General features: G+C 42.3%; 1 protein-coding gene across 5 annotated transcripts; it reads left to right on the top strand.

Moving 5' to 3' along the window:
• Positions 1 to 6131: 6131 nt before the first annotated feature.
• On the top strand, positions 6132 to 87844 carry SLC26A7 (solute carrier family 26 member 7). Of its 5 annotated transcripts, XM_081013420.1 has the most exons (20): positions 6133 to 6287; positions 11116 to 11223; positions 18887 to 19121; positions 29838 to 29948; positions 34567 to 34743; positions 44172 to 44332; positions 52571 to 52723; positions 53995 to 54077; positions 55676 to 55823; positions 57391 to 57504; positions 60297 to 60374; positions 61360 to 61455; positions 64953 to 65059; positions 66060 to 66126; positions 66958 to 67098; positions 70343 to 70391; positions 75746 to 75849; positions 78837 to 78891; positions 78989 to 79092; positions 82981 to 87844. In XM_081013420.1, the coding sequence occupies exons 3-20, from the start codon at positions 18929 to 18931 to the stop codon at positions 83014 to 83016; spliced, it is 1977 nt and encodes a 658-aa protein (XP_080869546.1). In that variant the 5' UTR covers positions 6133 to 6287; positions 11116 to 11223; positions 18887 to 18928; the 3' UTR covers positions 83017 to 87844. The 5 variants fall into 5 exon arrangements, with proteins under 5 accessions (XP_080869549.1, XP_080869546.1, XP_080869547.1 ...); XM_081013421.1 differs by lacking the exon at positions 11116 to 11223; XM_081013422.1 differs by lacking the exons at positions 6133 to 6287; positions 11116 to 11223 and adding an exon at positions 21062 to 21105 and having other exon boundaries at positions 19020 to 19121.
• Positions 87845 to 125566: the final 37722 nt, after the last annotated feature.

Here is a 125566-nt window from a genome sequence, read left to right as displayed (position 1 = left end):
CACGAACTGCTTTCAGTGGTTTGCCATAAAGAACTTCCTCAGATAACTGTGTTAATAGGAAAGAGCTGTAGACATTATTTGGACTACATAAGCTATTTTGCAGCACAATCCTAAATGTCCCTACTCAGAACTAAGTTTTTGTGAATTCAGTTGCACTTACAGATAAGTAAGAATAGGACTGCAGCTCTACTGACATAAATGTTCATCTTTTGGACCTCCTAGCATGGGCTTCTCTCAGACCTTTTACTTGTTGAGCATGAAGGATGAAGACAGTTTCTGAGCATATCTGAATCCATTTAGAAGTTTCTGTACAAGCAGATTTGTGACAAGCAAACTTCCTGATTACACAGAGGCTTCTAAGTGCGTTCAGTCGAATGCATGAGAATCTGAGGGTCCTGCACAAGCCTGCATTAAACAAAATAAGCACATGTTTAGGGCATAAAGAGAAGGGGGACACACAGGAATTTTCAATTGTTGGATTCACCATGGTCCATATGGTGCAGCTGAACAAAAAAAGCCATTATTTATACAAATATACAAAAATAAACATTATTTTCCATCTTACTGAATGTTTTGTTTCATTTCAAAAAATAAAGTTTCATTTTATGGTTTATTATTGTTTATTTTCCAAATTAGATATATATGGGGGCACCAAAATCTTTTAAGTGCTTAGGGTCTCTGAAGGTCTTAATCCAGCCCTGATGCCCCCTACACATTTTTAACTTTTTAATCTTCAGGCAAATGTCTGAGGGGGGTTCTTGTAGTAAAATATCAACATAAATGAGATCCCCAAAGGCTATGGTTGTAAGTGCCACACTGACCATTCTACATTGTGGCTGCTGCATAAAGAGAGTAAGGTGTTTTCTATAGACATTTGCAATACTAATTGTTGAACTATTCTCTGATTAGCCACCAGTTCGCCATTCAAGAGATTCGTCTGTCTCAAGTGATACTCTGCCCATGATTACTGGTCAGTATTGCTGAGGGCTCATCCACTTCCATTTGCCCCATCACTTTCTCCTGGGGAAACCTGTGGTTTAGTGCTGAATTGGAACAAACGGCAATCGGATTTTCAGTGGATTGCCGTTGGTTCCGATTTAGTGCTAAATAGTGGGTTTTCCAGGGTGAAGTGGAAGGGCAAAGGCAAAACCTCTCGGACAAGCACAAGACAAAGGAGAAAACACTCAGCCCCGTTCGAATCCACACAACGGGGATAGCTCCCGTTGCTCTGTCCCAGTTCCTGCCAACCTAGCAGTTCGAAAGCACGCCAGTGCAAGTAGATAAATAGGTATCGCTGTGGCGGGAAGGTAAATGGCATTTCTGTGCACTCTGGTTTCCATCACGAAGTGGTTTAGTCATGCTGGCCACATGACCTGGAAAGCTGTCTGTGGACAAACGCCTCCTCCCTTGGCTTGAAAGCAAGATGACAGCTGTGCCCTATAGTTGCTTTTTACTGGACATAACCGTCCAGGGGTCCTTTACCTCCCTCCCCCATTTTTTACCTAGACGAGTCCTGACGTGCTTTTCACGACTCAGACAATGGCTATGACTGATTTGGCTAATGAAAAAGTAAATACGCATTTGACTGTGTATTTATGTGTGCTGTGGCCAGGATCCAAAGAGCCACTTAAGACACACTCATGAGCTTAGGTGTACTTAGAGGGAATTCCTCCCTCCCCCTTGCTGTTTTCCTTTGAAAACACATTCAAATGTGGCTTGTCGTGGACATAGCAGGATGGTGTCCGAGAAGAAGATGACTCTTCCACCAGGTATTGAACAGGTTTTGCATATCAGCTTTATATTTGGAGCTACAGTGATCAAAACATGCTTTGTAATCCTGTTACCTTTAGTTCTTGGCTTTATTGACTTGTTATTCCCGCATACAGCTGGGCTTTTGCAACTTTCTAACTCCAGAGATCATTTTCCACATTGTTGCGCTTGCCAAAGCAATGTGCCCTGAGCATATGGCATAGTAATCTGATGTGCTGCAGAGAATTCTGGGATATGGCTTCAGGTGCAATCTCAGTTCCCACAGATTGTTGGCCAAGTCTTATGAATTGAACATGCAAGCTTGGTTAGACCACACTTGTGCTATCTACTTCATTTTTTACTACAACCCCACCCACCAACCAAGCCAGGTGTGAAATAATGACTTGGGAGCCGAGCCAAATTCAAAATGGTGACAGACTATCTACATCTGCATGTACAAATGTGTATCTACATCAGGGGTCAGCAAACTTTTTCAGCAGGGGGCTGGTCCACTATCCCTCAGACCTTGTAGGGGGCTGGACTATATTTTGGAAAAAAAAAAAAGGACGAATTCCTATGCCCCACAAATAACCCAAAGATGCATTTTAAATAAAAGGACACATTCTACTCATGTAAAAACATGCTGATTCCTGGACCATCTGCGGGCTGGATTTAGAAGGCGATTGGGCTAGATCCGGCCCCTGGGCCTTAGTTTTCCTACCCATAATCTACATTGTAATGGATCAATAATTCTGGTAGCTTTGTTGCGGGGAGGGGCATTTTGTTGTTGCTGTTAAATGGAGTCAGAAAGCCTTGCCAATACACGGTAAACCACCAAAGGATCCTCTACCTATAGGTATGCATGTATTTTTATTTGCAGTTAGATTAAATTGTGTTTATCGCTGTATAGGGGGCTGGACATTTAACTGAATTTATTTATTTAATGATAATTGATTCATGTATGGTGGCTGGATAGAGTGTTGATTTTTTTTCTTTTGGTCAATTGTGTTATTTAAAATTGTAGAATATATACTTCTTAGTTGATAAGCATTTATAATATATTACTTCCTGTTGTTTGGCTGTTTTCTGTTAATTTTCCTTTGTATTTTTGTAGCCAGTTTTAAGTGTACTGTAATGTTTGTTTGGATGCTGAAGAGGATCTTCCAATTGTTAATTTTGTTTATAGAAGGTAGAAATTCTCTGGCATTTTTTTGTAGTTGTTTATTTCAGAAAGTTTTAAACTACTTTGTTAGAGCTTTGTTTAAATGTAAGTGGCATATAAATTGTTCAGAGAAAGACAGAAACTAAACAGATCTCCATATATGTTCTGCCCAACCCTGGCCTAGAATACCACACAGGTATTCTGTCATACTACTAATAAACTGGACTGTCTTCTATAGAGGATTGTTGCCTATGGAGGGACCACTGATCAATTGCAAGCACACATTTTGCAAGCACATGATGCCCCAACATCTAATAGTTAAAAGGGCAGAGAGCAGATCTTCCTCCAGTCGAAGTTGGCAATATTTTGCCAGGCTAACAAATAGTGTGCTTCTCATGTACAACAATATACAAAATAGGTTGTTACTAAGGTGCTATATAACAACCTATTTTGTATATTGTTGTATGTGAGAAGCTGTATATGTGTATATAGTGCTATATAGGGGATGCAGGGGGCGCTGTGGGTCAAACCACAGAGCCTAGGACTAGCCAATCAGAAGGTCAGCGGTTTGAATCCCTGCAATGGGGTGAGCTCCCATTGCTCGGTCCCTGCTCCTGCCAACCTATCAGTTCGAAAGCACCTCAAAGTGCAAGTAGATAAATAGGTACCGCTCCGGCGGGAAAGTAAACGGCGTTTCTGTGCACAGGTTCGTCAGAAGCGGCTTAGTCATGCTGGCCACATGACCTGGAAGCTCTACGCCGGCTCCCTTGGCCAATAAAGTGAGATGAGCGCCGCAACCCCAGAGTCGGCCACGACTGGACCTAATGGTTAGGGGTCCCTTTACCTTAAGGTGCTATATCTCTTATCTCCCTACTGATTGATATGACTAATCTTCTAGAACTTCTTAGAAAGATAGTCTAACCAGAATTTTAAGGAAATGGAGTCCCTTGTATTTTTATTTTGATAAGATAATTGGCCATCAAAACTGTCACATAAGAGAGCAACACATTTTAGACAAGGCAGTAAATCAGGCATAGGCAAACTCAGCCCTCCAGATGTTTTGGGACTACAATTCCCATCATCCCTGACTACTGGTCCTGTTAGTTAGGGATGATGGGAGTTGTAGTCCCAAAACATCTGGATGGCTGAGTTTGCCTATGCCTGCAGTAAATGGTGTCAAAGCTAGATTTGCTGCTCAGAGATGGTCTGTGACTTGTTGGAAGAAGATGCTCCACTCACACCCATTTCTAGGTATTGATAAATGAACTGTCAGCAAATTATTCCTGTTAATCTATTCTGTAGGATGGCTGTTTGGTGCCTCTCTTGCAGGATGTGAGAAATGTGGAGGTGGAAGCAGAGACAAGGGACTAAGTAGCTCAGGAGGCTTTACACAGGGAGATCCAGACCAAAGCATAAATGATTAAATGTTTGGCTGTTTGCAAAAAGTAGTGTTAGTAAAGAAATAATTTTGTTGTAGTAAAGCAAGTAACAATGTTTTGTTATGTTTACTAAGTAGTGGCTACTTTATAGTACTGTGCTAAGAGACTAATAAGCTTTCTTAGTTCATGGCTGCTTTATGATAGCATGCCAGCAGAGTTGATGTAAGGGGTAAAACTAATTTATCAGTAGTATATTACATATTGCTGGATTTTAGAATAATTAAACACATGTACACACACCCTAAAAACACTAATATAGCAAATTAGTACCTAACATTATTGCCTTAAAATTTATGAACTAGAATTTATTTAAGTAAACCCAAATTTAATTCTTCAAAGCAGATTTTGATCATGTCTGGAATTCAAAAAGTTGACTCTGGATCCTGAAAATGTGTAGAATTTTGGATATATATGACCTTTTAAGTTCTGTCCCCTGGTTCTTATGTGCTGATCAGCAAAAGTGGAGGCAAATGAAGTATGAAGACCCTGGTATAAAAGGAAGAGAAAAAAAGTGAAATCAACAGGTGGAGGTAGAAGACAGACAAGCTGATCTGTGGGTGTGGGCACAGTACCTTCCTATTAGCATTGCAAACCAGAGTTTTCTGAGAGGTACAGGTTGATGGATCCAGGGACATTTGTTAAAAACAATCAGGACTGTGAGAACCGAGTGGCAATGAAGAAGAAAATGTGTAAGATGCAGTGGTAATGGGGCCTTAAATTTCCTGGTCTCCTAAAGGCATAAAACTCACAGTCTTAGAGTTATCGGCACATGTATTTATTTATTTAGGCAATTTACATACTGCTTCATAGAGCAAGGGAATCTCTTAAGTGGTTTACAAAATTTGTAAAAATGACCACAAATAAATGAAAAATACAAAACCCACATTTTAAAGACGCACAGAAGAGTTAGATAAGATCCTTTTAAGCATCAGTATAAACTAAAACTATTAACATATGGCAACCATCATGATCCTGACAGCCCAAAATACAGAAATACAGCAAAGACAACGAAATTTTGCCATTTGATTTGCAGATCTGAAAAGGTTGATCTAGCCACATTTTTTGTTTTGCCTTTCTTTCAAATAGTTCACCGTGATGTAAGCAGTACTTTCCTCTTTAGAATAATCCTGGAAGGTTGGTTAGGCTGAGAGAAAGTGACTGGCTGAAATATATCCAAGTGAATCAGGCCTCTGGCCTACAGAAAGCACAGGAGAACTTGATGTGATACGCTGGGAATAAGGAACAGTGTCTAAAACAAATGTGTCATTTATGTCTAATTAATATATGCATACAGGCCCTGCTGCCGTGCATTTCCACCGGTAAGCGCAAATCAAGACAGCCAAAAACATACGGCACTTACTGTATAAAGAAGGAAACAACCCCAGAGTATGGCCTGGAGGCAAATGAGGCCAGCGGCTTGCGGAAGCTAATAATGTCTGGGTCTGCCTGGATGTGCGATTGCCTGGAAGCCACATGTGTGCTATCTTGGGTCTCATGACCAAAGAACGGAGGGATACGAGTGCAAAAAAAGAAGATAAAATCAGTTTTCTAAAGGAAACAATTGTCAGTCTTTAGCCAAGCTCAGGGAAAGGTCACAGTTCTGGTGGCCCAGTTCTGATGCAGGGAGGCTGAGGCCCAAAGAGCAAGAAGCAGGCTGCAAAGTTTAAAACGGGCCTGTGTTTAGGATCAAGGGTAAATAGACAAGCATCTGGGAAGGTTGGAGCGAGCTGGCTGCCAAGATGAGCATCATCCCCTGATGTCCTATTACTCCCACTGAGGCACCAGCTTAGAGTTTATAGGGCTTGGTGGGTTCTGATTGGCTTCTGTGGGTCAGCTGACAGTATCCAGGCCACTAGAGGAGCCTGGAAGGCAACCTTGGTCCACAGACTTTAGTTGTCTGAACTGCTGAGGATTCAGGATGCTGTTTATGGAGGAAGGTAAGATGGGGGGAGACTGTCTGCTAGAGGCCTGGGTTTGAGAGAGAGGGAGACACTCGCATGCCTTGCATCAACCAAGCATCCTGTTTTTAAAAACGAACAAGGCCTTTGTTTTCAGTTTTTCAAAACAAGGGAATGAGAGAGAGGGGAGGCCTTTGCTACCAATTTATACTGGGCCTAGTGTAATGATGTTTGGACTCTGGTTCTTCCACAGTCACCTCCTTGAGGTGCAACTTTTCTCTTTGTAGGGAGTTTGCACTCGAGGACCGTTCAAAAATGCAGGCCTCTATTTGCAGCCTGAATTAGCAGTACCATGTTGTGTCCCCCCCCACCGCTGTGTGATTATTTTGAATATAGAGATTGGGACTTAGTGGGTGAGGGGGGAGAGAGAGAATGAAACAGGTACCAAGGACTCAGCTGTACAGCTGCAGATAAAATGTTCTGAATGTGTTGCAAAAAGTGCAATATGCAGTTGTGACACTAGACGGCAACTGTGAGCTATAGCAAATTTCAATGCATTTTTCAAAATTGTTTTTATTTTTTAAAATGCATTTTCGCAACATTTTTAACACGTGTGTAGGTGTTCCACCCAAGTAAGCTGATATTTCAAACGCCATCCACAGGTAGCCCCAGAATCCACAATAAAGAACTCTGGGAGCTTTGTATATTCCCCCAGCTGTACAGATTGAACAGAGTCAGTGTCTGACTTGTTTTCTCACATTATTCTATGTGTGTCAGAAAAGCATAGTCAGGGAAAACAGGACCTTGGCAGGGACACACACACATACCCGTGTTAATGGCCTATCACCGATGTGATCGCCTCACCAGGAAAGTAGCTTGGCTAATATTTCAACACTTGCTGGATCCAGTGATTAGAGAGGTCTCAGCATATGGCCTAGTGCCCCCAACTCAAAAGAAGATACTCACACATCTGCACTTGCCGACATGCATAAAAGCTGTGTGGGGGGGGGGGGATGAACCTCTCGCACTTACACCACCCTTGGCTTGGCCAAGCATTCTGATGTGCAGCCTCATGCACGTACTTGTGCAAGCAGCTGTACTTGTGTGCACACAACTCGCGTTAGATCAAGATAACTTATCTAGGTCAATATTTTTCATTTATAGCTTATTTATCTAATACAGTAAACCTGCAACTTATGCACATTTATGCACATTTAACATTTAAGTGCATGGCAAAAAAATGAATAAAATAAAAAGGTGGTGAAAAGGGGGCAGGATTCTGGGGAAAATGACTTTTGCAAAAAAAAACAACAAACCCCATTGTTGAACACAATGAATTTTGACTATACGTGATTTTCGCTTTAGTTTCGACCCCCAGAATGTAACCCCCACATAGGTTGTGGGCTTATTGTAATACTAAAGGGTGTCAGAACTTCAAATTTCTTGCTTACGCCCTCCAAGGACCTCTTGCATAATCTCCCATTTTCTTGGAGTCACTTAAAGTTTCTCTTGACTGGCTGTGTAACAAAAGCATGAGTAATCAACCTCTCCGTTTTATCCATGAAACTCCAGTATCAATCTGTGATGGTACATTGTGTAGTTGGAGGATGATGTCAAGGTCGGAGAATCTTACTGATGGAGAAAGCAGGATGCTACCCGTTGTGATCCAAGGACAAATGACTAGCAGTTTACCTATAGAAGCCACTGGATGTCACTGTTGCTTTGTATGCCTCTTGCGAAATGAAGTTAGCTTAGTACCGGAATGGAGAAAACATTTCTTTTAGCTAGAAGTTCAAGTCAAAGGTGAACCACACACTCATGTCCTTGCATATTATATGGGAGTATGCTCCATTTAGTTTCCACTGTTTTCAGCTTGGGTTACAAGCCATGCAGTTTTGTGTTAGATTCAGAATTCTAGAGAGAGTTTTATTAGAGCTATTAGGCTTCCTTAGAGCTATATACAAAATATTGCTTTGTTATCAGAAACAAGTTTCCCTGATTAGTTGAACAAATAATTTTGAGAGATTGCTATGCACAGATTGTGTGTCCTTGTGATCAAATTTAATGCATTCACCGAACACGCTAGGTACGCTTTCATGCCATATGCAGATAGCCAGTGCTTGCACTGTGACTTGGTTGTCTGTGAAAAGAGCATATGACAACGGTGTGTGCATTTAGTGGAAGTGTTTGGTAAGTTTTGTGATTAAAGGTGGGATGTGGAAGTTTGCATAGTTTTGTTTTCAGTCTTGAGGCCTTTTGTTGGTATTTTGGTAAGGTCATCTGTGAGATATAACACAAAGTAATGTCACAGAAGTGCAAGTTGCTTTGCCGGTGTTGCAGAGAACTGTCTTTGCAAAGATGCAGAGAGGCATCCTGTTTTATTAAATTCCATTGTGTCACCTCTGTTGTTTGGAACCCATAGAAATGAAACGTTTTCCTGTTCGCATGGCACAGAGTACTTTCTTCTTTCTATGAATAATTATGTGCCAGTAAGGGAAGTGCCATATGGGATAGGTTATGCAGTGTTAATAACTCCAGAAGAGTGGCCCTTATTCCTGGTAAATGGCATGCCCTGAATATACAGTATGCAATAAAGGCCATAAACAGAGTCCTGAGCAACAGTAGTATGTAATTTGTAGACCGACAGAGCAAACTCACCAAGAACTTGGCCATCTTCAACTTTAGATGAACCAGGATCTGTAACTTGTACAAAAGGTTCTTTTGTGGGTGAGTGGAGGAGGAAGGGAGGTAGAGAAGTAGAGCACAGTGTCGCTATGGATTGTTAAACCAAAATGGTCCACAACTTGAGCTGCCATTAATCAGTTAACTCCACTCATCTCTTGTTCCAATAAGAAAAAAAATGCTAGAACTTGTAATATATTTTAAAACATATTTGCATTTCCTCCCAGTGTTTTCCACAATAACTTGCGTGAAACAGACATTGGGACAAGCCTACGATAGGAGCAATAGTTTTGTCATGATTTGCAGTAATACAGTAGGCTTATCCTAGCAGCTAGGTTCTAGGAAGTGACTGTGGCGTAGCAAATTAGCACATCATGCTAATTTGGAAGCACTGCCCAGTGATGTCTTCATTTCATACTGTGCTGAGTGAGCATCTTAAAACAGCCCACAGAATGTTGATGAAACCAAGGTGGTGCTTGAGTTCTACGAACGCTGAATTGTCTCCCAGTTTCGGCTGAGAGGAAGGGTGAAGCTGGATTCATGATAAACTGTTGAAGAGGGCCAAGCCGAGGAACTCGTCTTTTGAGTCCCTCAGTGACTGTTGTTAGGACCTGTGCTTTTTTACTTGTTCATATGATGTAGAGTTATGGGTGAGCAATAGGTAACCAGGCTTGCTGGTGACACTCAGTTGTTCAATGTGGTTAAAGAGATTGTGATGACCTACAAAGTGATTTTTCCCAACTGGGTGAATTGGCAGTAAAATGGCAAATGCAATTCAAATTAAGCAAGTGTGAAATGAGATGCATTAGGGCAACAGAAAAATATATATCGTAATTTCACAAATACACTAATGAGATCTGAACTGGCAGTGACTGACCAGGGTCATAGTGGATACCCAGATGGCCCCAGAGGCAGCAGTGAAAAAGTCAAATTAAATGTTAGGGATCATATGGGAAAAGGATTGAACCCCCCCCCCCCCCGCAAATATCATAATGCCAGTATACAAATGGTGAGATCAGATCTGGAATATTATGTAAAGTTCTGGTAGCCTCATCTAAAAAAAAAGGGGAGGGCATTTGCAGAGCTGGAAAAGGTTCAGAAAAGGACAACCAAAATTGGAGGGGATGGAGTAATTCTTTGAGGAAAGGAATGGTCACAACATTGGGGGCTTTTTAGTTTAGGAAAAGAGCACGGAAGGGTGAACATGTTAGAGGTTTATAAAGTAATGCATGTCGTGGAGAAAGTGGAATGCTTTTCTTCCTCTCTCTAATACTAGAATTTGGGGCCATCTGAAGAACCTGAATGTTTGAATGTTCAGGACGGGGAATGTGGGGAGTACTTCTTCAGACAGCGAATAGATCAACAATGGGATTTGTTCCTCAAGATGTAGTAATGGCTGCTAACTTGGATGGTTTTAAAAGAGGATTAGACAAATTCATGGAGGATAGAGGTATCATTCTGTGCTGGCTATGTTGGCTATGCTTTCCTTCACTGTCAGAGACAGTGTGCCATTGTATATTAGTTTTTGGGAATTGCAAATGAGGAGAGCGCTGTTGAGCTCAGGCCCTGCATCCACATACAGTGAAATTTTGAATTCTTACAAGCCAAAGGTAATTCTGTGGATCATTTGGTTGATTCCTATCAAAATTGCTAATGGTTGAAAAAAGATTGGAAACCATGACAAACAATAAGGTGTCGAAGGGACACTGTAGCCTTAGTGGCTTTGACAGGTGATTGTTAACAAAATCGTTTTTCATTGGGTCCTTATATAAGAGGGCAATCTCTTCTTTAAATCTGCCACCAATATTCATTTCTTGAATGGATCTTGCTCAAAAGGGCCAGTCAATCATACCAAAGGCTTTTCCCACATCCAACCCTTAATGATTTTTCAGACTGTTGTAGCAATGGTAATGGTAATGGTAATGGTAACGGTAATGGTAATGTACTGTGCTACATGCTTTATAATTTTTAATTGTATTTTATAGCTGCTTTTATTTATTACATTATGCATTAGCATTCCATGTGAACTGAACCTGCATGTTACTAGGAAGATGGGAATTCTCCCCATCTTCCCTTTCCTTCCCCCGCCAACTGACACTTAATATTCCTTGGCTCCTGGAGGCCACACTGGGCTCTGTTTGTGCATTATTATTATTATTTTCTTCTAATGCATACATTTCTGCAGACCTGGGGCGTTTTCCAGGAAGGGAGCTGCATCCATGTGGCTAACGAGGGCCTTTGTGACATTAGAGAAGATCCTGCATCAAGAGAAAGATCAATAGGCTTTGCAAAGGTGACAACTTTCATGACCCATTACACAACTGCCTTTCTAGTTATAATAGATTTTAGAGAAACCTCCAGTCCTGAAAAGATGCTCATGAAGCCCTTTTAACTCCAGTGACAAGCACATAAGCTCCTGTGCATTTGGGATTTTGATTGGTAATCATTCCAATGTTCTTTTGAAAAGCCAGCAGAATTCATGTATTAGTCATGAAAAATTGCCACCTTCCAGTTTGCTTTTGGGCTGGGAGATGTATTTTTGTTCTTGACTCCACTGGGCCTTTCCTTTCCTTTCAGCATCTCCTTCTGCTCTTGTAGCACTTATGTCATCAGTAGTGGATGCTGCAGAATCTTTAATGCTTTGGTGCCCCCTGTTGCTAGCTCTTCTGTAGAGATACTCAATAAAATTATCCATAAAATGATTGCAGGGACTTTTAAAGATCCAACAACTAAAACATAGCCACAAAACATTTCCTGCTGCAGCACATTGTAAAGCTTGCTTCATATGGGAATTAATTTCCATTGATGTTAACCATCTTTTAGTGATCAGTCTGGATTGCAAAAGTTAACTAGCATGGGTTGCAGTGCTTAATTTCTTCAGAGAGCTTTCCCCCCTTAAGCTTAGAAGCATCCCCATCTAACTTACTAACTCTGCCTCCCTCATCTTAAGAAGAGCGAGGATGCACTAGGCTGGCTTAGGAGGGAAATAAACTCACCTTGCACCAGCTCAGAGACGCTCTTTATTATAAAGTTCTGGGACTGACATTCAGAACATTTTCTAAGCGTTGGTTCAGCTACAGAACCTAAGTCCTTGTTTTCTCACAAACATTCATGTATGCTTTTAGTTATGGTGGGGATTCAAACCATTTCACACATGATTTCTGATCCTTTGATTGCTCAGTGCTTGAGCCTTTTACAAATGTTCAGTCTGAATAGAACAAAGGTCCATATAGTTAAAGTTATGGTTTTCCCAGTAGTGATATATGGTAGTGAGAGCTGGACCATAAAGAAGGCTGATTGCCGAAGAATTGACACTTTTGAATTATGGTGCTGGAGGAGACTCTTGAGAGTCCTGAGTGCTTACTGGAAGGACAGATCCTGAAGTTGAGGCTCCAATACTGTGGCCACCTCATGAGAAGAGAAGACTCCCTGGAAAAGACCCTGATGTTGGGAAAGATTGGGTGCACAAGGAGAAGGGGAAAACAGAGGACGAGATGGTTGGATAGTGTCTTCGAAGCTACCAGCATGAGTTTGACCAAACTGCGGGAGGCAGTGGAAGACAGAAGTGCCTGGCGTGCTCTGGTCCATGGGGTCACAAAGAGTCGGACACAACTAAACAACTAAACAACAACAACATGCAGATGTGGGAGGGAAGGAACTAAAGCAGAAAGCTTGAGCCCTCACCGCAATAATTGAAGATCTGAAGGGTTGTCTTTTGAGTTCAAACAAGCATGCATGCATTTGGGGCAGTGCCTGCCTATGCCTAGCCGTCCCTGCACTTCCAGCACACATTCATCCTACACAGATTGGACTTTTGTAGAGGGTTTGGATGACTTGCCTTCAAGAACAGACATCACTGGAAAGCACTGTGGTTGGGATGATGTGAGGAAACAGGAAAGCTGAGTTCTGTCTGTTGAGTTTGAACTGTGGTAGCTGTTCCACCCATGCAAATAACCACTCAATACTGCACTGATCAACAGCAGCATCAACAAACCCTTACTGATGGGAACTTGCAATAAGAAAACACAATAAACATCTGAACATAAGAACACAAGAGCCCTGTTGGATTAAGCCAGTGGCCCATCTAGTCCAGCATCCTGTTCTCACAGTGGTTACTCAGATGCCTGTGGGAAACATGCAAGCAGGATTCAAGCACAATAGCACTATTCCCTCTTGTGGTTCCCAGCAGCTGGTATTCAAAAGCATCATTGTCTCCAGTTGTGGAGGCAGAACAATGCCATCATGGCTAGTAGCCATCGATAGCTCTCTCCATGAATTTGTCCAGTCTTCTTTTAAAACCACCCAAGTTGATGGCCATCACTGTCTCCTGTGGAAGAGAGTGCCATAGTTTATGTGCTGTGTAAAAATACTGTGTAAAAATCTGTACTGAATCTTCCAGTATTCAGCTTCATCAGTCCTAGTGTTACGAGAGAGGGGGAAAAACCTTTATCTACTTTCTCCCTGCCATTCATAATCTATCAAGTTAGATTATGCCTTTTTTCTAGACTAAAAATCCCCATATGCTGCAACCTCACCCAGTTTTACAATATTCCTTTTAAGGTGTCATGACCAGAACTGTACACAGCATTCAAATGCGGTCACACCATAATTTGTGTAACAGCATTATGACATCTGAGACCTAGAAAGACATATTTGAGGACTCAAACAACCACCAGAAGAAAGGCTTTAATTTTTTTTTTTTAAAAATAAAAATGTACTATAAAGAATACACACCACCATTCAGCCACCTCTTAATTATCTCAAACTAAGAAAGTGATAGGGATGCGGGTGGCGCTGTGGGTTAAACCACAGAGCCTAGGACTTGCCGATCAGAAGGTCGGCAGTTCGGGACTTCCGGGTCAGCGCCATTGGTGAATGGCGGAGTTCCTCCGACCGGAGGAACAAGCTCCGTGAAAACTGGGTCTTCCCGCCACGGCGAAGGTGGGGACCCGCTAGAAATCCCAGGCGGAGGAAGCCTGGGAACGTGGGGTTCGGCAGGGCACCGGAAGCGCCCCCCTACTCGCGGGGAATCCCATCTAGGGGCTCCGGAGCGAAGTGGGGTGAGAAGCGCGGTGCTACGAACTGACTGCTACTTTCACGGAGTGAAGCCGCACAGCCATTGCCAGAGAGCGCTGACTTTTTCCTGTGGACAATTGGACTTAAAACAAGTACCCGTGAGTAGAAACGGAAAATTGGATCAAGAAATTGTTTTAATTTGATATCGAAGCGGGAAGGTGCAAACAGGAAGTCCGCCTTCCGCTTTTTTGTATATAGACTAAAGCAAAAATTTTGCAAGCTAAAGCCGGGAAGCTGTCAAAAAAGGACTAAATTTCCTTCATTTAGAACCACCGAAACCCCCCTTGGAAGCAGGAGAAAAGGGGGGGGAACTCTGTTTAACCCTAGCAGGAGAGGGAGTGAAGAAGGATAAGTTTCCACCGTCTCTAACCTGGGAACAGAAACTGTTGGAGAGGTTCATTGACTGTGAACGTAACACTTTGACAGATAGCCAATGAAGAGAAACAAGTTGATTCTAATGTTGCCTTTTGCATCCTAAAGAAACAAAATATCTGAAAAACGTCTGAAATATCTGAAAAATGAAAGTAACTTTCCTTTGTCTTTAAAAAAAAATAATGGATACAAGTAGATTGTCTCCTCTAGAGGGAGCTTGCTAAATTGTTGTTGCAGCATATTTGAGACCCAACATCTGTGAGATTAAGACTGTGGGAACAGTCTTTTCTGACCTTGAACAAAGATGAGCTGGGAGAAAGACTGGCTGCCTGCTCTATGCAAGACAAATGCTTTGCTGGAACAGATGCATGAAAAGATGGACTTGATGAATGAGAAAATGGATTTGACTGTTGTGGTTAATAACATTGATACAGAAATCATCCAAGAACCAACCTATCAATCTGTACTGACTGGGCAAGTGCAGTTGACAATGGAGGAGGATGTGGCTGCACCTCAAATAGTACAAATGGAGAGACCCGAGGCCCTACAGGAGCATAAGCCGCTGCTATTGAAGATTGAAGTTGGAGTGGGCCAAGGGGAGTCTGCAGATGAGGAGGTTCCTAGCTTTGGAGAGATCTTGAAATTTGATTTTAAATTTATTTTGGATTATATCGAGGACTGTGGGGAGTGGGACTGTGGGGAATGGGTGAGCTGGATGAAGGGTGATGGAGACAATTTTGGGTTGGAATCCCCCAGAGACCTACTCCTCAATGAGAAAGGAAAGAAACTAAGACAGAGACCAACAAGAGACAAGGAAAAGGGCAAGCACAAACAAGATGAAGAAGAGTTGCAGAAGGGACATGGAAGAGATTTAAGGGCCTCGGACATAAGGCTTCCAGGTTGATGGACTAGACGGAATGGACAATAAGGACTGACATGACCCGAGACCAGGAAGAAGAGACACTGGATGATGATTGGAAGAGAATTTATAATGGAAACTTTTTTATTTTAGAATCAGCTAATGAATATCAGGGAAAATGTGGGAATGAAACTATATGACTCTAGCAGAAATGATATCAGGAGCTATGTATATTTGAAATGTAAGATTTAAGTTTTAAGGCACTTAGGGGTAAAATAAGGTTAAATAAATTAAGGTAATCTGAATAATAGAATATGGGGAAAGATGGTAAGGATTTGTTGAGTTAATTATTAGGTTAAATTGTTAAGATAAATTTTATTACAAAAATTGAGAAAGATGGAAAGAATTTGCTGAAATAATTACTAAACTAGAATACAAAAACGGAGGTGTGAGGAGGTCAATGAAACAAGCAAATGGAAATTATGGATATGCAATTTGGGATTTGTGTTTTTTTTCTTTTTTTTCTTTTTATTTTTTTATTGCTGTATTGTCATATTGGTTTTCACAATTTGTGCTTTTCTTTTTTTTTACTGTCTTCTTTTTCTTCTTTCTTTTTTGTATTGTAGTGTTGTTTTTTATTTTTTATTTTTCCTGTAATTTTGAAATTATCAATAAATATTATTTAAAAACAAAAAACAAAAAACAAAAAACAGAAGGTCGGCAGTTCGAATCCCCGTGACGGGGTGAGCTCCTGTTGCTCGGTCCCTGCTCCTGCCCACTTAGCAGTTCGAAAGCACGTCAAACTGCAAGTAGATAAATAGGTACTGCTCCGGCGGGAAGGTAAACGGCGTTTCCGTGTGCTGCTCTAGTTCGCCAGAAGCGGCTTAGTCATGCTGACCACATGACCCAGAAGCTGTACGCCAGCTCCCTTGGCCAATAAAGCGAGATGAGCGCCGCAACCCCAGAGTCGGCCACGACTGGACCTAATGGTCAGGGGTCCCTTTACCTTTACCTTAAGAAAGTGATACCCCTTAATAAGATATAATGGAGGAAAGCTAATTCCTTTTACCTCCACAACAAAAAGCCCCTGGACGTATTTATCTGCCATTTGGCAGCCTCAATCCACTCTGGAGTGTTTCCTGTGCCTGTAAATTTCATCAACTTTGGCCAAAAGGGGGAAAAATAGCCATTTTTAGATTTTGCATTATACTTAGTGGGGAAACACAGTGCTTTGCTTTATACAGAATGGCTCAGAACTCGAAACACAGTTCAAAGTGGAGAGAAAGCACAGAGTGACTCAGACACAGATTGTATTTTTATTTTTTTTAAATGCATAGAGTCTGTGTATACCACTGCTATATATCCTTAATTATGAATAGCCAGTAAGGATAGTATATGGTGGATGAAGCGGTGGGCTCCATCTCTCTAGTGGGCATCTCTCTCCCTTCATTGAAGCCTTTTTCTTGTTGCAGTGCATAAGCTGATGTTCGAGTTTCAAAATTAGAAACCCCATGTTACAAAGAGATGAATGGCTCCGTTATGCAGCGGAGATTAGTTAGAATGTTACTCATTACCCTCTGGGGCTGAGGCAGGGGGGAATTCATAATGCTTTATATGCACTGTGGATTACTTGACTGGCACCTTGTTGCCTAATGGTTTCCATGACTCATAAATGCAGAATATATACTTATAACAGAAAAAATGCATTATTTCCCCGTTTCTTTGATGCCATTATAAAATGTGTGATATTTAAATACCTAGGCATTTATAACAGAGTCATATATTCAGTAGGGTAGCATCTGAGCACCTGGAAAAAGAAATAAGAGTACAGGAACAATAAGAAATCACTAGGCATTACAAATATTTAGAGACTAGTCTCCATAGAGAGCATATTAGCTGTATAAACTGCCAACAGCAGCAATAGGAGAGAGCAGATTAAACAGCTGTAAAATGTGGATGGTGAGCACAAACTGCATATTAGGAATTGAACAGATATCTAGCTGTACTTATCAGAACTAGATAAACCACCATACTATCTAGTGCAGCGCTGCAATTAGCTACATTATGGTGGCATGTAGATCCCAATTTTTCCATTGTGATGAGAACAGTCTTGTTGGGTTTCTTTCAATCTCCCTGTAACTCATACTAGGCTTATGAACTTACTGGAAAAATGGGGTGTGAGTGTGCACTGCCCATGTTTCCAGTTGGAGGGCAAGCACCTGCTCAGCAACTTGGTTCTTTGAGGATGCTCTGCAACTTTTGTTTTACACACCACACTGGGAGCTTACATTACACAGCAGCAACCTGGGTTTGCTGCCTGTGGTACACTGAAGAGGGAGAAGGCGGCAGTCAGCATGGTGCTCTGAAGATTGCATTTGTGTGATGCTTGTGTGTTCACATACCACTTTGCCACATCCACACATTATGTTTCTAGGCGTCTATTGTAAAAACTCTGTGTCACACCTCAGAAATGTAATGTGTGTAGAAGCCCTTAGAAGGCATGCAAAGCTGAGTGGCAGAGCACATGCTTTGACTGCAGAAGGTCCCAGGTTCAGTACTTGGCATCTGCATTAAAGAGGTTCATAGCAGGTATTTTGTCTGAGACCTGGAGAGCCACTGCCATTCATAGGCAGTACTGGGGCCAAATAGACGGCAGCTCCCAATGATCCCATGATGGCCAGTTTCTGATGCAGCCTCCCTAGCTGTTCCTTTAACAGTGATTTAATCTGCAGCAATTGCAGGTGGGGATCCCATTTAGCTCCTAGTCACAAAATGTAGACCATACTGGCTATAAAAAGCTTCACCTGATCATTTCTGCATATCAAAACCATTCTTAAAGGGGAAGGAACAAGCTCAATCAGGGAGGTTGTGCATAGCCAATTGGTAAGCTTGCCAGCTTACCTGAAAAGGTCTCCCTGTTTGTTTTCGGCTGGTATCAACTGTGCCAAGACGTGTGGGCAGTCAAATCCACGAGCTGCTGTTCCAAAGAGAATGTTTTAATTAAAGTGTCATGTTGCAAGAGGTCTAGCTAAATTCACTGAGCATGTTTGCCAGCACCAGAGATTCGGAGCAACTTTTTAATGCACTGATGAGTTTTTCCTCTGGCTAGAAAAGGAGGGAGAGAAGTTCTGTGTAGTGTTTCCCTCGCAAAAAAAGACAAATCGCTGCTTCTCTCTCTCTCTCTCTCTCTCTTTTTTAAATGGTTGGCAAGGAGACTCCTGTCTGCCTGGGCACTTCCTGCTTTCATTAGCATAGCCCAACCCACATCGAACAAACGCCCAGCACTACCTCATTTTAATGCTGGACCCAGGCCAAACGTACTACACTGAATATAAGGAGGAGAATGACTGCAAAGAGAACCATAAACTGTCATAAGGCTAGACCACATCTCTGGCTAGGGCAGAAAAAATATTGTGCTGAACATGAACAGCCTTTTAGATAGTTTGCATGGTTAAAAGCAAAACATACTCAGCAAGGTTCTGACACTGGAAGAAAGGAGGGGAGGGAGATAAAAGAACGGGTGTTTCTTTCACAGATCTGAAAGTATAACCTGACAGAAGAATAAGCGAATTTCATACCAACTTGGTGCAGTTCAACAGAGGCAGTGTTTTCTCCCCCCCTTTTCTATTACTATTTTCTTCTGCTACAGAAGAAGGAACATTGTGAAGGAAAGGGGTAGTGGGAACACAGCATGGCAGGGGCCAAGCGAAAAAGGAAAAATGCCATCTGGAGAAAGATCCATGCACTTCGCTACGAAGACTTCAAACTGTGGTGTGTAAGGAGGCTCCCTGTTCTGGAGTGGGCACCAAACTACAACTGGAAAGCAGACCTGCTTCCTGACACAATTTCTGGGATGATGCTGGCTGTTCAGCAGGTGACTCAAGGTACTGTGCTGGAAACGGGCTCCGATAGCTGTTTAGCGTACAGGTTGAACTGCTCAAGCCTGTGCTTGTCTCCTACCAGAACTGATTTTCCCCATCCCCTTTCCTTATCCTTGACCCATTCGGTGTAACTTACAGCGGACGCCTACGTGTGTTTACGTGGAAGTAAATTCCGCTGTGCTCGAGGGGGCTTGCTCGCAGATTAAATGTGCCTTAACCTTGCTGAAATCAATGGGCATTTCTCCCCTTGAACATGCAAGCACACAACAATAGTAATATATGTTTGGCAGCATTTGTGTGTGCATGCAGATACAGCATATAAATTGGGTGCCATCCGACGGCATATATAAGAGCGATTCTTGCTCGTCTCCTTTAAAAAATAATTATACCTGTGCAGAGAGGTTTACTGCTACTCACAGCGGAACCCTTTAATTATGAAGTGAAATTCACAGTACAGATCTATGCATGCTGATGTAGAAGTACATCCCACTCTGTTCAGTGGGATGTATAGTAGGATTGTAGCATAAACCCTTTACTAATCTATCTGCTTTTACCCTCCTTTGTTGGTTGTTACTGTGCTTTATTGCACAATGTTTGCAATGAGAACAACACACTTATACTGACCTACCTTACAGGGTTCTTGTGAGGATTACTGCTTACCAAGATAGTGGTTGTGAAGTATTTTGAATGCCATAAACTGAAATGTAAATGCTAAGTGTTATTATAATTATTCTATGAAAATCTAGCAATTCACCTTGAAAGTAGCATCTTTCTCTTCCCCTGCTCATATGAGAGAAACAGTGAAGAGACAGACAAACATTAGCATTACCCCCTAGTGTTACCTGCCACTTCCTTGACAGCAACAGCCAACAAGCCACAAAGTTTAGCACATAAAATAGTACCTTGTTACATGTTTATCACGATAGCCCAAATTGTGGCCTTTCGCAGGCATGTTTGTCTTCTAAGATGTACTGTAAATTGCCATTGAAAGCTGTAATAAAAATCAGGGGGGAGCTCCACTTTAGTTTGGTTGCCATAGGTGCGAAGAAATCTCCCCCTGGCTGATACCTGGGGGGGGGGGGAACAGATGTGAAAAGTACAAAACTGCTTAAATAGTTTTTGGAGAAATTAAGGTTTCTGTCATGTTATATATGACATTTCAGAAAAATCCTCCATTCAGTGTATTGTGAAAACAGCTGAAAGATCATTCAGAGGCAAACATTTTGTGATAGTTGTTCTTTTACAGATTCCCTAACAGCTAGCCTTAGTCCTCATTCATGCATTGAAAATTATAAGTGCTCCTTTAATTGAATTATTCTGCAGCTGGAACCAACCGGTTTGTGTAAGTATTTATGCTTTTGGAGTAATTAGGAACATCTGCACTGGCATGATTTAACTTTAAAGACCTTAATACTGTAGTACTGTAAAGGATCTTGTTTCACTGGTATACTCATAGACAACAATTGCAATTAAAACACAGCTAACAATGGTATGTTTGAAGCCAACCAAAATATTGAATTAAGAGGCAGGCAAGAGTAGGTAGTACTCTTCTCCAGCCTTCTTTTTTGGATTTCCACAAAAGAGTTCTTGGACTTTATTGGCTACAGCTTAGAATACGCAGGTGATGTTAAAGAAAACTACTATTTCCATTACATAAGAAGCTGCCTTTACATCAGGTGAGACCATTGATCCAATGAGCCCAATATTTTCCCTGTCATCAGTGGCTCCCCAAGGACTCAGACAGAGGACTTTCCCCCATTACCTGCTATCCTGTCCATCATATCTAATATAGTGGAGATGCCAGAGATCTTCTGCGTGTAAAATAGGTGCTCTGCCATGAAGCTATGGCCTTGATTATTTTAATAAAACAAATATAAGAACATAAGAAAAACCCACTAGATTATACCGAAGATCTGTCCTGTGCATTATTCTCTTTCCACCAGAGGCCATCAGATGCTCACGAAGAGTTTACAAGCAGGGGATGAAGGTAACGGCATTCTCTAGTCTTTGAATCTCAGCACCTGTGAATGCAAAGGTATTCTATTTTGGAGCATAGTGATTCTTCCTGGCTGTTATTGCTAATGTAAGGTTACCAGATTTTTTTCAATGAATCAAGGGACACTTTTCAACTTCAATTGATTTTGTATGTGGACTGATTTGTAAATCCAGGGACTGTCCCCGGGAAACGGGGACATCTGGTAACCTTATGATAATGGTACTGATAGATCTCATTGAATTTGGCTAACTTCTTTTAAAGCTGCTTAAGCTAATGGTTGCCAGCATAGTATTTCATTTAGACTTCTATAAACTTAGTACAGCAGCATTCTCTAGCTCAGGACGCTGTTGGACTCCAACTGTCATCAGCCTCAGCCAGCATGGCCAGTGGTCAAGGAGGATGGGAGTCTGTGTGTGTGTGTGTGTGTGTGTGTGTGTGTGTGTATCTATATATTTATATATATTCATTCTCACCCAGTCTATTATTGGCCCCACTTCTGCTTGTAGCATGGGGGCCATTGCAGTGTGGCTGCTTTCTGTGCCAATCAGAATGTCAGAAGCCCTAGGTCATGTAGCAAAATCCCATGTTGTCGTAGTTTACAGGATAACATAGCATTGGGGTACCCAAATCTAGCTTTTCCTATGTGGCTAGGAGCTTCCAATGATATCATCATGATGTAGAAAGGAACCGCAGGAAATCATGAGGATCATACAAGAGGGCGAGGCTTTAATATAAAGCAGATTCCAATTAAGCTTCCATTTAAAGGAGATTCTACAATTCCCTAGGCAACTTATTCCATTGGTAACTGTTCTCTGAGAAGGAATCACTCTCTTGGTATCTGCAGCCTACATCTGCTTTGATATTTGCTTGAATCCACAGAATAAATGGCTGTCTGAGCCATGGAATTATTCTGTTAACCAAACAGGTTTTGCCCAAGTGTTTCCTTCCACCTTTTGACTTCGGATCATTACCTTTAAGGAATGTTCAGATGCCATTCTGTCAAGCTTTACAGTTCATTCTGCCCTGGCACAGGATGATTTTGTTCTTTAAAAACTTGTGCAATATCTAAATGCTAATGAGAGATTTGATTCAAAAAGTTGAGAGGGGGACAGAATCAGATAGCATGGATATTAATCCCATAGCAGACACACACAAAGAAGGGATGTCAAACTGGAGTCTAAACTCTTCATTCAGAAGATGTCCAAGGGCTGCACTCAGTTTTCAGTATTTGATTTGGGGTGTGGGATGCAATAAAAGGACCCGTAGTTAATTGCTAAGTACACTCATTACCATCCAATCCCAATGTGCAAAAAAACTTTCATCAATACTGCTGCTGCTCCTAATCACCAGTTTCCACCCAGACCTTAAGACCTCCTTGCAATTCTAAGTCCCCTGTCATTTAGAGTGCTTCCATCCTGCAGTTTATTATGGACTCTGCACTGTTTTGCATGCAAGTTTTGCTCAGCATCCATAGAATGTTGTCTTCATCAAAACGCTGCCCTGTGTTATTTTCCTATTTAACCATGATTTACGCGGAAAATCTGATAAGAAAGCAAAACCTATGAAAATGGTCTGGATTAAATGAGGAGATGTTGTAGGATTTCATTTTGATGAGGATGGCATTGTGTGAACACGGCAACAAAATTGAATGTTTGAGCAGCACCAAAACTGCCATGTGGAAGTGCCATTAAGCCCACGTACCACCGCTTGCCCTCCAAAATCCTCTTATACTCCAAAGCAGCTATCTTCACCAGTCATGCCACCTAAACACCTCCTCCATTGGCTACAGACAACCGCTTCCTATCTCTTTTGGCTTCATGTCAGCATATAGCCAATCATGCACTCTCTATCCTTTTTGATGCTTGTGCTGCTAATATAAAAGGATGGCAAAGAGTTTGATGTTTAAGATATTGTAGTAATGGGTGCTATTGGTAGGCTAATCCTTCTGCTTCCTAGCTATTCAGATGGGTCAGTAATTTATGTGGAGTGAGCTAAGAGTGCCATAGTCTGCCATAGAAACTTTGAAGGCAGGAGATTTACAGTCCAGCCTGGAGGTGTGAAACCTCAGGCCAGGGGTCAAATGCAGTCCTCCAGGCTCTCACTCTGGCCTTTGGAAATTTCTTCAGCTCACACCCTTCACAGGTTCTGTTTCACACCCCAGATATTTTTGCCGTGGCTAGAATATGTTCTTGAGCCCTGCTAATGCCTCTTGCTTGTCTGAATGGAGAATAGAGAGGAGTGTGAGAATGTAGAAATGTCAGAGGTGAGCCAGCAGTACATCACACTGTTCAAGTTGGAATTAACTCTTTATTAGCAAAAACCTGATCCACACAGGAGTGTCAAGCCTAATGAACAGAGCAACTCATCACTGGTTGGCCTTGTCCCCATGAAGCAGTTGCTTAGCAGCCCAGTGAGATGTGTGGGGTATAAGTAGTTAATAATAATAATAATAATAATAATAATAATAATAATAATGGTATCCGCCTCCTCATAGCTGCCTAAGTCCCCTCCTCTCTGGGGTTTCCCCCCCCCCAAGCAATCAGAGACTGCGTCTGCACGTCACCAATCCCTCCTCCACCCCTTTCAAGCCCTTCCTGGTCCTGGGAGACCAGAGGGGAGGGGAGCTTGTCACAGTAGGAGGGGGAGACACTTGTGGCTCTTCACCAACCTGACTCATCTCTGCCTCTTGGCCTCTCTCCTCCTCTGCTTCAGCTTCTGCCTCTGATTCCAGACTTCTCTCTGCCACAGACTCTCACAGCTCACTGAGCCCTGTTACCACTTCAGCTTCTGACACCTCCTCTTCCCTATTCTCCCTCTCACCACTCATTGTCATCCTACCACCACTCCCTGGGCTCTGAGCCTTCTTCTCTTGGGTGTTCCCCAGCCGGTTCCTTCCACCTTTCCTCTGCACCCAACCAGTCCATGTCAAGAAACTAGCCTACTGTACAAAGGCAAAATTTACATTTGTTGCTCTGGCCAAGCCCATGACTGGCACATGGCCCTTGGAAGATGGACCAGAAAGAAATGTGGTCCTTGAACTGAAAAGGTTCCCTACCCCTACTCTTTCTGATGCTCGTATGGCCTCTCAATCTACCCGTACGCCTTGCCTGCACCAAAGGGTTCATTGAATTTAGAACCAATTCAGAGAGCCACATTGTTAAAGTGATCACATGGTAGTACATTTATGGGTCCAGCTGTGGCAGAACTACTTGAGGATTGGTCAGAATGTGGGGGAATTCAGTCACTGATGTGGATGAATAAGTGACAGCTTACCTGTACTGAATTTAAATTTATTAGCCATTACCCATTCCTCATTCCTGCTTCATTGGGGTCGTACGTGAACATCTGAAATGGTGCAATTCTCAAAGGAATGCCATATTTGTTTAGTGCATGCTTAGATTGGATCTGGGGAGACTTTTTCCTAACACAATTTCTCATCCATTTTAATCCCCCTACTCCAGTGCCCTAAACTTTATTTTAAGAAACATAGAAATCCATCCCTCAATTGGTTTCATAAGCACTGTAGGAGGAATAATAATTGCCAGACTAATCTGTTGTTTGTATTTGAACTGATGGATGATGCAACACTGATGCGTGTTTTCTTTTTGTATTCCCTGAAGAGAACAGAGCTCTGTTACCTGACACTATAAATAGACAGAGGTATATATTAGCTTAGATAGCTTTTTTTAAAAAAACGGATTAGACAAATTCATGGAAGATAAATCCACCAAAGGCTCTTTACTCATGATAGCTATGTGGACCTTCCATTTGAATGAAAGGGATCATGTAGACCCATATTAATCTGTTTTCAGGCCTGGTTATATTATGGAAACAGCTTTTATAGCTCAGTGGGGCAGACAGGGGAAATTTAATCCCATTGCTATCCCCAGACCTCTTAGCAGCATTTGAGACCTCCTATGCTTTTGCATGGTCTGGCCTTTGTAGCACCAGTTTGTTTCTGGATGAGGGTTTATTGGAATAGAGTGGGGGATTTTACCACTGCTGTGGTTGAATAATTGGATAAATTTGCTCAGGAGATGGGGGAATAAGATAAAAAGAAGATGGAAGGTCAAATGAAAGTAGAGAGGGAAAGTAACAAGCAAAGATTCCTAGCAGTGGAAGGAAACATATGAGGAATCTATTGAGTCCATTGCTGGATTAAGAGAGCTTGGAAATATGATAAGTCTCTATTAGGTTCTAATGGCTGGTCCTTAGAGTCAGAGAAGGAAAACCAAGGAGCTCAGACAGTATGGCTAGCTCTTAATAGCCTGGATGGTGTTGAGAAGGTCTCACCACTGGCCATGGAACTACGAGAGAATGGATGAGGAAGAACTGCTAGGCAACTCAGTGTTCTGAAATAGCTTTGAATATACATTGGAAGGACTCATTTCATGATTTTCATCCTATTTGGCAAAGGGAGACATCTCTTTTGCTTATATGGTTGCACATCCTTCAAAAGATTCATATTCTTTGCCTCGGCATCACTGTTCAATCTGCGATTACAGGCTTATTAATTAATTACAAATTAATAGCTCAAATTTCTCCAAGGATCTAGCCAGATGTTCTGGCTTGAGGACAGAGATTTTATAGCGTCCCACGCTTCCCAAGTTTTATTCTACTTATATCACTACCACTGTCTCCAAGACTTTGGCCACAAGTGCCAGGTAGAGAAGTTGCTTTTAATCCTTGGTTTCCCATGATGCTGACGATTTATGTAGTTTTTACTAACTCATTTGCCTCACATAAAAATGGCCCTTTAACTTGAACTGTGCAGTTATAATTAAACAGAAGAACAAGAGGAATCATTGCTCTTAAAACAAAGCTAGCTTGCAAAGGATTAGAGCCATGGGCTGTGGGACAAAGCCCATGTATTACCTAAGGTAGTTCTAAATTTTGTACTTGGCTTGTGGGTTTCTCAGAAAGCCAAGAAACTTAAGACTTCATGAGCTGGCAAAAAACCTAAAAATTGGCAGTCTTTCTTAGGTTGCTGGTGTACATGCTTGAAACTTGTACTTAAAAACCAGAAAGACGGATCATGTGTCTCAATGAGTCTTCCATCCAGCAACTTCTGAAACTCCAGAAGCCTAAGGACATCAGTTAAACTCAAAAGATGCAGAGGAACATTCTTGGTAGATGCAAGCACTCCTGTTAAATATGCTTTGTCCCATGGTACGTCACCCAGAATGCTTACATTTCTCTGAAATTGGTTATATTTATATGCTTAACAGCATAATCCTATGCATGCCTACCAAGAAGGAATTACCCCCAGGTGAGTTCAGTTGGACTTTCTCGTAGGTAAATGTGTGTATAGGATTGCAGCCTAAGTGTGTTCTTCAACCCAGTTTGAACCACTGAAAAGGTTTGTTCTCATGTTGCCACCCTTTGGACCTCCATGGAGGGGACTCAAGAAGAAGGTCAAGATGATGATTGCTGGCTCCACATTGGTTTATGTGAGAAGAAGTGGTCCCTGAAGTATTGAGGTCCTGAACAGCATAAGGCTTTGTAGATCAAAGCCAGTACTTTGAACTGAGCCTGGAAACTAATTTGTAGCTAGTACCTTCATGCCAGAATTGGTTTTGTACGTTCAGACCATCCTGCACTGGTCAGCAATCTGGCTGCTGAATTCTGCACCAGTTACAAAACGGACGTTTGGGTCAGTGATTTTGTGGCCAGATACCAAAACTGCTAAAGTTATCTTCCCTTTTCTTCGTGCATGCCTATTTATTATAAGCACTCCCATTGCATTCATTCATTTCATTTATAACCTGTCTTTCCTTCAAGGATTTCTAAGTGCTATATATGATCCCTCTCCTCTACATTTGACCCCCACAGCAACAGCCCTGTGAGGTAGATTAGGCTGAGACATAGTGACTAATCTGGCTCAATGGTCATTCATTGAGTTCTTTGTGGCTGAGAAGGGGATTCAAACTTGGGTCTCTTAGCTCTCATTCAGCACTTGAACTGCCATGCCACACTGGCCCTCATCTACACAAGGGGTGGACTCTTATTTAAAGCAGCCTTTCCACTCCTGTCAGCGCTCATCTTTAAGAACAACAATGTTCTTATTGTTAAATAAAAAAAGTTGTTTCTTTAAAAAGGTAAAAAAAAAATCAGCTTGGCTTTGAATGGGATTTCCTGCTTTAAGTACGAATTCTCACACACAGAGTAAAAATATGCACAGGTAAGAAGGCTAACTATGTAGTCCTTCATGCTTAGCAACGATTGTGCCTGGTGTTATGGGATCGTTGGATGGAGCCAAGAATAAAAATTCTTCCTGTGTCTGGACACAATGCTCTCTGACTACATTCTTGCCTAGACTTTGCAGGTGCTTTACATAAGGCTTCATTCACCTGAAACATCCTGAGGCTGCCAGCTATGATGCTATTATATAACTCTGACAGGTCCACATTTGGAATATTATATGCCATTTGGTGGCCCATTTCTGGTTCCATTGAAAAGAGGTGGGAGACGTATAATAAATATAAATCAAGTCTCAACAAGGGCTCTTAGACAAAACTACTCGAGAGAATGGCTTGACGGACAGTGGTGCTAATGAGACAAAGAGGCAAGAACTGAGGATTAATCTTTTCATACTTCATTCAGTGCTCAAATGCCTTGACTTTTGTAGTGAGTTTGGAGGGCTATAATTCATACATTTAAAAAATACATTTAAAAGTAATCACTTTGATCATGCATCTTTACCTCACTAGACTATGGCAGGTGTTGTGGCTAGACACCAAAAAACACTGAAACTTAGCTTTAGGTACAGAAAGTTTACAAAGACTGCCTAATCTAATCTGTTTTCCATCACCACCTTTTCTCTCCCCCCCCCCCCCGTCGCATACGTTTGCCATATTATGTAATTTGTCCACTCATGCATTCTAACTCTGGCAAAATGATTAACTTGACTTTGGTCTTCACACTGAAGAATAGTTAGCACCTTAATAGAGCTCTGCTCTTCCACTCAGAGCTCATGTTACAGCTCAGGGTTCATTATTACTCTGTAAAGCACTATGGACATTAATGGTAGAATGCATGATCTAGCCAAAGTAATGCATTTTCAAGTCCCATTTATTTCAAGACGAGCGTATTTTTGCATCTCACCAATGGAAACCAATGGGATTTCAAAGTTTTTAGCTTTGGCTGGATTGTGACTTTAATGTGTAGGCTGTTACTTCTTGTTAATGATTTACTTGTTTTCCCTCATGTCATATTGACTTTAGGAAAGATTGTGGCAAGAAAATTATTTTACGTTCCTCTTGATCCTATTTAAAAGTCAGGTGTGAATAAGCCCTGTGTTTTTGAGATTTGTAGATCTGTCCAGTAGGAACAATCTGAAAATTCTCTATGGGAGAAACAGCAGCTAAGTGATAGCACACATGCATTGCATGCAGAAGGTCCCAGGCTTTTGCTTTGCCATCTCTAGATTTGTTTGTTTGTTTAAAAAAGAACCAGGTAGTTGGTGATGTGAAATATCGGAGACTTCCAGATTCTGCAGCTGGAATTGACAGTAGTTAACTAAATTTTAAATGCAGTACACCCATTAAAAGGACTGTAACTCCCTATTTGAACCTGCCTAGGTTTTGAGATCTTCAGGGAAGGACCTTCTCTCAGTCTCACCACTCTTAAGGAAATGTTTGGCAAGGAGAACCTGTGAGATTACCTCCTTGGTGGCTACTCCCAAGTTCTGGAACTTACTCCCATGGGAGACTAGATGGGCCATCCCTCTGCTTTCCTTTCACCGGCAGGCAAAAGCTTTTTTTGTTTAGACAGGTCTTTGGCCACTAACTTGCAGTTGTGATGATGAAGGATTCAAACCAGAGACTTCCTCCTAGTACAGTGGCTAAGATGGAATTCCCATAGGGAAGGGACTGTGGCTCAGCGGTAGAGAGTTGCTTTGTGTGCAGAGGGTTGCTGGTTCAATCTCTGGCATCTCCATCTATTAAAGGATCAGGTTGAAGAAGATGGGAAAGTCCTCCATTGCAGAGCTTTATTGCGGTCCATAAACCAAAAGTACATGGTACAATAGTATATATCAACAATTATTCAGGTGTAAGATCGGCCTTGCTAGCCAACAGAGGAGCTTTAGCTTGTACATACTGAATTTTGCTACAGCCAGTGTAATAGTATCAATCTTATCCTCAAGGAGACCCTTGATATGAGAAGAGTCAGCCATTCCAGGATGCTCTGCTAATATTGAATTGATTAGGTGCTGTCTAACCTGTTTATACAGACTACAGTGTAACAAAATGTGCTTCATAGATTCAACATCCTGGGAACATGGGCATAGCCTATCTTGGTATGATTAGAAATCAGTGGGCCAGGTGGGCAAGTAGCCTGACTCAGCATAGGGCGGCTTCCTGTGTTCTTATGTATCATGCTACCCCACCTCTAGAAATGGTCAAAGAATGAGATTCTGATTACAGATTGATATTAAGAACATAAGAAGAGCCTGATGGATCAGGCTAATGGCCCACCTACTCCAGCATTCTGTTGTCACAGCAGCCAACTGGATACCTGTGAGAAGGCCACAAGCAGGACCTGAGCACAACAGCATTCTTCCTGCTCATGATTTCCAGAAACTGGTATTCAGAGACATAGGCAGAATGTTGTCATCATGGCTAATAGCCACTGATAACTCCATGAGCCTTTCTAATCCCTTTTTGAAGTCCTTCAGAATGTAACCTGATTAGTTTCATAATTCCCATCTACCTTCTCTACAGGACTTGCCTTTGCTGTTCTCTCTTCAGTGCATCCTGTGTTTGGTTTATACGGATCTCTCTTCCCTGTTATTATTTATGCCATATTTGGAATGGGACGCCACGTTGCCACAGGTAAGTGCTTTTGGATCCTTGAGGACCAGTTCCGAGAACTTAACAGGTCTGTTGGCTGACTCTCTTAATTTTGCCTTCGAGGTTAGTGTTTTGTATAGCTCACAGTGTACGATGAATAAAAATTAAACAAGCTGTTCTTCCATGGAAGGGCAGAATGCAGAATGAGCTTCCATTTGCTTCTATGAAAATCAAAGAGTCCCCGAGGATCAATGCACAAAGCTTTGCAACTTTTCAGACTCCATTCATTTGTAGGAACCCCATGTAATTTCTGCGGAAGTAAATGGAATTTGGGTAACAGCATGGCTTGATGGGTTGTGCTCTCTGTGACACTCAAATTCGGCCGTAGTTTTGTGGACTTCAGTAGTTGGACTATTCTGAACTCTTGCAGCTTGGAGGAGATAGAAATCACCCTCCAGAAATGAATTTGGTATTTTTTGGGTGCATTTCTTTTACAACTACTTTTTTTCCTGTGTAATAAAACTATTTGGGGGTGGGGGAAGCATGATGAAGATCAATCTGGAACTGTATCTGCATCATTAATATTGCACCAACACTATCTCCATAAGGACTCTCCACTTCGAGATCTGGCTGGTGCCTGCTAAAGGTCTGTGTCTTTCAGAAGGCCTTTGGATGCTAAGGTTTGGCCTTTGGCCTTTGAATGGATGGTGTAGTTTTAGTTAACTGTGTTGTATTGTTTTGTTTGTGTTCTCTTGTTTGTTTTATTGTTTCATTGCTGTAATCTGCCCTGGGGTCTTTTGATGAAGTGCAGGCTCTTAAGTTTCAAAAATAAACAAAATAAATACATTATACCATTATATATAATGCTCTATAAAATTTGCTCTAAGATGAAACTTTCACCTGGGAGAGCTCAGCCAAAGACAGTTTATTTGCTTATTTCCAGAAACAAAAAACAAGAGCTGCACAGTGTTCGCTTGCTTTGAAACCAGAAGAGATTGTTGTTATCGTTTGGCTGACTCATATCCAGATAATCTCTCTCTCTCTCTCTCTCTCTCTCTCTCTCTCTCTCTCTCTCTGTGTGTGTGTGTGTGTATGTGTCCCCTGCCTGGCTCTCTCTCATACACACATACACATACACATACATATAATGGTCTTTTTATGTATGGATGTAAACACATAAATCCATATTATGTACAACAGAAGAATAGTTAAGCAAGAAAGGGCAATCCTGCATCAGACATTTTGCCATTCTTCTAGGCAGCTGCACTATATCATCCAAATCATTCATCCCTTACAAAGGACGCTGGAGCCCAACTCTCATACTAAGCAATTCCTGGCCGGGTTTTAGTCAGGATGGCGTCAGTGCGCATTCTACTGCCACACCTCAAGCACTTGATTCACTCCATCTACCTTGACACCAAATGTTCTTTTCAATTGTGACAGTGCTTTAAAAATAACAAGAGCTTACAGACAACAGCATCAATGTCTGTTAGCCAGGATAGCTATATTTCCTCCAGTATCTAAGGCTAAATGCTTTGAATGTGCAGGAAAACATTGACTCAAAGAGAGGAGAGCAGACTCCTGTGCTTACTGATGAATTTTTTTTAAAAAAATTGCTCTATTGTTATTATTTAATTAGATGGTGAGCAAAATTTAAAATCTTCACTCGGTAAGCACCAGAGTCTACTCTCCTCTTTGTTTGACAGTACGTGTAGAATACAAGTTTGGGGGGATCATGATCATGCTCCAGGGTGCCAGCTCCAGGGTGCTGAGTCCTTTTGGGGGCTGAGCCCTTTTGGGGGTGCCTACATTTTGGGGGTAAGGCTGGGCCCCCACCCCACAAGTCACGGAGGCAAAGTGCAGAACTGACCGTGGCACAACTCCAGTAGCCAGCTCTTTCCCCTCCTCCTTCTCCTGCTGCGGAGGTGATTGGATCTAGAAAGTCCAGCTTCCATCATCCCTAACTATTGGCCATTCTGGCTAGGGCTGATGGGAATCTGGGAACCCACCAGTTGCCCAGCCCAGTCTTAGGTAATTTTCAAGCTCATATGGGCATCCCAGTGATGCTTACTCAGAACCAAAGAAGGGGTCCGTCTAAGATATTAATTTGAGAACTGATCTCTCAGAATGAGAAGCAGGGTTTTTACAGAGAACATCTGGTCCCGGTTGCAGAAAACAATGGAGCTGGGTACGGGGGTCATGGCCTCCCTTTAGTTAATACGGGTTGGAAAGGATGGAGGAAGGGAAAGAGCTATGGGAGCCTTTCAGATATTGGGGAGGGGAAATTCTGAATTGTGTGGAACCACACACAAAGCTATCCCCTTGGGGTTTGAAAAGCCCAAGTATATGCACATTCCCTTTGGTTGTTATTATGCTTTCTAAGGAGCAATCATTGTCTTTTGAGTAATTGCGTGGTTTTTTGGAAATGGTCTGTGTGCCAAAATGTGCATTCAGTGCTACATTTAACAGCTCTGTAGCAGCCATGTGGTCTGCTGGGAAAGCAGCATTCCGTCCAAAGTACATAGAATTTGCATCAGGACGTATGCAAAGCCTATTGTCAAAGGCCCCTTGCAACTCACTGGCAAGTTGGATTTGCATCTTGTGGCAAGTTCCTTGGAAGCGATCATAACTCTTGAGTCAGCAAAGTAGACATTACGTAGTTACTTCATTTAAAGTGTAGTAATTGCCCAACAGGGACAAGCTGGACTATTGGTTTCTTCAAGCAAAGCATTTAGGACATCTGGTAATTTGAATAAATGTTGGATGCAGTTTGATATATTTAAAGGGTTTGGGATATCTGAGCAGCGTAATTGATGCACGTTCTGTGCTATTCATGTTGCTTTTAGATGAAACAAGATTTCCAGAATGAAGGCGTAGAGTGCTTGGTTAGAAAATTTTGATCAGTGGAGAAATTTGGCGTTCATTTTTTAAAAAAATGCTTTGTAGTTATTGTAAAGTATCTTCTTTCTATGATCAATATTTGTAATCTTTTATAGATCTGGGTGAACTTATAGTTTTGAAACAATTCTATAATGCCTCCAATAATGCTATTAATGGCCCCCCCCAAATATTTCTTATAACATTTACCTTAAAGAGAAGTATAAATGTTAAAGTACACCTTAGGATCCAAGACATACAATTTATATTTCCCCTAACTGTACAAGTTACTCCTTTGCTGCAGATCTCTCCATTGAGTTGGTGGCTATCACAACATCCATTAACAACATTTCATATATATTTCACTCAAGCATTTATGTAAGGATCCCATGTACATGTAGCAGGATGACTCACATATATACACACAAAACAAGAGTTGAATAAACCACCTTTGTTTATCATTTCAATAACACACAAATGTAACTTTGATTGCTGCATGATGTTTGTGGTTGCTGTGGGAAGGGCCAAAGGAATGGACACAGAAGCCTGGTATTGGGTCAAATTAGGCCACAGCTTTATTGATTATAGGAAAGAGTATGTTTGGCTAAGGCATTGGGCATGTATCCCGCATCAGGCAGCTCACATGCTGCCTGGTAAGAACTCAGTAGGGTCGACCCTGTGCTGGGGAGTCATCCCCCAACATGGATCGAGTGCCACAACCCTGCACAGCCTGCCATTGGGAGAGGTGTATTGGACCATCAGTCCCTATGTGGACTCCTGGACAATCTCATCCCTCCTGGACCCCTTTAACAGGGTATCCACACCACTCAGCATCCAGCCCAATGCCTTATCCACCAAAGCTGTGACAGTTGCTATGAGGTAGGTGAAAACTGGCAAGCCAGCTTGCAGGAGAAAATTCCTTCCTGGCCCTGAAAATAGCAAGGTCCATACTCTAACTTGCCCGCTCCCCCACTAGGCAGACCCCCAACAGACTGCATGGGTGGAAAATCCCACGGCGGTCAGCAAAGAGGGTGGCCTGCGCTTGGCAGCCCTCTTAAATACACCAGGAACAGGCAGGGCACAGCCCCCATGCCTTTGCCTCAATTGGCCTTGCGGGTAAGGCTCACCCTAACTGGAAAGTCCAGCATGACCAGAGGTGGGTGGCACCAGGTAGCCATCCCCCGCCCCGAATACACGGGAAGATGGTGGCCTCCCAGGACTAGCCGCTCTGCCCCAGATGAGCGAATAATAGAGAAATACATTTTCCTGGTAAGAGGTGATGCCTAAAATTGGTGTGTGCAGAAAACAACACATGGAGAACAGACATGTAGTTGGACTATCTGAATACAGAGCTGGGAAGGCAACTTTCAGCACATTTTAAGCACAATCATTTGGACACAACACTCATAGGTTTGGATCCCAACTACGTTGTTCACAATTTAATCCCATTGAAAATCAATAATACTTAAGTTCATCACGTGGGCATAGCCACAATTTTTGTTAGGGGGGCAGGCATTGGGGGTGGGGCAGAACCGTTGTGATTGTTCAGTTAGTTAAGTATTTCTATTGTTTTACTTGATCTAGGGTGGGCAACTGCCCCCCCCGCCCCCCTTGGCTATGTCCATAGTTCGTCATGACTAACTGGACTCATTGGTTTCTGCTGGAAATGTGACTTAGTCTGCACCCAGTCAACAGATTTCAATAGCACTTCCTTCGTTTTAAGCACAATGCAAAACAAACTGGAACTGTACCGATCAGAAACTAAACTCTCTCTCTTTTGCAGGAACCTTTGCGTTGACCTCCTTGATATCAGCTAATGCTGTCGAGCGTCTTGTTCCTCCCATGAGCAGCAACTTCACAGCAAACAATACCTCCACGGTTTTAGGATTATCTGAGTTTGAGATGCAGAGGATTGGAGTTGCTGCAGCAGTTTCATTATTAGGAGGACTCATTCAGGTAGGTATCCCTTAATAGCCAATACATATAGAAAATCAGATTAGCAGTAAACCATAATGCATCCAGAGCCCCTAGAAGAAGCAAAACTGGATTGTGATGGAGCCATAGCATGGAGTCCTCCCGTGTGCTCTGGAGTTTGATGTGGCCTAAGTAGCATGGAAGACACCTCACTGCTGTAGTGTTGATGCCACAAAAGCAAGATCAGAGGGAGCTGCCAGTTGTACACGATCTTTAAAAATGAAATATACATTTCATTACAGGCTGAGGTTTATGCAAAACATGATCAGTATTTCAGCTAAGCTGCTGCTTACTGAATATAAGGGAAAATGTTCCCTTTTATCCACCAGGGTTCCTGTCTGCTCCAAGAAATTAAAACTGGGAGCTAATTCTGCCAAATCAAGATGGGAGTCTGCTGAAAAATGAATGGCTTACCATGTGTTTAGGCCTACTTTCATGGGCCTGTGGATGGGTCAAATCACGTGTTATAGTCACTTCCATCAGGGGTGGCTAACGTGGCCCTCCAGATGTTCCTGGACTATAGTTCCCACCATCTCAGATCATTGGCCATGCTGGCTGGGGCTGATGGGAGTTGGAGTCCAGCAACTTCTGGAGGACCACAGGCTCCCCATCGTACATGATGAATCCTTGCAAAGAAGCCATTTGGGGGACAAAGGCGCACATGGCATAATAACATTGGAACTAGTCTTCAAGTGACCATTTCCCAGCATCCCTTCTCTTGCGTCTCCCAGCAACTAGTCATATGGCAAGAAGTTCCACTGTGACTGTTTTCAGCTTGCAGATGAAGTTGATCTGGGCCAGAGAGGAAGCTGGAGTTTCATGTAGCACAGGCAAATGTTTCCTTATCCTTAAGAAAGCTGCTGGCAGGTTTGGTGCAAAGTTACATGACATCGCTTGCTCTGGCTTCAACATACCCGTCTAAGTTTACCTGCCGCTTTTCAGGTTAAACCAAGAAAGCTGGTTCCACCACTCTTTTAAATCTGATTATTAATGCACTTTAAGCGGAGTCCCAGGTATGTTCATGTTGGCACTCTCAGTTTACATAGCACAGCTGATATGCCCAACAGGCTGCATGCAAACTGAGAGCATGCCCTGGAACACCAGTGGCAACTAATTTTTAAAAGGGCCAAACTGAAGGTCCAGTGGCAATGGATAGGTGGAACCACCCTGTTCTGATTTGCAGAATTTTAGCAGAAAGCAGACTTTATTTTATCTATTGGAAACCTTTATCTCCTGCTTTTTCAGCTTGTAAGATCTTCAAAAGGACTTACAGTCTATAATAGCCATGGGGACTTGTGGCACTTTAAAGTGTAACACATTTATTAAGGTGTAAGCTTTTGTGGACTTCATAAGATGCAAGACATTATTCTCACTGGGCAGCTATACATCTATTTATAATAAGGGATAATAAAGAAAGGCCAAATGATTGGAGGCTGGTAGTGCAATACAGAAGAAAAGAACTTGAGGTAGCTGGGATTGGAGCAAACTTCATGCTACTGTAATACAAGTGAAAAATAATAGTAAGGAAAGATAAAATGTGATATCTTAATTTTTTCCCTATTATGCATGTATTCTTTATAAAGTATTTGTTTATGAGACGTGCCTTTAACTGTTCAAAATTTATAAGGAGCCCATAGATGGAATGATTGTATATGGTATTTTGTGCATAGGAATTACGTAAAACAATTTTTAAAAAAAGAAGAGGAGGGAACTGTAAACAAAATTCTTTACTGCGATCACATTTCAGTTAATGACTGCTTCTGTATTAGTGGGTAGATATCTAAGTGCTGCATGCAATTCCATATCATCATCATCATCATCATCATCATCATCATAATTTGCTTTTTTTGTATGTGGAAACATCCAAATTGAGGTGTTTGGTTTTTTTAAATCAGTATTTCTTTTGTTGTTTCAATGCCCAGTGGATACACTTATTTTGATTTATATTTTTAAATGACACCGGGCAAAACTCCCAAAGACAGATTTCCTTCTTGCCGTTTGGAATATGGCTGCTACTCGTAAAATAACCTCTCTAGCTTTTGCTTTGGCCAAAGTTTATGCGTGCTTTGTCAAGTGCTATCTTTTGGAGCATGTGCCAGACCAGTGTTCATTTTCATTGTAGACTGTTGTTGTTATGGCAAATGGCTGAATCCACAAAACTGAAATTGAACTGAAATATGGCCTCTACTGAGAATCAGCAATTAACTAGAGTATTCACAATTCCTTACCATCAGTCAGTTATTGCACTCAGGTACATTGCTGTAAATGTACCCTTATTATATGATGCTTATGTTACTGCATGCTTTGGGGCATTTCTGTGGTGAGGTGCATGCCCTGGTTTTCTTGTCATTGTGGAAAGTGGATATTTGTGTACCCCAGACATTTAAGACCATAGTGTAGCCTCCTTCAACTTGGTTGTTGTTGTTTAGTCGTTTAGTTGTGTCCGACTCTTCGTGACCCCATGGATCAGAGCACGCCAGGCACTCCTGTCTTCCACTGCCTCCCCCAGTTTGGTCAAACTCATGCTGGTAGCTTCAACTTGGTGCCCCCCGCCCAATGTTGGCCTACCACTAAAAACTATTTAAAACCTATTAAAACAAATTATGGTCACTAGAAATATATATTTCAGGTGTCCAAGACCAGGGTGAAGATACGCATATGACAAAAGCTGTATAAAGAAGATGCCAGGCACAGCTGTGTAAGGAGGGAGTTTCACAACTTAAGGGCTGCCACAGAGAGTGCCCTTTCCTGGGCCACTACCCTCTGAATTTCTGAGGACAGTGGAACTACCAATATGGCTCCAGCTGCTGCCCTTAACACTCAAAGAGCACCTGTAGGGAAGAATGTGGGCTTTCAGTTATTTGAGACCTAAGTCCCTATTGCACATGTGTCTGTTTTATTACATGTACACAGGAGAGAATTCATGATTCCTGGCATTTGCATGCGTGACAAAATAGAGTCGTGGGCATGCATCCCATGCTTGATGAACTGCATGTTGGATTCTTGCAATTGATGTCCAAACGTTGTATTATGTGGTTGTGAGGACCCATGGCATATTCATTTGCCCCTGAGTTATGTTACAATCATGTAACTTTTTTTTAAAAAAAATACTTTTCTATGCTGACTTTTGTAAACAGTCATATGCTTGACAGATCTTGTTATTAGTTGCCAATGGACACTATCAGAAAGAAAACATCTTTTGTTCTCATTTAGCATGGCAACAAAAGCTAATCAGGCTATTCTATTGTAATCACTATTTATCTAATGGAGAGGTAAGGAATGCTTTTGAACCAACACACAATAGCTACTGAACTGTGGAAAATCTTGTATCTTTCCTCTTCAAAGCTTTGTTTTATTTGGTTTTTCAGCAGAGGCAGGATTTCATTTTTTAATATTCTTTTGTCATATTTTCTCCCCCTTCCCCCCAACCTCTTTTTTCTCCACCAGCTCTAGGCAAATCAAATGAAGGTGACAACCTGACCCTAACCTTCCCCTACCCAGCAGAATGTTCTATTATGAATTGGCTATATCAGGCATAGGCAAACTCGGCCCTCCAGATGTTTTGGGACAGTGGTCAGGGATGATGGGAGTTGTAGTCCCAAAACATCTGGAGGGCCGAGTTTGCCTATGACTGGGCTATATCTTTAGCATGTTTAGTTTTGTGTGATTTGTACCTTAAGTTGCTAGCACACTCCATGCTTCAGTTCCTTGTGTTGTCTTCATTAGTTAGTGCTCCACTTTAGGCTTCTTTCCACAAAAGATAGTAAATAGGTAAATACAGTAGTACCTTGGGTTACATATGCTTCAGGTTACATACGCTTCAGGTTACAGACTCCACTAACCCAGAAATAGTACCTCGGGTTAAGAACTTTGCTTCAGGATAAGAACAAAAATCGTGCTCCGGCAGCGTGGCAGCAGCAGGAGGCCCCATTGGCTAAAGTGGTGCTTCAGGTTAAGAACAGTTTCAGGTTAAGAACGGACCTCTGGAAGGAATTAAGTACTTAACCCGAGGTACCACTGTAACCTTTTCTATGTTTAATTGCTAGCCTCCAACTCTGGACATTGTTCTGCCTTTCCACTACTTTGCTTTTTCCTTTAAGACCTCCACCCCCAACAAAATAATGAATTTGCCTACCAATTCTTGTTTGTTTGTTTGTTTGTTTTTAATCTGACATTGGAAAACTTCCTCTCCAAGGGCCAAACTATTTGGAATGCAGGAGATCAATGAAACCCTTGCAAAGTTCTTGTCTGACTTGCTTGGCAAAACATACAGGTATCATAAATGTCCCTAGTTTGGGCAAATGGCACAAGAAAACACCCACACACTAGTACTACATTCCTACTCTATTTCCAGAGGGATGGCCATGCTTGCCTGATGCAGCAAAATCAGACAAGTGTCTTGTGACTCCTTAAAGACTATGAAACATTATTATGGTATAAACATTAACTAGTAAAATTGATTCCTTCCGACTGATCCAATTGCATTCCTTTAAATATATTTAAAGGAACTTGCTGCTGGAAAGAGAGTTCTCATAATACAGACTGATGCAGTTCTGTGCATCATTTAACACAGCCCAAATTGTCTCCAGCCAGATAACAGTAGTGTCCAAGATGTGACTTCTATCTTATCTCCTGACCCTCATTAAGTAGTGTCAATTTAAGAGCATATCTCAGGCCATTCAAAGACCAATGTTATTGTACAGGCTTGTCAAAGTGAGTGACGCCCTAGTAGAATATAGCATATTTTCGAATAATTAGCCCTGCCCTTTCCTTTTCAAGATGGCTCTTGGCCAGATATTCATCTTAACAAATCATTTCTATTTCACACTGCTGATGTTGGAAGGACATTGTGCGTTTCCCATGTCCATTTGTCCTTGGACTTGTTCCTTTTTATTTCACAATCTCTCCCTTTTTGTGGCTGTAGCCGTGCTAAAGTGGTTTCACCTTTGGCTACATATTGCTGTGAGATGCCTGCAGTTCAACAGAGTTAACCATGCTTACTTTCAAGGGGCTTTGGTAACTATTGTGTTGGATTGTGGCCAGTGGCTCCACTCTAGAGGGCTGATGAATACAGTGGTGCCCCGCAAGACGAATGCCTCGCAAGACGGAAAACCCGCTAGACGAAAGGGTTTTCCGTTTTTCAATGCGCTTCGCAGGACGAATTTCCCTATGGGCTTGCTTCGCAAGACGAAAATGTCTTGCGAGTCTTGAGATTTTTTTTCGCTCCCCCCCCTTTTTCTAAGCCGCTAAGCCTTTAATAGCCTTTTAGCAGCTAAGCCGCTAAGCCTTTAATAGCCGCTAAACCGCTAATAGCGCTAATCCGCTAAGCCGCTAATAGGGTTGCTTCGCAAGACGAAAAAACCGCTAGACAAAGATACTCGCAGAACGGATTAATTTCGTCTTGCGAGGCACCACTGTATAATTATACTTTTGCGCGCACCCATTTATCATGTTATGGGGTGTATCCCTCATTGCACTCTCCTTTGATAAGTGTGTGTCTATACAATCTATACAATACTCTATACAATACTTGGATGATGGACTCAAGGGCATCCTGATCAAATTTGCAGATGACACCAAACTGGGAGGGGTGGCTAACACCCCAGAGGACAGGATCACACTTCAAAACGACCTTGACAGATTAGAGAACTGGGCCAAAACAAACAAGATGAATTTTAAGAGGGAGAAATGTAAAGTATTGCACTTGGGCAAAAAAAATGAGAGGCACAAATACAAGATGGGTGACACCTGGCTTGAGAGCAGTACATGTGAAAAGGATCTAGGAGTCTTGGTTGACCACAAACTTGACATGAGCCAACAGTGTGACGCGGCAGCTAAAAAAGCCAATGCAATTCTGGGCTGCATCAATAGGAGTATAGCATCTAGATCAAGGGAAGTAATAGTGCCACTGTATTCTGCTCTGGTCAGACCTCACCTGGAGTACTGTGTCCAGTTCTGGGCACCACAGTTCAAGAAGGACACTGACAAACTGGAACGTGTCCAGAGGAGGGCAACCAAAATGGTCAAAGGCCTGGAAACGATGCCTTATGAGGAACGGCTAAGGGAGCTGGGCATGTTTAGCCTGGAGGAGGTTAAGGGGTGATATGATAGCCATGTTCAAATATATAAAAGGATGTCACATAGAGGAGGGAGAAAGGTTGTTTTCTGCTGCTCCAGAGAAGCGGACACGGAGCAATGGATCCAAACTACAAGAAAGAAGATTCCACCTAAACATTAGGAAGAACTTCCTGACAGTAAGAGCTGTTCGACAGTGGAATTTGCTGCCAAGGAGTGTGGCAGAGTCTCCTTCTTTGGAGGTCTTTAAGCAGAGGCTTGACAACCATATGTCAGGAGTGCTCTGATGGTGTTTCCTGCTTGGCAGGGGGTTGGACTCGATGGCCCTTGTGGTCTCTTCCAACTCTATGATTCTATGATTCAATCCTGGCTAGGCTGTGGTCTTGCTGATTGCCCCACATATTCAGGGAAGCCATCGTGTGGAAGGTTGCTGCCTACCACTACTACAATGGTATGTTAAAATCAACTGCAATAAAGACCAACTGTATCTAGTTATATGCATCTCCTTGATAAATATGGCATGCTTGTAAAGACAGAGGACTGTCACCTTCGGATCTCAAAATGCAGAATGAAATGTGCATGTCTTTATGTCCCTCTGTCTTCTTGGTCAAAGAGGGTTTATTTGTATACACATTTCATCCTGCATTTTGAGATCTACCTGCACTGTTTTCCCATTTGGAATATTCCTTCCGCTATTAGCTGGATTAGAGGATGGTTTCCAGTGTAGAAACTGTTTCTTGTGTAAACCGCTTCCATAGCTCCCCCATAGAGAATTACATGAGCCCACATGTCAGTCTCTGGAAGAAATATATGGGTTGCCTTTTTACATGTTACACACAGAAAATGAAAGCATAAGTGTATTAATCTATGTATTTGAAGCATTCAAATCAGCCCTAGTTTTAACATTTAAACTTTGATTATTTTTACAGTGATGAAAGTTATAGGCTGGGACTTGTAGTCAGTACAGGACACTGAAAATAGACACAAGTTTTGTTCCAGTCACTAGAATAGTGAAACTGTAACTGAAATAAGTAAAAGTAGGTCAGGAGCAACACTTTGTTGACGGTGCTGAATGACTTGGGATACAAAATGTTATCTAGATTGCAACGCAACAAGTAATTAACTGCAGGGCAAATTTAAGAACACAGATAGAAATGTTTTTTAAAAGTCTTTGTCACAGTTAAAGAATGGCAAAATAATGCACGTTCAGCACAGTCAATATAAGGCAAAAAGACTGGGCTAGTAAAAGCAAGTTTGTCTTTATTCAGCATACATTCTCTGAAGCTATTTGCAGCAGGATATGTTGTTCAGGCTAATAGTTCAATAAAATTGAAAATCCAATTAGCCGTTATACTCTAAATAATAGACGTTGGAAGTGTTTATTCTTCAGGATATCCTGGCTGTGATCAGAAAACAGCATCAATGTCCCTACCATAAATTGCATAAATTGCACAAATTGTATCATCCTGGTGATGGTTTCAGTTAGGAATGCCTTTGAGAGTTGGTTTCTTGCCTTGGCCATTGAAGTAAACCAGTGACTATGGCAAAGATATTTGTATGATTCAATGTCACAGTGTTCTTGAACTTCATTGTATTTTTTGGGAGTGCCAGCGGATTCATGTTTGCTCTCTGGTGCTGTCAGTATGTGAAGGGGGCACAGGTGCACCTACTAAGGAAATAGAAAACTGGAGAGGCCCAGTGGGTCAAGTTGAATCATACAAACCAGATGGTGGCTAGAAAACCAGTTCATGGTTTCCATAACAACACTCCACATCTCCTAGGAGGGCTTCTTTAGTTGGAGTTGCCATTCCCTCAGGAAAAGAGATGGCTGTTTCTTTGTAGACATGGTCAAAAAACAAACGAAGGAAAGGGTGGTTTTCATCTGTTTAGCCATTTTTCTTTTCTCAGGCAACACACTTTTATATGAATAGATGCCTTTCGCTCAAAGTTCCACTCAAAAACCTTGAGCCACTGACTGCATACTGCTGAGCCCTTCTGAAAAACCTGAGTTTTGCCCTCTGGTTCCATTATGGACCTGGTCTGAGCTCAACCCCCTGTCAAGGTAGCAACTTAACTTTATTTCACAAGGCCATTTTGGGAACATGGGTGTCAGTATCCTGCTTAGTTTCACACCATATGAGGTTGTTCCTTAGCAATCCCTACAGCCTAATTATGACAAAACAGTAGATGAGACAGTAACCATGTTTCATTGCACCTGACTGCTTGTGAGGGTTTTCATTATGGAATACTCCCTGTGGGAACTGGCATGGTTACATACAGAGAACAGGCATATCAGGAATGAGGCTTGGCTAGAACCCATATCCCTGATTTAGTTTCCTTTGTGCGGGGAGTTATATATCTGAAGGAGTATCCAGGATTCTGGAAGTTATTTGAAAGTGTCAACAAACAGATAGATATAGGTGATCTAGTTGACATTGTATGCATTGATTTTCTGAAAAGTTTTACAAAGTTTCTCACCAAAGACACCTGAGAAACATTAGCAGCTATGGAATAAGAGGAGAGTCACAGATTAAGAAGTGAGCAGGAGACAGTTTGCAATGCACACTTCTTAAACCAACACAAACCAAGACACAGCTAGTCTTTGAATTTTGTGATACAGTTCTCAAACCAAATAATGGGTACAAAACTGCATGTAATAGGGGAAACAGAAGACTGTCCTCCGATAGCCATCAAAGATTTTGGTGTCAGTACAAAGCTGAGGACATAACAACTTCATTTTGCTTGTTTAGTTCTGTCTGCTTAGGCCAGGCAGTGTACATCTCAAAGGAATACAAACGTGGTTGAGAGGCTTAGCTCCTTCCACTTAAACCTGTGGGGCCTAAAATCCTGGCCATTTGTGACTTTAAATCTGTCAGACACTGTACAGAGAACGGTCTGAATGGAATGCTTTTTAAAAAGTAGCTTCAGCCAGACTTTCGTGGCTTAACCCCCCCCCCCAAGCCCTGCAGAGCTTATTGTGCCTATATATTGGAGTAACTGAAAAACAACAACATTTGAGCCAATGCTTCAGAAAAGTCACCGTACTAAATACACATTGGCAGAGCCAGCTGTTATTATAGCTAATCTCAACCCAGAGCCTGGTAAACCAGTGATAGGAGAGAGATAACATATAATGAATGTATAAAAGTGGACATGTGTTGAAAGTTTATTCATGGTATGCAATGCATAATTAAAAAAAAAACTTCACCGTTTGATTAGCTCATGGTGCTATCTTGTCCCTTTTATGTTAAAAGGGTGGGCGTATCTTTTCCTTACATTAGCGTTGGTACCCATATTCACTTGTAATCGCTGTTAATATATCTTTGGTTTCTCAGGTAGCAATGTTTGTGCTGCACTTGGGCAGTGCCACCTTCTTGCTCACGGAGCCGGTGATAAGCGCAATGACGACGGGAGCAGCTACGCACGTCGTGACTTCACAAGTCAAGTACCTCTTGGGAATGAAAATGCCGTATATATCGGGACCCCTGGGATTCTTTTATGTAAGTTCATTCTTGAAAATTGGCTCTGCCGTGTTGCTCACAGTTTGCATTTTCGCTGGATATGCAGGCCCAGGCCTAGGCACTGCGGTGTCCTGGTGGGGTTTGGGTCTATGTATATCTAAATCCAACTTGTTCTGGATGCAGGTCATTCCCGTCAAAGGAACAGCAGGTACACAGTCTGGGGATCCTTATAAATCTGCTTTGCTATCATAGGCCCGAATGTCGCCTGTGGCACAAAGTGCCTTTCACCTGCTGAGACCCTTCCCGGATACAGTTAGCCTGTCCATGGTTATCCTTGTTCTGATAACCTCCAGGCTAGACTGCTGCAATGCATTATATGTGGGGCTGCCTTTGGAGACTGCACGTAATGTACCTGCAGAGCTGCCAGAGACATCTTGCCAGTGCTTAAGGAGCTCCACTGGTCCCCAGTCCGTTTCCAAGCACAATTCAAAGTGCTGGTGCTTAGCTTACCTTTGAAACCTCAATGTGACTTGGGAGTTGAGTACCTAAGGCTACATCTACCCTCCATCAATCCATTTATGGCCTACTGGCATCTGAGATGAAGCCAGCAGTGATGAGAAAGAGGGCTTTTTGTTGTTGTGGTGCCTTGTTTGTGGAATTCATCCTCCTCAGGGATGCATGCCTGGTCCATATACTCATGTATTTTAGTGCTAAGCAAAGGTCTTTTTACTTTCCCAAGCTTTTAACATCTTCTGACATAGGCTGTGTACACAATCCCATTGCATCCAGTGCATGCCCACCACTGGCTTGGGAAGTGGTGTACACATGATGTTAGCCACAGTTCATATCTGTCCTGAATTTATCCCGTTCTTCCTTAGCAGATACCCCATTTTGACGTGTTTTGGTTCCAATCAGCTTCAATCTGAACTGAGAAAATGAAGGACTTGTCTGCATTTAATGATACCCAGTGCTAGAATTGTTTAATGCTTTTTTTTAAACTGTCTTTTAAAGTTAGTTTTTTATTGCTGTGTCTCAGTCTATAAATAAATGCATGCAATTACTGCATTTTAATCCTCAAAACAATATTGTGGGGTATGTTAGACTGAAATGCAGTTACTTTCCTACAATCTCTCATAGTCCAACTGCAACTCTGGCTCTGGAAACTCCATTGTTCTTCACTTTTCAGAACCAATCCAGTAGTATCTTCCTCTCTTTCTTGCCCTTTCCCATCTTTACTACCTGTGACTGACTGGGGTGGTGGGGCAAGTATATTGTGGTTATTCAGCAATTGATTCCCAACCTCCTTACACAACCAGTAATATGACTAGTGTGAAGTGCTGTTGTGGTGCACTTGATGTACTTTGACTGGTCCAGGGACAGAGAATCTGGAGAACAAGCTGTTCCCATATTAAACTACCCTCTAGTTATGATTTTCATCTATGGCCCTTCTCTGGGTGCTTCAACTTTTGGAAGTTAGGTGGGTAGCTGCTTGAAAGAGAGCCTTTCTTGTGGTGGCTATCGTATTGTCGAATTTTTCGGGCATCAGCATCAATAGCTTGGCTTCTAAAAGATAAAAGCCTTGTTTATCTAAAAGATAAGTTTGTCCAGTTTGCCTGGGGTTTTGACAGTAAGTTAAATTCTGTGGCCTATGGCAGGGTAAAAACATCTTAGTGTAAAAATGTTGAGTTCAATGGCACTTATACCTAAGTAAGAATATACTGTATAGAATTGCAGCCTTAAAATGGTCTTCATTAGTACTCTGAAACAGATACATAGAAAGCATGATCTCAAGACCCAGTAATGTTTTACTAATACATTGTTCTCTCTTAATATTATTAATTGCATATTAACTTACTTCAGTGTACTGTAAACCTTTATCATCTGTAAACCATTCCTTCCATATAAATTACCAGGAAATAGGCAATGCCATCTGGTGGTTGATACTGATATTTAAATGCAGCAGCCAAGGGACCCTAGATTGCATGATATGCTAAAAATGATAGGTATGTATTGCCCCACTTTCCTTCATCTCTCTAACCCAGACTTGCCTGTATTCTAACATTTCTTGTGAGTGCTATTGGCCCCTAATACTTTCAGCCTCCTTGTTTTATGTCATCTGCTAATTTTCTATATTATAGAAAATCGAGAATCTATAGCAATCGACCCAAGCTCTCTATTTGACAGCAGCTCCTCTCTTCTTTTCCTTCTTCTTCAAACTTATGCTATTTGCTAGAATGGGTGCAGATAGATAGTGATTTTTCCACATTCATCCAGTGGTTTTAATATACTTTACATTCGGGGAGTCATTTCCACATTACCGTATCCACCAGGTTACACGGGAATATTCTGTGTTGCACACACGGTTTGCATGCAACACCATCTTAAGCCTCACTTGAACCAAGAATGTGACCAATAGCACATCCAACATTGCAGGAGAAAATGAGTAGTGATGGACAAGCTATAATTTGGAGAAGCAAAGCACCATTACTGATGTTCTCACTGAGGAACCCCAGCAAGTTTTTCAGAATGCAATTTGCAAACCGCTGCATCCTAGTTGATTCTTTTTTAAGTTTGCAAAAGGATTCAAAAACAGTCAATGCACCTTGCATTTTCCCTCCAAACATAACCTTTAAAAACCACACGGACATATTACGGAGCATTATATTTGACATCTTTGTTTAAAATGGTTGTTTAATTTTTATTAGAGAAGATCCCTCCCTCTTAAAGGGGCTGTTTAAAAACTAGACAAAAATTCCATGTGCATGTCTCCACACATGGGTTGCTTTGGAGAGGGGCCAGTGTCACCATGCAATAACTTTGATAATTTGTGTTGCCATGGTAGTAGTTTTATATGAAAAAATAGAATTAAGTAATTGTGCGCTGCTCAGCAGGCACAACTGCACTGCAAAAGGCAAATTTGGCAGCTACTTCATTGGTCTGTTTTGTTTTTTTCTTTTAAAACATTTACCTTTATAAGTTTAGCCTGTTGCTTAATTCTTCCTGGTTTTATATTCTTTTTCACAACCTCAACTTACTCAATTCTCTCTCTTTTTGGCTTGGACACCCAGGGCAGGGGTGAGTGGAGCAATGCAGGAGTCCAGTCTGCTAATAAAGTGGAGTAGGAGAGTCATAAGGAAACAAGCCAATGAAACATTTTCTTTTATAGAATGAGATCATAATTCAGTATGAGCAAATGAGAGAACCAACCTACTTTGAGGATCCCATGAGATACATAATTATCACAAAAGCGTTACGGCTCGCAATTTATATGAAGCCAGAGTTTTGTCCAATCAAAGTTTCCCTAAATATAAGACTTGTTATAAATGCTCAGTGTGGTTGCCACCTCTTCTGTGGTTGCTTCCACATGGGTAGAGAGCCACGCAAAAGGTTCTGCTCCTGTGGCTCCTCTAATCACACATTTAGCCTGCTGTACAAGTAATGCATCTTCCAGGGCATCATATGCCACATTAACTGTTGGATGAAACTGGGAGAACATAAGAAGCTGCCACATGGCAAGTCTGTGCTGATTGACAGCATCTCTCCAGGAATTTCAGACAGAAATATTTCCTAGTCTTCCCTGTAGTTGCCAGGAACTAAAACAAAGACCTTCCTCAAGCAACGCATGTGCTCTTCCACTGAAGTATGACCCTCTCACTAGTTAAGGTACTTCATAAGTTAGCAGAAAGGAGCAGTATGTAGGCTGGGAGAACCCACACAACACCACCAGACCAAGACAATTTTCTGTCTGAGGACAAGACCAGCTGCACTTCATGCACAAGGGCCAACTTGACTAGCAGTTGACACTTACTTCGACATTGAGAATACAACTGTTTCCTTCCAAACATCTAAGGGCAATAAAGAGTTCTTCAACAGAGGGGAACAGGTGGGTGCCTTTGGAAGAGCAGCTGGGGGCTACCACTATTGCCCTGTCCCCACAAATCTGCCACCCTCACTCATCCTGATGGTATGGCTTGTTAGAATTCCTGCTCCATGATTGCAGTCATGGGATTGTTATCTGTCACATGATGATGTATGTTTTGACTCCACAGAGTGGGAAGTGACGGAGACAGGATGTTTGTGTTACTGTGTTTCGTGAAGTGGGACTATTGTCCTTTGTTTTTTCTCTTTGCTGTCTGATGCTAGAAAGAGAGGGAGCCATGTTGCAGGGCTCCGTGTGTGTTTATATGTAAATAAAGTAGATTAGCCAAAATGCTGAGTTGCTGAGGTCTGTTACACAAACTGCGAACACTCTGCGGATCCCTAAGTGTGCCGACGCCTGTTGGCATCGGTTGCTGTGATGTTCGGGCTGAAGGAAGCTTTTGAAGCTCCCGAACGAATGACCAGGAGGGAGAGAACATGCCAGTCGGGCATGTGTCTGTGTGTCTGCCAGGGTCCTACTTGAGAGTAGGACAAGCTCCTGACATGGCTATCTCCTCTCCACTAACTCTGCCTTCAGTATTGGGTTTTTTTTAAAAAAAATTTTTTTTGGCATTATTAACAATGTCAATTATTACTTGGAATTTTGTAGTAGATGTGTGATCTCAGATAGGGAATTCCTGCTGGGCTACTGCTTAGCTCCCCATTATGAGATGGGCCTGAAGTGATAACTATGTGAGGATGGAAGGAAAGGGGGGGAGTTCTGTATCTTTCACGGTGGTGTAGAATTGGAATTTTGGCAGCTTTAGCATTTTTCACCCTAGCACAATCAATTGTGCCTGGTAAAATACTTGCTCTTTTGTACAACTATTACTTTTCAGGGACTCCTCCCCCAACTCCCTTGTACAACTTGCAATAAGGAAACAAACAGTCTGAAGATCCCAAATTCATTAGTTGAATTGGTATATGACAGCCTCTTAGATTGCTTCCTCTACCATCCATGTACATAGAGAGGGATCTTGGTGCTGCAGAGTTACAAGATGGCTAGTTTCTTCTCCCATCCCCATTTCTCCCCGCCCCCGTGCATGCCCCCCATCTCATTTAGCTCACTTCCTCCACTCCATTAAAGTTTGGAGTTTGTATTCCTTGATGAAGTGCAGCATATTCCCACAATAGCCTTGTGTGCTGAGTGCCCATGTATATATAGGGCTCTGTTATTCCTTCTGGCAATCCCTTCGTGTGTTGGTGTTTCACCCACACATGGAAGGATCATGCCACATGTATTTTTCAAACTGGCTACCTCAAACTGTACTCAGCTCCCTGCATACCCTTGAAGAATGCAGCAAATAGAGTATTAAAAATAAACCCTCCGGCTTCCAAACCTACTTTTCAGAACAAGGGGTGGCAAGATGCCACCTGAGGGTTGGAATGCCATGTGGTAAGTTTTCTGAAAGAGAGAAAATAAGAAAGCAAAACTAAATGTTCTTGTTTAGAATCTGGGTCTCTTAATTTTTATGAACAAGTTTCCTAACCAAATGGTCCAGGTATTAGATTTGAATTGTTTTTGTAAAGCAACTTTATTCCCAGTTTGTGTTGCATTTGGCAGCCAATTGCTGGAGAGAAGCAGTTTTCAGCAGTTTAATAGAGACTTCTTGCCTGTAAAATTGGATTGATCCTAGAGCATACTCTAGTATTTTGACTAATTTGTGTATTTTAATAGCTCTGCCTGTTTGGAACTCTAGCCTTAATGGTTTACCTTTACAGTTATACTTGCTGACATATTAACTTACTGATGTATCAGCACGCCTGTCCTTTGCACCATTGCATTATATGGCTGCAATCTGGCAATCCATTTCTCAAGTTTATATGTCAGTAGTGGATGGGAGTCCCGTTTTCTGCCCGAGAGTGTTCTTTCTGTGCCACCCCTGTTTTATCACCAAAGAGGATGCAGCTTGCGAAGAGTTCCATGGCATCAGAGAACCTCATGGGTGCCATGGAGTCGCTGGATGAAGGTGCATGTCTTTTGGGAAAACTTTAATCAGAAAATTGTATTCACGTTTTCCAATAAATCTTGGTAAATTGAGGTTCTTTAAATGTATGTTCTATCTCAAAAGTGCATCAGAGGTTTTTGGGCAGCCTTTCACTTAGATGTGCAGATAATGACCAGGCAATGAACTTGTGTCACCCAATATTTTTTTATACTCCTGTAAATGAAAGTTGATTAAGGGCTCATGAGAATTGGCCATTTGGCTACTGTGATACTCTTGAAACCTTAAAATAAAATGATTCAAATGCACTCTTATGTGAGAACTGTTTGGAAACTGAAATTGGTTTAAGAATGTGAGACTTGGCCCCTCCCAACCCTACTTTGCCCTTATAATCTCTTCATCCCACCCCAGTAAACCCTACTGGAGAGGTCCCATGGGGAGAAGTTGATGGGGCTCACTCCAAGGGCAGATTCCACCCCACATGCACTCCTCACCTCAATCCCCAAATTTCCCCCTGTAGCCTCTTTACATCCCCCCAGAGGGACTGAGTGCAGCAGCTCTGATCCACGAGATCCCAGACGAGGGTAGTGTGCTTGAAGAGAGGCTGGGGATGGAGAAGAGTGCTTGGGAGGGGAGCAGTCTACTCCAGCTTGGATCAAAATCTGAATTAGGGAAGAGTTTTTGAGGTTGGTTTTATTGAGCCCCTGAAATTTCTTTCAGAGCCTGCACCTTTAATGCATGGTATGCTAGATTAAGTGATTGAGTTGGTAATTCCTAGTGTTCATTGTCTGATAAACATCTACTAAAATGCAAGACTATTGCTATTATAGCAGTGCATATTATAGCCATTCTTTCCTATCTATCTAATCCCATTGGTCCTTCTAGAGGTATGGACTGTAACATTTATCAGTTCCATAGAGTTCTGAGTACAGTTCGGGAGAACTTCTTGGACTGTGCCTTGGTAGTAGATTTGCCACAGCCAGTTAAGCCAGTAATAAACTGGCAGTGAAGTGAAAAGTATATCTCAGAAAAAGTACTATGTAGCATGAATATTTGGTGGTACAAATACTGTTCCACCATGCTGACCCAACATCTAGAGGACACAAGGTTCTACTAGGCCCAGAGATGTACCTGAGCTCCCTTGCGCCCTTGGCAAAGAGATGTGGCTAGCCAGAGCAACAGGAGAGCATCCCAGGGAGCCTGCCGATGGGCAGGTGAGCTTCAAGCCACCTGGAACCATAGTGGAGAGGTACAATTTTTGTGTCTCCCTTGGCCTTTGCCCTTGGCAGGGGCCAACCTGGCCAATCCCTGGGTATGCCCCTGACTAGGCCCTTCAGACAAGTAGTTTGGTCTCCATGTGTGTTGCTGTGGGAAAACAAGTAGCACACCACAGCAAAATGGGTCATGGTAATCCATGGCTAACAAAAGCAATGGCAAACTGGGTAGTGATGATCCACAAAAATGACTGTCTGCGAGTTCCCGAATCAATTCCTGTTATTTCAGAATGCCTTCATAAAGCCTTAACAGCATAGTGTATCAGAATGGGTTGGCAAAGGCAGCCTATATTCAACAAAAGACAGATGTTTGAAATAAAACTTGCAAGTCTTTGTGTATGTCATATTTAAATAGTTGATGGTGGGATTTAGTCCAGCTCTTCATTTTGCTTGCTGGCTGCTCTTTGGATCTGGCTTTGGGTAGCTTCTGAGCCTGTGCTGATGACTGTGCTGACATTCGGACATGGCATTCCAAGTTTCTGTCTTTTGTCCTAGTCAGTCTCGGCTCCTGGTGGGGCACTGAGCCAAAGCCACATGCTGTCTTCAACACACATTTCTGGATAGGCATGGCTTTCTAGTTGCCAAATCCCAAGCCCTCTAGTATAACATCTTCATTGTTTGATTATATAAGGACAGCATGTGGGTCAAGGTTGTGGTTTCATTGCCCATCCTTCCAAATGTCTGACTCATGTACAAAATGTGTCCCCCCCCCGATCTTAGACCAAGCATGGAAAAGCTGCATCCCTGTTTTGGTGACAAATGTCCACCAGTGAAATAATCTAGACTAGGTCATGATGACCTTAGTTGTGGCATTGTGGCTTTCCAGGACAGTGGGATCATAGCTTGCTCTGTAACTTTTTGCATGTACATAATCAACATTTTTTGTTACCATTCTGTGTAAGAAAACAGCAGATATAAATGTCCTGATGGTGACTTTTGAGTTCAGAAAAGAACTAGTTTATATTCTCCTGGAATATAAATGAAATATATATAATGGAAGCAGCTCTTGCGTTTGCTGAAAGGCATGTCTAGATACAATCCACTGTATTCAGTCATAAGTTCCAAAACTGTGGACCTGCTTCTTTGAGCACTTACACCCTTGATATTCAACTGACCTTCTGATTTTCTTTCCACTATAGATTTATGCCTACATCTTTGAAAACATCAAGTCCATTCAGTTGGAAGCTTTGCTGCTCTCTGTGCTGAGCATTGTGATTCTCGTTCTTGTTAAAGAACTGAACGAAAAGTTTAAAGGGAAAATCAAGGTGGTTCTTCCTATTGATTTGGTTTTGGTAAGTATAAACACAAGCACTGTTTTGCACTTCTCAATCTGCTGCAGCCGGTGGTGCTCATTGTTAATGCAATGCAGGGAAAATATTTATGGTTTTGCCATTTAGATAATGGTGTGACCAGTTTAGATAAATTCAGGTGTACTGTTTCTCGGAAAAGTTTGATAGAAGTATAATATTAAATAAATACCGCACAAAGGAAAATGGCAACTGACTGGCTTCAGTTGTGAGGTTTAAAAACATTGTTTGGGCTCATTAATTGTAGTCATGCAACCTTCTGGTGTCTCAGCTATGATGTTTAGTTTTTGTAATGCCCAGCTGTTTTTCAAAATGGTGTAGTAATGAGGTATATTGGCCTACTGTCTTTATAGTAAAGAATTCTGGGATTGTGCTTTGTAACTGCATACTGTGGCTCTGATGCAAAGAAGCCTTACAGGTGTGGGAGCTTGATTCAAGATCTCAACCCCCCCCCCAAACCCCTCCATTAATCTCAATGGATGAGGCCTCATTAGCACACCTTAATGTGAGCTGATTGGGTATTTCTGTATTAATAGGGTCTGCTTATAGATACATAAATGCCTTGTGTGCATAGGAGTACACATTTAGGACTCTGAATCTAGATGTGTACATGTGCCAGATGAAAACATATAGGGCAGGGGTGAGGAACCCCCGGCCTGGGGACCAAGTTGGGCACTCCAGGCCTCTCTATCTGCCCTTGGAGTTCTCCCCAGGCCACACCTTACTGGCCCTGCTTTGCACCCCAAATGCCGTTGCCCGACTGAAATGTGTCCTTGGATGCTGATAATCTTCTTACTTATCTGGATGGAGGATAGAGAGGTATGTTTGAAGGGTGCTCCTCACCTTCATTTCAATATACCTGAGATGTGTGGGAACACACGCTCTCTTAATGTAGGGAAATTGCATCCCCTTCCTTTTCAATACACTCCATGCTTCTCAACTGTTAATTCAATGTAATAACCGTAGATAAATTGAGGGTGTGTAGAAGAGCCAATATTCACATAGCTTCTGTTTAGCTATATGCTATCATGTAAACCCAACTATACGTGAACATAGGCAATCGCCATCTGAGAAGAAGCTGACCCAATGGTCTCATCTCTGTAACTTAACAATATTGCTTCTATTCCATTGGTTCCACTCATATTGTTCTCTGAAGAAGTGAGCCCAGTGCCAAAAGAAACATAAAGATTTCTTTAAAAAGTGTGAAATGTTTATTGCCTTCCTCCTCTAAGTCTTTGTTGTTGCTTGACCAATAGATAGTTGCTACCTCTGCTGCCTGCTACTATGCTGATATGAAGCACAGCTATGGCATGGAAGTTGTGGGACATATTCCAGAAGGGTAACGTGTTCTTTATATGCTTGTATGTATTGATACATAAATATGTATATTCGGTATGTTTTGCATTTTTGCATTTTAAAATCATTATTTGCATACCCTCATCCCGTGCAATAAAATGGTCAGCAGCTGAAAAATGAAAATGAAACCATGAATTCTGCCTTAATAAGGATGATAAGAACAGAGTTGATTTTCAGAAGGCTGATTTACTGAATAGGGAACCTATGTAGAACCAGACATCAGATACTGGGGATCTGTGGGTCGTATGCAACGAAGCACCAAGTTAAAATCGTTTAGCACTATATTCTTGTTCTGCTGGTGAAATGTTTTGCACCAGCAGAATGTAGCTGCATAAGATAATGCACAAGCAGGTTGCTGGTAACTTTTTTGCACAACAAGTTATGGAATCTGTTGCACAACAAGCTTCTGCTAGCGCAACTGTTATATTGGTGTCCTGTGTTGCACAACATTAAACTCATCCACTTGCTAGCAGACTGAGAACACTGTGTAGGTAATGTAGGTCCAGTTCTTCTGATGAATATGAATGCTGCTTTATTTTGTAGAATAAGAACCACAAGTCCTTTGCTGTCTGATTCTGTCCCCTATTTCTTTCTAAAGCTGCTACTGAAGACTAAATTGACACATCTATTTTTATGTTGACTGGTTTTTACAAACTGAATGTCCAGCCTCTTTTTATGCCTGGGCTTGTGGGACTACATGTAGTCATTTTTCAGATGATCAAAATCCGGAAATACTAAACTTGTGGATTTAAAGAGGGAAAGGGTGTCTGTGGTCCTAGCAGCAACCTCCATAGGCAGCCACTCCTTTGAAATCAGAGGTTAAGTATTCAAGTTGTATGAACTTAAGCTCTCACCATGTGATTTGGGGATCCTACCAAGGAGGCAACCTATACACATACAATTTGCATATGCATATCTGTTCACAAACAAATTGGCCATGTGCGGAGGTCCAGAATAGTGGCCATGATGCCTCCTCCTGCTCACATATTTGAGATTTTTGCTAACCCTCTGAATAAGGGCTACAGCTGGTTGGCATCAGTGCTTGTTTTCCAAGGGTACTCAAGGGCACACAGCACTGGCACCATTTTTTTCTAGAATAAAAGCACTGGTTAAAAGTGTGACACTTACTGAAACAACTTCATGGTGACTAAAGGCACCTTTCCCCCCCTGGAGGAAATGCACTGATTGTATTTATGTGAAATGTAGAGATATTGAGAAGAAGCTTTGATAAGCTATCTGAGGCAAAGACCTTCAATATGTATCATTTCAGTACATCAGTGCAGCTTTGTTAAATAACAGCAAGCCAGACAGCACATTTTGGTATTTGGTAGACTTTGTAGCACTGAAGAATGCAAATCCTTCCTAAAAATGACCCTTCTCAAACTAAACTTAAAATTGAAAAGCTGGAATAGACTGTGATTTTGTGGCTATAAAATGAGGAAATTCCATCAGAATTGAGATTTCTGTGCCTACCCTGAATTAATGGGAACTTTTCAGTTCACAGTTTTGATTTGATACTGGCACATTTGCCTTCTAATGCATAACACCCTCCACCACATAGGATTGTCCTTACTTTTACAGCATACCACTGCCAAGATCTCCACCCATGAATATCCTCCCTGAAGTCATCACAGAGGCATTTGGAGTAGCATTGGTTGGTTATGTAGCTTCACTAGCCCTCGCCCAGGCCTCTGCTAAGAAGTTCAACTACTCTGTGGATGATAACCAGGTAAACGTTTGTACACTGTTTTCTGCTGATGAAACTTTGGTGAACATGCTATAAGTAGAAACCTACCAGGATCATGACATGCTTTCCGTGGTCTTACAATTAGTCTTAAGGTATAATTGAGAAAGAATTCGGTATAATTGAGAAAGTTGGTTCAAACTATGACATTTTTTTCCAGACTAGGTTCTTGGGTTATGCTAGGCATGCCAGGAAGCCTATAAACCCTGCTGCAGTGATGACCTTATTTCCACACAGCTAGTGACTTTACACCTTACCATGTCCCTCCTGCCATCTCCACCCACTCTGGATAAACTGTTGTGCTTTCTGTAGGCCACAGAGATAGGCCAATGTCCATTCTCAAGACCTTCAGCTCCAAAGTCATGTGAATTTACAATATTATATTAAAGGGCTATTGATCACTCTTGCATTGTTCGGTATCCCAAGGGAACCTCTAAACGACCAGTGAAGAAACCATAAGGGTATGCAGGCATTGGGAGGGAGGGGAAGGATTTGTAAAATTATTGATTTAGAATGTTTCCCAGCTTTTGGCAAAATGTTCTCAAAGTCATTTGCATAGCGAAAAGTAGCTTGCAAACAGATTTAAGCAAATTCGCTTACAATCTGAGCATGTGTGGGCTTTTCCATGTAGATCTTCCACTGCTGAACAAGAGAACAGATTTCCTCACTTTACACTGGATAGTTATGCAGATTCTGGTTTTGGAAAGCAACCCCCACCTCGAATTTGTCAGATGCTCCTATGACCCTAAGATTAAGTGTCTCAAGCTCTGCCCACTGAGCCCACAATAGCAAATTCGGAAATGGGTCAGATAATATCCAGGCCAGGGGGATAGGGCTGCTTCTGCAGTTCTTTTGTTTTAGTAGTAGTGGATAGAAGACAGTGGATAGAGAGCATTTCTTTTTTCTCCTTCTTCTGCAACGCTTGAGCTTGGGTGGGTCACCCAGTGAGACTGATGGGCAGTGAGCTTAGAACAGGCAAAACAATTTATTCACACAATGCATGATTAACTTGCGCAAATCACAGTAGCAGCTGGCAGGGTGTCAGGGCTCGTCTGACCTCCCATCACCACTGTTGCTGCAGTTTGCCAGGAGAGAGACAGAGAAAGGTGCGGTGGCCGTGAGGGTGGTGCAGTGCAAGCCAACCAACCAGTGAGGCCAATCTGGCTTTCCTACTGGTATGTTTGCACTACACCAACCTAGCAGCTACTGTCCCTTCCTGGTAGCCCACAGTAATTGTAGGAATGAGATGCCAGTTAAGCATGGCCCCAGTGAAGGCCGCTGGTTTACACAGCTTTAAAAGGGGATTAGACAAAGAAATTCATGAAGGGCAGGCCTATCATTGGCTATTAACACAGCTATATGGAACCTCCAAGTGCAGAGGGAATGTGCCAAGGAATACTAGTTGCCAAGGGTGTTGCCTTTAATCCCTGTTGGTGGGCTTCACAGAAGCATATGGTGGGCCACTGTTGGGATACAGGATGCTTGTTGAGATGATCCAATCTAGCAGGACTCTACTTTGGTTCTTATGCTCTTTCCCCCAAAAACTTTCCAGGAGTTCTTGGCTCATGGCCTCAGCAATGTGATCCCATCCTTTTTCTTCTGCATACCCAGCGCAGCAGCCATGGGCCGTACTGCTCTCCTATTCAGCACTGGAGCAAAAACACAGGTAACTCTATTTATGTTGTCAGGGCAGAATAGAAATATTGGCTGTTGTACTCGCATCTCCTGCACTGCAGTGTAATTAATGCTGAAAATGAGGTGTGAGAGCCTTCGTAACCATTCAAGGGAATGTTGTAGGCACAGGTGCCTGCTACATTGGCAGAAGAAAAGGGAAAGGAAGCAAGCTTAACTCTCCTAAGATGCTTCAGAAAAGTAATACCGACCAATCAAATACAGGGGCAATGATCCTAGAATGAAAATATATTAAGAGCTGCCTACACTGAACTGATGCAATGGATTGTCTAGGTCAATCTTGCCTTCCCTTACCTGATGGCCTCCAGATATTATGTACTGCAACTCCTATAATCTCTTATCATTGGCTGTGCTGGTGTGGGCTGATGGGAGTTTATGGGATACCAGGCTGGGGAAGGCTGCCCTATCCTAACCAGCAGCAGGTCTCCTGGCAAAAAGTCTCTCCCAGCTCTTCTGCCTTTGACCCTCTAAGTGAAGATGCCAGCTGATGAACCTGGGATCTTCACCTTACCTTTAGCACATGTTCTTTTCTACAGGTCTACATTTCCCAATGGAAAAAAGAGTAATGTTTAAACTATCTTACAATACCTAGCAAAGATATAAATATAACCTTAAGGTTAACAGTCAGAGTGTTGGTTTCACCTTAAGAAAATCAGACTAATAACTGCTGGGCAGTAAGAGCCTGCCTCCAATTGTATTGATTGTCTCTGCCTACAGTCCACAAGAAGTCTTGTGGTGCTTTGAAACCCTAACCGTTTTTATTATGGAATAAGCTTTTGTGGACTTGAGTCCGTTTCATCAGATGCATCGTGTAATCTTCAGTTGCAGGTGTATGATACATAGGGGATAATGGGATTTGTAAGGAGTGACATCAGATGAAAATGAAATGCAAAAAGTAGCCATTCAGTTAGAACATGTGTGGAATAAGTGCTGTGATCCCTTCAAACAGCAGTAAAAGGTGATAAAACAGCCTGCCCACACTACCAAACTGGAAGTTTCTGAAGCGAGGTTGTCATGTTCTGTGGGGGAAGGGAAATAGTACTTGCCCTTTCCTGAGACACTGTCTGTGCTCATTTCGAAAGTATCTCTAGACCCAAGCAGCTGATGTCTTCCTTCTTTTGATGAAGGCCAAAGAAAACCAAACCAAAACTCTTACCCATTTGTACTGACCAGCGAATGCTTTGATACGTAAGGGCGTATGATCAACCACTGGAGCTATCCATAGAAAATATCAACGGAGACAAAAGCAAATGACAATAGTGATTTTAGAGGCTAGACACAGACACTAAACACACACACAAAAGTCCCTGACAAACCAAACAGTCCTTTGTTTTGGGAAACAAAACTGATCTATTCCATGCCTATCTCAAGCCAAGTCTAGTCATCAGACTGACATAAAATAAGCAAAGCAAAGCAACAAATACAGGCAAAAAAAGTTCCCACCCAATAAGAATCACAGGTCCAATCAGGAGAGTAATACGTACAAAATAGAGAATATTTAAAAATCATGCAGGTCATGGTATGGCTAAGAAACAGATCCAATCACTCCCCACAAATTGGTCTCCACTCAAACAAATCCTGCGGCAATTCACCATTAGACTGGAACAACGTCTTATGAGAGATGTGTGGCTATTGCTGAAAGTAGCTTCTCTGCTCCTCTTCTCCTTCTCTTCCTCCCGTTGTGCAGTAAAACGGAATGAATGACACAATGGTACCATGTTCCAATTTTTCTGCACTTGTGCCACTTTATTAGTGCAGAAACTAGAGGTGTGGTGTCACACATTCTCATTTATATGCAAGAAAAGGAAGAGATTGAGGTGGATAGTTGGGAGCATTGCTGTTTTTAGTGCCAGTCCTGCATCTTTTGTAATGTGTAATTGCAGTATTAGATCCTTGAGGACAAAATAAAGGCTTCTTAGAGATCCCTCCATGTAGAATGGGGGGAAAAACTGCATGGGCAACTTTCTTAATGAAATGCAAAAGATTCAGAAAGAAACAGCAATCCATGCATACTTGCTTGTTCTCCACTGCTGGATGCTGGAGCCTTGTGTTCAAATTCCCAGTGACTAGGTGACCTTCTGCCAGTTGCTCTCAGCCAAACTGGTTTCATAGGATTGTTGTGAAGAGAAGCCAGAAACGTATGCCACTCTGAGATCCTTAGAGGAAGTTGGGATAAATAAAGCAATCAGGTTTGAGAGGAACTTGGGAGGAGACAAGTGATGGAACAGAGTGCCTAAACATTCCTCCAGCTACCACTTCCTTGCCACAATTCCCCCCTAGGAGAAGCTGCCAACCAACAGGTATGTGGATGACACGTAGTCCCATCCTAAATCTCATTGAAATCAGCGTGACTTGGGTGTGGATGAACTTCTTCGGATTGCAACCATTGTGTAATAAATGCAGGCACAAAAGTACATTTTCCAGAAGCTCAGTGGTTTCTGCCTGCATATTTGAGATCAAACAGTACCCCCCCCCCCCCCACTTTTGTATATTGTGCATATTGGTATTTGATACATGTATTTGTTCTTTAGGTGGGCTAAGGGTAACCACAACAGGTCAAATCTTAAATTATACTCAGATGCTTCCAATCTGCAGACCATGTGAGAGCCAAAATCCCCTTTCCTAGCTCCTAGAATTTTTATGTGTCTGCAGTGTTTTGTTATGCTCAGCAACTTCGGCAAACCAAGCACTTTCATTTCATTTTAGACATGCTTTAGAATTTGAATAATGTGATTATTTATGCTTCTCCTTTCCAATTGTTTTTAGGTGGCTTGCCTAATATCTTGCATATTGGTGCTTGTGGTCATCTATGCAGTAGGACCAATGCTATACTGGCTGCCCATGGTACAGTTCTTTTTTTAATTACTATTATTTGCGATCATATGATTTTCATAGACTAAACTATTCTTTCTGAAAATGACTGCACCGCCTTTCATTATGATTCCATGATTATTAATGCTCTCATAGAAGGGAGAGAACACACCAGTTTCATGTGCCAAGAACAAATAGGGAGTGGGGAGTCTTTCTTTCTGTTTTGCTTGGATATGAACTGGGTTGCCTGTTTTCGATGGAACGTATTGCAGAAGTTTTGAATCTTTGCACCTAGTGTATAATTTTGCACTAGGTCATAGGACTGGAGCCAGGGCTTCTAGCATGAGAAAGGGGGAAAACCCTTATTCTCCACGCAAGGAAAGAGGCCTTTCTACTGTCTGAAGAAATGAAAGTGGCATATTCACTCACAGCCTGTTCTTGTCCCTGGTTATTATTTTTTGGATTTTAAAAATGCCTGGTATTTCAAAGGCTCTTTGAATTTATCCTTCTAGTTGCCACCCAAATGTATCGTGCATTGCAATTTCAGAATCCACAAAAGGCACGTGTAAGATATTTTGTCTTTGGCATTATTTATATTTGGAGGTGTTGATAACTGTAGTGAAGAGATTTTCCAAACCTATCTTCCCTACACTTATTTCCCCGGACCTCCTCATACCTCCCTTTTTTGTATTCCAGTTCAGTTTGTTAGTTCAGCAAATCCTTACCATTAAACTTTTACCCAATTGTAAACCTTTTTTCATATCTCTTAAAGCATTACAGCTAAAAACCTATTAGTTTCTATCCAACATCCTTCTAAGATTCCTTAATTTTGCAATATTTCTGTAAATAGTCTTTAAATTTCTTCCAGTCTTCTTTCACCGACTCTTCTCCCTGGTCTCGGAGAGGTGTCTTCAGGCTTCCTGGGAATTTGCCAATTAACTTGCCGAAATCTATTTCCCTGAATGTTTGGGGGAAAAATGCTGAATTCACTTCTTGACAAAGGATTCTTTCATTGCAGTGCGTTCTAGCAAGTATCATTGTGGTGGGGCTGAAGGGGATGCTGGTGCAGTTCCGTGACTTAAAAAAGTATTGGAATGTGGATAAAATAGACTGGGTAAGTGAAATTGAATCTAAGGATTCCCCTCCTCCAGGCCTTTTAATGCATGGGATAATGTCCTAAATGCCCCCATTACCAAGTCTTCCCTTTTGTTGCTGTTCCTCAGCCAACTGTGTAGGAATTTACTGAGAGGAAGGTCCATTCTTTTACATATGAATTAAAGTTTTGCCACTGTTTCTTTCCCTTACCCTTTCTTTTCCCTGCTAACAAAGCACTCTTCTCCTCTGTCATGTACTCTCAAGAATCCACCTTCTCATTTGATGTTCTAGGACCAGGAAAGGTCCTAGAACAAATAATTAAGTGGGGTTAAACATGTTATTTGACGAGCTGATGATGTGTTGATTTCTATTAGTTGCCTTACTTGTCTTTATAAAAATACTTTGCCAAAGTACTCTTTGTATATTCTGTAATGTCTTTACCGAACTTTGTTCCTGTCTATGATTTTCCTTTAAAAGCTGGAAGATAAAAAGAAAACCTGCTTCACTCTGTGTCAGGGTGGCATATTGACGTCCTTATTAACAAGAGTTCTGACAGAGAGCCATAACAAACCTCTGAAAGGGTAACTGACAGGTGGGGATATGGTTGTCTTGGCCAGCCTTTCCCAGGCATTTGTGCCTTGTATTATGATTGAAGTGAAGATGTCCCATTGCCAAAGGAGGAACCTTCTTGAAATAAATATTGGTTTTATACTTACAATTGCATTCTAGGTTGGATGTTTAAAACTCCATAAGACTCTCAGTGGAACATCAATAGAACAAGAATGAATTCAGGAAATAGAAACAGTTACATATGATTCTTTGTCACATGCCAAATCTTATTATGTAGAAGCAAATACGTCAGTTCTAAGGAGCTTGCGGTTTAGCCCTTGTGTGTTGAGAAACCTCTACTTGCCTGTAATAGTTGCTATGGTGTCTGGAGAGCCTTATTACAGCCACTGCTATTGCCACCTCTACTTGCTTACTTTTCTTCGACAGCAACATAGGGACACTGCTGTGAGGGATAGCAGGTCTTGTTTTGCCCATTGGGACTGCCTCCCCCTGGGAAAACCCATTCTTTACTGCTGAATTGGAGCAAACCTCAGTTGGGTTTCCCATGGATTGACGTTCGCTCCGATTCTGGGGTAAAGCGTGGGTTTTCCAAGGGAAAGTGGCAGAGCAAATGGAAAACCGCTCAGACCCATGCCTAGAGAGCACGGGACAAGCAGAAAACTGCTCAGATCCTTGCTTTCTCAGCATGGGATAAGAGGAAGTGTGGACCCTAAGAAGGCAGGCAGGTGGGTAGCTCTTTGGCTGGCTGTAGCAGCTATCAAGCCCGTAGTTGCTGCATGCAGATGGGCACTTTGATGCAAGTGAGATCATTGGCCTTTTAGGATTAGGGGTTTGGTTTGAGAACAGTGCTCTCTCAGAAATGTTTTGGAGTTCAACACTCATTGTTGAGAGAAGATCTTCTTTGGGTGGTAAAATTCTCCTTGGATCCAAAGTATTCCTCTCAGCTCCTACCTTTGTTTCCTGCTCTTCAAGATTTGTATAAAGCATTATCCTGCCCTTTTCTTTCTTTTACCCTTGCCTTCTCCTTGGAATTCAGAGTCATCGTTTTCAAAAGCAAGTGCTGAGCTAGCAGTTTTCCCAGGCTGTGTGCTTCAGTGCTATTACAAAGAAACCATTTCATTCCAGACGAGATTGTAATTTCAGTTTGGCTAATTTGTTCTAAGGGATGTGAATTGTGGTATGATTTATGTAGCAACACAACCACTATGGAAGGAACTTGAAATAATCAAATTGCTTCAGCCAGGTACCAATTAGTCATCGGGGGATAATTTTCCATCATTTTGGCTTTCTTTACAACCAACATGATAGAGATGAAAAAGACCTTTTCATCAGTCTTCTTACAAAGCAACTCCCCAGTCCTGAATCCAACCCCCCCCCCCCCCGCTTCTGTTTTCTTCCCTGTACATACATATGCATTTTGCTGGTTTGGGTTTAATGTTTTACTCATTGTTCTCTTCTCAATTTGCACTATAAATCTTACCTTTTGGGAGGAGCAAAACTTCAGCATTGGACCATGCTTGGAAATAATAAGCAAGAGAACAACATTCAGTAAAATTAAGAAGCAGCCAGATCTTTTTACACAAATGCAAAGATGAACAGATTTTAATTTCAAATTTTGTAAAAGGAAACCTTTTGCAATCATTCTCCCCCTTGCCCCCTCCACATTTCAGCACTCTGGTTCAAACCAGTAGAAGTCAATGAGATATCAGAATGTTATGAGATTTCAGTGCTAGCACTGAAGCTGAATATAAAATTACTATTTTTTGAATTAGATTTTTAAGTTTGTATATGTGTATAGACTTGAGAGTGATTGCTCTGCTACAGATTGTAGATATTTGCAGAAATCCTTTGTGAAGTAGTGGTTACAGCATGGGATAGAGTTTCAACCATGAAACTTTCTGGATGATCTCAGATCAGTCACTATCTCTTAGCATAACCTACATCAAAGGCTTTTTTTGTAGGAATAAAATGGGGAACCTCTATGATCCTTGTAGGCATGTTAAGAAAGAAATGTGATCAATAAAATATAACACTTCTCTTTAAAAGTGTGTGTGATACAGATCCGCAAGCTTGGAGTCCTACCATCTAGTGTCACCATCTTGATAAGTGTTTTATATCTTTAAAAAGTCACTCCCACTGATGATGTTCTCCATACACTGCACCAGTGCACTTAAATACACAGATCTCTCACAATGCTATAACAGCCTCTGTAAACAGCAACATGTAAAATAGCTCACTAGGCTCGTTGTCAGGGCTTGAGATCTTTTAGGCTAAAGTGCGTACCAAATCCAACCATTTATTAGTCATGGCTTCTTGGGCTATCAAAGTGTAATTGCAGGTGTGCATTGCTTGACTTCTGTTGTATCATACAAGAAGCATGACTTTTGTTATATCATACAGGAAGCACGATACCACTGCATGTGGTAGGATACCGTATTTTTCGCTCTATAACACGCACCCGACCATAACACACACGTAGTTTTTAGAGGAGGAAAATCCGTAGGCATGCCACCCGTACACATTCCCTCCATAACACGCACAGACATTTCCCCTTACTTTCTAGGAGGAAAAAAGTGAGTGTTATGGTGCAAAAAATACGGTAAATCTGTAACTGTCCATGGTACTGATTTTCTTTATTTTTTTCTCTTTCGCCCCTTGTCCTGCCACTGCTGTGGTCATATTGGTTTTGAATGTTTCTCTAGTCCTTTGACCAGTGCCTAGGAAAAGCCTATGCTGGCTCCTAGTAGTGTGACCAGTGCTGCTACAATAAATGTGTACTTATTTATCCCAAAGAAGAAAAATATTATAGGGTGATCCCTATGGGGAAGGGATATTTTGGACAAAAATCAGCTTGCAGGAAAAGTGTTAATAACCTTTCTTCCCACACACATTTTTGCTAAGTTTGTATAACTAATTCCTTTTTGTCTTCTGTTCTTTTCCTTACAGAGTATATGGGTTAGCACTTACATATTTACAATTTGTTTTGCTGCTAATGTGGGATTGCTGTACGGCGTAGTCTGCACAATACTTATAGTGGTTTTTCGTTTCCCAAGGTGAGACATTCCTACAGTGTTCTCAGAGGCAAACAATTTTGTATCCACAACAGTGAAATATATCATTCTATTGCATTTAGGGCAAAAATACATTACAAACTTACATAGGTTGTATGCCAGTTCAGCTGTCATTCCTACCTCCAAGTAATCATGGGAATTGTAGTCTGTTGAAGGTTCACATTCCTAGCCCATGTCACAGAATGCTCAGAGTATAGGCTATGACTATGCAACCAATTTCAGGATTAAAATAAGCATGATGTAAGGGGGGAAAGGGATTCCAATTCCTATGCTTCCATTGTAAAATGAATATGGGGTCTGAGGATGTTGTTAGCAGGAGCCAGCTGGTAGTTGGGGATGGGTTAATTCCTGTCTTCTGCTCATTGATGCTGCCTTGCAAATGCATCTGGAAAAACTGTCCAATGTCTTTTTTTAGTGTGTACATATAGGTGAACGAATCCTGTTAATTTAACTATTGAGCCCAGTGGCGTAGCGAGGGTTGCCAGCACCCGGGGCAGGGCAAGTGTTGCACCCCCCCACCCCCAGTGAACTGGGCAGCTGGGGTGGGGGCTCACACTGGGGGAGGGCATGTGTGGAGTCCATGTGGAGGGTGAATGGAACCTGCCTCCAACAGGCTGCTCGCCTGCTTCTTCCATCCACCTGACCACTAGACGAACCTGCTTGCTGCCACGCCTCAGCTGCCAGGGCTCAAAAATGTGCACCTGGGGCCATGCCCCACCCCGGGCCCCCTCACACTATGCTTCTGATTGAGCCTGACTTTTTTTTTTAAAGTAGGAGAGCAAGTAGCTATAGAACCCTTTCTATTTTAGCACCCATTAACAAACACAGGTTGTCCAGTGTATGAAGTAAGTAATTTGCAGAATCTGGAACATGTGAATAGCCAGATGCCACCTGGAAAATGTTCACTTTTCAAAAGTTTGTTTTGGCATCTACAGTCACACTGTGCAGTCTTATATATGCTGCTTTCACATATCTGTTATAGAGCAACGACTCTGAGCCTGAAACATATGAAAGAAGTGGAATGCAGATTCAAAACAGAAGCAGATTCTGTAAGTCTTCTTATTCTCTATTCAAAGGGAGTTATATTTCAGCATGGGGGAATCCCTGTCCTCCTCCTCCTCCTCCTCTGTGTTTTGTCCTTGCTGGACATGTGTCCATTTCAACTTCCTTCCTCAGAGTGTATGTGGAGACTGCCTGTACCTATAGCAGCAGGGGAGGGGTGTAGCAGGAGGGACCTGATCTTATTCGTATTGCACACAACCTAATGAGAACCTGGCATCATCTTGGCATTCAGGAGTCTAGGGTGCAGAATGCTTTAAGCGGCATTAAAAAAATGTTGGGAGACATTTCAGACTTCTCAGTTTCCATACATTTATTTCCTGTCCGCTGTGGGGCCTACTAGAAGGCTCAGCCTGAGGGATGGCTCCTGGTGCCACCAGATTTTGCAGAGGAGCATGGAAACCAAGTCTTTTGAGGAGTGGTTGAAAGAGCTGAGTATGTTTCACCTGAAGGAAAGGTTAAGGGGAGGCATGGCTGTCTTCAGATATCTGAAGGACTGCCATGAAGAAGATATTGCTCCAGTGGGCAGAACAAGAACCAAAAGGCGGAAAATTGCAGGAAAGCAGAGTTCACTTAAACATGAGGAGAAACTTCTGCACTTCCTGTGGGGTGGTATTTGGTAGGCTTTCTCTTGGTCGAGGTATTTTACTAGAGGCTGGGTGGCTGCATTGTAGATCTTGCCTTGCATTGAGCAGGAAGTTCTTAGAGCTCAAATGGCCTTTGCAACTCTCACGTCCATTAGTCTATTGTAAAGAATGCTATGTCTGTTGGTTAACAAGCATTACTATATTTGCTAAACTGTTTTTAATTTTAATTCAAAGGAGTCCTTACAACCAGTAAAAATTGTCTCGGTGAATAACCCACTCGTCTTTCTGAATGCTAAGAAGTTTCACATGGACATATTAAAAATAATCCAGAAGGAAAGCACGTGTGCACAGCAGCTACCTGAAGACATGAACAAGGTAAGGCATGCTTCATCATGGAGAGAGGGTTGCTTGTGTTTCTTTCTGTACTTTCGGTTCACGTTTTCATTCCACCCGCTCGCATTACAGAGAGGAAATTCAAACTGTACTGCAGATTCAAAGCATGGTGATTGCACTTTGTGTTTTTTCCAAGAGGAAATGACTCGGGAGTAGAGAACACACTTTAGAACAGAGATAGCTGCTTTATCCCCAGTAAGACTGTTGGCACATCTAACTCAGCAGTCTACACTGACTGTCGGTGGCTCTTCATAGGCTTTATACAAGGATTGGGTCCTGGGTCATTCTCCAGGCATTCTCTATTACTGAGCTGTCAGGTTTGGTCTCTGGCAAATCTAGTCAAAGGAATTAAAATAAGCAGAATAAAACCCTTTGTTGCTTGAGACATAAATTTCTTAACTGGGAAACAGAATCTGGATCTTGCTTGGTATTATTCCCCCTAGAAAAGCTGGTTCCAGGACTCACCACAAAGTTGTTACAGTAAGTCACTGGGCGACTAAGGGCAGCCCTAAACAGATGCCCCTTTTGACAACAGCTGCATTCACCACCCACGGAGGTCTAAAAACTATGGCAAGCTGTCTCCCTAACTGGTGTGGGAGTCTCCCCTGGTTCTGGTACAGCTCCCTAACTGGTGTGGGAGTCTCCTCTGGTTCTGGTACAGCTCAAATAGATGTGCCTCCACCTCCCTCATTCTCTTAGTTTCAGGTAGATGGCTAGGGCAGGTCAGAAGGGCCCTCACACAAACTTGGAGGTCTTTAAGCAGAGGCTTGACAACCATATGTCAGGAGTGCTCTGATGGTGTTTCCTGCTTGGCAGGGGGTTGGACTCGATGGCCCTTGTGGTCTCTTCCAACTCTATGATTCTATTCTATGATTCTATGTATGTGTGCAACGGTGGAGGCTGGCTTGAAAGCTTAAAGCCTGCTGTAGCTACACAGGAGACGGGTTGAGGAAAAGGAAGGAGGACTTGGCCCCGCCATCTAGCAGCTGGTAGCCAGGTGGAGTCATAGATCTAAATAAAAGTGTAGACACGCTGGCCAGCTTCCGTTTTGACTTGAAATGTTCGTTTTGCGGCGGGAGCACCAGCCCACAATGACACCCACCTGAGAGGGGTTTTGGTGTGCTCTTACTGGGGGGAAAAAAGCACTTACCTTGCTACTGACCATCAAAGTTGACAATACAGTATTGGCTGGATGGAGGAACCTTACAGCAAATATGCAGCGGCAAATTTCAGGATTATTAATAGTGGCCACTTTGTCTTGCTCTTCAGAGCATCCCTTTAGTGGCATGGCTGCTTGCCATGAGTGCTGACTGTGCATGGATGATCAAAGGAAAACAACAACAAACAAGCCTGTGATCATGTAAAGCATACTCAATAAACACACGAGACGTAACCGGCAGCGTTCTTAGGGATTAAATTATTTTTTACATATTCAGTTAACGCTGCTGCGTGCATTTCTAAACATACTTTTTGTTTTGACAAACTAAGTAACGAAGGCAGGAGGTGTCTCAGTCCCCTATATGCAAGTGCATGGTTGCTGGTTGACTGGCAGCCCCCACCAATGTCAGCATTCTGCACCTGGGGTTCCTAGCTAATATGCCACCATGGTGCTGAATGAGACAGCCTCTGCCTCTCTCGCAAGCTCCTGAATGTTTCTGGTAATGATTGATTTCCCTCCTTGGATTGCTCTGGTGAGTCTAGCAAGCCAGTACTGGATATTACAGAACCACCAGACACCTCCAGGACTCCCACTTCTCTCAAGCAAACTGACTGTGCAAAGCTACACTGGGACCTCCCATAGTTGAAGGAATTGAAAGCACAACATTATTTATTCCCCCTTCCCACTTAGTAAGGTTGTGTGATATGGCAACACAGAAGCCAATTTCCAGCGCTACAGTAGTGAAGTCCTTCTGTTGATTTTGGTTAGATATGATTGAGAAAGCAAAAGCTTAATTTTTCAGAACAGTGGTCCATCCATCACTCTTAACAAAGACTTTGTTTATATGAATACTCTGTGCCTGGCCATTTCCCCTGCCCCTCCACCAAATCAGCATTTGAAGCTATGGAGTTGATCCAGATTAGAAACCTAGGAGCATGACTCAAAGCACGCCTAAGAAAACAGTGACCTAGTCAGAGCCAGCAATCCAAAAGCCAGTGCTTGGATCCAGGGTAGACCATGTGCCAACTATTAAGCCAGGTAGCTCTGATTCTTGACATGCACACACAGACACACTGCTTGCTACTGAAGCCAAACAAAATAAAAAATGAGTTGTGCACAGTAAATGAAGAATTCTACAAGTGTGATGTGGGTGGGTGGGGTGTCAGTTCAATGAGCATAGAAGAGGATTAGCCAAATTCATGGAAGCGAGATCTATCGATGGCTATTAGCAATCATGGATAAATAGAGCTTCCATGTTCAGAAGCAGTATTCAGAGAAAAAGATACTGCCTTTATGCCTGGGTTCTGGGCTTTCTGACAGCATCTAACTGGCCATTATGGGAAATAGGATTCTGGACCAGAATCTTAAGTCTATCCCAGCAGCATTCTTAATGTTCTTAAGTTACAGAGGCAAATATATGCATAAATGAAGCTGACCAAAGTTATTTTATGGCCCATATAACGTGGCTTTAGTATATATGCTGCTGCTGCCGCCACCGCTGCACTTTCCCCCATCTTGCTATTCTGTTGAGTCATTGCTAGCCAAACCATGCTATGGCAGTACAATAAATGTGTCCTCAGCTCAAACACCTTCCGGGCTCATGTACCCTCTTCTCTCCCTATGCCTTCCCCTCATGTGCTTGAGCCTCTCCCTCTAGTTTGAGGCAAATTTAGGGCCACCCCTAGGTTTATTGTAATACTGTGCATGGTTTTTTAAAAAAAATATATATATAAATGGTTTAGCTATTTTCTGTTGTGGGTGTTACTGTTAGCCACCTTGGGCATTTTTAATGGAGAGTTTGAGTATAAGTGTACCGTAATAAAAAATATTTATTTATTGTTTAATTTACATCACACCCCTTTTAAAGTGAGGGTGTTATTGCTACTGAGGCTGGGTTGTAGTTGCCTCACGAAGAAGCACTGAGTCTCCAGGCCCAGTAAAGAAGCACAGAGTTTAATACAACGGAACTTCAGTTACCTTTGCGTACAGTGGATTTGCAAAACTTTTAAGGCAGCAAAACAAGGGACAGTTCTTTCTCTCATCGCTTCCTTTTTCTATTTCTTACAGTATGAACAGAACACATTGCTCAGCCCATTATCCAATGGAAATTGCCATGGTGAGTTTATCATTTAAGACATAAACACTTGGCGGGCCTTTAGATTACCCCCATCATATTCCAGGACCCATGTCAGTTAAAGTTTGATCAGGAATCAAACTTATCTCACTGCCCCACATACCTTCCCTTTGACATGGCAGGAGGTGAAGGGTCTGAAGATTGTGAATGTATTGGAATGAGTGTGTTGATGTAACTAGGTATTCGAAATGTGTTGTAAAATAAACATGTGGGGCATTTATCAAACGTAGGTGATCTAGATTTCCAGGTTTGCACCACTTTGGAGATCAGTGGAATACCATAAAATTATATGATTGGGCCATATTTCTCCCCCCCCTGGTTCTTTATTGCTTTAGAATCTAAAGTTCAAATGAATACACTTGCCTGTCGACATTGCACCTTTGCACTACAAAAGCTCCAAATTGTGGTGTTGTGCCTTCGTTGAGAGCTTTGTTCTCAATTTTCCGCACACCAGTCGCAGAGAGCTGTTTGTGTGTGCTGTGACTGCAAGACCCAGGACCCAAAACCAAAGCAAGAGCTTCCCATTACATGCAGGGCTTCTCTTGAGTGCAAGACCTAAGAGATGGCAATGGAGAAGGTAGCATGAATGTGCCTGATGCTTACACGTCCAGGCAAGGAGCATGATGTATGTCACTTAGAATCACCCAGAAGGCTAGAGGCAGGCAGGCATGAGTTCTGTAGGATGTACACAAATGGCTGCCAGCTAGGAGGTGAAAGGGAAGACCTTTCCTGATGCCTGACTGGCCAAAGGGTGGTTAACAGGGTCGAAGATGACTTTGCTGAAGCTCAAGTATGGTGAGAGCCAGTATGGTGTAGTGGTTAAGAGCGGTAGATTTGTAATCTGGTGAACCGGGTTCGCATCTCCGCTCCTTCACATGCAGCTGCTGAGTGACCTTTGGCTAGTCACACTTCTTTGAAATCTCTCAGCCCCACTCACCTCACAGAGTGTTTGTTGTGGGGGAGGAAGGGAAAGGAGAATGTTAGCCGCTTTGAGACTCCTTAGGGTAGTGATAAAGCAGGATATCAAATCCAAACTCTTCGCCGCCGCCTTCTTCTTCTTCTTCTTCTTCTTCTTCTTCTTCTTCTTCTTCTTCTTCTTCTTCTTCTTGAACCAGCTCATTATCTCCCATCTATGCCATACATTCAAAGTATCTAGCTACTTTTAACAATCATGGTCATCCCCCCCCCCCCCCAAGAATCCTGGGAAGCAAAGTTTGTTAAAGGTACAGTGGTACCTCGGGTTACAAACGCTTCAGGTTACATACGCTTCAGGTTACAGACTCTGCTAACCCAGAAATAGTACCTCCGGTTAAGAACTTTGCTTCAGGAGAAGAACAGAAATTGTGTAGCGGCGGCATGGCGGCAGCGGGAGGCCCCATTAGCTAAAGTGGTGCTTCAGATTAAGAACAGTTTCAGGTTAAGAATGGACCTCCAGAACGAATTAAGTTCTTAAACTGAGGTACCACTGTACTGAAAGTTCTTAGGAGACCCCCCCCCCCTTTTCTTCTTACAGAGCTCCAGTTCCCAAAGTTCCTTGGGAGGAGGGACTGATTGTTAAACCACTGTGGCAGCTCTGTGAGGGGAATCACAGAACTGTAGAGTTGGAAGGGACCCAAGGGTAATCTAGTCCAGCCCTCTGCAATGCAATAATCAGAGTCCTGGTCTTCCAACTGCCACCCCCTTTCACCTCTGGACAAGAGACTCAGAACAGCATGCCATGTTGCACCCCCCCCCCAGGGGGAGGTCTTCTAACAACCCTCAGGACCCTTAGCAAACTATAATTCCCAGGATTCTTTGGGAGAAGCCAGGACTGTTTAAATTGGTATACTGCTTTAAATGTATAGTGAAAATGGAAGCTTAGCTTGGCAGAGCAGGCTGTCTCTTACTGGGCCTAGAAGAATCTGTCTGTTTCAGTTTCTCATTTTTATAGTCTTATGTTCTCATCTCAACTATTCTGCATCAGTTTTCTGTTTCTTTTTTTTTTTTTTTTAAAAAGGCTTCCCTTAAATTAATCAGTATTTTGTTTATTTTATAAAATGTGTATTCCACTTGATTGTAAAAACAAAGCAAAACCTAAAGTACAAAAAAACTCTCATTTTACTGCTCATTCCTCCCAATTTACATTTTATATGCATTTTTACTCGATAAACACATTTTTTCAACCACTTTCTCCTACAATACTGCATTTTGAATGTTATTTTCTCTCATATATGCATGTTATATACACATTTCTGCACACATTATTTGGTTGGAGAACTGAATTTTTAAAGTTGAAGAAGTAGCTACATTTGAGCTTGCATATTATTTGGGGAAAGTGGAAATTAAGTAGTTTTCATTAAAATGCAAACTCAGCAAATTCTTCCCCATCTCTTGTTCCATGTATTGACTTTTTCATTTAATTGGGATGCTAAGGTGGGGCCCAGGAGGCTTTTTAAGTACAAAAGAATCCTTTATGAATGATTTTAGAGTGTTGTTTGTGCTGTACTTTTGTACTGTTTTATTGTTGTTAGCCGCCCTGAGCCTGGCTTCGGCTGGGGAGGGCGGGATATAAATAAAATTTATTATTATTATTATTATTATTATTATTATTATTATTATTATTAAACTCACTCCCCATTGAATTCCATGTCCAAAGATTGTGTTTCACGACAAAGTAAGATACAAACATTGTGAACTTTATGTGATAAAAAAACCTATTAATAATCCTATAAGACGCCCCCATGTATAAGACACCCCCTATTTGGGGGGACCCCAATTTAAGAAAATGAGGGGAGATACTATCCATGTATAAGACCAGCCCAGATTTTGAACATTATTTTAGAGTAAAAAAACACAGTCTTATACATGGAAAAGTACCATATTATGGGGCAATGTGACCACCTGGAGACGTTGAAATGCCAGCAATGTTTTTTTTCTATTCAGGTAAATCAGTAACTACAAGGTAAAACAAATACTGGAGAATTTTCCAAGCTTTTGATGTATTCTCCCATAATTCCTGATCTTTCATTATCTCTCTGGGGCAAAGATTTTCTTTTACTCTTTGACATTTTTGAATGGGCTGTGGAGAGGATTTCATTAAAGGCCTAGCAGCTCTCTTGAGTCTATTTTTAGTTACTGTCTGGCTGGAGTTTACTTTCTTTGATATTAATTTCTCTTTTGCTCTGTTTGGAAAACATTATGCGTATACAATTAAATAATCCAATAAACCTCAAGAACTGCAAACGAAAAAAAAGCACCAAATCTTTGGCTACTTATTGAGAGGATTTAGTGCCAATGTAAATCCATACATTGTTAGCACCTAAGTCCCTTGAAGAATTTCTGAGCCCTTTATATTCTTTGTCAAAACTATTTAGTTTAAACCGTTTCATTTTGTATCTCCATCCTTTTGTTTAGTGCTTTGTAGTTTATAACTTAGAAGGTTAGTTCTCTTCCAATATTTAACAGAAGAAAGCAAATGATACTTGTGTCCTGTAGGCCAGATCCCTGTAATGGGGTGGAAAGCAAATACTGTGGTTTGTAGCTCGGGCAGTGCAAAGTTACTATCCTATCAGTGTAAGGATTTCGACTTCTGCAGCAGGACCCCCCACCATACACCCCCTAAATCTTTTCTGGGGTTTCCCCCGACCATCTGGAGCAGATTTGAGGAGGGGGCAGACTTTGGGCTGCAGGAAGGAAGAGGGGAGAAGTTCTGCCTTGCAAGTGGAAATCCTTATGTTCATGGGATGGTTATTTAGCACTGCCTGTGAATCTGCTTCTTTGAGGTTGCTATGGGACATTTTTAGAAACAGTAACTTTAGCATATGTTTTTAGAAAGCTCACATTATTTTGAGAAGCATCAAGTGTTTAAAGATACTTAGTGGTTAACCACCTGCTAACTGAATTGAGCAACTACCTAGTGAAGTGGATGCTTTATGGATGCTTTAGCCGAGATTCCTGCATTTACGGGGGTTGGACTAGATGACCCTTGGATCCCTTCCAGCTCTAAGACTCTAAGTTTGCCTATTGGAAAGCATCTATGAAGCTGTTCCCTTTACATTCCATGAAGAGACAGTTGCGCTCAAACTTGCCATCAGTTCCCCTAATAGAAAATTTGGGTGGTAAGTGTTGACAGAAATTGAATCAAAATCCAGGAGGTCCTCACAAAACATGTGAGGAATTTTGAAGGAAGCTAAACAACTTCTATGGACGCGGGTGGCGCTGTGGGTTAAACCACAGAGCCTTGGACTTGCCGATCAGAAGGTTGGTGGTTCGAATCCCTGCAACAGGGTGAGCTCCCGTTGTTCGGTCCCTGCTCCTGCCAACCTAGCAGTTCAAAAGCACGTCAAAGTGCAAGTAGATAAATAGGTACCGCTCCGGCAGGAAGGTAAACGGCGTTTCCATGCACTGCTCTGGTTCGCCAGAAGCAGCTTAGTCATGCTGGCCACATGTATGCCGGCTGTATGCCGGCTCCCTCGGCCAATAAAGTGAGATGAGCACCGCAACCCCAGAGTCGATCATGATTGGACCTAATGGTCAGGGACCCCTTTACCTTTACTAAAGAACTTCACTAAAAGTGGAATTATTATTTATTTTAAGGAACTAGCAAGGCTTTTCCGTAAAGCTCTCTGGGAATCTGATAAAGAACGGAAACCATAAAATATACTGTTAAACCACCATAGGGAGGGCACGGGGCTTCATTTCTGGTCTTTTCAGCTTCTCTCCAGTCATGCCTAGGAACATATGAAGCTGTCTCATCCCACATCAGACCAATAGTGCATCTAGCTCATTCATGTCAACATGGACTGGCAGTAGCTCTCCAGAACCTCAGGCAGGAGCCTCTTTGTCTTACCTGGAGATGCTAGGGATTGAATCTGGGGCCTTCAGCACACAGAGCATGTGAGGGAGTTGGGTATGATTAGCCTAGAGAAGAGAAGACTGAAAAGTGATATGATAATCATCTTCAACTGTCTAAAGGGTTGTCACATGGAAGATGGAGCAAGCTGCTTTTCTGGTACTACTCCAGAGGCTAGGACCCGAACCATTGGGTTCCAATGACAAGGAGATTCTGACTAACATTAGGAAGAACTTTATAACAGTAAGAGCTCTTCAACAGTGGAATAGACTATCTTGGAAGCTGGTGGAGATTTTTAAGCAGAGCTTGGATAGCAATCTGCCAGGGATTCTTTAGTTGTGATTCCTTCATTGCAGGGGGTTGGACGAGATGACCTCTGGGCTTCCCAGCTCTACAATTCTACAATTCCACATAGAAATACCCACTTATTTCAGATTGATACCGCATCTGTCTGTAGCCCACAAATAAAATAAATAAATAACAGACCTTTTAACTAACCATATAGGTGAACCATCGTTACAGCAACGGCCCAGCGAAAGGCATTCTCTAATACTTGACTGCAGTGGCCTGACTTTCTTTGACTACACTGGCATCTCTGTGCTTACTCAGGTATTTATGATTCACCACGTTCATTTTATTGTATCCACACTATTCTATAGTGTCACTGTATTCTGCCTTGGTCAGACCCCCACCTAGAGTACTGTGCCCAATTCTAGGTAGAACTATTAATAAGGATATTGACAAGCTGGACTGTGTGCAGAGGAGGGAGACCAAGAAGCTTTATGAGGAAGGATTGAGGAAATTGGGTGTGTTTAGCCTGGAGAGGATAAGACAAAGGTGATATGATAGCCATCTTAAAGGGCTGTCACATGGAAGATGGAGCAAGGACGTTTTCTGTTGCTCCAGAGGGTAGGACCCAAACCAATTAATTCATATTATAAGAAAGGGATTCCGACAAGACATTAGGAAGAGCTGTGTGACTCAGGAGCAGACTACCTTGGAAGGTGGTGAACTCTCCTTCATCAGAATTTTTTGAACAGAGGGGTCTTTAGCTGTGATTCCTGCATTGTAGAAGGTTGGACTGGATTGCCCTTGGGGATCCCTCCACTATAGTTATATGATTCTATACACCTACCTGTGTGTGTGTGTGTGTGTGTGTGTGTGCTCTGTGGATGAATCTCGCACTCATTCTACTCCCAGTTACGCGTTCCAACAAGTTTACTGCTGGCATAATCTAGGATAGCAGGCGGCCTCCTAAACATTCACTCCTCCTTCAAGAATATCACAACTGTCTAATGCAGAATGCATTGATGGTTGCAGAATGGGCACGAATCTTTGTGCTGTTCCTTTAAAAAAAAATTTTTTTTAGACCAAATTCATACATCCACACTTGTAGCTTGATGGCTGCAGCATCAAGTGATGACTTGCATGTGGGTTATAAGCCCTCAGAGGTCAATCACCATCTAATTCCACTCCTTTGTCATTTCAAACACAATACTTCCCAATGGTGTAATCTCCAAACTGTAAGTCATCTTGTGAAATTAACTGACCTACACGTACGTGGGAATAAGATCCCAGCCTGGAAACTATTTGCCTCCCTATCTTTTCCTATAGGGTCCTATGTTTACTTTCTAGTTGTCCCTTTTTTTCTAGGAAGTTTCCTCTCAGACAAGTCCCCCCCCCCCCCACTTGACCAAATGCAGATTGCTTCTTTTTTCACCTTTTTCCCGGAAACTGCCCCTCCTTCCCGATAGAGATGACCGTCCTATCCAAACCCTTTAGCTGTCCTTCTCTGTTAACAATCGGATACTTTACGGAGTAGCAAAACAAGTGTTCAGAAGTCATGAGTCAAACATGCAAGTATTATCACAAGAGAGAAAAGGGTCAGAGAACAGAGCAGTCACACCATATGTGACTGGACATTGCTTTTGTGGACATTGCACTCATCAAACTTAATAGAAATCATTGACCAGGTGGGACAGGCAGGATTTGCCCTTAAGCCGGGTGGGGAACCTTTTTGCCCATTGGGACAGATCTTTATCTACCCCCCACCCCAGCGGGCCAACTTGGACAAATGGGCGGCATCACCCACTTGCCAGTCTCCTTTGAAGTATTATCCTACTGGAACTATTCCATTTTTCTTTCACAATAGCCAGTGAGTCGGTGGAGGTGAGCTGGATTGGGAGGGGAGAGGGGACTTTAGACGTTTGCTCCTGTGTTCCCAATCCAGATATCCCCCTGTGCCTGCTATGCGCATGGAAAAAAGCTCCCTGTGCAAATGGACACAGGGTTAGATCTATCCAGATAGGAATCAAACGGGACAAAAGATTTAAGCATCCCCTGACACCCCCAGCCCTGCTTAGTTTTGTGTGTGTGTGTGTTGGCTATTTGTGAAAGAAAAATATTGCACTCAAACCACATGAATAACATCACATGCCTTTAGTCCTAGATCAAATAGATCATTTCACATTGCTTTTTAAGATAGTTTAGAAGAAAGCAGATGCCATATGCTTCTTTTGTATTAGGGCTTCACGGAGGGGCAAAGACCAAAAGCTGCTTCTTTGAGATCCAGTGGGCACTAAAGGGTTTTAGAAACCTTAATCTCTAGCTGCTACACCCCAGTTGGAAAACAGGCTTTTGCTTTAGGAATGAATGCAAACTTGGGCCACTGTACATTCAACGCTTAAAAACCGTACTGATATTGTGACCGACATAGGTTTAATATTTGCATTACGTTTTAAGGAAAAAACGCTGAAGCCACAATGTTACTGTTAGGACCCTTTATCCACGTGACATAGCAAAGTGCACGTGAGCTTGCCCTGTGCTGCATGTGTCATGGACTAAGGGAAGAGGGCAGGAGATGCATCAAATATATGCTCTGGTCTGTGCTCTGTTTGCATTTGCATCATGGTCAAAATAAGCTCAGACCAGTTGCATTGATGGCAGCAGGGATGGGCTCTTGCCTTCTTGCCATGCTTGTGGCCTTCCTGGAGGCAACTGGCCAGTCTTTGAGGGGAACATAATACTGGACTCGATGGAACTTAAGCAGAATCCTCCTGGATCACAGCAGTGTTTGTCCTTACAATGTGGCATTGAGGCTTACCATTTCATACCACAAAACCTTAATGGATTTTAGCTTTTAGGGGGATGTTTATATTATGGAACAGTTCCCTCTGCTGGACACTTGCAGTTCAGCATGTATGTTTTTTGCTAAGTATTATTTAGGCAAGGCACACATAATTCATTTTAAGCAACCCCACCCCTCAAGAATCCTGGGAACTACAGCTTGTTATGGGTACTGAGAACCATAGCTCTGTGAGGGATAAATCACAATTCCTAACTTATTTGGAGGGGAATGTGCTTTAAACATGTTTTAAAGATAGGGGGTGTACCTGTTTCTTACTGAATGACATCTTTCCTGAGACGAAAGTGGGCCTTGCTAATTTGTGTTAAATTCATTTATATGAAATAATGAAAGCAGCAACAACCAGGTGACAAAATCTAAAACAGAGAAGGAGGAGGGGGAGCATCATTTCATCTGAATGTGATACTTCAGCATCTTTAGTAAGGTGGTTTAAATATTTGGATTCTTTTAGATCTACACGGAATCTAAAAAAAGAAACATCGATGTTTTACTGGCAAATTGCAAAGGCAAGTATCAGTTTTTGGTGAGCATAAATTTTAAAAATTAACTTTCCCGGGTGTCGTTCCTCTCTTTTAAAGTGTGCACATTCCTGTCTTACTACAGCTTCCTTGATAAAGGCTTTGAAGCTCAGCGGAAAGCTGGAATCCGAGAATGCCATCTTCTTTGAATCGGTGTCATCAGCTGTTGGTGCCATTCAGTTGAACAAGGTGAGTCTCACTGCACGAGAACAGAAGACGATAAGAGAGCTATCATGATTTTCTACCTCACTCAAATTCCCTCTGCAAAGTGGCCAATCAAATGTCTGTGGGAAATTCACAAACAGGGTGAGATGGTTATCTCTGTACCTTGTTCTTCATCTTCAGCACCCAGCAGTCAGGAGGGGTACTTTTTTCTGCATTTCTGGCATTTGCTGTTCACTACCCCAGTGGAAAATATTCCTGTATGCATCTTTTTTAAAAAAAAACCAGTCACAGTAACCAGCAGCAATGACGTTCATAGGTGAATTATGGGCTATGTCATAAAGTATTTCCTTTTGTTTTTTTTACCTGCTAATTTCACTGGCTGACCTGAGATCTTATGCCTTGAAAGAGGTGAGTCATGCTTTTCCTATTTACTCTGTCCATGGCACTCTTAGTCTGATATAGGGTTATAAAGTGGTGCCCTCTATATGGTTCTGGACTACAATTCCCATGATCTCTGACAATACTGATTGCGGCTGATGGGAGATATAGTTCACAAGCACCTGGAGGGTGCCACGTTGACTACTCCTACCCTATAGCATGCCCCCTCAGCCCTAAAGACATATGACAAGGGACTTAGCTTAGTGGTAGTGCATCTGCTTTGAATGCAAAAAGTCCCACTTTCAATTCCAGATGGGTCTTGAAATGTCCCCTGCCCGAAATCCTGGAAAGCTGCTGTCACTCAGGGTGGACAATACTGAGCTACATGGGCCAGTGGTTTGATTTAGTATAAGGCAGCTTCCTGTGTTCCTTTCTTCTTTTCTAAGCTAAACAGCCCCTTGACCTCCCTGTTTAACCTATAGTAGCCATTTCATTTTAAAAATCAGTGCGTGCACATGTGTGTGTGCAACAACATGAACAGCAGGTAGTTGGAAGCAACAATATACAGCGGTAGTGAGGGTCATCTACTGTGGTGTGATTGTCCATTCCTGCTTGCATTCATTCATGGCTGCCTAGACCTGCCTAAGTCCAGCCTCACCCTTGCAGCCTCTGTTGAGGCGATATTATACGACACAGCTCAGGGGTATTTGGATTGGAACCAACGTTATTATATAAACTCTGTTTCCACATTTGTGGTTTCAAAGGGCGCAGACTTGCTTATAGCGTAAACTCATGCAAGATTCTCCACTGTAACTGTTATTAAACCATGTTCAGGCAGCGCATGGAGTTTTGGCTTTCCATTGTTTTATGCATGACTACAGCATTGGCTGGGGTCCAAGACAGAGTCCCCTCCAAGACAGATTAAAGTTAAAACTAGTCAATAAGCTGTTGTTTTCTGTTTCTTTGCCCTCCCCTCCCCTATTACCGTGAATAGGCACATTCTGCTAATTCAATTAGAAAAGTCTTCTTCCTCATTTTCTTCCAACATCGCTTTAGGCTGATTGACTAAAAGCTAAGGAAAACTGGCGGTGTTTGTCGAGCAAAATGCCGAAGAGGGGAAATGCAGTATTTTAGCTATTTGAAACTTACGCTCTCTTTGAGAGCCAGTGTAGTGTAGTGGTTAAGAGCGGTAGTCTTGTAATCTGGGGAACCGGGTTCGCGTCTCCGCTCCTCCACATGCAGCTGCTGGGTGACCTTGGGCTAGTCACACTTCTTTGAAGTCTCTCAGCCCCACTCACCTCACAGAGTGTTTGTTGTGGGGGAGGAAGGGAAAGGAGAATGTTAGCCACTTTGAGACTCCTTAAAGGGAGTGAAAGGCGGGATATCAAATCCAAACTCTTCTTCTATTTCTTTGATTTAGTTTTTACATATTTATGGGACAAGCAAGATGTGTTGGGGGGAATTTTTCCCTCACAGCTGTTGTAGTTAAAGTGTGCAAGTAGGTTCCACACACAGAGAGTTCTTCCTTCACCTTGGCTTCAGTAAACAAACAACTCGCAGCTTTGCCCGAAGTGTGGTGGCCAGGTTCGAAGGTGCCTTGGGCAAGATGCTCTCCTCAGTACCATCCTGATGGGCTCCCCCCCATTCACAAACTTGCCAGGTTGCACCAAAGAGCAGGAAATATTGGATGGTATCACACAGCCCTGGGCTGAGAACAAATGCTGGGGGAAATGGTTGTAGCTATCACCACTATCTTAATTTCTCTAGATGGCCTTTGGACTTCTTTTCAGAGTGCTGTAAAAAAAAAAAGCATTTTAAACAAAAACAAATTAAGTATAAGGAAGCCAATGTCAGCAGTGGTGGACTCTTCAAGCCCATTGGCTCCTCCATGCAAGTCCTGACACTGGGCTTGGTTTCAGACCACCTGTTTGCAGTGGCTTCCTCTCACTTGGTGGCCCTAGAGATCATGACTCATTGGGTGAAAAATGAATTTTCTGAAGCTTCCCTTAGTATCAAAGGAAAAATCAAACAGTGGTTCAGCAGGTTCTTTCTATCCTAGTGCTGGAACTAGCCAACACGCCCTCAAGTCCTTGGGTTCAGCACTCCATCCAGATTAGCCCCTGCAATCCAAACTGCTGCATTATTGTCAGGGATTCCAGGTCTCAAGCTAAGGTTTGAGACCTAGCCTAGTGAGCAGACACAGTGCCAGTACACAGAATCCTTGGGCAAATATAAACTCTGGCAAATGACAGCGTTAATGCTCGGGTGGCCAGCATAGTACCCACCAGAAGTTGTTGGACTACAATTCCCATAATTCCTCACAACTGGCTGTGGTAGCAGGGGGCTGGTGGGAGGTGCAGGTCCGACACCATCTGGACTGTGCCAGTCTACGTTTAATGTGTGCTAGTGTGTTTAACGTGGATTCCGTGAGACAAATGAGTCCTTCTCCACGAAGCTAAGAAGTCATTACCTCTCAACATAACACTCCCATGAAACGCCAGGTTTGCATTACTAGCAGTGGTGGTCTTGTGAATTTTGGTGCCTGTGTTATACTACGATAACCTTCTTAGAACAGCAGGATATGTGCTTCTCACATGTGCCAAAGTGGATGTTTTATCTATATAGCTGACTCTTACATGTGTTAAATGCCACATATGTATTAACTTAAAATAATTTTCTCTGATGTGGGTTGATGTTGATTTTAGAGGGTTAATTGTCCACAGATTGTTCCAATATGCTGCTTCAATTGCTATGGCTAGGTCCATTTCCCAATTTTGTTTCATAACCAAGTTAATAGTCCAATGGCTAGATCAGTGAGTATTTTATATAAAATTGATAGCATTTTTTTGGATGTTCAGAATCATTCGTTCAAATGGTGTCATTGTTCTAATTCGCTTGAGATTTAACTGTTGAATTTGAGACACAATGCATCACCTGATAGCCAATTCACCCAGCATCCCTCCATTCTTTCCATGATCTGCCCTGCTGTGAGAGAAGTGTCATTTTCATAAAAGTGAATCAAGTGGTACAAGCCTTTTCTTTTCCCTTCATACCAATCAGTTTTCTATCAGGTTTGTAAAAGGATGGGAAACGTGATGCAATGTGAAGGGAATCGATAGTGATAAGGGGGTGTTAATTTCTACATCTAGGATTGCCAGATCTTTAATTCTGCTTTTGCAAATGGGTTTGTTATCATATCTAAGATAGTTCGTTTATGAATCAAGAATGGGATGCCTGGTAATTCTGTATTGCACAGGTTTCTCAAATTCCAGTTCTGTCTAGATCTTCTCTTTTACATTACATATCATACTAATGACATTTTGTATATGGACCACATCATGGTATCTTTGCAAATGTGGTAGACTCATGTACCACTTCTGGAAATGTTGATACAATACAGTTACTCACAGTCTAGGTCTCTCGCCCTGGGTCTATTTTCATTGTTAAATGCCTGGATTGTTAATGACTTACATGCTAATGCTTTCTAGAAAACTCTAGCTGTAGGGTGAAATCTCCTTCTTCTTTCAATTTTAGAATTTCTGCAAGCTTAATGAACACACTGAGGTCTGAAGCTGACCTGATGTAGATATATTGAACCGCTTATCTACAGAAAGAACTTTGCCGGTGTTTCGTCAGATCTTCAAACATGGGATTTTGATGGTGATAATTGTATGCCAAGTCTATTTAACAAATCCAACATCAACAGTGTTTACTGTCAAAACGTTCCTGGAGGTATCTCTTTGAGTTACCAGCAATGACAGTTTTTTAAGAAAATAAAAAATAAAATTGTTATTTGATTGCTACATATTTTTGTATGCATTTAGATAAATAATAATAATTAGAAACCAATTTAGGACATTTCAGTAGTGTATATTGTTTTTACCTCTATCCTATTGTAACTTAGTTGTATCATTTTGTGCACAAGAGAATACAACCTTACTGAATTTTGTACTGCAGTCGCTGGTATCTAATCCCAAGGATCTACAGCTTGTTACATGGAAACACAAACCGTGATGTCCAGATTATTTCTTCTTAAATACGCAGGGCACCCATTAGAGCAATCCCACCATGCCCCTTTCATATTCTATCAAAACCACCAAGGTCACTGGCTATTTTGAGTGTTACTTACACTGCCATATGTATCTTCTCATGAACTTTAAAAACATATTTCCAGTTATGAACATATCCCCTGCTTTCCCTTCCGTTGTGAAAAGGTTTAGCATTTGTTGTAAAATTCTCAGGTTTGACCTATGCTGACAGCTCCATTGAATTAAGTAGAATGGTGCTGATTTACAGTGGTCAGGGGGGTGGTCTTGTAACAGAGGCTTATTCTGTGTCACATTTTACAGGGAATGACATGTGCTCACATAGATCTGTATCTGCATACCGAGAGGGCCAGCTTGCGGCTCTAGATCTAAGTGCTCAGACAGATTCTGCAATCACAAAGGTGGGGTGGTGGTGTTAGGATATAACACTAAACCATAGTGTAGTGCTACATGCGTGGGCCTGAGGCTCATCCTCTCCCTTCTGCACATTCTCCTTCAATGTAGCTATAGTATCCATGTGTATTTTAAGTTAACAGCAGTTTGTCACTTTGGGACAAGTGGTTTTTCATCCTGGCTCGTTTGGATAAAACAGTTCTGAGTTTAGACAAAGCAACAAACTCTTGTTAGCTTCAAACAGCCTGTCTCCTTCTCATGGCCATACTGAAGAAAGAGAAGGATGCAGGTTCGTGCATAGGATGCTAAATTATGTTTTCATATTACATCTAAACAATGATCGGGAGATTCTGCATAGATAAGTGGAAAACAAAAGTGCCATTGTTTCAAATAGTTCTTGACTAGCAGAACAGTTTATTGAAAGTGTTTCTAACCCAATGCACAAAAGTCAGACAAATGTCATAGATATTTAAGTGGGATTGCAATCTTTTTTGTTTGCTAATTACAGATAATTCAAGCCACAACCAAGTTTGGGCAAAAACTGGAGGACATGAAGAATTGTATTTCCCCCCTCCCCCCAAATAATATTATAAATATATAATCATACAGTTTTAATTGCTTCAGTTAATAAATAAGGAGATAAATTTCTCCATCTGACACATTGGATTCGAGTGACAGGAGGACAATGGAGATACAAATTACGTTGTATAGATAGGAGACACATTGAAAGTGCAGGGTGTGCAAAATCTGACACTTTTCTCTTGGTGAATATTGCAGACTTTCAACATGTTGGCATTGCGAGTCTGGGATCCTAATCCACAAAAGTGGGTGTGCAGTGTTTGCAAAGCTGATTTAAATCACTGCATTGTGTTGCATGCCTCTCATTATATGTAGTTGTACAACTGTGTTCTCTAAGTAGTGCAGATTGGAATAATTCTTGCATGTCACATTTCATAATTTCCTTAATTGTGCATCATCTGCATTCAAAAGCCATATAAATTAAGGCAGATCTGAACCGTTATTACACATTGCATGCACAATTGGCTTTTCATAAAACAGATGTGCAATGGACACTTGTCTGAAACAGCGAGTACACAATTTTTGCTTCAGGGGTTGATATTCATGGCATCTCTATCAAAGTGGTGAATTCATCATTCATGCAAAATTTATTGTTATTCTCTCTCCCCACCCCCCCACCTCCCCAAAAGAAATGAGCAAGCTTTCTACACATTATGGACTTGGCTCTAAAAAAAATAAATAGAAGCAATCCATAACAATTATGAATGGCTGGCAATCCTTTATTAAAATCACACGGTTCACAAACTTTTGTAGAATAGGAGGACATGTTAGGTTGATAATTTTGCAATGTGCAGTGTTACCATTTTCTGCTGCTAGCACTTATTGTGGTTATGATTTGCTTATTTGCAAAGAATGCAGGAGATCCGTGCTGTGCCCTGAGAGCTCCAAGCAATCACACTTAAATAATTGCCTCATGTTATGTTGGATTATGCTGGTTGTTTATGATGATGTCTGCAGAACATTGGGTTCACTTTCCAAATTGGCAGATCTTTGAAGCAATAAGTTTGAAGGGGTCATTTAAATTATACATTTGTGCATTTAAAAAAGAAATATGGAGGAAAACTGTTGGGTCTCAATCTGCTACAAGCTTTCGTTGACTCTGTGGGGAAGAGGGTTTTAAGTGGAGTAATAGTGTGGCTAGGATAACTTGCAAAGGGGGGTAAGGCAGCAAGGGTGACTAACTTGTGGCTGTGCAGATGTATCTGAATTACAACTCCCACCATCCCTTGCAACTGGCTCTGCTGCAAGGGATGTGGGGGTGGGCGTGAGTGGACAAAGGTAGCCACTCCAGGACTAAAGCGAGAATCAAGCTATCTTCTCTGAGGCAATCTAGCTGCAGTCCTAAAAAACCTGACTTTAAGAGATGGGTGTGCACCCATGTTTGAGTGTGCTAAAAATTGGGTGTGCAGAATATCTTCATTGTATGCCATCAGGGTTTGGGAGAAAAAAGTCAGCTGTTCTGGAGCAAATTAATATGTGATGAATGTTTCATTAAAAAATTTGACACACACACACAAAACTTGCAAGAATCCACTTGGCCAAAAACTGTTTTTTTTAACACAGAGGTTGCCAACCCTGGTGCCCAAAAGGACACCCTGGTGCCTTTTTTAAAAAGTCAGTCCCTAGTCCATCTAGAAAGAAAGTTATAAGGCAAAATGTGCAGGTAACTTATAAGTGACTTCTGTGAAATGAAAGTGAGTGTTGTGAGCAATGCTCCCTGTTGCTATTAGACAGCATCAGTGTGTGCATAAAATCAATATTGAATTAGCTCCATAGTTGGGACTAGTAGGACATAGCTGAATTCCCATGACAGTTGTCAGGGGTGGCTGTCTTGTCTAATTTTGTGTTATGCCATGCTGCTCTATAGCAGTCATTTTGTGGCTGGCACTCCCAGGATACTCTCAAAATTCAAAATGTGTCCACTGGTCCAAAAAAGGTTGGTAACCCTTGTTTCAATGCACCTTTGAAGCCATAAGAACAATGCAGCTGGCATTGATTCTCTTTACCTTAAGCAGAATTTTCCAGAAGGCCCCCCCCCCTTTTTTCTTTTAAGCACAGTGTGCCAAATGTTGGTGAACTCAGTGAAGCAATAGCTCAGGATTTTGGAGGTTTGGGGTGCTTTAAAAAATATACCTGTGTGCAGAGTGAGGCCAAGCTTTTCGTGGCTGGCCCTGCATAACACCCAAGGTGGTTGTATCCTGCTAAGCTTAACTTAGGGCAGACCTACTGGAATGAATGGACCTATATTAGTCATGTTCATTCATTTCAACAGGTCTCCTCTGAGTAGGACTAGCACGAGATACACCCCAGAGTACTCAAAGCCAGCAAAGTTATTTTTGGTATAGGAACATAAGGAGTTGCCTTACTCAGAGTCAGACCATTTGATCCCTCCCAGATCAGTATGATCAACATCAACCTTTCATGGCACCCCAAATCAGCTTCCTAAGGATAGATCTGGCTCTCCAGGCTTCTTGACTGGGATTATTGGGAACACCTCATGCATTTGGATGTGCCAAAATAAGGACCTGGTGATGCCCTGAGTCCCAAAACTTCTTAAAATGTGACAAAAACAAGCTGGGAGCCCCACAGGTTCACCTAATCAGCTCTGGGAGAGAAAAGCACACTGACATACATTAATGGGGACCTCATTCATTATTGTCCAGGGTCCCATTAATTCTCTGCAGTCCTGCAAATTAAGCCACACAGACTGTACAAACCTGCACTGCTACAACCTCTGTTTTTATGAACTCTTGTACGTGTGTGCGCACACACACAGAGAGAATGTCAATAAAGTATTTAAAAAGAAACTTAGTGGAAATGATAAATTAGACATAAATACATAATAAGGGAGACTTGTTAGGATCATTGCTATGCAAATTAAATGTCCCTAATGTTCATCCTGTGCTTTCCCTTTTAAAGGTTATTTCCCCCTAAATCCCTATATTAAGTGCCACAAAGTCTGGCTTTAGCTACCTTGTTGTAATTTATTGAAGGCTGGGACAGAGCTGGATGGTATAAATCTACCGTGTAAGATACCTTCCTTGTTTAATGAAAACCTTAATGTGCCAAAAAGCATTTGTTAAGATTGTTTGACATTTACTGGCTAGCAAAATAATACTAACGAGTTGTTTAGAAAAGAATGCACTTCCTGGGAGGGGTACTTCCTTCTGTCTGCCAAAAGAATAATAATAATAAAATGTTTCTCATAAATAAGTGCGTTTCCAGACTGGATGTGAAATGGTGCTTTCATCCTTCTGATGGATTTTAGGAAGGATCGGACAATCTGCTCGTTTCTGTATGTTTAACAATGCATTTCTCTTTTGTTTGTTTTCCCCTGTTTGTTATTAGCATATGTAACAATAAATTTATATGGAAATAAACTGGCATGTAGATAATTTCTATGTTGGAGGAGGAATTGCTTGTTCTCTTTTTCACTGCTAAAAAAATAACGTCCTGTGCTAAACAGTCCTCACTTTTTCAACCTGAGTTTTTAACAATTTAGTGATGATGCAATATAAAAGCATCAGATTGCATCCAGAGGCTAGGATGTCATATCTTGTATAAACATTTCTTCTACTACTTTGTCACCCACTCCACAAAAAAGGAATGTTGACTCTCAGCATGGTTTTAAGTATATAGTTCACTTGGGTTGATGTAGGCCTGGTTTGCATATAATACTAGACCATGGTTTACTAAACTATGACTTAATAAACCATGGCTTGCCATTGTGTCCAGCAGCTTAGGTTTGGTTTGTTTACTGCCAACAAAGCTTGATCTGAAGTCACAGCCAGTGCTGGATTTACGTATAAGCTAAATAAGCTATAGCATAGGGCCCCACTCTCTTGGGCCCCCCCAAAAAATTTAAAGGGGAAGGAACTGGATGTACATTTCCAAAATATAAGATAAAAAACCAAATAAAATAAAACCTACATACAGCAACAGTGTTTTGTGTTGTGTAGGCTCCTATGATGTAAGTAATGGGCCCCGCCTGCTAGCCTGCTCCCTAAAATATCACTGGTTTCCTCATTTCTATATATAGGGTGCCTACATTCTGCATGGACTGGTTGCATGGCAACATGTGCAAATGGCTTTAGATACCTATTTGGTTCATAAATTACCATATAGCAGATATTCAACACAAAAAACAGTGACAGTTTGCTGTTGACAAAGGACAGCTGGACATATAAAGGGCCCCATTACCTTCAGTAGCTTAGGGCCTCATCAAACCTAAACCCAGCCCTGCCTGGTTTGCACATAGTACTAGACTATGGTTTACTAAACTATGACTTAGTAAACCATGGCTTGCCATTGTGTCCAGCAGCTTATTTGTTTACTGCCAACAAAGCTTGATCTGAAGTCACAGCACGCACACCCTTCATTGTCCTGAGAAAACCCCTTAATCCCTATTCCATTCCATTCCATTCTCTGGTAGATTTACTAAAAGAAAAACATGCACCAATAAATGAATTTTATAAAGGGGCAAGATTAGACATGGACACACAAAGCATGTTTTTCATTAAAAAATAATAATAATCAAGACTCCTTGTACTCCACTCCCCCTTTCTTTCTGCACAGGGGGCAGCCTTGCCCTCTGCCTGCCCTGCAGAGCCGGCACATCATGTGAGGTTGGCTTTCAGGGGTGACAGCCTCTTCCCCTCCTCGCCTCTCCAGCAGCCACTATGAGCTGCCCAGTGGAGAATGCCAGCAATGGCAGCCATGGAAAGGCAACAGGATGCTCTCTCATAGCCACAGCCGCTCAAGACAAAGAGCCAGCTCATCCTTCTCCCCGACTTCGGTGGCGGCAGAGGAAATAGGTACATTCTGGGATCAAATCAGAAGCCCAGATGGCGTTCATAATTCCAGGACTGTCTCTGGAAAATAAGGACATTTGGCAGGGGGTATGCTGAACGCAGGATTATGTATAACTGCGCCAATACCATTGTGTGCACCGATCAGGAATGCACAATAAAAAGGACACCCTAGTCATTACAACTGCGTGGACTGAAGCTTTAAACACTGCTTTAAGCTTCTTGGGTTAAAAATGACTTGCGATTCACTGCTGCGTAGCTCGCTCGCTCATCTTACCATTACAGGTGAAGATGCATTCTGTAATACCCCCCAAAATCACCCCTATATATGAGGTGTTTGGCCTACCTTCAGAAAGAAAGAGCCCTGCAGAGACAGGTGAAGCCATCCATCCTGAACCGCCTGGCTTTTGTAGGTTTAAGAGACAGTCCCTTAGCATTACTTTAACATAGATTTTTATGTGTGAATTAGCAACTAAATTCATTATGAAAACCCATTTACCAAAGGGCTGACACCAGACAAAGCCCGGGGCTGCTCTGGGACATAACATCTGTTCCATAAAATTTAACTCAGCCATTCCAACCATTTGTCTGTTCATTGCTGCTTTATAGTTTCTCAGAACAGCTACTTTTCTCCTCAGGACATACAAGTTCTGACACAGACTCACAAAAGGCCAAATGCCTCTCTCAGTTCTCCAAGGCAAAGCCAGCAAGAGCGAGACAGACAACAAACATGCCGATTTGACATTTAAAGAGGCACATTTTCTTATACATATAGATTTTTAAAACCCTTACTATTTTGCCTTTTCGTCATTCCCTGCCACATGCTGAATTGTGCTGATTTCTTTGTAGGTCTTCTGTCTACACAATGAGCCTTGATGTGTGCCAGTTAGCAGTTTAGCTGATGTGTTAAATGGCCTTGGTTACTAATTGAGGATGCTTCTCATGGCATTTTGGAAACTCGAGCCTGAAAGCAGCATATGCTGCTATTGCCCGTGATCGATCAGCCACATCGCAAAGATCCATAGGCTGAAATTGCCGTTAGTTGAAAGCTTCACATTATACCGTCTGCCTCAATTAAATTTAAACAAAAACCAGAAGAAGTAGCATCCATTCCACATCTCTTGAAGCCCTTCCTTCACCATCGCTTCAAGGGGGTCTTCCAGTTGGTATTTGCAAGGCTAAGGATTCCTGATGGAAGTTTAATGATTATCACTTCTCTGCAAAATGCAATATGGTGGAATACAACACCCCCATTGCTCCAAGTGGGTTGGCTTTTCATGTCAGAAATCCAGGCCCGCTCTCCTCTCAGTTGCAAAGTGGGCTTGGGCAGGTCATGATGTGCATAATAAAATTGTAGATAAGTAAAGTAAAGGTAAAGGGACCCCTGACCATTAGGTCCAGTCGTGACCGACTCTGGGGTTGCGGCGCTCATCTCGCTTTATTGGCCGAGGGAGCCGGCGTACAGCTTCCGGGTCATGTGGCCAGCATGACTAAGCCGCTTCTGGCAAAACCACAGCAGCGCACGGAAATGCCGTTTACCTTCCCATCGGAGTGGTACCTATTTATCTACTTGCACTTTGTAGATAAACCCATGCCCAAATCCACAAAACTATTTAAAATTACATAAAATAATTGTCACTAAACCACAAAGTAAAATCTATACACTTTTCAAAATGAACATAGGTGACTAAATTATGTATTTGGCTAGGCTAGGTGGAGGGAGGATAAATCACAGGCATATAAAATAATATAGCATGGGTATCAGCCTAATATCAATAGACAAGAGCACAGGTTATGCAGAGACTGTTCCTCTGCTTTACAGGGAGTACGTCTCAGGATTAATTGCCTACATTTCCAGGGAGAGCTGGGAAAGAGCCCTGTCTAAAACCCTGGAGAGCTGCTGCCTCTCCTTGTAGAATCAGAATAGACAGCAGGGATCAGCAAACTTTTTCAGCAGAGGGCCGGTCCACTGTCCCTCAGACCTTGTGGAGGGCCGGACTATATTTTGAAAAAAAAAATGAACAAATTCCTATGCCCCACAAATAACCCAGAGATGCATTTTTAATAAAAGGACACATTCTACTCATGTAAAAACACCCTGATTCCCAGACTGTCCATGGGCCGGATTTAGAAGGATCTGGCCCCCAGGCCTTAGTCTGCCTACCCATGGAATAGAGTAATAGAATCCTAGTACTGGAAGGGACACTGAGGATCATCTAGTCCAATCCCCTACAAGGTAAGAATATGCATCTGTCCCATATGGGGATCAAACCAGCAACCTTGGCATTATCAGCACCATACTACCAACTGAGTCAATACTGAAAATACTGAGCTACACAGAGGAATGACCTACAACCCTACGATTAAGAGTCTTATGCTCTACCGACTGAGCTATCTCAGCTGTCCTGACTCAGTATATTATATCATTATTTTTATTATTGATGATGATGATTAGATCTCAGGATGTTTACAGCATAAAAAGACAAGATAAAAACACAAAATACATAACAAAAACAAGAAGAAAACCAAAACAAACCAATGGCCCCTGTATTTAGAGGCAGCCCTTCATGTTGCAGTAATCTAACCTAGTGGTTACCAGAGCATAGACAACAGTAGTGAGGCTTTGTCCAGATAGGGGCGCAGCTGGGCCACCAGCCAAAGCTGATGGAAGGCACTCCATGCCACTGAGGCAACCTGAGTGGGCGACCAGATGCCTGTGAGAAGCCTGCAAGCGGTCTTCACTCAACAGCACTCTTCCTGTGGTTTCCAGCAGCTGGTATTCAGAAGCATATCTATGGCCTTTCACCATAGAGGTAGAACATACCCATCAGAGTTGATAGCCCCTGAGAACCTTCTCCTCCCTTCCAACAAACTGTTCTCACATCAGTGCATCGGCTCATGAAGCTTCTGCCAAGAATTCTGGGAATCATGGTGGGCCCCATACTCAGTCTAGGTTGGGTGCTGTGATGGCCTGGGAATCTGATTCAGAGGCTGAACCTGAGGAATCCCAGCCTGCACAGGAGTCCCCGCCTCCAGGGCCGGCTGAGCCGGGGCAGGGGCATGAACCTGAAGGGCCCTCACCTGCACCGGATCCTCAGGAGCAGACACCAGCTGAATCCTCTCTGGCTCCGGAGGTGATCGAGGACCCATTGCCTGCAGGTGCTCCTCTCCCAGCCCCGTCAGGGGAAGGCGAGGTTGCCTCTGGGTCCAGTAACTCTCCAGCCTCTCCTGAGCTGCAGAGGCTCAGGGCAGAGAAGCGGAGGGAACTAAGTTCTCGCAGGAGGAGTGCTCACCTCCAGGCCAGGGGAGGCGAGTCACCTGTGGACCGGGGCCGCCCTATGCCTCAGAGGAGATAAAGGCCAGCCCGCCCAGTCCCAGGTTGCAGAAGCAACATCGTTGGTAACCTGTTCCTGCCAGCACCCTGACCTGCTCTCCTGAGTTCCTGACCACGCCCGACTCCTTGCCTTGGACCCCGCTTCAGCCTCGGACCGGACACAGACCATGCCGCACGGTAACACCCCCCCCCCCGGGACCAGCACAGGTGCTATTGTGCAGGTCTGTCAGGCTGCACCACAGTTCTCACCAAGCTGAGAATAGATCTTAGGGCAACATTTCCCAACTTTTGACCCCTAGATGGTGTTGGACTGCAACTCCCATCAGCCCCAGCCAGCACGGTCAATGGTCAGGGATGATGGAAATTATAGTCCAACAATGTTTGGGGACCCAAGAACACTTAGCACTACCATGTAGCTGTGCCATTTTAATGTTTTGAGTAGTAAGGGTCCGAGGGCACAGTCTGAGGACACGTGATACAGACACCTTGCTGTGGCTAAGCAGATCTGAAGTGGGTAAGGAGGAGCTGGATAGGAAACAGTGAGAGAAGAAGAAGAGGAGGAGTTTGGATTTGATATCCCGCTTTATCACTACCCTAAGGAGTCTCAAAGCGGCTAGCAATCTCCTTTCCTTTCCTCCCCCACAACAAACACTCTGTGAGGTGAGTGGGGCTGAGAGACTTCAGAGAAGTGTGACTGGCCCAAGGTCACCCAGCAGCTGCATGTGGAGGAGCGGGGAATTGAACCCGGTTCACCAGATTACGCGTCTACCGCTCTTAATCACTACACCACACTGGCTCATATATGTTTCCTTCAGTTCTATGACAAAAGATGACTGATAGAGGCACTCAATAAATATAATGGTAGAAAAATTGCCTTTTAGGAAAGATTGTCTAGCATGACTAGTACTTTGTATAAGGAACCCCTAATAAACTTCTGAAGAACCCCACAGTTCCCTAGAATACAGCTTGAAAAACTAGTGATCTGGGAGATTTTTCTCCCTTTCCAGTATTTGTCCATTTTCTATTTGTCAAACTTTGGAGTTTTTGTTTTTGTTTAAAAAAATCTGTGTCCAGCCTTTTTATCCAGCCCATGTTTTCAGTGACGCTGAAGCTAATGATTTCTGCTTGTCCTGATTTGCCAACTTCCATCTTCGGTTCACCTGCATCATCAGTGATGTCAATAAATCCCCAGGGACAGGGTTTGTTAGCTAATTTGTGTTTTCTCGGCTGGCTGATTGGCTCCGGAGAGTATAAAACATACGAGATCATAGATAAATAGTGGCTGTTGTTTTGTGTTCTTAGTTGGCAGTGCGATGGGCTTTTCAATTGTGATCTGTCCTCCTGCCAGATATTTAGATTGCAGGTTTTCATCACCCTACAAGTATGACTTCAGCATCCACGTTTGAGTTTGCTTAACAGCTCTTTTGTTTAACGTGAGTGAGTTTCAGCTGCATTTTGTACCACAGAGAAAAGGTGAGCCTAAGGATAGGCCCTGCATTTTGTTCCAATGACCAGAAGGAAGTTCCAGGCCAAAATGGGATAGTTCCCCCTGCAGGCAGATGGTGTATCAAACAGGGAGAATGTGTGGTCATCAGACACACAGAGACACACAGTCTTAATCTTCCTACCCACATCAGAGAGGGCATGCACTCAATAAACATATTTTGATTCTATGTTTTCTTCCATCCAAGTCCTAAACCCCATCTTATCCATACTGGGCTGCATACCAATTAGCAACCCCCATTATTTAAAATATACTTTCAGGTATTTGTCACACAAGGTTATGCTGCTGGAGGAGTGTAAGTTGATGCATGCTGAGAAAAAATGGATAGAGGAATGTTCCCCTCCCCCCATCTTGCATTGCTAGAACCCAGGGTCACCGAGGGTTATTTATTTTTGTGCATTTATAGCCCATCCTTCACCATGCAGTCCTAAGTCCTACTGCTAAACACAATTAAATCATGTGTGATTTTTCATCATCAAACTCCTGTGCATAAAAATGTATATCCTGAGATTGAAAGAATTATGGCTCACTACCTCCTAGCTGAGGCTTCCATAATTTGTGACCTTTTGCATGAAACCCTGACCAACAGCCACATACAGGCAATGACCAATATAGCACATTCAATTGATGTGCAACCAGGTATAGTGCCACAACCCAGAAGTGGCCGGAAAGGGGGCTGGAGTGGGGCTCCGCTGACATGTGCAGGGGTCAGGAACGCAACCCCACCACAATGGTTGTTGCTTGTGTCGCGATGGAGGTGAAATTCAATCTTGTTTGAATTTTAACGAGAAACTACCTAATTTGCTCTTCTTAAACTAATGTGCAAGCTATCATTCAAAATACGCACATTTCCAAATTTTGCAATGCAGTTCTACAACCAAAGAAAGATACAATTATTAGGTAGAAATGCACAAATTTGTGAAAATGGCATACAGAAATGCATTATATTAGTGGAAATTGCTTGCAAAAATGTGTATATTAGCCAAAACTGCATTAAAGATATGTTAGGAGAAATAGCGATGAATGTTTATGAGGATTTTAGTCACAAACTGCTGCAAATGGTACACAATTTAAGTTTGGAAAAATGAGAAACAAAGAGAATCAAAATTCATAGATTTGCCCATCCCAATCTTAAGGAAATCAGCCCTGAGTGCTCACTGGAAGGACAGATCATGAAGCTGAGGCTCCAATACTTTGGCCACCTCATGAGAAGAGAAGACTCCCTGGAAAAGACCCTGATGTTGGGAAAGATGGAGGGCACAAGGAGAAGGGGACGACAGAGGACGAGATGGTTGGACAGTGTTCTCGAAGCAACCAGCATGAGTTTGACCAAACTGTGGGAGGGAGTGGAAGACAGAAGTGCCTGGCGTGCTCTGGTCCATGGGGTCACGAAGAGTCGGACACGACTAAACGACTAAACAACAACAACAAATTGTGACCTATTCAGTACCCCCACCCCATGCTATTTTTCTAGAAAAATATGTGCCGGAACTCACAATGAATGCCTCCCTTATTCTCTTATAAAGGCAATAGCACCCACCAGAGAGGAACCGGAATTCAGTTCCAGTGAGATCCGGCCGTTCCCTGTTTTGGTCATCCTATGTAGGTATCAAAAGCAGGCAATTTAATTGAGCCCTTTCCAACTGGTGCACAGTGTGACTGCCCATATCAAGGAGGCTTGCTCAACTCAACAAAGGTTTCCAGACTCTGGAAAACTGAGATCTTACCATGCAGCAAGTCCAGTTTTTGTCTTTTCTTGTCCTTGTAAACACCACGGCTATGAATCCATGCCAAGGATTCCGTACTGGGGATCGTTAGGAAAGAGTGTGATGAGGAAACTCTTGACCTGACTCTTCTTTGGTTCATTTTGATGGCTCAAGGTATCCGTCTTGCTTACGTTGCATTATGGTGTTAGCTCCTCCGTGACCCTCACTCTTGTTTGTGACATAAAATGTGAGAGCAGACTTCCTGACTCCAGAGATTGCAAGCCATCGCTGATACTGGGAAAGGATTCCAAACTAATAATTAGCAGTCCCCTCAGGGAATAAGTTTCCCCCAACAGGCACTGTTAGCCGAGGCACAATTTATGAAACATTTTGCTTAGGAAAACAAAGCTTGTTTACCCTAAATCAGGGGTCAGGGACCTCCAGCCTGTGGCCCAAATATGACCTGCCAGGCCTCCCCATTTAGTCCATGAAGCTGTTCTGGGGAGCCCCAACTACCCTTCCCACACTTGGCCACATACACATATGGGGCAGTTAAGGCTGGGGTATCCACAGAACAAATGTGAGCTCAAAATGGACTCCTGATTTCTCCTTTGTGCTGGAACAAGGCTTTCTCCCAGCCTCCCATCAGCTGATACCCTTCAAAATTCCTTGGATGAAAATAGGGGAATTTCTCATTCCTTTCCGACTGAGCCTCCTCGACGCCCGCCATTTTCGTCCTTCACCCCACAAAGCATTTCACATCAGAAGGAGGACACCACCACTATACCAGTAGGGCATAGCACACCTATACTGTCCTGAGAAAACTCCTTAAGCTTGATTTTATTTTATTTTATTCTTTGATAGATTTACAAAAAGAAAAGAAAAATGCACCAATAATAAAATTTTAGAAAGGGGCAAGATTAGACAAGAAGTCACAAAGCATTAAAAAAGCAAAACCAAACAAGACTCCTTGTGCTCTGCTCCACTTCTTTCTTCCTGCCCAGGATGGTGCTGCCCTCTGCCTGCCCTTCAGAACCAGCATGTCACATGAGACTGAGCCATGGTGTCTGCGACAGCCTTTCCTCCTCCTTGTCCGCTCTCCAGCAGCTGCTATGAGCTGCCCAAGGGAGAAGGCCAGCAGCAGCGGCCATGGAGAGACAACAGGATGCTTTCTCTCTCTCTCGCTCTCTCTCTCTCTCTCTCTCTCTCTCTCTCTCTCTCTCTTATTTATTCTATTTATTCTATTTATATAATACTCCCCCCCTTATATTCCCCCCCCCTTATATTTTCCTTCATTTGTCTACCTGGAAGGAATCCTGCCTGGTCCTGATGTATATACTCATTCAGTATATTTTTTAATCTGTTACCTAATATATTTGCAAACAGTTTGTAATCATTGTTTAACAGAGAAATAGGCCTGTAATTTTTAATTTGCAGCAAATTAAGCCTCTTTCCATGTTTCTGGGATTTCACCTGTGTTCAATATTTCATTCATGACATCTTTCAGTGGGTTCACTAATTGTTCACTTAATTTTTTACAATATTGCCGTGAGTCCATCCAGGCCTGGTGACTTGCCATTTTTAGAACTTTTTATTGTCTCTAGTAATCCTTGAACTGTTATCTGGGTGTCAAGAATCTTCCTTTGTTCATCTCTTATACGTGGAACAGGATGCTTTCTCACAGCTGCCATCGCCATCACTCGGAAAACAAGCGTCACTTCATCCTCCTCCCCAAGCTTTACCCTGGCAGCACTGGTGGGGAAAATAGGGACATTCTGGGATCAAATCAGAAGCCAGGATGGCTTTCACAATTCCTGATTGTCCCTGGAAAAGCAGGACACTAGGAGGGTATGTGATGGACAGTAGGAGAACACCCAAGGAGGGGGAAGCTTCTCCCTCTCAGCATATTTACCAGTGGCAGAAATAATTATTTCTCCCCTTTGCCCTCCTCCCAGTGCTGCTGCTGGAGTAAACAATGGAAGAAAGCCTGTGTTGGTGCTTACAAATGGATCAGTGCATGGCAGACGCCCTGCAAAACTTGAAAAGAGGGGTGTTTGAGGCTTGTTAGCTAGGGATCTTGGGAGTTGTAGTCCCAAAACATCTGGAGGGCCAAGTTTGCATATGCCTGGTTTAGAGGTTGAAAGGATTAGTGGCAGGTGGGCTTTGCAAGTGCAAGGGATTTTGACAGGTGGGCAGAGCAACCCACCTGCCAAACCTCAGTATCAGAGGCAGTACCAGTTTTTGGAGTTCACGAGAAGGAGAGTGTTATTGTGCTTATGCTGGGCTTGTAGGCTTCCTGTGGGTATATGGGTTGCCATTGTAAGAACAGAACCCAACAGAAAAGCCTTGGGTTTCATCTGGCAGAGCTCTTCTTATTTTCTTCTGTGACCTTTCATTGCAAGTAAATATAGAATCAAATACTGTTAGAGTTCAGCGGAGGGGTTTTGAGGTGGCCAGCTGTTTGTATCACAACATGGAGGTGATTCTGATAAGATTTCCTTCCATGATGAGATTTCCTTATCCGTAACAGACATGTAAAATCACTCTACAGTTGAAAGAGGGGGAAACGATCAATGAAGCCTTCAGGCCGCTGTGCCTACCTCCAGCCTCAGCATCATAGGGTCACAAATATTTATCAGGCTATTTATCTATTCAAACCATACAATTCATTATTTGAAATAAAAGCCAGCACACAAGGTATTATTGAAGCCAAATAACAGCAAGGGATTTCGGGGTGGAGGGGGAGAGTGGAGGAATTAAAAGGAAGAGAAGAATTTGAAGAAACATCCCAAGGCATAACATACAAAAATCATTTTGTCTAATCAAAGAAGCATTGTGAACTTGGCTCAACCGTTGATTCCATGAAAGGCCTTCATTGTTGTCCAGCTCCTAAACAAGAGTTCAAAAACTATGTGCTGTGTTCATCAGTTCCAAGCTATCTTCTCTTCAGCGCTGAAAGACAAGGACCAGGGTTTTTTTTGCCAGTACAGAACCCAACGGGATACTACATACCAGCCTTTCCTCAACTTTCTGCCCTCTAGATGTTTTGGACTACAACTCCCATCAGTTCCAGCCAGCATGCTGGAATGAGGGTGGAGTTTTGGTATATATGAACCAGTCATTTTCCATACCTGGGAAACTGGCCAGCTCAGCTAGCTGCCCTCTCTCTGTTTACATCTGTTAAACTGTCAACTTATGTGATCAATCAAAGTGAAAAGAGAATTGTTTTTGTCCTGTGAATAGTAACTACAAAAATGTGTAGGAACTTAAGATCTTCTGGTCCACCCCCTGTTGAATACAGGAACCTTGCAAACAAAGGATCCCTGGCGGATGTCCCCCCCCCCCCCAGCAAAGGGGAGCGCCTGAGGCAGTCTGTTCTGCTATCAAACCATTGTTAGGGATTTTCCTCTAACCTTTAGTGAAAATTTGCATCCTTACAGTTGACACCCATTTATTTGTAACCATTGTCAAGATCCAGCCCTAGAGCAATGGTAGACTTTGTGCCCCCAAATCTGGTGTTGAAATGCCTCCTACCCTTTGAACAGCCACCCACCCTTGCCACGTAATGAACTACTTCTGAAACTCCTCCAAGTTTCAAAATGGGCATGTGAGCATGTGCTGATCTTGCTGTTCCAGAAATGCAAATCCAGACTCTCTGGGACAGATGGAGCTAGTTGGATGGTGGCCATTGAAAGTAAAGATATTAACCGGTGCCCAGTCTATAAGGTCCCCTCCTTCCATTATCCTCACATGTGTTATCTTAGTTAACGCAATATTTTCATTCAAAGCGTAATGCTTTAACAGAAGTGATTTCGTGTAACGTGGGCTGGGGAAAAGGAACAAAAGAACAACCCAAACCATTCATTCACTGATTCTGATTGCAATGGTGCCTGATCACATGCTCTCACATTCTCTTAAGTTTATTTTGTGGCTGAAAACTATTCCGAAAAAGAGATCTATGGCCATCTGTTTTTAATCTGATATGCAGGTTGAGATTCTTTCAGTCAATGATTACCTGTTGGGGAGATGAAAAATCTTTTGGGGATATGTTTCTGAATACGAATAGCGGTTCACCAAAGAATGAGATGCTTTCTTTCCCTGCCCTACTCTTGGCACTTATCGGGAACTCTAAATTTTCATAAGATGAACTGCCTCATAGCTACAAACCACTAACAACTGGTCCTGCCAAAATGCATTAGTGCCATCTAGTTAAACAACTGAATTCATATATTTGAGGTCTTACCTACATGCTCCTATTGCCCAAAGGTGATTCTGTGACAATCCATCTGATGAGTATAGTCAGAGTACAAATGGAACAGTCTCGATCCCATTCCACAAAGGTGCTTGAGCATTTTCATCAAGTGATTCTTCAGCAGAATTTTTTTTCTTAAAAGTTAAAATAAAACGAGGGCTTTTGTGACAGGTTTGTGGGGGGAAACGGAGCTGTGAGTCATTTGATTCAGTTAACGCACAACAGACATGCCAAAACCACAAGGAGAAGCAACAGACAGTTGTATGGGCCAAACTCACAGCTGGCATTTGCGAGCTTGAAATTTACTGCCTGCGAGGGATGCTAAAAAGCAGCATGTAAACAGGAAGTAAACAGGACTTCTTGTTGCATTTGGTACCTATTGACTCAGCATCTGATACCAATCAAAGAAAATAAACATAACCACATATAGCGTATTGCCTAACCTTTGAAAGTAAAACAAATTCCCACCATCAGGACCCAATCATCATTCACATCCTTATGGGCCATGTTGCTTGCAGCTGAGGAAATGCCTAGTTATGTGTCCTACACATTATGAAAGATGATCAAGGAAGGTTCTGAAGAATATATTTTGAAACTCCCCCTCCTACACAGCGAACAACTCAGGAACCTGTACAATCTCTCCACTGATTACTAGCAGCATATGGCCACCTGGTCCCAAGCCTGGAGTAAGGATAGACAATTTTGTCAATTTAAGCTTCTCTCCTTTCCCCCCCCGTTTTCGAATCTTAGATTGTGCACATTCAACAGCATTTCAGTGTGTTGTTCTCCTAATATAAACATTTTGGTATGCAATTTTGCCAAAATGCACACATTTTTGCCAATCAAGTCCGCCTAGTAATAATTGCATATTATGTTCCCTAACATAGAATCACAGAATGGTTGGAATATATGCATTTTTATACACGTGTCACCCTAGTATATGCATTTTTGCAAACACATTGATCGGATGGAGAACTACTTTGCAAAAATTCAGAAAAGTGCAAATTTCAATGAATGGCTGCGTTTCAGTTTACGCATGGTTTCAGAAAGTGCAAATTAGGTGGATTTGCCTTTAAATGTGAACCCAGTCAAATGTCTTCCCCATCACTAGCATGGAGACAAGTGGCTGGAGCTCACTGTGTCCTTGCCACCTAATTGGTGCAGTCTATTTGTTCCCTGTACTTGCATCCTTCAGGGCTTATTGGAGTGAAACCTATTTATCAACCTCCAGTGCTTTCTGTTCTCTATTTCCAATATATATTTAAGATATTTTTCCCTCGCTCAGAAATGCCAAACATTATGCAACCCACCATCTCTATCAAGCTAGCTCTTGACAAAAATATCCTGAAGCAATAGGCACTTTTGTACCTGACTCCTATAGTCATCGTATTCATTTTCTTTTTCTTTTTTCTTTCTTTCTTTCTTTTTAAAAAACCCACTACATTGCATCGAGCATTGCATTTTAACCACACAGAATGCTAAATTCTGCCCTTCGATACATGAATGCAACTCCCACTGAAATCAATTAGAGTTGTTCTGATGTCAGGCAGCACTCCATGTCCGAGGGCAGGTTTTGGATTTTTAATTCAAAGCTTCTTGGTAACTCTAAGCTCCCCAGAGACCCAACGCTTCACTACAGTACCATCCAGCTCCATGTTATGTTCATCTCTTGCTTGTTTCTTCCGGACGTGAAATGGGTTGTTACTCAGAAAAAGGGGGGTCATGGGACTAGTACTGTTGTTATTTTCTTTTAAAAACTTTTATCTCTTTTCATCTCAGTTATCTTGGTGCAATGTGATGCCTTTGAAAGTAGTTTTCAAAGACACTTGTACAAAGGAAAAAATACGGTGTAAGGCTGTTAATGGACTTCAGAACGCAGGGCTGCAGATTCATTCTCAGGCACTACAGCCTCATCCTGACACCAGCGCTGAGTCCGGCAACAACTACCAGTTGATGACTGAAGTGGTGAAGACTCTACAAGGTGATGATTTTTTTTTGAGGAAGCACCTTACTGAATTTGACTTGTGTCCTGTCACACTGTTGTACAACACTATCTGCTGACTGAATCCATATTTTCAGGACATGGGGAGTTTCAGTCATAATGTTTTATCTGATTTCATAGGAAGCTGCTTCATTCCTGGTCCATCTAGCTCAGTAATGTTCGCACTGGCTGGCAGTGCCTCCCCAAGGTTTCCCGCAAGGGTATTTCTCAGCCTTATCTGCAGATGCTGGGGACTGAACCGACAACTCCCGCACAACCTCTCTTTCACACAACACTTTGCTTCCCCTGTTGGATTAAGATGAGCAACCTGTCTCATCATGGTCAGAATAAGCAACAGATAGATGTGAAGCCCATGCTGACAACTTGCATAAAACCCCTTGTGTCCGATGGCCAGTACAAGACACGCTTCCAGGCAGCAGCCACGCTGGAGCCATTTACTGCACAGCGATAAATGAATGCATCCACCCACACACCCAGTTTCCACCCTGTAATTACCTGGTGGGCTGCCTTTTCCCACCTCTGACTTAATGCTTGCAGCAGCCCTCTGCCTTGGGATTACAGGTGTTACACATGCCCTTAACGCTGTACAGTGTTTTTTAAACACACTTTCCTCGCAGTGGGATTTATCAGCACACTTCCTTCCAAGTGCTCCTGCTCCATATGTGGAGCAGAATGCAGGAGAATAGATGGGTCAAAGTCAGCTGGAGGCGGCATACGCTTCCCTGCATTAACGGCAGGACTGTCAACAAGCGCCGTAAGAGGCTGATTGACTTTCAGGGCTCGCAAGCGGGCAAGCGGTGGCAACTCTTCTCCCAGCCTCTCCCCTCATTGGCCCAGTGCTTTTGCTTTCCATCTTCATAACAAAGCTCTGGTGAAAAATCCTAGCGATGCTTTCAAATCTGCTGCACGGCTGCTTGAGACCAGAAATCCCCCAAACACCATTCCATCCAGCCACATGCTTCCCCCCATGTAGACTTTCATTGCTTCCAGGATTGACTATTTTAATTTGTTCCTGGTGACATTCCAGATTGTTTGCTAAACTGGCTGCAGATGGTTTCGAACGCTGCCGCTGCCAGAATTGTTACCATGATTTGAGCTGCAAGATCATATTTCTCCAGTCTCATGTTCCCTTGATGCGGCTTTCCTGTTAAGCAACATATGGCTCGAAAATCCCTTTTACTGACCTATAAAATTTGCAAAGGGTCCTGGTTCTCTTTGCCTTCCTGACCTTATCACCTCTTTTTTTAAAAAACAACAGTTGAGACTCCTCAGCCATCCGACGTGTTCGGAATAAGTCACCTAGGTTGGCACCAGAACTGAGCAATAAGATTAGTCTCATAAGCTTCGTGTGCACGAGCTGATCACCATGGGCCAATGCTGATAGGAGACGCCTGTAATTCACTTGTGATCCATGTCATCATCTGGATAGAGACACATCTGGGGATTGGTGCTGGCAAAACATTACTGAGCTTTGAAAAAAAAAATGCTCCACTGTAATGAAGTGAAATCTTCCCATTTCATTTCTTCTGGAAGCAAAAACCCACAATCCAATGCCAGGAACCTTTTACTCCAACACAGGTGATGAGAAGGGCAGAAAACAAAGACAAGGGAAAAGTAGATCAGTCTGTTCCCAGTCTGTAGTCAATGTCATACACATTTATTCATTCATAGGTGTGTTTTGTTCTCTTTCTGCATCAATCTGCAATTTCAAAAAAAAAACTGCACAAGATTTGCATTGCTTTGGTATGCATTTTATCCTAGAAGTGGAATGTCATGGAGAAAGTCGGCAGAGAAAAGTTTTTTCCTCCATCTCCCATAATGCTAGAATTTGGGGGCAGCCAATGAAGCTGAATGTTGGAAAATCCAGGAGAGAGAAAAGAAACCTCTTCTTCATGCAGCACAACTTTGCTCCCACAGGATGCAGTGATGGCCACCAACTTAGATGGCTTTAAAAGAGGATTAGACAAATTCATGGAAGAGGAGGCTATCAATGGCTGCTAGCCTTTTTTAAAAAACATCTTTATTGGAAATTCAAAAAGTACATAATTATATATGCACTAAACATGGTGAGAGAGAAAAATATGAAGAGAAACAGAACCCATGCAGAAGGGAAAATAAAGGGGAGGGGGGGACGGGAAAAACAAACAAATCAAAACTGTATATTTTACAAAGTTGTTATTGTACTTGACCAGATCTTAACCTATTACAGTATTTGGAAGAATGGATTCCAAATATCATTGAATTGGTCCATGGCAAGCCCGCATTTATATGCAAGTTGTTCATATGTTGCGAGTTTGTGGAAGTCTTCATTCCAATCAAAGAAGGGAGCCGCGTTTTTATTTTTCCAGTTCATCAGTATCAGTCTTTTTGCTGTGGTAAAGACACAGAGAGTCCACTCATATTGTCATTTTGTAAGGTTCCAGGTGCTGCGTATATAATTCAAGAAGATATTTTGCTCTGTAAAAGTAAGGCTGTTCTGTACAGTTCTGTTGATGGTTTCAGTTCCATTCTGCCAAAAGTCTTTCAATATAGGACAATGAAAAAACATACGTTTTAGGGAAGCATTACCCCTATTACATCTCCAACAGTTAGATACCTTAGAAAGCCCTAAGGTATCTATGGCTGCTCGCCATGATGGCTGTACTCTTTCTCCACGGTTGAAGGCAGTAATGCTTCTGAATAACAGTTGTGGGGAAACTGCAGGGTCCCATAGACATCTGATTAGCCACTGTGAGAACAGGATTCTGGATCAGATGGACCGTTGTCCTGATCAAGCAGGCTTTTGTTATGTTCTTAAAATATTGGTTTTGTATGCATTTTGTCCCCCAAATACACATTTTTGAGCTATAGTTTTTGAGCTAAGAACTGTATCACAAAGTTGGGGGGGGGGGGAGAGTACTGTAACCAAAGATCACTGTGTTCTGATCTGTGCATTGGTCCAGGGACAGATCAGGTTGGCTTACTTTAAAAGGTGGGCCAGATGAAATCTTTGAGCACCCTAAGAAACAGGCTAAACACCAGTCCAGCTGTGATGCAAGAGTGAGAGAGGCTTCCACACATCTCTGTTCTTTTACTTCTCGGTGGCTTTGCTCTGCCCCAAGTTCCGCTCCTCCTGAATTCTAATTTAATCAGGAAAAATTAATTCCAGAATTGGCACACATGTTGCTCGCTGAAGCTTTTAGTTCCTTTGAGGTTTCCTTGTTGTGTTTTGCATCTTTCCCGCTCTCTTGCACGTTACTGGTAAAGACATACCCATTCTAAAGAACACTAGAAAAAGATGCAAATCTCAATTTGATCGCATTCCAGTAGGATTCTTTTTGGTCAGTGTGTACCAATGCACCCATGAACTTTCATGCATTGGTAATATCCCATTCACAAAATGTGTGGTGTAAACAAAAGGATAAAATTGTATCTTCTGGATAGCAAGAGGGTGCCAGGTTGAGGCAGAGTGAGGCGATTGCCTGAGGCAGCAGATGCTGTGGGATGGTGGTTGTTCTGAGCTTTGTGGGTGATCCATGGCCTGTCAGGCATCCTCTACAGCCACCCAATGCCCTTAGGTGTGTTGGAGGACACTGTCCAGTCAGCTTCTATACATGGAATGGAGGGAGGTCTTGTTCTTTGCTTCAGGCAGAAAAAAAAATGTCAGGAGCCAGCCTTGTTTGTACGACTTTCATCTCATCAGACTATCAGTGGCTACTAGCCACAATGGCTATGTTCTGCGTCAACAGTAGGGTGATGTTTCTAAGTACCAGTTGCTGGAAGCCACAGGATGGGAGTGTGGTGTTGTGCTCAGATCCTGTTTGCAGGTTTCCCAGAGGCGCTGGGCTAAGATGGGTCTCTGGCCTGATCCAGCAGGGATCTCCTTATGTTCAGAAATTTATTGTGTTTTCTTATTGCAACGTCCCATTTAATATCCCCAGACTTTATCTAGACTGTAACAATCCCCCCCCCCCCGCTTGTAATTATGTGAAAATATAGTTTCAAATAAAACCTTCCAAGTTGCCTAGGGGGTACACATCCAAATCTAAACCTGCCTTCTCTGAATTTCCCCAGCAAGTGCATAGTTTGTTACCCTAAAGAAAAACATGTTAATTAAGCTGAGTAAATTGTGAAGCCAAACATTCTAACTGCAAACGTCTAAACTATTAACTACTCTGGTAACGGTTAGGTCATATGTAAGATAACCAAGTAAACCATCTGGAAATTTTTCTTCCCGTCACCCAAAGCCCATAAATTCTGCATTATAAAAAACACTCTTAGGGAAGGAAAGGGCTGTGTGACAGAATCATCTGTCCATAATGAGTATACAGATACCCTTCCTATGTTGGGGAGTGTAAGTTGAGGACTTGGAATGGCACCAAGCAAAACACAGACAGAAAAAAGGAGGAAGGAGGAATAAGAGAGGGGGAGAGGCGCGGAGCTCTCTATGCTTATTTTTATTAATTCACTGAACCTTTAGGTGAACATTCCCATGACAAAATGCTTGAATTTCAAAAGAATTGTGGCAAAGTTGTTCTGGATTTTGCTAGAGTTAAAACCTGAGAGTCTAAGATACCCTGAAATTTCCTGGCCTCCATCCTGGCTGTTGCTAGCTGCCCAAGATTGCCCTGGAAAACTCAACAGATGGTAGAATGTGGCTTAAGACACTTTAAAATTCTGCTCTGAATGACCAGCATCCAGACTTTTATGCATCGTTTTGACTGGTATACGATTTCACTTACAGTTTCTCTAGCTATTTTTTGGCCTTTGTTTCTTACAGTGGCGCACAAGGCAAAGTACATGGTTCTCTCCCCATCCCCCCATTTTACCTCCACAACAACCTTGTGGGGCAGGATCAGTCACCCAATATAGCCTATAAGAGTCATGGCTACACTGGCGCAGTTAAGACATTGAGTTAAAAAGTTTAACAAAAGCTTTATCAAAAACACGTACACTCAGCATCACACAGATGCCACACAGACATAGACAGAAAAGTAAAAAAAAAAGGTGTTTCTTACATCCCAAGGTCATGGAGGTTAGAGGTAGTAATGGCGACCTGTCAGCCTAGATCCCAGTGGATTTATCTATGAGTCAAATGTTCTAGCAAGTCTCTAGGTATTTGTTTCCCCATGAGAGGCAGTTGTCACCAGTTGTAAGCAGTGACTTACACCCAGATCCAGAGAAGGTGGTTTCAGGGAACTTACATGTCCTAAGTGAACAGTAGCTCCATCTCAGGGGAAGCAGACCACAGAGCCCTGGACTGAAAAAGATTCCCCATTCAACTGGGGTTCTAAAAGCAGTAGTTCACTTCATCCAAGTTCCCTTAAGAAAACACCTTCTCTGACAACTACACCAAAACACATCCTCTTCAATGAATCTATGTACTCAAAAGACCCATTAGAGAGCTAGAGATGTGCTCAGTTCTGGATTAAACCCTGTAGAGGCCCCTAGACAGTCAAAATATTGGGGGGGGGGTGCCTTGCAAATGATCTCCTAATACATTTTTTATTTTACCAACCAATAATTTTAATAAACCAATTTTATTACACAAAACATTGAACTGAGAAAGCTTAATTGTCATTTTATTTCAAGAATGAATCAATATTGTATCAATATTGTATATTGTTGTGCCCCCCCAAAAAGACGTGGGGCCCATAGGCCTGTGCCTACTGTGCCTATTTGGTAAGCAGGCCCAGGGTGTGCCAGGCTCCACAGCAGAGCACCAGCCCACTAAGCCTTGTTTACGTTGCACAGGAGGTGGGATCTGGAACAGTCACCAACACCTCACCCACAACATCAAGGCTCATTTGAGCTCTACAGTTTGTTGGCTCAACCTGTCTGCTCCCCATTGTATGGTGTAGCTACTTTCAACTAAGATTTTTCTACCTGCGCACTAACAGTCAGCTACCTGCCTTTACCACCTGTTCTCCTTCCACATCCTTCCAGCCATTTTTCTAAGGACTTAATTAAGCGCCCATGGAGCCCAGCAGGCCACAGCAAGGCAGCTGCTGATCCATAGCCCATTTTAATCAACAATCCTTTATCTTTAGGCTTCGTTCACACAAAGCAAATATTCTCCCACCTAGCTAAGGCTCTGTCCGAGGCGGAATGCGAAGGCAAAGCTGTGGAAAACCTCAGACATTTACATTTGCAGCAAGCTCCATCCCCAGTGGCAATCTTCTGCTTTCCCCCACCAGGGAAAGAATTGACCCTGAGGCAGAAACATCTCTTTTACCTCACTACAGAGCGAGAGGGAAATGTGTAATTCATGTGATGCAGTAACAGAGGTTCTAGCACAAAGGTCCTACGCCAAGTTGAGAAGCAAATCGTTTGAAGGGAGAGGTGCGCAGCCAGCTGAGGCATCAAGAGGTAGCGCCCAGCAGCGTAAAATTCAGAATAAAGCTCAGCAGTTTGCATGACCCACTTTCATAAAGGCACTGCGTGATGTTATAATTGCTGCCTCCCTGATGAGCTTTTGCAAAGGATTCCGAACACGAAGTATTGCTTCTGTCACATTTATGGAAAAGACGGTGTTGTGAATCCTTGGGCAAGTATCTCCAGGTGAGTAAAGGCAGTTCATGCAAAAAGAAGGTACATGCAGTTTCTCCAAGAACAATAAGCACACATTACATTCATGGAACATCTCCAGTTCTGATTAGGTCTATTGGGGTATCCCCTGATGTTGGCACAATCTTCTCTCCAGAGCTGCAAAGTCTGTTTCCGTTTTCAAAAGGATTCTGAAGATTTCATAGCTTCCCCTTGAAATTTCTACATCTGTCTCACTTGGGTAGGCACTTTTAATTCACTTCAGATGTTGTTGGCAGCTCTAGGATTTGCTTCATAGCCTGTATGGGAGCATTTTGCTGGCATAACTTTGCTGGCCTACTGTGCTTTACTCACTAATATCCCAATGGTTCTTTTGTGGTTGTAAAGCATAATTTGTAGTAATACAAGGTGAGTTGATTAGAAACTTGGGTGTGGACCTTTGCACAAGTTGCTAGCATCCCGTCTAACTTCTGGGACGTGTTCCTGGGCATAGCATGTGACCTACGTCATGCTCTAACCTTGAAAAAGCACTTTTTCCGGGGCTAGAGCATGGCCTGAGAGCATGTGGGTTCAGGGCACCCAAAATGGCCCCCAATAAGAAACGGGATGTCTCATTTTTCCAGGGCACTTGGCAGGCCTGTACTAGTGACTCAGTTTTTGCTGTATTTGGGTATATGGAGGGCTAAAAAACCACAGTGAGTTCCAATTATGAAACCACAAGCAATCCTTAGACCCAAATATGCTAGGGAACAATGCTTCAATTAATTTTAGTAGCTGATGAGCGAACAGACAATTTCCAGTTGCAACTCACTGATGGAAACACACTTCTTCTTTAATTGGATAAATCATCCAATGCATTTAAATTTTCCTGAGACATCAGGGTCTGTTTTCCTTACCTAGGTATGTGGAAAATAGTGTAATTCTCTTAAACATGACCTGGGAAGAAAACGGAAACCTTTGTCTATGTCACGTTGCTTTAGTTCCTGATGTTTCCTTTCTGCAAACTGCTTCAGTGCAATGTCTAAGCACCATGAACTGACACACAAATTCACCCTGACATGTTGTACGTTTGTGCAGCGAACAAGCACCCTCTTCCCCTGGGCAGGGGAATGCAAACACCTGATGCCTCCTGGGAATTCATCTGTGGGTGTCAGGCAGCTGCTGCTGCCCATCAGCGACTCCAGGTGTGGCTTAGTCAGCTGAGAGGTGGCTGCAGATGCGGGCGCAGCAGGGGACGCAGGCAAGCAGGAAGCAGGAGAGTTACGCTTGGCTTCTGCCGCTTTCTTTCTTTTATTAATGCTTGGCCTGGCTTTGGTTTGGTTCGTCCTGATTCAGAACACCTGGCCTGATGTGGGATGCAGATGTTTGCTCTGTTGCCCAGGAACCAGCACTTCATTCCCTTTTATAACATGCGCCGTGACCTTGGGGGATTTTTAAAGCCCTTGTTTAACAGAGTCTTGATTTTCCTCTCTTGGTTTCTCAGCTCACAGTCTGACAGATTTAATGGCAGGGGTAAACAGAAATGAAAATCTTAATTTTCAGACTCCCTCCGAGTCAAAGCTAATTGACAACAACGTGTTCTGCGGTTTTGCAATGCGGCGTATCTCAGTTTCAGCTTTCTGTAGGGAATCTTTGGCTATAGGTTTAAAAATGCACAACCTCCATCCATTTCAGTTTTTCAATGCATTGCAGTGATAAGATAATGACTTCTAATGTGTGCAGTATTTTTGGTCCCGCCACAAGAATTATACAGGGGAGTGATATCCTTTCTCTCTTTAGTTTAGTAGACTATAATTAATTTAGGGCAGAGACATAAGGGTCTTTCTTTAAGGTGCTACTGGAAGGATTTATTTATTTATTTTAGAGACCAACTAAGTTTGTTATTGGTATGAGCTTTCGTGTGCATGCACACTTCTTACCAATAACAAGCTTAGTTGGTCTCTAAGGTGCTACTGGAAGGAATTTTTTAAAATTTTGTTTCAACTATGGAAGACCAACATGGCTACCTACCTGTTTCTTTAAAATGTAATGAAAGCCCACTATCTATGTATATAAGTAGCAAGATCATGGATCTCTGCATGCAAGCCACATAAAGGCAGAAATGTCTCACAGCAAAATCCCACAAGCTAGGGCACAGACTCATTTTATTTTACTTTATAGATGTGCTGCTCCAAAGGTATTTCTTTTAAAAGGGTGTATCAGATCCTGAGGAGCAAGCTAAGTATGACTTAAATGAATGAATGTGATTAGCATGCATTGTTTTGTCATATAAATAGGAAAACTTGAGCAGCCAAGGGCTGGGGAGGGGAAGTTTAACCCCTCTCCTTCCTCTCATAGTCTTGACAGTTTTTTTTTAAAAGACACTCCCTTAAGCTGCTTTTTCCATTTTAAGGGAAACCTCCCTGTTGACAGTTGCCCTCCCTTACTATTTCTAGATGTCAATGGAATCCAATATAGCCATTGCGTGAGAAGCTTCTATGCTAGAGAGACTTTCGCACAATGCTACAAGCATGTATGATTTGACCACCAGCATATGTTTGATGAGATGCTAACTTTAATGAATTAAAACAGGAAGTGGAGTACCAGTCAGTGACAATTCACAGGATGTGATGTGGGATTGCAGGGGCACCATGTGTCATTTTCATTGACAGAGAGGATGTGGAATTGAGATGGTGCAGGCATGCCAAAGTGTTCTTCCGCGCATTTCAGTAGATAAAAAAGCAGTAAGCACATGTGCAAGACAGCAGTTACATGGTTAGGGTCTGGCTAAATTACTGAAAGGTGGGGAAGACTCTACGGGGCCTGCCAATTAACAGAGAACAACGCATCAGGAATGAGTTCAGTGTAAGTTCTGCCAAAATTAATGGGAGCTACAAAACGGCATGTTTTCCATCTTGCATTTTATATCCTTGCCAGAAGAAACAAATCACATAAGCAGAAATTCTGGTTTCTACAACTGTAGCTACTGAAGAAACAATCTGACAACAAATATGAATACGATGTACATATTCTTCAAATCAGGAATTATGTGTTGCATAATAATATATGCTGCATACAAAAAAGGTTGGGAAGCACTAAATTTTATGGCATTGCAGCCCCTACACTATGCTGGTCAAATAGTGGGGTATATTTCAAGCTGCTGTCTCCATTCTGTTCAAATAGATTTCTTTTCTGTCAAGAAAGATAACTAGCTTTTATTTAGTCATTCCTTTAAAGCACAGTATTTTTGTATTTCGTTCAGCCAGAATACCATATTCACTTGTCCTATGTTCCAAAACCAAACCAAACACCTAATGCAGAAGTTGAAAACCAATCAAACAAACCCAACTTGAAATGTGGAGACACTGTGAAGCAGGGAGCCCCCTGTACTCACGGAGCCCCCCTAAACAATTTAGAGCCATGTGCAAGTTCAGGAGTGACCCCGCTACACTCATTTTCTTCATCTTGAGTTCAGTTCTCCACTTTTCCACATTAGTTTGCAAATTTTTTTTAAAAAAGTCATGAAAATTCATCTGCATTTTAGTGAGAACTTCTCTTACTATTCATTTTTGCAAAGCAATTTCCCCTAATATAATGCATTTTTGTATGCTATTTCCACTAATATGTGGATTTTTACACACACTTCCCCCTAGTATATGCATTTTTATACGCATTACTTGGCTGCAGAACTGGACTGCGAAATTTGGAGAAGTGCAAATTTTTGAAGGGTGGCTATGTTTCGGTATGCATATTGTTTTGGAAACTGCATATTTGGTAGATTCACCTTTAAATGTGAACCGAATCTAGTTTTAGCCCATTCTCTGCTGATGACTCATGGAGGGTTGACGAGAGTTGCTGTGGGAGATAATCATTATCTGAAAACAGGGTAAATATACGGCACATAAATAAATGTACATAGGTGCTTCTCTAGACTGCTGGTTCTGGCTGCAATCTCATGCCCCATGAAAGCCAGCAGATATTGCATTTCAGGAAATCAAAGCCGGATTTATTTATTTATTTTAAAAGGAAATATAGGGTTGGGTTTAGGCAACGGGTCCTACTCGTGGATGCCCCCACAAGGACTTCCCCCTGCCCAATGTCCCGCCAATTGGCTTGTGAGGAGGATGCCAGGACAACCCCCCAAAGCAGCATGTGAGGTGAGGAGAGGGGAGATCATTCTATCAGGCAAGCAAAGATGTTTGCACTGATGTCATGATCTTCTTAGCACTTTGTTGAATTCCTCCCACAGATTCATACTAGATTCATTGTTGATCCAGAATTAAGTCTCATTAAAAATGACAACGAAACCCAAGTACAGTCAAATCACCCAATAAAGCCAGCGGAATACACTTAATATATAAAATTATTATATTTCAGTGGAGTAATCATATAGAGACAAATAATGCCTCTTCCACAAGATGTCACTGTTTCTCTTTCACAGAGAATGACCAGAATGCTGGAAGAATCCGTGCAGATGTTGTTTAAAATGATCTAAAAGCACAGATATAAAGTAAATCATCTCCTTTTGTATGTGCAAGTCAACCCATGGAATATACTATCTATGGCAAACAACTATTTGCCATTCAGAACAGTTCTGGGAGCAGCTGGATTCAGAGGTTTTCACTATGTTCTCTAGCTCACAGCACCAGAAAGCTATATGAAGTCTGGACCAAGGTTTGCTCAGACTGAAACAGTTGCATAGAAATTCATGCACAATCTCTTCCACCTATGCTTCTAGCCATTAATGGTAATGTTCAGTTGAAATGAGGCTCTTTGCATGACTGCACGTATAAGTTGCATATTTCCTTTTCGGTGATTTCCCCCTGATATTCTTTTTATGAAAGAATGAGAAACAGTTTGAAACAAGAGCAGTTCCATCTCTCCAGGTAGCACCCTCAGGCAAATTCAGAATATCTACTACTGGGGACCTGGGGGGTGGGTCCTTTTCTGGCATTCCACTAAGTATTGAGCAGCTAACATTGTAAGTATCCAGAATGACCTGAAACTGTTAAAGAATGCAGTTAATGGGATAATTCTCCATGAGTCAGCAGAGATGGTTCATTCCCCACAATGCACCTGCAGGCATCTTGTGACTCTCTTACCTGTGTGACTGGGTAGATTTGGCAAGTAACTCTGGTTACAGGATGCTGCGTGGGTCGGGGTAGGAAATGGCAGGAATTGTTGAAGGCTGGCTGGTAGAACTGTGGAGTCGAGTGAAGACTTTTTGAAGACATCATCTGAGGAAGGAGTTGGAAAATTGCCAGACTTCAGAACTTTGAGAACTCTGTCGGTTGCAGGACTTTGCAAGCAACTGAACTAAGACTTAGCTGTGGACTTTAACACAGCAAGGACTTTGAAGCAAATAACCCTCTCTGGGCTCAGAGAGAGAGAGAGACCACTTGTAACATCTGTAAATCACGTGTGTATGTTGGTGTTGGCCTAGTAAAGACGATTCTGGTAAACAACTGTTTTCTGTGGTGAGCTTAACCATTTGACTGAGCTTCCACAGCTCATAAAACCAACAACCCCAACAGGAACAACACATATTTCTAGGGTCATTTTGCTCAATTATTATGGTGGGTGCCTGCCATTCATTCAAGGAGCACTGCTACTACCACCTTTATCCTTCTTCTTCCTGTAAGACTCCAAGTGCTTAGATAAAAGAAAAAGGAGGAGGGGGTTGCCTGCTGCCATACCCCCCCCCCCCCACGAGGGCAACAAACAGAGGTCTCCATGCCAAGGGCCCAGTGGACAGCTGGGAAGCATTTTCCCACCTTCTCTCCCATTTAGTGTAATGGCTTGTGTTTGTCTTCAGTGATGTCATCACTGCCCAAAATTTAATCAGTTTACACCCACAATTTTCTGGGATCATATGGTTGCAAATGGATTATTATTATTATTATTTTTAAAAATTAACGCAGAAATGAGCACTAGACTACTACTATTTTCTGCTAGATTTCCAGAAGTGGCTGTTACGTTGTGTGAAGGTTGGAATATAATGTAGAATTTAACAGTTAGGGAAACATTGAGGAAGCAGAATATACTGCCATGTGAATGCAGTCAGAGAGAAGGATCGAGAGACTGAGAACAAAGAGAAGGAAAACGTATAATCTTGAGAGTGGCTGGAATTACCTGGCAGTTTGTTGAGGATCAGCATGAGATGAAATTCATAGAGAAAAAATATTCCGCAAAGGGGAACTAGAATGTCTTATAAATATACGTCCTATCTCACTCTCTCTTTACTGCCAAGTCTATTGCATCTTCAAGCCAGGCCTTTATACTTGGAGAGGTTTTGGCTTTCAAAGCCTCCAGAACTTGCCTTCGGGCATTCAGTGGAAACCTTCTGAACTAGGCCACCAGATGTTTGGGCAATACCCAAGGATAGGGAGAAGGTTTGTAAAAATACAATGTATATATCATTCCCAGCATAAAATTATATCTAACCATTTCCATACCAGAGGGATGTATAAGCTTGCAAGCACATAACATATGAATTTAATCAGCTAATGAAGACCTGCAGCTAGGTGAGTCTGGAACTGTGTTGCCAAATTCTGTAATTATTTGTTGAGAAATGTGAATTCCAGTGACTCTCAGTGCTTAGCTCAAATACAAGACAAGAATTAAAAGCTCTATGGGGCAAGATGATTTCACAGGTAAACAGATCCCTAGTTGTTAAGGGCTTTATATATTAAAAGTAACACCTTGAAATTGGCAGGCAGTAGAGATCTCTGAGTGCAGGTGTTATATGCTGACAAGGCCTCGCTCCTGTCAGTAATCATGCTGCAGTATTCTGCATTAACTTCAACTTACAGATCAAGTTTCTGCATTTCTCTTTTTGCTGTGCCAGATCAGGTACCTCGCCTGGTAACGGACTGGTTTAGGATCCAGCGATTCTTGGCTGGCCATGCTCAGTTTGGGCACCTTGTGCTGGCTACTGCCAGTATAAATGCCATCAGTAGTAGCAGCAGCAGCAGCCTTCAGTAGGAACAGTGGAAGTTCCACAACACCTGAACTCCCCTACAGGCAGAGCCCAAATAACCTCCACCCAAACTTGGCCACCTCCAGGAGTGCAGACTGGGGAGTTAGGACTGCTCACTCTTATTGGCATCTCTCTGTCTCAAGGGACAATGGAATGTGCCTCCAAGGAGGCAGTCACATTGTGCAGTGATCTCTCTGGGGTGCAAGACTCAGCAGTGTATATGGAGGTCCTGGGCTGCCCAGATGACAAGACCCCCCTCTCGGCCTTTCTGATGTGGTCCAAAAGAAATCAAAGCAATACATTTGGCACCAGCTTGGCTGCAGGAGTTGTTGGAAAGAGGAATACAAGACACCATCCAGGCTCTTCTCTGGATTTGTTTAGCCCTTCTTTTCCCAAAGACGTCCCACAAGGCAGCTGGTATGGATTTTCCCTCAGGGTTTACTCCCAAAGCCTTTCTTTCATGAATGAGTCTATACTGCAAGGCAGAGGAGGTTTAGGAACAGAGGTTTTCTCCTCCTTCCCAGGTTGACGAGCTCCATCTTCCCCTCATTTCGCTCTACAGCATGTGTAGAAACTGCTTTCTTGACTGTTGGACCCACTATTGGTCTCATCCACGCAATCCACCCTAGCCTGTATTTGCACACAGGGGAAGTCCCCAACTCACTGAGGGTCTGAGACCCACTGACTGTCCTCACTTGGTTTAGCTGGCCAGCCAAAGCCGTCTCCTGGAGTGTGGTTGCTGTCACATGCTGACAGTTTCTAGGAGCCACAGGTGAGAGCTGGGTGCAGGGTGGGGACCTGCTTCTCACGACATGCTTCTTCTGTCACATTATGTTGAACTAAAAGCTCCCCCCCCCCTTTTTAGAAAAGAAAACAACTTGTAATATAATTAAAATCACATTTGTAAAAATACAGGTATGAGTTGAATAAAATGAGAAAAACCATCTGCTGGAACCATCAGTTGGCCTGTGCTGACTCCGGATAAAGGAAGACAGGCCCATATGAACAAAGCAGCTACACTGAAAATCAAAATGCCTCCCATGTCACTCATTGAGGATGCATGTGTCTTTTGTCTCTCTTTGAAAGCAAGGCATTTCATTATGCATTGTAAGGGCTTTTATTTATTTGGAAATTATTCTCTTCAAACCCATACACTTTAAAAAAACATTTTAAATGTTAGTTTTTTGGATACTCAAATCCCATTGATTCTGCCTTCTGATTTTTTTAGCCTCTGAAAAATAGGTGAAATCTTTTTCTGTTTGGATGCTTCAATCTCCATGTGTCGTGTAAATTAAAGTTTTCAACCATTTGGAAGAAGGAGAGGGATAACTTTCCTTCCTTTGATAGGTCTTCTCTAATTGTTCTATCCATTTCTATCCATTCTATCCATTTCTACTGAGGTCACCCCACTGAAGTCGCCCATAAGTATTATACTCATTTCTGTAATCCCACGTCTTTTCCTCTAACTTTTTGTAAAACTCTGCTTTTTTATCATTAGGTGCATATATTCAAATAATAATTAATTTCCCCCTTTCATATGTTATTTCCACCCCTATGATTCTACCGTCTTCATCCTTAAACAGCATTTTAGGTTCTAAATTCAGTTTTGCATACACCACAATTTCCCCCCCTTTTTTGACAAACCCGAGGCGATAAATTCCATACATAATTTTTTGTTGCTCAAAACTCTTTTGTGTTTCCTGGCTACATGGGTTTCCTGCAGTCAGATGATGTCCCACTCCCCCCGCCCTTTAATATTTGTTCTATTTTATTTAAGTTTATCGTTTAAACCATTCACATTCCAGGAAAGACATCTTGGTTCCATAAATTTTTATTTCAGATAAACCAATTCACCCAATCAAAACAAATTTTCAGATAGCTCTTTCAATCTGATTACTCCTTACACTTTTCTACTCTTCTTTTGCTCTCCCACACTACTCTATTCCTTCCTCTTCTAGTTCCGGAACGCTTTCGCCTCCCAAGTCTTTCCAATACTTTCTCCAAAATATTCCTGCTTCTCCCACTGTTCTAAAACTCTTTCTCCTTTCTTTATAGGTAAAGGTGAGATTTTACTGAATGGCAAATCCATTGTATTGCAAATTTGTTCTGAAGCACGTCTAGGGTTGCCACCCGTCCCTAGGAAAATGGGATAATTTTGTTTTTTCCTGAGTAAAGTGTCCCCTGTCCTGTTTGGACTTCAAATGGGATTCCCTTTCCCCTCTTTTAAAGCTCCTCCTCCTCCAAACTGTGTGGGCAGAGGGTGGGTCCAGTGGGAGGAGGAAGAGAGGGAGAGCCTGAGCAGGAGTTTGTGAGTGAGAGTTATCATGGGGCATGGGCAGAGTGGGATGGGGCCAGGAGGAGGAGTTTGGGAACAAGCGTTTTTGCATGGGCAAAGGATGGGTTGTGGGGAGCTAGAGAAGGGGCTTGCAGTGCATGAGCCTGCTATGGAGGAGTCTTGGGTGGGCAGGGGGGCGGTGGTGGGGCGTAGAGTGAGAGAGCCCGGTCCGTCCATCTGGTAGAGAGAGGGGGTGATTGGGAAAGAGTGTTTCCATGGGTAGAGGTGGGTGGGTCAATCCCTCTTCAAAGGGAACTCTAGGAATTGTAGCTCTGTGAGGGAGAATAGTGGTCTCCTAGCAACTCACAGCACTCTTAATGAACTACAGCACCTAGGACTTTCTGGGAAGCCATGGCTGTTTAAAGTGGTATCATGACGCTTCAAATGTATGGTGTGGATGTGGACAAAGTCTTACTGCAAATTACAAAAACGTGATTGACAAGTAGCAGAGGAACTACTGTGCCATACCAAATGATTTGAAAATTGAAGAATGCATGGCTGATGTTTAACCCATCTCTGTGCCTGAAAGTTCAGGATAAACGCATTTTAATTTTTTTAAAACAACGGCACTAAAGTATTTGAAACACTGAGATTAATTTGCCATTAAAATGAATACTTGTAGGATGCTCTTTTGATCCTATTCCTGTCACTGTCTCACTTGCTCCAGCCAGCTGCCCTTCCAGAGTCTCTATAAATTCATCTGGAAAACTGGTATAAATAAAACCCAGGATCCCAATGAAAGCCAGATGCTCCTTCTGACTTGAACTTCCCTAAGTAGATAAATTGCACATTTTGCTGTTACTTAATTCTAGTATATTAATTCGAATTCCTCCTTGTGCGGAATTACTTCCTCCATATAAAATAATAGACAGCTCTGCCCATGTTGTTAGCTTTTCTGAAGAGCAGATTTGGGCTGGGATATTTTCAAATCTGATAGGGGGAAATGCTTGGACTCATCTCTGATTGGCATATTAATCTGCTCTGTATTATTTTCCATTAAACCAAAGGTATTTAAATTTGAACAAGATGAGAATTAGTGAGGTCATTGTGCTGTTCACATGAAATGAACAGGGAAAGTGAGTCATCATAGCTGCATGTTTGAATACGATCCAAGTCTGCTTACAGAAGCTACTTTATCAATCCTATCGCCTACGGCAGGGATAGACAATATGGAGACCTCCAGATGTTCGGACCACAACTCCCATCAGTTTCAGCTAGCATGGCCTATGGTCAGGGATGGCAACTGGTTTACCATGGGAGTGGGGAAGGGGGAAGTATCTAGAAAGAGGGAAAAGATATTATTTTCTCAGGACAATTCCCTTATTTTTCCATGAGTTCACTTTCTAGACCTCCCAACCTTTGGTTGAGTTAGGCGAACTTCCAAAATTAATTCCAGAATTGGGAAATGTATACAGCGTTTGGTTCCTTTCAAATCCAAACTCTCTCATCCCACTGGATATTGGGCTTGGATTGCACTGTTAGATGCAATGAGAATTTTGTGTGTGTGGATGGACACCCAAAAGTAGTGTGATTCTTCGCTGCTCTTCTGTTGATCATCTTTCTGGTGGCAGGCAGTCCACTAGCCTGCCCTATGCTTGCATTGTAGCCACCAGGGGAACACATTGATGCAGACCCAATAGCAATGAAGACACGGCACCTCCAACATCTAGCGAGAGAGAATCCAGTGACAGGACACAATTATATTGGCTTACCTTACTGGGTTGTTGTAAGGATTGCATCTGAATAATGCAAGTGAAGTATTTCAAAATGTCGTACAAATGTTCAGTATTGTTGTTGTTCCTATTATTATCATGCTCCTGGTGCTACGGTTCTGTGATTTACACTATATATATATATATATATATATATATATATATATGAGCAGTGTTGCCTTTGTAGCATAAATGATGCCAGCACAACTCAGCCTTGCTTCATGGTTCTCGCACCTCAACCACTCATGAGACAACACTTTTATTTCACCAGATGTAACCCAGATGGTACATGTTAATTTATAGATGGAGGCTGCAAAATACATATATATTTTCCATTTGAAGTCTTTTAAGTATGATTTTTATGTTCATTTGAAAATTGTTCATTTGCTTTCCTTCAGCCATAAGGCAGCCACAATATGGCTCCCAGGTGAATGCACATTTATTCTGAATGGTGTCAAATGCCTAGAAGCCCCCTTTCTGCAAGGTGTTTGCTTCTTTCATGCTGGAGAGCATCCTGACTGGTGTAACAACAATGTGTTATTGACAAGTGTCCATTATTATGCTGAACAGAAATGCTGATGAGATAAATGCAGAACATAATTCCATCTCATTCTTGGCATTGGCAACTGTTTCATAGGCTTGCGGCAGTATACAAGTGCATTATGTAGTATATGTGAGTTTCAAATGCTTTGAAACAAGAATGTCAAGGTTGTTGAATTTTTTAAAAAATCAAGCTTAGTCAATATCAAGGTTGCTTTCATAAAAGCAAAGTTAATATTTTTTAAAATGTCCACTTTTGCACAATAATATCATTCTGACCCCTGATTATATATGTCCAAATGCTAAAGGTTTTTATGCATTCAAAATATGCCCAGCATTATCGAGCGAAGGGACTGTTGTGGCCAGTGGAAATCCCAGATGTTAGAGTTTCTTACTGTAAAAGTGTCAATCAATCTTATTCACTTGCTTTCTAACTGCACTTCTATGACACCTTTCTGCCAGTGCACTCGGGGTTTAAAATTATGGCTTACAATTTAATAGACACAAAAAAGAGGCAGCAGTAAATTTTGAAGAGTGAGAGCTCATCACAACAACCCTCATAACCACCCAACTATGGAGAGTCCAAAAATGCAGGGAACTGTTTTATCTATTTAACAAATAAGTATATTTGATTTATTTATTTAGCTGTAGAGGAATTTATATACTGCCCTTCACCAAAAGATCACAGGGCAGTTTACAACATAAAAACTATGCAACACGAGAACTTAAAAACAATTATTTAAATGCATCTGATAATTGAAGCATCAGTGTCAAGCAATTTATACATTCCTACAGTCACAATTTCCCTCTTCCAGAACCCAGAAGAGCTGCATCTAGTGATGGAGTTTGGTACACCTCAGCCTAACAATGATGTGGTTAGCACACCTCAGTGTGGAGAGTGTTCCACAGGTGTGGGGCCACCCCATGCCATGCTATTTTTCTAGAAAAAGAAAAAGAGGTAGTGGAACTCACCATGAACACCTCCCTCGTTCTCTTAGAATGGCAATGGTGCCCACCTGAGAGGTGCTGGAATTGTGTTCCAGGGAGTTCTGGCTGGGAAAAAAAAGTCATGGGGCCACCACTGACAAGGCCCTTTCACATGCCTTAGCATTATGAGCTTCATCCTTCATAAGGACCACTAGTCAGTATCACACACTGACTTTAAGGTAAGAGCAGGTGGTCACAGGATATTGTGTCCTTTTTAATACAGTGGTACCTCAGGTTACAGACACTTCAGGTTATGTGATTTCGGGTTGCGCACCGCGCCGAACCTGGAAGTACCGGAACGGGTTACTTTCGGGTTTCGGCGCTTGCAATTGGGCATGCGCAGAAGGGCCAAATCACAACCTGCGCACGCGCAGACACGGCACTGCAGGTTGCGCATGGTGTGGGTTGCGAACGTGTCTCCCGCCAGTGTGGTGTGGTGGTTAAGAGCGGCAGTCTCGTAATCTTGTGAACCGGGTTCGTGTCTCCGCTCCTCCACATGCAGCTGCTGGGTGACCTTGGGCTAGTCACACTTCTCTGAAGTCTCTCAGCCCCACTCACCTCACAGAGTGTTTGTTGTGGGGGAGGAAGGGAAAGGAGAATGTTAGCCACTTTGAGACTCCTTCGGGTAGTGCTAAAGCAGGATATCAAATCCAAACTCTTCTTCTTCTTCCCGCACAAATCAGGTTCGCAACCCAAAGTTCCATTGTCTTTGGGCCCCAGGTCATATGGGGCTTTAAATGTTAAGTGTAAGCATGTTGAATTGGGTCTGGAGAATGATTAGCAACCAACAAAGTTATATGTGCCTGCCACACACACAATCACTCTGGCCCTGGCCATTCAAAACATCCATTGATAAAAGTAGCTTAAAAACCATTGCCATCGAATCACTCTCCTGCACATGGGTATGAACAAACACTGGAACAACTGCACTGATGTTTGTTTGCTCACTTGATAAATGCCTTGGCATTTATCTAGCAGCAGAGACTGTCCGCCTCTGCCAATGTTCTGTTCCATTGACAATGTCTCTTAATTATCTTGTTCCTTAACTAAACAAGAAAAGTCAATTAAGAGATAGTGTCAATGAAACAGAATGTTGGTGGGGTGGATGGCTGATTCTGCTGCCGCGGTGACCTCATGTCTGAGAGCAGCTGGCTTGGATTTAAATTGGGAGCATCCTGCATGAATGTCACAACTGGAGTTGTGAACAAAATCCTTTGTTGTTGAAATGAGGAGCATGGTTTTTTACTCATAGGTAATACTGTCTAAACACAGCTACACAACATTTCCCATCAGCCCTTTTGCTAATTAGAACAGTCAGATCAGTTGTGCTTAGTAATTCAAAATGTAAAGCAAGAACTCAGAGCTGGAAACTGAGTGTATCTCAGAGCCAAAGTAGAGATTTGCTTGTTTATTAAACATGTGTGTGCCCATCGGGCAATAAAGTGGAGTTGGAGATTCTATATTTTCTACAACATAGAGCACGCAAAGGTGGGAACAATACCTGCATATCACACACACACACACACACACACATACACACACACAACATGGTATCACCTAGCCATGTTCTGCTGCTTTAAATTACAGTGGTACCTTGGTTCTCAAACTTAATCCGTTCCGGAAGTCCATTCCAAAACCAAGGCATGCTTTCCCATAGAAAGTAATGCAAAATAGATCAATCCGTTCCAGACTTTTAAAAAACCCCCATAAAACAGCAATTCAGCATGAATTTTACTATCTAACGAGACCATTGATCCATAAAATGAAAGCAATAATCAATGTACTGTACAGTGGTGCCCCGCAAGACGAATGCCTCGCAAGACGGAAAACTCGCTAGACGAAAGGGTTTTGCGTTTTTTGAGTCGTTCCGCAAGACGAATTTCCCTATGGGCTTGCTTCGCAAGACGAAACGTCTTGCGAGTTCTTGCGAGTTTGTTTCCTTTTTCTTAAAGCCGCTAAGCCGCTTAGCCGTTAATAGCCACTAAGCCGCTAAGCCGTTAATAGCCGCTAAGCAGCTAATAGCCGCTAAGCCGCTAATAGCCGTGCTTCGCAAGACGAAAAAAACGCAAGATGAAGAGACTTGCGGAATGGATTAATTTCGTCTTGCGAGGCACCACTGTACTATAAAATAAATAAGACAGTTTTGTGGATGATAAAAATTAAAATTAACCTTTTTTTCTTACCTGCACTGATGATAGTCATTGTTTGGAAGGTGGGGGGAGCTTTTATCCATTTCCGCAGTCACACAATCAATCAATCAGTAGCTGAACTGGGTTCCATACAGTCACAAAAACAAATTAACCAAAAAAGCCTCAAAAGCAAAAATGCAAAATAAGTAGCAAAAACAAAAGAGCCAAATTTAATCTGTTCTGGAAGTCTGTTTGACTTTTGAAATGTTCGAAAACCAAGGTGCAGCTTCTGTTTGGCTCAGGTGCCCTGGAAACAATAGCCGACAACCACATTGGATGTTCGGCTTCCGAAAAACGTTAGAAAACTGGAACACTTACTTCTGGGTTTTTGACGTTTGAGTATCCAGGTACCACTGTATTCTTTCCCCAGTCCAGCTCCAAGATTGGAAGCTATGAAGAAAGAGAGCCCCAGAACTGTTTTAGCTTGCAATCCTCTTCTACTACAACATTAGTCAACTGCAAGAAGGGATGGGGGAGGAATTTGATCCAGTTCACACTTAAAGGCGAATCTACCAGATTTTCACTTTCCAAAGCAATAAGCAAATGGACACATATCTGTCCTTTGAAATATGTACTTCTCTGAATTTTGCAGTGTAGTTCTTCAGCCAAATAATGTGGATGGAAATTGTATACTAGGGTAAAGCTTGCATTAAAATGCATATATTGGAAAATGTAACATACTAAGATGCATCAAATTTCAGGAAACTGCTTTGGAAAAATCCACAATTACGCAAAATTATGTACAAATATTTGTATATTAGGATAAATTCATGTTAAAATACTGAAGGATTTTTTTAAAAAAACAAACAAACACAAATTGCAGCAGAAATGTGGAGAACTTATTTTGTGTGCACTGCACATTAAATGAATTAAAGGCTGAAAAAAAGAGAAACCAAAGGAACCAATAGCGACAGATCCATCCATCCCTATGTGTAAGATGGCATACTTTAAAGGTGTTAGAGAAAAAATAACAACAAAATCTCATTCCAGATGTTTGAAATCGCTTTACACATGGATAAAGTCTATCACATATTGATTTGCTCAAAATACAACCCATGCCCAGGTTTCTTTGGTAGGATGACTCTCCACGCCATCTTGCAGAAGACACTTAGGGGCGACTCATTTCTGGGAAGCTTAATAAAATGGATACTTCCATAGTTTCATGGTGATGCACTTGATTCCTGCTTTGTAATTTTCTCAAATCCTTTTCACACTAAGAGAAATGAGGTTGTTTTGTTCTCGGGAACTTTTCACTCCTCCCTCCCCCAGGAAATCACCTTGCATAATGGAGGCACTGAGCTTTAAAAGGTAGTGTGGTACACATGATCAATTACCTCTGCTTGTATTAGACAGAAACAAAGAACAGACAAATAAAGTAGGAGTCAATTTGCATCTGATTTGCATTCTCCTTGTGAGTGCTGCTTCCATTGCTATTTAATTTCTTCTTAAGACTATTCAAATTGCAAACTGCAACCTTGCTGAACACTTACAGCTGTGCTTCTTTGTCTAATTATTATCTCAGGTGCTGCCATGATTTAATGGGTAGTGCTGCTGCTGTTGAGTGGCAGGAGTAGGAGACCCCCAGAAATTTAAAACAGGGAGAGATAATAAAGATCATCTTAGCACCAACGCTATGCAGCGCAGGAAATAATTTGCATTGGAAAATGGTTGCACATGAAAGAATTTTATATCTATATCTATCAATCTCAAAATTCCTCCCTTTCTATTATTTTCAGAGTAAAAGAAATAGTTTCATTCACTATTGATCTTTCAGAATGATAGCGCCCTTTTAATGCCTTTCTGGCTACATCAGAGGTGCAGAGCTATATTCAGCCACTTTCCCTTCTAGACAACTTTACACAGGCCACATAAAAGTAAAGGATCCCTGGACGGTTAAGTCCAGTCAAAGGTTACTATGGAGAGACCCAGCATTTGTCCACAGACAGCTTTTCCAGGTCATGTGGCCAGCATGACTAAACCACTTCTGGTGCAACGGAACACCATGACAGAAAACAGAGCACATGGAAACGCCATTTAGCTTCCCACCACAGTGGTACCTATTTATCTACTTGCACCAGAGTTGCTTTCTAACTGCTAGGTTGACAGGAGTTACGAAAGAGCAACAGGAGCTCATCCCGTTGCAGGGATTTGAACCACTGACCTTCTGATTGGCAAGTCTAAGAGGCTCAGTGGTTTAGACCACAGCGCCACCCGCGTCCCTAGGGGCCACATAAGATTGGTGGGAAAAAC

Source organism: Podarcis pityusensis (genome assembly GCF_964106645.2).
Source record: "Podarcis pityusensis genome assembly, chromosome: 7".
Lineage (NCBI taxonomy): Eukaryota > Metazoa > Chordata > Lepidosauria > Squamata > Lacertidae > Podarcis > Podarcis pityusensis.
This window is presented reverse-complemented; position numbering and strand designations above follow the sequence as displayed.

What these genes read in the sequence shown, in the direction of transcription:
- SLC26A7 (XM_081013421.1), top strand. Translation starts at nt 18,929, where the DNA reads ATGGCAGGGGCCAAGCGAAAAAGGAAAAATGCCATCTGGAGAAAGATC. An exon ending in ACTCTGTGGATGATAACCAG is followed by an intron (nt 55,824 to 57,390) that starts GTAAACGTTTGT and finishes AAAACTTTCCAG; the next exon opens with GAGTTCTTGGCTCATGGCCT. An exon ending in GCATCTCTGTGCTTACTCAG is followed by an intron (nt 75,850 to 78,836) that starts GTATTTATGATT and finishes GGATTCTTTTAG; the next exon opens with ATCTACACGGAATCTAAAAA.